Below are 144,179 nucleotides of genomic sequence, written 5' to 3' on the forward strand. Positions count from 1 at the left end.
AAAATGCCCGAGAAGGAGAGAGATATAAAGAACATATTGTAAACCACTTATTCAAGTGGATACGGGCTGCAGTGTAATGCAGCGAGGTATGGACAAATAGTTGACAGTACGGAATATCATTGCGTAGAAGAAGGGCACTTTCATTAAAGGTCCCATCTGAGAAAGGATCCGAAGAATACAATAAATTATAGCCTGAGATAGGTTGGAAAACAGCAGAGTGTAATTTTGGTTCTTGTAAGCAAGCACCAACAGGGGAAAACCTGGAAAGCAACATCTGAAGCTCACCCCGATTACCCCTGAGGCCGCGGATATTCCACTGTAAATAGGCCATGATTGGCAATGAAGAAAATATCAGGAATCTGTAGGTAAAGGCACCTACGGACTAGAGGGGTTAGAAAAGTCAACGTGTGGTGGCATTGGAAGACGTTCAAGTAGCGAAGGAAAGGAGCGTTGCGAAGAATGGGGTTGTGAAGATGGAGGAGAGGGAAGAGAAGGAACAGGAAGTGAATCAGTGTCCATTGAAGGTTTAGTCTCTGCAATATATTCTGAAATGGCTTCAAGTGTTTCTGAATTCAAAGATGTATGGGAGACCATATTGGAGATAGAAGGAGGAGGGTGAGTAAAGATTGGGACAGTAATGGACTGTACCAAAGTAGAGGGGGAGGGAAGAGTGTAAGGGACTGGAGATGAAGTGTGGGGGGGGACAGAAGAGGCAGAAACCTGGGAGGTGGTAGAAGAGGGAGAAACTTGGGAGGGGACGGGGGTGGAAGGCATAGTACGAGGAGGAGGGTGAATCTCCACACTTGTAATAGAGCCAGAGAGAGGGGAAGAACTAGGTACAGAGACTGGAAAGGTAAAGTGTGGAGGTGGAAGAAGGGAAGGAAGGGGCAAAGAAGATTTGAGCAATGTGGATTTTTTGGACTTCTGAGTAGAGGGGCGATTGGTATTAGGTGTCGTAAGAGGTCTTGTCGATACTGGGGCTTGTGAGGAAGGACGCGAAGATGTGAGAACAGACTGAGTTGTAGTCGGGACGTCAGAGCCAAGGACAGCAAAAGGATTAGATGCCGTAGTGGCTATGGGAGGGGTAACAACAGAGGAGGCTGCAGAAGATGGGACCCCAGAAGTGGGGGGATGTTTGGAAACACGAGAATAAGAAACACGGGGTAGTCTCCCTTGGAGGCGGAGATGAGTAACTGCCATAGCATAAGGGAGACCTTCTGCCTCTTTGAGGCAACGGATTTCACGTTCATTTAAGTAGACCTGGCAACGGCGGGAGTACGAAGGGTGAGCTTCATTACAATTAAGGCAAGATGGAGGTTGACTACAAAATGTATTAGAATGGTTGTCGGCACCACAGACTGGGCATTCGGCCATAGATCTGCAATATTTTGCTGGGTGACCAAAACACCAGCAATTTCTACATTGTTGTGGTGTAGGTATCACCTTTTGAACTTGTAACCGATGTCCCGCGACATATACAGAGGACGGGAGTTCTCGGCTGTCAAAAGTTAAACGAGCCACATTGCAAGGGTAACGTCTCCGCCCCCGGGCAGGAAGGACATAAGTGTCTACTTTGAGGATTGGGAGATCCTGGAGTTCCAGCTGTTCAAAAATGTCATTGCCACATGACTGGAAATTCTGTTGGACTATGGTATGGGGCAGAATGACAGTACCACTACAAGAATTGAGAGAAAGATGTTTTTCAATAGTGATAGGAGTAGTATCGATATTCGAAAGGAGAGAAAGATCATGAGCTTGGGTAGCATTCTGGACAGTGACGATGCGCGTACCGCTCTTGAGAGCATGAAATGAAATATCTCTGCCAACATGACGCAGGAGCGCTTTGCCAATACTATGGTCAGAAAGGTAGGCAGAAGAAGAAGTCAGTCTTAAAGTAAAGAATTTAGTCCATTGTGTGGTCCGAAACTGAGCGTGGAGAGGGAGTGCTTGACGTGTCGGTCTTTTCCGAGTAGAATGGGAAGGTAACGAAGGAGCATCATCAGGAGATTGACGTTGGCGTTTAGGAGTAGGACCGGAGTTGGTCCGGCGTGAAATGGGCGGGCGATTCGAAAATTGCCGTACCGTAGAGGGAGAAGCCGGAAGCATAGTCAAAGGAGAGCGGAGTTCAGACAAATCGAAGGAGTCAGTCGAAGCCCCGGTACCTGAAGCGGGTGAGGAAACAGCACCAGCAAGAGGTACAGGGGCATCAGGAGTGTCCGAAGAGTGGTCTAAACACAAGGCAGGGTCAGAATGGGGTGCGGTATCAAGAAGGGGCCTGGGGGTAGTGGGTTCATGGACTAGGGCTGCCATGGTTAGGTTACTCCTTTGCTTTTTGTTTTTAAGAAAAAAAAAGAAAGAAGAAAAGAAAATAAAAATAAAAAAAAAGAATAAAAAAAGGGGGGAGCGGGAGGAATAGTTCCCAGGAGGAATGAAAGGGCCGGAAATCTCCCTCCGCGCCCAAGAGGACCTCAACACCACTAGTAGCGCAGATGCAGCATGGAACCCGTGCCATACCCTACCCTTCATGCCAGTAAACCAGCAATCCGGGATAGCAACCTCACATCTGCCGAGCTACCTCGGTGGACAAAAGAGAGGGCGGCCAGATATCCGCCACAAAGCATACCTCCTTCGGCCACCACCCCCGGAATCCGAAAGGTGGCTTCCAGAGATACACCCGTCGCCCGAAAGACACCCAAAGCTACTCCGGGATACCGGAGAGGGATCGGGACATCCCCAGGCAATCCAGATTCCACGGCAAACTAAGCCACCGCCAAGAACCTCAACGGAATGGGATGGACCCCGGTGTCCTTTCCCCTACCTAGGAACTAGCGTGCCTGTGGGAGAAATCCCAAAGGCCAAAAAGAGGAAGGGCAAAAGGGAGGGGTGAGGAGGAGGAGGAGGAATGGAAAAAGGGGAGGATGGGATAGGGGAGGGGAGAATCGGGGGTAATTAGGTTCGGTCTGAGGAAGAAGACCGACAGGGCTAATTCCTCAGACCAAGAGCCTCTTCACCACGCCAAGGAGCCCCCCTTGAAGAGGACCTCAATTCTTAAAAACAGTCAACACAGATGTAGCAATCCTAGCCACCAACACTATCAAAGGTATCACCAGAAACCCTAGATCAAGAACTACTTGAAGAGCAGGAGTACACAGCATACTGTGTGGTGAACGTAACAAATTCTACGTTGGAGAGACCAGCCAAGACACTCCTTCAGGAAAATAAGTATCCCTGCAGGAGGAATAAAACCATCAATGCACACATAGTCCATTGTAACCTTAATTCTCACTCCATGGACTAGGGAACACCACAACAGTTATTCCATGAGAACGACAGGACTTGGTCCATAATTTTTGCAGCAGCAGTGATCCATCTTATCAGTACCACTGAGTAAGATGGTGGAATGTACATGTTGGCTGGACCTATTGCCCACACTGTCTGATCTATATAAAAAGCACCTATCACCTTATTCAACCCCCATCCCTTACTCTCACCAATGCCTGCCCTCGCCTATAGTTATCTACATATTTGTGACCTAATATAGTACCTGTCCTTCTCTGAGCCTGACTTCAGAGTGATTGTTTGCCTTATAAGGTGGTGTATTTGCTTGCCGTACTGAAAGGTTTCTCTGCTACTAGTGTCTTTATCTATGTAGTCCAATGTTAAATATTATAAATTTCATGCAGCGCTGTATAGCCCTTGTGGCTTAGCGGTTCTTTTTTATTATAATAATAATATAAATTTCACAATTCCTTTGCATTTACTGCTTTTGGAAGGCAAGGATTTTTTTTATACAGATATAAAAAGTATTTTTTTTACATTATAATTTTGTAAATTAGTTTGCATCTGTATTTCATACCTCCTGAATCATGAATTTGTTATTAATGACAAATACTAGTTATAAAAAGTGACAAATCAGGCTTGGTCTGAGAATGGACTGTGGAGTCATGGCATTTAAAATCTACACATAAGTAGGAAATAATTTAGTGAATTATCTATTACACATCTGGCACAATGCTTGTAATGAGTTTGACATTTGGATTGTTTTACCTGTAGCTCTTTCCGAGAGGAGCTTTTAATGTGGATTTTAAGATATTAAGGAAAAGTTGCATTCACCAGGAACTTTATCACATTCCTGGTGAGTGAAATGTCTTAAAGGTCACATAAATGTGTGTTTATATACTTGTCACCATCTTTATCCAAAATGGTGGTTCATGGGATAAAACCTACATGTATAACTTGGACAATTCTTACCATAATGAAGCATGAAACCCATAAGGATACTGTAGTGCCTGGGGAATGGGAGGCAATCAGGCTTGATCCAAGGAAGTGAAGGATAGCTTAAATATTTTTGATCAAGATCCCTTCATCAGCATCAGGGTTCAATATAGATACACTGAAGGCAGAATATTTTACGTACCATATACAATATAAATTTTTTTTATCTCCAACTGAAATTGTATATATTTATATAATAAAAAACCATTGCTAGATATCTTGTAGTGGTGGCTGGATATTTTTTACTTTCTTTTCTTCCTTCAAAATTTTCTTGCAATGTACAATACAGGTGCCAATTTTATACACCAATGTTTTAAACTGACATTTGATTTTTTCCCCAAAATTGGCAACTGACATGGTAGATGTTAAGTTAAGGGACACAAGTGCAACTAATGTGACATTTTATTGTGGCAATGTTTTGCCACAATAAAATGTCACATTAGTTGCACTTGTGTCCTTTTACCTAACATATTGTTGGTAATTCTGCTAACATTATTACAATGACATGGTAGGTCTTGTTTATTTCATGAATTACTTTCTACAAATGTGAAAAACCCATCTTTGTACTGAAAACTTTCACCGAAAGTAAAGTCAGGCACAGAGCAGTCCTTCAATATGCTAAAATATCTGTATATTTGTTAAATTTTCACTTCAAATTTTTACTTAGTGCATTATATCAAGGAATACATGAGGTGTGATTTTAAGCAATACTGAAAGCTTGAAACAATTCTCAAACACTGTAAGCCTTTGTTATTATTGTTATTTCAGTATATACTTTATTTCTCAATGTCTAGCACTAAATACAACGCTTAATAATTGTAATAATTTTTTCTTGTGGTTTTGTTACTGGAAATAAGACTGGAAAGCTCATCACACTATACACTTATCACAATAAATATTTTCAATGAATAATATTTACAAGAAAAAATATTTACAATAAAATAAATATGTACAACAATAAATATTACAATAAAAACAAACACAATACTCACAAATACATATAAGTTTTCTACTGATACTAATTCTTTCACTACTACTAAATTTTATTATTACTTCTACCACTACTAATTCACTACTACTACCACCACTGCTACTACAATTACTACTACTGCTGCTTATTTTACTACCACTGCTATTACCATTACTACAACTACTACTACCACTGCTACTGTACTACTACCACCAATCTCTTCTTTCCCTCCCTCTTCTCATCCTATCTTCTGGCTTCCTCTGCTTTTCTCTCAATTGTGACTTGACAGTAGTTCAGGATAGACAGAAACATCATCATAAGCCTTCTTTCCTAAGTGTGAGTTATTTATGATGTTTTATCATATTTTTAATGGTGTGTTACACATAGGAGCTAGTGTGTGCCAACATTATGTACAGGTAAGCATTCTTATATTAGTTGATTCACAGTGTGATATTCCTCAAAACATGAAATAAGGCACAATGGAATATTGCACAACTTAAAACAATATCATGTATCTTTACACTTCTGTACTTGTTTTTTCTTGTCTGCAACAGGAATAGTTACACTGAAGTACACACCAGGCTTTAGCCAAAAATAATAACTTTTCGGGTTTTGGGTGATGACCTGTTTATAGGGTGGCACCCTGGTACATTTGTGTGTGTCCTATGATAGATGAGCTTCTTTTTGGTTTTTACAGGCACATATATACATTTAGCAATGGAATATCTCTTTTTTTTTTTCAACACCGGCTGTATCCCACCGAGGCAGGGTGATCTAAAAAGCCCTTCAGTTTTTCTTTTTAAATTTAGTAATGTATCCAGGAGAAGGTGTTACTAGCCCCTTGCTCCCAGCATGAACATAAATGTGTAGTGTGACCTAAGTGTAAGTAGAAATAGCAAGATATACCTATCCCATGTGTTTACGAGACAGAAATAAAAAAAAAAAAGACACCAGCAATCCTTCCACCATGCAAAACAATGACAGGGTTGTATTTCACACTCACTTGGCAGGACTGTACTTCCCTGGATGGTTGCTATCTACCAGCCTACTACAATGGGATATCTGTCATATGGAAAAAAAAAATTCATATAGTACTTGCAACTTCAGATGCATTCCACAGACCCAATTTACATGTCTGAGTTCTCAGTCAAATGAATATTGTTGGTGTAATTAATGCTTGCACGTGGTTTCTTAATAGGTTCATTCCTTTGTCCACCTTCCCAGTGTGTTTCATTTCATGCCTGTGTTGGGTTTTCAACAATATTACATTTATCATCATGCCACCAAAATGTCAATGTTATTGGTATGAAATACTTGCACCTTGTTACAGTACTTGCCTCACTGTCACTGGTTTCTGTATCCCACAGAATCTGTTTTATTTTGCTGCGAGTCAGTTTGCCATTGTTACTATGTTTACTGAAGGATGAATTGCTCCACAATGCCCTGCAATGAGGTGCCTGACCCAAACAATTCAGCTGGGGATTAAATGGCACAGCACAAGAAATTTGAGGCCTATAAAAGTGAATGAGTGTGAGTGTGTGTATGTGTATGTGTGTGTGTGTGTGTGTGTGTGTGTGTGTGTGTGTGTGTGTGTGTGTGTGTGTGTGTGTGTGTGTGTGTGTGTGAGAGTGCGAGAGTGAGTGTGTGTGTGTGTGTGTGTGTGTGTGTGTGTGTGTGTGTGTGTGTGTGTGTGTGTGTGTGTGTGTGTGTGTGTGTGTGTGTGTGTGTGTGTGTGTGTGTGTGTGAGTAATGTTGCAACATTGCATAGCTCCTGATGATGCACTGAGAAGTGTGAAAGTACTTGAGATAAAGATTTCCACCTCCCCCCCCCCCATGACTTGTCTTGCATATAATGTGTGTGTGTGTGTGTATATATATATATATATATATATATATATATATATATATATATATATATATATATATATATATATATATATATATATATATATATATATGCATAGTTCCTTTGTATAAAGGCAAAGGGGACAAAAGAGAGTGCAAAAATTATAGGGGGATAAGTCTGTTGAGTATACCTGGTAAAGTGTATGGTAGAGTTATTATTGAAAGAATTAAGAGTAAAACGGAGAATAGGATAGCAGATGAACAAGGAGGCTTTAGGAAAGGTAGGGGGTGTGTGGACCAGGTGTTTACAGTGAAACATATAAGTGAACAGTATTTAGATGAGGCTAAAGAGGTCTTTGTGGCATTTATGGATTTGGAAAAGGCGTATGACAGGGTGGATAGGGGTATAATGTGGCAGATGTTGCAGGTGTATGGTGTAGGAGGTAGGTTACTGAAAGCAGTGAAGAGTTATTACGAGGATAGTGAGGCTCAAGTTAGAGTATGTAGGAAACAGGGAAATTATTTCCCAGTAAAAGTAGGCCTTAGACAAGGATGTGTGATGTCACCGTGGTTGTTTAATATATTTATAGATGGGGTTGTTTACCTGGAGTTTACCTGGAGAGAGTTCCGGGGGTCAACGCCCCTGCAGCCCGGTCTGTGACCAGGCCTCCTAAATGTAAATGCGAGGGAAGTAAATGCGAGGGTCTTGGCAAGAGGCGTGAAGTTAAAAGATAAAGAATCACACAAAGTGGGAGTTGTCACAGCTGCTCTTTGCTGATGACACTGTGCTCTTGGGAGATTCTGAAGAGAAGTTGCAGAGATTGGTGGATGAATTTGGTAGGGTGTGCAAAAGAAGAAAATTAAAAGTGAATACAGGAAAGAGTAAGGTTATGAGGATAACAAAAAGATTAGGTGATGAAAGATTGGATATCAGATTGGAGGGAGAGAGTATGGAGGAGGTGAATGTATTCAGATACAGTGGACCCCCGCATAACGATTACCTCCGAATGTGACCAATTATGTAAGTGTATTTATGTAAGTGCGTTTGTACGTGTATGTTTGGGGGTCTGAAATGGACTAATCTACTTCACAATATTTCTTATGGGAACAAATTCGGTCAGTACTGGCACCTGAACATACTTCTGGAGTGAAAAAATATCGTTAACCGGGGGTCCATTGTATTTGGGAGTGGATGTGTCAGTGGATGGGTCTATGAAAGATGAGGTGAATCATAGAATTGATGAGGAGAAAAGGGCGAGTGGAGACAAAGAACTTTGTCCTTGGAGGCAAAGAGGGGAATGTATGAGAATATAGTTTTACCAACGCTCTTATATGGGTGTGAAGCATGGGTGATGAATGTTGCAGCGAGGAGAAGGCTGGAGGCAGTGGAGATGTCATGTCTGAGGGCAATGTGTGGTGTGAAAATAATGCAGAGAATTCGTAGTTTGGAAGTTAGGAGGAGGTGCGGGATTACCAAAACTGTTGTCCAGAGGGCTGAGGAAGGGTTGTTGAGGTGGTTTGGACATGTAGAGAGAATGGAGCGAAACAGAGTGACTTCAAGAGTGTATCAGTCTGTAGTGGAAGGAAGGCGGGGTAGGGGTTGGCCTAGGAAAGGTTGGAGGGAGGGGGTAAAGGAGGTTTTGTGTGCGAGGGGCTTGGACTTCCAGCAGGCATGCGTGAGCGTGTTTGATAGGAGTGAATGGAGACAAATGGTTTTTAATACTTGATGTGCTGTTGGAGTGTGAGCAAAGTAACACTTATGAAGGGGTTCAGGGAAACTGGCAGGCCGGACTTGAGTCCTGGAGATGGGAAGTACAGTGCCTGCACTCTGAAGGAGGGGTGTTAATGTTACAGTTTAAAAACTGTAGTGTAAAGCACCCTTCTGGCAAGACAGTGATGGAGTGAATGATGGTGAAAGTTTTTCTTTTTCGGGCCACCCTGCCTTGGTGGGAATCGGCCAGTGTGATAATAAAATATATATATACAGTGGACCCCCGCATACCGATTTTAATCCGTGCAAGAGGGGTCATTGTTATGCGAAATAATCGGTATGCGAATGAATTTTCCCCATAAGAAATAATGGAAATCAAATTAATCCGTGCAAGACACCCAAAAGTATGAAAAAAAAAATTTTTTACCACATGAAATGTTAATTTTAATACACACAAACTGAAAAAGGCATGCACACTTACATGACACTTACTTTTATTGAAGATCTGGTGATGATTGATGGGATGGGAGGGGAGAGAGTGTGTTAGTGTTTAGAAGGGGAATCCCCTTCCATTAAGACTTGAGGTGTCGAGTCCTTTTCTGGGGTTACTTCCCTTCTTCTTTTAATGCCACTAGGACCAGCTTCAGAGTCACTGGACTTCTTTCGCACAACATATCTGTCCATAGTGGCCTGTACCTCTCGTTCCTTTATGACTTCCCTAAAGTGTTTCACAACATTGCCAGTGTACAGGTTGCCAACACGGCTTGCAATAGCTGTGTGAGGGTGATTTTCATCAAAAAAGTTTGCACTTCAAGCCACTTTGCACACATTTCCTTAATCTTTGTAGTAGGCAACTTCTTCAATTTCTCTCTCCCCTCCTCTGAACCAGTTTCCTCAGGTCTGGCCTCTTGCTGTTGAAGTTGATCTATCAGCTCATCAGTGGTTAGTTCTTCATTGTCCTCCTCCACCAACTCTTCCACATCCTCCCCACTAACCTCCAACCCCAAGGACTTTCCCAATGCCACAATGGATTCCTCAACTGGCATAATCCTCTCAGGGTTAGCCTCAAACCCTTCAAAATCCCTTTTGTCTACACATTCTGGCCACAGTTTCTTCCAAGCAGAGTTCAAGGTCTTCTTAGTCACTCCCTCCCAAGCCTTACCTATAAGGTTTACACAATTGAGGATATTAAAGTGCTCTCTCCAAAACTCTCTTAGAGTCAGTTGAGTTTCTGAGGTCACTACAAAGCACCTTTCAAACAGAGCTTTTGTGTACAGTTTCTTGAAGTTTGCAATAACCTGCTGGTCCATGGGCTGCAGGAGAGGAGTGGTATTAGGAGGCAAAAACTTGATGTTAATGAATTTCATGTCCCCATAAAGTCGCTCTGCCACGTCTGTAGGATGACCAGGGGCATTGTCTAACACCAGGAGGCACTTAAGTTCTAATTTCTTTTCAGTTAGGTAATCTTTCACATTGGGGGCAAATGCATGGTGTAACCAGTCATAGAAAAAGTCCCTAGTGACCCATGCCTTACTGTTTGCCCTCCACAGCACACACAAATTCTCCTTGAGGACATTCTTTTGCCTGAACGCTCTGGGAGTTTCAGAGTGATACACTAATAAAGGCTTAACTTTGCAATCACCAGTAGCATTGGAACACATCAACAAAGTAAGCCTGTCTTTCATAGGCTTATGTCCTGGGAGTGCCTTTTCCTCCTGAGTAATGTAGGTCCTGCTTGGCATTTTCTTCCAAAACAGGCCTGTTTCATCACAATTAAACACTTGTTCAGGTTTCAGTCCTTCAGTCTCTATGTACTCCTTGAATTCATGCACATATTTTTCAGCCGCTTTGTGGTCCGAACTGGCAGCCTCACCATGCCTTATCACACTATGTATGCCACTACGCTTCTTAAATCTCTCAAACCAACCTTTGCTGGCCTTAAATTCACTCACATCAGCACTAGTTGCAGGCATTTTTTTAATTAAATCCTCATGCAACTTCCTAGCCTTTTCGCTTATGATCGCTTGAGAGACGCTATCTCCTGCTAGCTGCTTTTCATTTATCCACACCAATAAGAGTCTCTCAACATCTTCCATCACTTGCGATCTTTGTTTCGAAAACACAGTTAAACCTTTGGCAAGAACAGCTTCCTTGATTGCCTTTCTGGTGCCCACAATAGTAGCGATGGTTGATTGGGGTTTCTTGTACAACCTGACCAGGTCGGCGATACGCACTCCACTTTCATACTTATCAATGATCTCTGACTTCATCTCTATTGGAATTCTCACCCTTATTGCTGTAGGGTTGGCACTAGAAGCTTTCTTGGGGCCCATGGTCACTTATTTTCCAGAAAAAGCACCAAAAACACTGTAATAATACGAAATATTCCGATTGTATGCTTGGATGTTACTGCGGAGGCTGGCTGGTAAACAATGCCACCGGCGGCACATGTGAGGCTGGCTGAGGGCGCACATTGGACGCGTCTCGGACGAAAATCGGTGAGCGGATTTTTAAGCGGTATGCGAGGCAAAATTTTTGCGATTAAAGCAAGCGGTATGCGGATTAATCGTTATGTGATGCCATCGGTATGCGGGGGTCCACTGTATATATATATATATATATATATATATATATATATATATATATATACACACAGTGGTACCTTGACTTATGAGTTTAATTCTTTCGAGACTGAGCTCGTAACTCAATTTGCTTGTATATCAAATCAATTTTCCTCATTGAAATTAACTGAAATGCCATTAATCCATTCAGTCCCCAAAAAAACCACCCAATTTTTTTTTTACTACGGGTTTTTTAATAAGAAAAATGTATTTGTAAATAAGAAATTTTGTATACTACACCCACCACCTTCACTACTCAACCACCATCATCACTACTCCACCCACCATTATCAGTACTCCACCCACCATTATCAGTACTCCACCCACCACCATGACTACTCCACCCACCTCCATCACTACTCCACCGACCACCATGACTACTCCACCCACCACTATCACTACTCCACTTACCACCATCACTACTCTACTCACTATTATCAGTACTCCACCAACCACCATCACTACTCCACCCACCACCATCACTACTCCACCCACCACCATCACTACTCCACCCACCATTATCAGTACTCCACCCACCACCATGACTACTCCACCCACCTCCATCACTACTCCACCGACCACCATGACTACTCCACCCACCACTATCACTACTCCACTTACCACCATCACTACTCTACTCACTACTATCAGTACTCCACCAACCACCATCACTACTCCACCCACCACCATCACTACTCCACCCACCACTATCAGTACTCCACTAACCTTAATGTTTCTGGAAAAACTCTGAGTGTTGAAATGGAGGTTACCTCATCCCCAGATTTATACAAGAACCAAACAAGGGATTAGTGTGAGAGTATTATCCTTCCAGTTATGTCTTGGAAGAACATATGGGATGGGATGCAGTACCTGACATTCCTCTGGGTACAGAGTTGGATTTGACTTTAGATACGCCACCAACTAGTGGAGGCGTATCTGAGGCTCACTCAACTTGGATTTTGGCTCGCAACTCAAAGCAAAAAATCGACCGAGCGATGGCTCATAACTCGGAAAATTCGTAAGTTGGGGCACTCGTAAGTCAAGGTATCACCGTATATCTATCTTTCTTCTTTCAACTCACTGGCTGTATCCCCCTGGATTTTTTGGGGCGAAAAAACTTTTTCTCTCAAAATAGAAAATGGTCATGATGACACTGTTGGATCAACAGCTCCCCACAAACATGAAAAAGTCCAGTATATACAGCTTTCGTGGAAGGTTACGCGAGTTTTTACAAATGTGCCATAAAAGGTGCCTCAAAGAGGGAAGAATCAGAAAACAGCATTGTATCAACCTAAAATGGTGTCTATGTTTTTAAGTGCACATTCTTAGGTAGTATCAAAAATATTTCAAATAGTGATTTTTTTTTTTTTGGTAATGTTTAGGTATTTTTCCTAACTTTTTTCAAATTTTTTGTTATTTCTTGTAACTTAGTTATTTTTGATAACTTATTTTTAGTAATTTTTCATGATTTTTAGCTATTTTCCATAATGAATAGTCTTAATAAAAATATTAGTTTCCTCTAATAGGCATTACCGGGAAACGAAGGCCTCATATGATGGTCACATCTGAATGACCCTGGGTTCAATCCCAACACAGGTGGAATTGATGGTCATGTTTCTTTACATCTGCTGCCTCTATTTACTTAGCTACTAGTAAGTTGGTATCTGTGTGCTAGCCAACCTGTGATGTAGTCCAGCTGGGCTTGTGAGGTCTCTGGTGAGACCTAATTTAACCAATTATATGGTCACACCTTGCCTTGGCAAACGTCTGTCAGCCACGCCCGCGTCTGAGGTCTTTTGTTCTTGACGGCGTCAGACCTAGGCGTCAGGTCGTACACGTGGTTGTAGGGTGTGCTTGGACCACCATATAAACCCAAGGAACAGCTGAGCAGAGGAGATTCGGGCAGAGCTCTGGCCTGGGAGCAGAGCTGAGCTGGAGTCTCGGGAGGAGAGACTGTTGGAGACATTGGGCAGAGTACTGGCTTGGAGCAGTACTCGTGCTGTGTAGGTCTTGGGACCTGTGGCTTAGTTCCTGTAGTGAACTGTCCTTTGTACTATACTGTAAGTTGTATTCATTTTCGTCAAGTTGATTGTATTCCCGGTCTCACTGCTTATGTGTACCACCCCATTTATCTAAACCCCAATGATGTACTCCTGTTCCCAAATATATTATTGTACAAGGACTTAATAATAAACTGTGTTTGAGTAGAATAGTAATATTCACTGTCCCCGTTATTTTCTCCATTTATTTATGTTTAGTTAAAGTAGTGAGAGGGTGAGTAGTGTGGAGTGGTGGGTAGAGTAATGAGAGGTGAAGGTGTAGTCACCAGTGACCTCACATTACCTACCAACCTCCGCTAATCATCTCTCCTACCACTTCGCCTGCCTATACATATCCTCTTACTCCCATATTCCCCTAATCATTACCCCCCTACATGACATGGTGTCTAAGCAGTGGTGGTTCTTATTATTTTTATAGTAGGAACCAGTCCCATGTGCCTTATTTTTGACTGCTCGGTTATACTTGTTATGCTACCATTTGCTACCACTTTTTTTTTTCCTTGTGTGTGTAAAGTTAAAGTAAATATCAGTGTGATATTATAATCCTAGTGACCTTAACTGACCTTGTTTTTTTTGAAGGTGGGTCTGAGTAATTGTGTGGTTGTATTTGGTGGAGTTGGTTGTTGGTTTGAGATAAATGGTGGAGAATATCAGTATTTGGGTGAGACTTTTGAGGGAAGCAATTACTGGCCGAAATTGAATATTTACAAAGGAATGAGAAGTCACCCAGCCCGCCTTGGAAGACTAGCCCACAACTCTCACCCACTGAAGAGATGCCTATGATTATTATCCACCTGATGTGCCAAGTCACCCAGCTGATGTGCCCCAGTAGATGTATTGCTGCCTTGGTCTGTCATCCATTGTAGTGGGTGTCTGTCTGCATCACCCAGCCTGTGACCATCACCCAAGGACTGCCAGTTACCTGCAGTTGCCAGGGATGGGTGACTGCACCTCTGTTAATCACCTGAAGTGACCTCACCACCTCATCTCACCTCGAGCATCTGACCATAGCCTGCTGCTGCTGCTGCTGCTGCTGTCGGCTGCTTATGATGCTGCGGTTTACAGAGATGCTGTAGCCGTGCTGCTATGCTGTGGCCGTGCTGTGTGCTGTTGTGATACGGCCGTGCTGTGATGTTGAGATGCTGCGACCGTGTGGTGATGAGACGCTGCGGCCGTGCTGTGATGCTGGGACCGTGCTGCGATGCTGTAGCCGTGCTGCGATGCTGTGTCCGTGCTGTGTGCTGCTGTGATATGGCCGTGCTGTGATGCTGCCTAGCCCAAGAGGAGATGGCGGTGATGCTGCAGTGGTGTGTGAGGGATTCTGGCTGGTGTGCCAGGACAGGAGAATCTACTATGAAGGAGTTGCCATCCTCGGAGATGTGGAAGGACGTGAGCCGCAGAGATGGAATCCAGCTGCTGGGACCAGCCTGCTTTCAAGGGCGGTATGGAGGTGTATCCTGCCTTGCTGGTCGACCTGTACGACCGGTATGCGGGGATGCCCTGCCAGCCATGAGAGACAATTAAGAGTGTGAGATGTCCCCAGCCTACTTTGACTTGCCAGAAGTGTTAGTGTTACCTGTGTGAAATAAGGCGACCTTGAATACAGTCCAGTGATTATGGCCACCTTGTTTTATAAGGCCAGTGAAACCTAGTAATGGCATAGGATAATGGAGGGTCTTAGCTGCGATGCCTGCCCTGTCTCGATTTTCAGATGTTGTAGTGTGCCGAAAATGCGACCTTGGTGGTCGTGAAGTGGTCCAGTTGCAGTTAATTGAAAGAATGCAACCCGTTGAAGCAGCTTTCCACGCCATAGAAGCCTAGAGAGGTTTGGCCCAATGGATAACGTGCGAGGGTGACTAGCATTGGCTAGTGCATTTCTAGTAGAAGTAGGGAAGGCACTGGAGCCCGATATTTAGGTTTAAGGAGAAATGACGGTTAAGGAGGCTTTGCACCAGAGAGCAACTATAATGCTGGCCAACTGCGAGGTGTACTGATTACGCTGCCTTGTGGTAAATGAGAAGGTTGAGGGAAATATATGTAGTTGAATAATTTTGTATTATGTATAATTTTGTCTTTGTATTGTAATAGAATTAAGGGGTTAGGATTAAAACAGTCTAATAACTAGGACAAATTGTCCTAGTTCTCAGATATTTTAAATTGGGGAGAAAGGGGGATGTGATTTAGTCCAGCTGGGCTTGTGAGGTCTCTGGGGAGACCTAATTTAACCAATTATATGGTCACACCTTGCCTTGGCAAACGTCTGTCAGCCACTCCCACGTCTGAGGTCTTTTGTTCTTGACGGCATCAGACCTAGGCGTCAGGTCGTACACGTGGTTGTGGGGTGTGCTTGGACCACCATATAAACCCAAGGAACAGCTGAGCAGAGGAGATTCGGGCAGAGCTCTGGCCTGGGAGCAGAGCTGAGCTGGAGAGTCTTGGGAGGAGAGACTGTTGGAGACATTGGGCAGAGTACTGGCTTGGAGCAGTACTCGTGCTGTGTAGGTCTTGGGACCTGTGGCTTAGCTCCTGTAGTGAACTGTCCTCTGTACTATATTGTAAGTTATATTCATTTTCGTCAAGTTGATTGTATTCCCAGTCTCACTGCTTATGTGTACCACCCCATTTATCTAAACCCCAATGATGTACTCCTGTTCCCAAATATATTATTGTACAAGGACTTAATAATAAGCTGTGTTTGAGTAGAATAGTAATATTCACTGTCCCCGTTATTTTCTCCATTTATTTATGTTTAGTTAAAGTAGTGAGAGGGTGAGTAGTGTGGAGTGGTGGGTAAAGTAATGAGAGGTGAAGGTGTAGTCACCAGTGACCTCACATTACCTACCATATTCCCCTAATCATTACCCCCCTACATGACAAACTGTGGTAGATTGCATCCTGGGAAAGTTTCAAAAAAGCTCGATGGTAATAAGCCACAATGGTTATTGGGTTATTGTGGATTATTCTCTATTCAAGGACTTTATATTTATAATTAACTTTTAATAATGAATTATTACACAATAAGAATGCAAAATACTTTAACAAAAAGCATGTTCAAATGATGTAGCAGAAAATGAGGAACTGCAGAGAACAGAGTTCAATACATACTGTACACTGCAAATATGAAGATGCTTTTTCTAAGTTCTTTTACGTGGGGTGATCTGTGTGTCCAGGATGTTGTCGCTGCTTTATGAATATACCTCTAAAGAGCATATACTGAAATGCATTGAACCCTCTAACTAACAGGGGTAGAGGATATCTGATATTGCTGACTAATTTTTCATGATCGTAACATAAACAAAGTTCTGAATCAGCAGACTTGGTCCACTGATGCAGAAAACAACCAGACACTAAGAATACAGGTATTGCAACCTGTAGAGCTGCAGTACAGTACTGTACAGTAATTTTACAGTACTATACATAATTTACAATAATTTTGCCTATCTTTTTGTGGTGGAAAGATAAGGTGTAAACTGCCGTGATTGGTAGTGGCGACTCAAAATAACTTATAGTATTATTTTGAGTCATAGTTGTAAAGCTCTAGCAAAAATAATGTAGATAGCTGAGAAGACACACCACTGAGAAGCCAAGCTCAACCTTCTTTATTAGTTCAAGTCTCTGCCTAACACTGAGAACCACATGTTTCCACTAGACACCATTACTTACTTTAGAATCCATTGTTAACTGTGCTGTACTTAATGTTTATAAAGCCACACAAAACACTGTAAATCCAGGGAAAATTGGAGAATGAATGATGAGTGTGTGTGTGAGCACAAACTGGCATGGCAACCTATGGTCCTGAACATGGCCGCTCTGGCCTCTACTGAACAAATATTGGAGTTGTTGAACCCGACACCACTGCTATGGACAAAATCCAATATTAAGGACTTTTGTCCATTTAGTCCAATGCTTCTGCTTGTCTGGCCAATTTTTTTTTGTTAAAAATTTGCAAAATTCCTTAAACAGAGGTTTTACTGTAAAGAATCTTCAAGTTCAATATTTAAAAAATGTTCAAGTGTTAATTAAAATTAAATGTTAAAAAATATTTTGGAAAGCTTTCTGATTTAACAGGTATTGAATATCAGCTAGGTAAACTTCTTTCCAAATAAACAAAAATGGATATTGAAATGTATTATTATTCATGTCAACTACTTATGCAATAAATAAGTTATAACAATACAGTTCATAACAATTAATTTTTAGCTTTATTCTTTCCTTTCACTTCTTTGCCAAGTGTTTTGAGAGCTGCATGTCCTTCAGCCTTAATGTGGCTGAACAATTTATTCTTAGATGGATACATATTGCCGCAGATGGTGCATTTATTTACCTGAAAAAAAAAAAAATGCATAAATACCTTTAAATTATAAGTGTAATACAGTGGAACTTCGGTTTTCGTATGCCCTAGTCTGTATGTAAAACTATAGTTATTCTCTATAAAATGTATTTTTTGTTAATATTTTTGGGTGTCTGGGATGGATTAATTGGATTTACATTATTTCTTATGGAAAATATTAACAAAAAATACATTTTATAGAGAATAACTATAGCTTAACATACAGACTAGGGCATATGAAATACGAGGTTCCATTGTACAGTACATATATGTATTTGACCCTTAACTGTGGGACAGCCTGGATAAAAAAAATTCATGTGTTTGTAGGGTCAATTCAGTGTCTGAGGTCACTTCAAAGCACTTTTGAAACACTGCTTTGGTGTACAGTTTTTTGAAATTTGAAATGACCTGCTGGTCCATGGGCTGGAGGAGAGGAGTGGTGTTAGGAGGCAAAAACTTGACTTTTATGAAACTAAACTCTGGCACCATTCACTCTTCCAAGTCTGGAGGATGAGCAGGAGCACTGTCTAATACCAGGAGGCACTTGAGTTCCAATTTATTTTCCAGGCGGTATTTTTTCACAGTGGTGCCAAACACGTCATGGAACCAATCATAGCATATGTCCCTCGTGACCCATGCCTTACTGTTTGCTCTCCATTTCACACACAATTTAGTCTTGATGACACTGTTTTTCTTGAACACTCTAGGAGTTTCAGAGTGATACACGAGTAAAGGCTTCACTTTGCAATCCCCACTAGCATTACTAGAAAACATGTTAGCCTATCTTTCATAGGCTTGTGTCCTGGGAGTGCCTTTTCCTATTGAGTAATGTAGGTCCTGTTTGTCATTTTCTTCCAAACCAGGCCTGTTTCATCACAAATGAACACTTGTTGGGGTTTTAACTGTTCAGCCTCTATGCATCCCTTAAATTCCTGCAAATATTTTTCGGTCACTTTATTGTCAGAAATGGCAGCCTCACCATGCCTTATCACAATGTGTATGCCACTACGAGTCTTAAATCTCTCAAACCAGCCTTTGCTGGCCTTAAATTCATCAATATCAGCACTAGTTTCAGGCATTTTCTTTACAAGATCAATATGCAACTGCCTTGCCTTTTCACATATAATTGACTGTGAAACACTATCTCCTGATAATTGTTTCTCGTTGATCCACACCAACAACAATCTCTCCACATCTTCAAGTATTTGCTATCTCTGTTTTGTATGCATACTTGCACCTTTCGCAACAACAGCTTCTTTGATTGCCTTTTTCTTGACCAAGATAGTAGTGATGGTTGTATGGGGTTTGTTATACAACCTGGCCAGCTCGGAGACACACACTCCACTTTCATATTCTGCGATGATCTGTTTCTTGAATTCAATACTAATTCTCACCCTCTTTACCACAGGGCTGGCACTAGATGCTTTCTTTGGGCCCATGGTAGCTTATTTAGCAGTTACAAGCACTTAAAACAATGGGATAATTCAAAATGTATCGCATGCACACGTGGAATTGTCCTCACTGGCTTATAAACAATGGCACACTGGCTGTACATGGAGTGGCCGGGCCACTCAGGCTGCGCAGACACGTTTGGGACGAATGACTTTAACCGAGTTCTTTGTCATTAACTGAGCCAATATTTTGACGCAAAAATTTTACTTAATCCGAATTTTACGTAATCCGATGACGTCATAATCCGGGGGTCCACTGTACGAACAGATGGAAGACCCAAGAGTTGCCCCAAGGTAAAAAAAATATTGGCAGGTGGCAGATTTGCGGGTACGAAAAAGATGCGTACTAGTACATCAGATACAGTATCAGCACCTGCATACTAGTACATCAAACACAATACCAGCACCTGCATACTAGTACAGTGGACCCTCGACTGAAGGCTGCATCGGCTAACGCCAAAATCGGCTAACGGCTCTCTTTGGCGTCAAAATATTGACTCGGCCGATGCCAAAAAACTCGGCTAAGGGCTTTCGTCCCGAATGTCTATGGGGCCTGAGCGGGCCCGGCCACTCCAAGACTGTGTATAGCCAGTGTGCCACTGTTTACAAGCTGTTGCGGTCGATTCCACGGGTACATGCTATATATTATTCCATTGATTTTAGTGCTTGTAAATGTTAAATAAGCCACCATGGGCCCCAAAAAAGCTTCTAGTGCCAGCCCTTTGGTAAAGGATGTGAGAAACACGATAGAATTCAAGAAAAAGTGTGTAGAAAAATACGAAAGTGGTGGTGGTGGTAGAGGGTGGTAGTGATGGTGGTAGAGGGTGGTAGTGATGGTGGTAGAGGGTAGTAGTGATGGTGGTAGAGGGTGGTAGTGGTTGTGATGGTGGTAGAGAGGGTAGTGATGGTGGTAGAGGGTGGTCTGGTGACTCTCAAGCTGGTCATAGTGGCATTAAAAACAAAGAAGGGTGGTAACCCCAGAAAAGGACTTGGTACCTGAAGTATTTATGGAAGGGGATTCCCCTTCCAAACAATAGAACACCTTCATCCTCTCCCCTCCTCCTGTCTCATCACTCGTCAACAAGTCCACAATAAAGGTAAGTGTCATTTCAGTATTGTTTACTGTGCATGTATCATTGTTTTCTGTGTAGGGAAATATATATTTCATGTAAAAAAAATAATTTTGTTTAATACTTTTGGGTGTCTGGAATGGATTAATTGGATTTCCATTATTTCTTATAGGGAAAATTAATTCAGCTAAAGGCTAGCTCTCTGGAACGGATTAAAGGCGTTAGTCAAGGGTCCAGTGTACATCGGACACAGTTAAAGGGTTAGTCTACTTTATAAATATAAATTATCAGGTTATCTTTGAGGCCTAAAATGTAAGAATACTGTAAATATTTTTTATACATGTTTGCCTATCAAACTCTGTTTATTCTACAATGTAAACAAAAGGTGCAACTTCGGTCATACATCTAAAATAAAAAAAAATCATGGGAGAACTGTTGGTCTTTTCTTCGTCTCATGATTATGTTAGCTTTTTCACTCCAACAGCACATCTAATTATAAAACTCACTTTCCTCCAATAACTCCTATCCATCACACTCACACAAGCCTGTTGGATGTCTTACTCCTAGCACTGAAAAACCTCCCTTACCTCCTCCTCCTTATGTTAGTTTGGAGTTTAACTGGTACCCTGCACTAATCATTCCAAGCACTGAACAAATACAGTGGTACCTCAGGATACGAACAGCTTAAAACTCGAACAATTATGTAAGTGTATTTATGTAAGTGCTTTTGTAAGTGTAATTTTGGGGGTCTGAAACGGATTAATCTAATTAACATTATTCCTCATGAGAACAAATTTTTTCGGTATTGGCACTCGAACAGCCTTCTAGAATGAAATAAATTCATATCCCGAGGTACCACTGTACATTCGTTACAAAATATTTATTTATTTATTTTTTTTTTTTTTTTTTCAACAAGTCGGTCGTCTCCCACCGAGGCAAGGGTGACCCAAAAAAAAGAAAGAAAATCCCCAAAAAGAAAATACTTTCATCATCATTCAACACTTTCACCACACTCACACATTATCACTGCTTTTGCAGAGGTGCTCAGAATACAACAGTTTAGAAGCATATACGTATAGAGATACACAACATATCCCTCCAAACTGCCAATATCCCAAACCCCTCCTTTAAAGTGCAGGCATTGTACTTCCCATTTCCAGGACTCAAGTCCGACTATATGAAAATAACCGGTTTCCCTGAATCCCTTCACTAAATATTACCCTGCTCACACTCCAACAGATCGTCAGGTCCTAAGTATCATTCGTCTCCATTCACTCCTATCTAACACGCTCATGCACGCTTGCTGTAAGTCCAAGCCCCTCACCCACAAAACCTCCTTTACCCCCTCTTTCCAACCCTTTCGAGGACGACCCCTACCCCTCTTTCCTTCCCCTATAGATTTATATGCTTTCCATGTCATTCTACTTTGATCCATTCTCTCTAAATGACCAAACCACCTCAACAACCCCTCTTCTGCCCTCTGACTAATGCTTTTATTAACTCCACACCTTCTCCTAATTTCCACACTCCGAATTTTCTGCATAATATTTACACCACACATTGCCCTTAGACTGGACATCTCCACTGCCTCCAACCGTCTCCTCGCTGCTGCATTTACCACCCAAGCTTCACATCCATATAAGAGTGTTGGTACTACTATACTTTCATACATTCCCTTCTTTGCCTCCATAGATAACGTTTTTTGACTCCACATATACCTCAACGCACCACTCACCTTTTTTCCCTCATCAATTCTATGATTAACCTCATCCTTCATAAATCCATCCGCCGACACGTCAACTCCCAAGTATCTGAAAACATTCACTTCTTCCATACTCCTCCTCCCCAATTTGATATCCAATTTTTCTTTATCTAAATCATTTGATACCCTCATCACCTTACTCTTTTCTATGTTCACTTTCAACTTTCTACCTTTACACACATTCTCAAACTCATCCACTAACCTTTGCAATTTTTCTTTAGAATCTCCCATAAGCACAGTATCATCAGCAAAAAGTAACTGTGTCAATTCCCATTTTGAATTTGATTCCCCATAATTTAATCCCACCCCTCTCCCGAACACCCTAGCATTTACTTCTTTTACAACCCCATCTATAAATATATTAAACAACCATGGTGACATTACACATCCCTGTCTAAGACCTACTTTTACCGGGAAGTATTCTCCCTCTCTTCGACACACCCTAACCTGAGCCTCACTATCCTCATAAAAGCACTTTACAGCATTTAGTAACTTACCACCTATTCCATATACTTGCAACATCTGCCACATTGCTCCTCTATCCACTCTATCATATGCCTTTTCTAAATCCATAAATGCAATAAAATCTTCCCTACCTTTATCTAAATACTGTTCACATATATGCTTCAATGTAAACACTTGATCTACACATCCCCTACCCATTCTGAAGCCTCCTTGCTCGTCCGCAATTCTACATTCTGTCTTACCTCTAATTCTTTCAATTATAACCCTACCGTATACTTTTCCTGGTATACTCAGTAAACTTATTCCTCTATAATTTTTACAATCTCTTTTGTCCCCTTTCCCTTTATATGAAGGGACTATACATGCTCTCCGCCAATCCCTAGGTACCTTCCCCTCTTTCATACATTTATTAAACAAAAGTACCAACCACTCCAACACTATATCCCCCCCTGCTTTTAACATTTCTGTCATGATCCCATCAGTTCCAGCTGCTTTACCCCCTTTCATTCTACGTAATGCCTCACGTACCTCCACCACACTTACATTCTGCTCTTCTTCACTCCTAAAAGATGGTATACCTCCCTGGCCAGTGCATGAAATTACCGCCTCCCTTTCTTCCTTAACATTTAAAAGTTCCTCAAAATATTCTCGCCATCTACCTAATACCTCCCTCTCCCCATCTACTAACTCCCCTACTCTGTTTTTAACTGACAAATCCATACTTTCCCTAGGCTTTCTTAACTTGTTTAACTCACTCCAAAATTTTTTCTTATTTTCATTAAAATTTCTTGACAGTGCCTCTCCCACTCTTTCATCTGCTCTCCTTTTGCACTCTCTCACCACTCTCTTCACCTTTCTTTTACTCTCCATATACTCTGCTCTTCTTATAACACTTCTGCTTTGTAAAAACCTCTCGTAAGCTACCTTTTTCTCTTTTATCACACCCTTTACTTCATCATTCCACCAATCACTCCTCTTTCCTCCTGCCCCCACCCTCCTATAACCACAAACTTCTGCCCCACATTCCAATACTGCATTTTTAAAACTATTCCAACCCTCTTCAACCCCCCCACTACTCATCTTTGCACTAGCCCACCTTTCTGCCAATAGTCGCTTATATCTCGCCCGAACTTCCTCCTCCCTTAGTTTATACACTTTCACCTCCCTCTTACTTGTTGTTGCCACCTTCCTCTTTTCCCATCTACCTCTTACTCTAACTGTAGCTACAACTAAATAATGATCCGATATATCAGTTGCCCCTCTATAAACATGTAGATCCTGGAGCCTACCCATCAACCTTTTATCCACCAATACATAATCTAACAAACTACTTTCATTATATTTAAATATTTAAAATATTTATGTAACTACAAAAAAATATGGAAAGCTCAAATATAAAAAAATAATTATGGTTTCAGAGAGACTTAGTTGAAATATGTGTTGTGCTACCACTCACCTGTACATCTTGTTCAACACAATTATTTGCTTCCCGAGCTTGTTTTCTGGCTTCCTTAGCTTTCTTTCCTTTCAACTTTGGTTTGGTTTCAGGTTTCTCATATCTTTCTCTACTATCTGGTTCTAATTTAGTTCTCTCAGTCTTTTTATCTTTATTATCTAAAGGGGTTGAGTCAGCATCTTCATTTTTCTCATTTTTATCAATTTCTTCTTCACTCTCAACCTGTGCAGATATTTCCTTGTTTTGTTCATTTGCTTCATCATGCCCATTAATAACTGGAAGATCACTCTCAGTTTTGCTCTCACTTTCATCAATAAAATTTTTAACATTTATTTCTAATTCATCAACACTTTGTCTGTTTTTTCTCTTAGATTTTTTTCTCTTATCAATGGATTCTGAGACAGGTGAATCAGTAAGCTCTTCTGTTGCAGCCTTTTTTTTCATTTTCTTCTTTTTCTTTGAAGATCTCGGTTGCTCAGCTACATCTTCCTCACCTATAAAAATAAACAAACGACATAACTTTGCTCAAAAAGTTACATTACTCGAGAATATGCACAATGTTTATTAAGTCATCCTTGCAATGGTTTTTGCATCTAAAACAACAAGACACCATTCTTCAAATAACAGAAGATCACTCCCAGATAGCTAAGATTTTCCCACAAATGACACTTTTTAGAGGGTTTCTTAATGTTGAGACTCCACAATTGTGGATTTATGTACCCTATTCTTCCCTCCCATGTCACCAACCCTATCCTTCCCTTCCAGTTAAGGAATTTTGAGCTTCCCTGCCCATTTTCTATTTCCTAAGAATCAAAAGGGTTTAGGATTCTGAGCCTCATAAATTATAGTTCTTGAATTGGGTATACACATATCTAGTACAGGTATTATGCACTCCAAAGGAGGGGGTGTTGGTATTTTTCACAGTTTTTTAACTGTAGTGTAGGCATGCTTCTGGCAAAACACTGATGGAGTGAGTGATGATACAAGCATTTCTTCTTTTCTGGGGCACCCAGCTTTGGTGGGTGCCCCCTCCCCCCGCCAAAAAAATTATAATTATATCTTACATATTTACTTTTGCTACTGTATCACTCAATGAAAGCTAAACTTTAAATCAACTATTCAGAACACATCTGCTTCTGCACTAGACCAAATTCAGACTAACAATTATTCCACCCTTCCAACAAACATCATTAAAAACAAATACAATAAAATTCAGACTCTACAATATATTATGAAGACAAAATTAGCATAACCATAAGTATTAAGAATGCACAGCTCTGAACTGGAGCTATTCAATATCCAAAACATCATTATAGGTATAACAAATTTCATCAATGAAGTACATCTTTAACCCTTTGACTGTTTCAGGTCCCTCTCTGAAACTGTCATTCTATGTCGCCAAATATTCAAAAAAAAAAAAAAATTTCTTATGAAAATGTTAGGAATATTTTTCTGAGTGTTTTAAGCCTAAAAAAAAATTTTGCCATCAGTACTTACCGAGATATAGAGCCACAAAGTTTGCAGAAAGTGACGTGCGTACGGCAACAGTGGCGACTGCCACCCACCCGGTATTCTTTTATTTACTCTAATTCAAAGGTTTCTTGCATTTTTCAATATTTTTCTGTTCCAGGTAACTTATGTGGCCTGTGAGACCAATGTAAGGTGCATTCTTCAAATATACACTCATTGTTTACAACACAATAACTGAACAAACTTTATCACTATTATCACCATTAGTTTGTGTATACACTTTGTTTACACAAACAAACAATACAAAACAATGTTTATTACTATTGTTCCTAGAACTGCTGCAGCTTGTGGAACTCTTTGAAACATGGGTATATGCAGAGTGGCACTTGACACTCCTAACACATAAAACGAGTGTCTCTGCGTGTTTGTGGGCATTTTGTGGTATGCATACATATATAACACCTCTTCTGAGCATTTTTCTTGGCAGTAGTAGGAGGCAGTTGCATGGGGAAGTGATCACCAGGCCTGAAACGAGATGACGTGTGTTGGTAATTTCGTGGGCGCTGGTCTATTGCAGGTGTTGCTCCTTGGTGCTTTGCAATTATTTGTCTGATTACTGACAAGCAAAATTCACCATATTTTGGTGTTTTGTTGGTCTTCAACTTGTATATGTTATAAGCATTCAGCATAGAGATATCAACAAGATGGAAAAAAAGTTTTATATACCACTTATAACTCTTGCGTACACAGTCTGCAAACCCAATCTGCATGTCACATTTGTCCACTAAGCGCATATTGAGGTTGTAGTCCATGACAGCTGCAGGCTTTAGAATGGGTTCATTGGTCTCTCTGTTGTGCCTGCCACTGTGTACCATTTCGTTTCAGTGAACTGATGTCAATAATGTGACATCACGTTTGTCATGCCACCGAAATGCCATGATGTCATTGGCAGCAAAGGCTTGCACCTGACCTCTGCGAGTACCAGCGTCGAACCTTGGCATATGTTTACGATTACGGCGCACTGTGCCACACACGTCTGTCAAGTTCACTCACAAGAAATCACTGAGTAAGGGGCTTGTGTACCAGTTATCAGTAAATAACATATGCCCCTTACCAAGATATGGTTCCATCATTGTTCGAACCACATCACCAGAGATACCCAATAACTTCATGGTATCTCTCAAAGTATTACTGCCAGTGTACACAATGATATCCAAAACTAGACCACTTCTGCAATCACACAGTACAAATAGCTTTATACCAAAGCGTTTCCTCTTGCTTGGTATATATTGCTTGAATGAGAGTCTTCCTTTGAATAAAATCAAGGACTCATCAATAACAAGCTTCCTGAAGGGATAAAAATACATGCAGCACTTTTGTTTCAGGTACATAAACACATTTCTTATCTTATATAACCTGTCGCTTCTGTCAGGCCTGGTTTTGTCTGAAAAGTGTAACATACGTAACAGTATCAGGAAACGACTGACACCTATAATGTCACTAAAACCTGGAGTTGAAATCAGGCGTTCTGTTGCCCAGTATGTGGTGACAGTGTGCTTATACACATGTGGCATAAGCATTATTGTGGCAAAAAACAGGTACATCTCTGCCACAGTTGTTTCCTTCCACTTGTGTAGCCGTGATTTTGGTGAGAGAATTGTATTTGCCATGGTGTAATCACAGCATGTGTTTGTTTCCCTGACAATGATGTCCATCAGGGGTTCATCAAAGAATAACTCAAAGCAGTCCAGTTCACTGGCATTGTTCCCAAGTGGACATGATGGCTTTATTCCACTTTGTGTTTCATCAAAGTCATGGGGACTGGGAACAAACTCGTCACCATCCTGCCAATCCCAGATGCGGTCTGCTGGTGGGGTCTGGATATTGTACCGTGGTTGTGGTTGTGCAGGTTGTGGGAGTGTGGGGTCGGGTGAGGCTGGTTGTTGTGCAGAGTCAGCAGCGTGGGTAGTAGCGTGGCCCGCTGATGGTGCCACATGGGCCGTGCCACCCTCACTATCACCACCACTGCCTGCTCCCTCACTCACATCATTCATACCCATCGTTACAATATAGTCATCTTCACTATCAGGTCGTGGTGTAGGGCCATGGGATGTGCTCCCAGAGTTTCTCCTTCCCCTTGGAACAACATATGAAACACTACCAGATCGCATGCTACGTCGTACATACTGCCGCTTCACTGGGGAATATTCACCCTCACTGTCACTAGAACTGCTTTCAATGACCTTGAAATCACTATCACTATCACATTCACTGCTATCATCTGGGTGTTGTACACGACCAAATAGTTTCCTCTTTCGTAATGGTACAGGCGAACGTGAACGTGAACAAGTCGGCCCAGCACCAGAGGTGGAAGGTTGTGGGTCAACTGGGTTTTCATCACTAATTACGTTATCCTGGGCACTTTTTCCAGTAACACTCACTTCAAAACCCTGGAATTCACTGTCACTGACATTTTCATCGCTGTTAGAGCTATCACTTGGGAACAAAAAACCTCCAATCCGCCGAGGAGTGAGGAACTTCTTACTGAGAATCATGGTGAAAATGGACTAACAAGATGGCGTTCCCACAATGCACCGCTGGGTCCCAGATTTTTTTCACAGGGTGCACACCGACCACTGAGACCCATTCTCTCTCATGTAGGCCTACCAGGCCTTTCCCGCTTGATTTGAAGCCGCTAGAATTTGTGCGTATGAATACATCAGAAACATTGGCTCGTAAGACATATTTATACGTCGTAAACAGTCAAAGGGATAAATAAAGCCCTAATAGCTCAACTAATCATGCTGATTAAATTATTCTAATTTTAACTCATGTACATCTGCCAAGGCAAGGTGACTCAAAGAAGAAAATATTCATTAACTCAATGACAATATTTACATACACTGAATAAAAACATGACTGAAAAATGAATAGGCTAGGACTAATTCCTAAAGTTAACAAAAAGTACTGTATTCCTGAACACTTATTAGCCTAATCATAAAATCCAAATACATAGATATAGTACAGTGGAACCTTGACTTACAAGTGTATCAACATACGAGTTTTTTCGAGATATGAGCTGTCAATCAGTTGAGCCAATGTCCGAGTTAGGAGAGAGCTTTCGCCGCTTCCCCCTTAACCCACAACCAGCACACCTCGCTTGTTTATCCATGATTTCATGCTCTGATTCCATGGACATCATCCTCTTTTTCTTCTCAGCACTGTCCTTTGCACTTACTTTCCTAGGACCCATGGTTAGAGAAAAGAAATTTGGCCAAACAACTCTAAAAAATGCAAGCAAACATGAGAGAAATGCTTCCACAGTGGTGGCGTTCTGAAGCTCCTCATTATTATTTATTCTTTTTTTTTTCAACAAGTCGGCCGTCTCCCACCGAGGCAAGGGTGACCCAAAAAAGAAAGAAAATCCCCAAAAAGAAAATACTTTCATCATCATTCAACACTTTCACCACACTCACACATTATCACTGCTTTTGCAGAGGTGCTCAGAATACAACAGTTCAGAAGCATATACGTATAAAGATACACAACATATCCCTCCAAACTGCCAATATCCCAAACCCCTCCTTTAAAGTGCAGGCATTGTACTTCCCATTTCCAGGACTCAAGTCCGACTATATGAAAATAACCGGTTTCCCTGAATCCCTTCACTAAATATTACCCTGCTCACACTCCAACAGATCGTCAGGTCCCAAGTATCATTCGCCTCCATTCACTCCTATCTAACACGCTCATGCACGCTTGCTGGAAGTCCAAGCCCCTAGCCCACAAAACCTCCTTTACCCCCTCTTTCCAACCCTTTCGAGGACGACCCCTACCCCTCCTTCCTTCCCCTATAGATTTATATGCTTTCCATGTCATTCTACTTTGATCCATTCTCTCTAAATGACCATACCACCTCAACAACCCCTCTTCTGCCCTCTGACTAATGCTTTTATTAACTCCACACCTTCTCCTAATTTCCACACTCCGAATTTTCTGCATAATATTTACACCACACATTGCCCTTAGACAGGACATCTCCACTGCCTCCAACCGTCTCCTCGCTGCTGCATTTACCACCCAAGCTTCACATCCATATAAGAGTGTTGGTACTACTATACTTTCATTCATTCCCTTCTTTGCCTCCATAGATAATGTTTTTTGACTCCACATATACCTCAATGCACCACTCACCTTTTTTCCCTCATCAATTCTATGATTAACCTCATCCTTCATAAATCCATCCGCCGACACGTCAACTCCCAAGTATCTGAAAACATTCACTTCTTCCATACTCCTCCTCCCCAATTTGATATCCAATTTTTCTTTATCTAAATCATTTGATACCCTCATCACCTTACTCTTTTCTATGTTCACTTATTATAATTATTATTATTAATTTAAGGAACTGGAGCACAGATCCAATTCCCTAGATCGAAAGGTCCTCACCAGCGTCAAGGTTTCTTGATCCTAGTGAGGGGCTCTTGATCTAGGGAATTGGATCTGTCTCTGTCTATATCTCTGTCTGTCTGTCTCTCTCTCTCTCTCTCACATGCACACATAAGTATAGTTATTATACATAGTGTAAATTACCTAGGATAACCCAAAAATTCCAGGCAAAGATAGATAGACAGACAGACAAACATGTTTGTATCAGTGAAAACAAATAAAGCCAGGGTTCCCCTGAGCTCCCATTTATCAAATGTCACTGAGCTGTCAACAGTTGTCATAACACGATTCTTCAAGGAGTTTCATATACATATACTCCAGGCAGACAGTAAGACAGATAAGCAGAGACAGACAGGCAGATAGACAGACACACACACACAGGCAGATAGACAGACAGACACACACACAAGACGTTTGTGTAACAGTGATAACAAATACAGCGAGCAGTGGGCATTTATCAAATGTCACTGGGCTGTCAACAGCCTTTCATAACAACATGCTTCAAGGTATATGCCAGGGTATCTGAAACATTGCTGTGACCTATAAATACTTTGTATATATTTATAGACAATAGTAAATAATCCAGGCAGGCGTAAATGTTTACCTGTCAATGTGACTGTGACTATTTGAGCACTATTTCAGTACTTAATATTAGTGTCAGAACAAAGATTGGCTATGAAATCACGAGAAAAAAAAAGGTATATCAGCAACACTTCTGGAAGCGGCAGGAGTCGATGTTGCCGTCAGGTGAGCATCAAAAACCAACTTCATGGTCTTATATCTCAGTAAGTACTGACCCTAATTTTTTTTTTTAATTCTATAACATGTAGAAAAATGTGCTCTTCATTAAAAAAAAAAAAAATTATTTTTCAAAATATTCAGAGCGCCACGCGAGTAAACACAGATCTATGTTTGGACAGTTTAAGGGTTAAGCCACAATCTCTGCAATAAATAATGATTTTATTTTATTTTTTTTGTTTCCCACCAAGTCAGGGTGGCCTGAAAAAGAAAAACTGTCATCATTCACTCCATCACTGTCTTGCCAGAGGCATGCCTACACTACAGTTATAAAACTGGAGCATTAACACCTTTCCTTCAGAGTGCAGACACTGTACTTCCCATCACCAGTAGGTGAAATACTCCACCATCATACACAAGAAAGCTTTCAAATTATTATTGCTAACCATTGCAATACTCTTTTCAACAAATTACATTTGATTCCAAATTTTCCTTCATGCACTGCAAATTTCCTAAAAAACTTTGTAATCTGATGAGTATTAAGCTTATGATATTTGCCTTCCTATCATTATCCATGTAAATATAAATCTAAAAATATAGTATTTTTCCTTATCTCAGACATTGGCAGAATATCTTACTTTGTGAATTATCTTTCACCGTCTTGGAATCATGACAATCAGCTGTAAAATACAATTCTTCATCTGCAAACATTGTAGCTTTAAGTCTCTCCAAGTTTTCTTTGTGTTTTTTAGACCGTTCATGACTTTCCTTCCTGAGGAAAAAACAAACAATATATTTAGTGAAAAAACTGCATAAAAAAAGACTTGTAACACTCAAATCCCAGGATCTAATAAAACAAAATACAATCCCGCCAAAGAAAATAAACCCACCAACTCAAGTCACTAATTGAAAATAAACCCAACAGCTTCTCAACCAAAGGATTAAATCTAGCCAACATCAGAAATTATTTTACAGTTAATCACCATTTTTACTTATACTTGGCTACAACCATGCCTCAAAAAACTGTATTACAATGACTAAAATATAAAGAATCAATAAATCTGAAATGCCATTATATTTAAGAAAGTTGCATAGGTGGTATCACCTGCCATTGCAACACTTTTAAAAAAATATCTTGATTCCAAAATATTCTCAAAAACACACACTGGCGAGCCAGGATCACACCAATCCACAAACGTGGAGATCCACTAACAAACCACAGATCAATATCTAACTACCAAATACTAAAAAAGTATGAGAAATTAATATATGTACAAGTTAATACACTATATTATTACATAACAAATTGCAACATAATAAACCCAGGAGGAAGAAGAGGAGGATGACAATGGTGGCAGCAGCAACTGCCAACTAGTAAAGATAGATAAATGTGTACAAACACTGAGTAAAAGGAAAATAAGTCACTAATACAATTTTGTGAAAACACAATGTAGAGTAACAACTGCAAATTTCTATAAGTGACTGGACAATAAGTATGAAATAGATCCATCAATATATAAAATATTTCAACATAAATGCAGTTATCTAATTACATGTACTATACACAGCTAAACAATAAAATTAAATCAATACTTAACGATTTTTCAGTTTTGAAATATCTGTTACAGGCCACACAATACAAGTTATCTAGAAGTCTCTCTTCACTTTCTTCAAGGTCTCCCTTATCTTCTCTTAATTCATTTATTTCCACTTCATCCTCCTCAAGATCATCATCACTATCACTTTCTGTAAGGCCCCACTCATTGGCAAACTTTTCCTCCATTGCCTGTAAAACAGAAACAAATCTATTTATTGTCAAAGCTGCTCCATTCTTCAATTACGCATGCAAGTTAATTTACTGTCAAATGACATAAATAAACCATCATTCATTCAAATGCTGTCTTACCAGCATGTGTGTCAACAGTGCAATTCAGATTACCTTCCAACTGTAACATCCCTACCCATCCTCCAGTGCAGGTACTGCCTTTTCCACGTACAGGACTTAAGTTTGGCTAACCAGTTTCCTTGAATCCCTTCACAGAAGTTACATTGCTCTCCAGCAGCACATCCATTAAAAATTACTCATCTCCATTCACTCCAATTTAACACAATTACACAAGCCTGCTGGATGCTCAAGCCCCTGAAACTCAATGCCTCTTTTACCTCCTCCCTCCAACAATTCCTGGGATGATCCCTACCCCTCCTACCTTTCACTCACAATTTACACACACTCTTCATCAACCTATCCCTTTCCCTCTTCTCTACATGCACAACCCACCTCAACAAACTCTCCTCAACCCTCTGAATTATACCCTTGGTGACTACAAATCACCTTTTACTTTATACACTATGAATCCTCTGCATATTCAAGCCACACATTGCTCACAAATGACATTTCCACTGCCTCTAGCTGCCTACTCACTGCAATATGCAAAACTCATGCCTCACATCCATGAAAATGTTGACACAATTAGACTCTGGCACATTTTCTCTCTTTTTGCCACCATAGCTAAACTTTTCTTTCAACAGATGCCTCAACAACACACCACTCACCTTTTACTTCCCTCAATTACTCTATGGTTCACCTCATCTTTCACAGAGCTATCTGCTGATATGTCCAATCCAAAATATGTAAATGCACTTCCAACATGCTTCCTTCCTTTTGTCTATTACCGCTAGACTTTTTTCTTTATTACCCTCGTAACCCTTCTTTTTCTATGCTCATTTTTACCTAACTTTCCAAATTTGCTCACCAACCTTTGCAACTTGTCTTCAGAATCTCCAAAAAGAACTGTTATCAGCAAAGAGAACATATTTATTATATGGAGAAATACTGAAACCATTAACATCATACAACATCTGTGGAATGGAAGGAGTTGGGTGGAGGTAATGAGGTTTGATTTAAGGAAGGGGAAAGTACCTCCAACTCCTTGAATTGAGAGTCTTTCACCAGCTTCAAGGGACCATTTAGCAGAGAAGTTCCTACACCTTCAACATACCTTGAGTTCATCTTCATAAGCTGCCAAGTTAGCTTTCTCTTGCTCAATATCTTCCTTCATCTTCATTTGTCTTGCCTCTCGCTGCCGGCGTTGAGCTGCTTCTTGTTTCTGCGCATTTTCAACTATCTTGGCTTCAATAATTTTCTTACGGAAATATAAAAAAAATAAGTTAATGTTTAAATCATCAACTTTAAATTCTCTTAAATTTTACAAATGTTCTCATTATGATATATTATGCTTTAAATTCAAAAACAAAAAATGTAATGACAAGAAAAATATGTGCAACTATATATAGTTAGTTGAATAGTATATTAAGAATTATTAAATGTATAGGCCTAAATGTATGATTTATGAAGAAGCTATAATTCTGATAATCCAGCTACGCACACACGCTGACATTCATACAAAAAATGACACACACACACACACACACACACTCTAGTAGCGATCAGTGAAGAGGCGGGGCCAGGAGCTCGGACTTGACCCCCGCAACCTCAACTAGGTGAGTACAACTAGGTGAGTACACACACACACACATACACATCTTCTTGGACCACAAGAAGGCCTTCGACACAGTTCCTCACAGGAGATTAGTGCAGAAGCTAGAGGATCAGGCACGTATAACAGGAAGGGCACTGCAATGGATCAGAGAATACCTGACAGGGAGGCAACAACGAGTCATGGTACGTGATGAGGTATCACAATGGGCACCTGTGACGAGCGGGGTCCCACAGGGGTCAGTCCTAGGATCAGTGCTATTTTTGATATATGTGAATGACATGATGGAAGGGATAGACTCTGAAATGTCCCTGTTTGCAGATGATGTGAAGTTAATGAGGAGAATTAAATCAGATGAGTATCAGGTAGGACTTCAAAGAGACCTGAGCAGGTTGGGTGCCTGGTCCAGCAACTGGCTTCTCGAATTTAACCCTGCCAAATGCAAAGTCATGAAGATCGGGGAAGGGCAAAGAAGACCGCAGACGAAGTATAGGCTTGGTAGCCAAAGACTGCAAACCTCACTCAAGGAGAAAAATCTTGGGGTGAGTATAACACCGAGCACTTCTCCGGGAGCACACATCAACCAGATGACTGCTGCAGCATATGGGTGCCTGGCAAACCTGAGAATGGCATTCCGATACCTTAGTAAGGAATCGTTCAAGACACTGTACACAGTGTACGTCAGGCCCATACTGAAGTATGCAGCACCTGTTTGGAACCCACACTTGATCAAGCACGTCAAGAAATTAGAGAAAGTGCAAAGGTTTGCGACAAGGTTAGTTTCAGACCTAAGGGGAATGTCCTACGAAGAAAGGTCAAGGGAAATCAGCCTGACAACACTGGAGGACAGGAAGGTTAGGGGAGACATTATAACGGCATACAAAATACTGTGTGGAATAGACAAGGTGGACAGAGACAGGATGTTCCAGACAGGGGACACAGAAACAAGGGGTCACAATTTGAAGTTGAAGACCCAGATGAGTCAAAGGGATGTTAGGAAGTATTTCTTCAGTCAGAGTAGTCAGGAAGTGGAATAGCCTAGCAAATGAAGTAGTGGAGACAGGAACTATACATAGCTTTAAGATGAGGTATGATAAAGCTCATGGAGCAGGGAGAGAGAGGACCTAGTAGCACTCAGTGAAGAGGCAGGGCCAGGAGCCGAGTCTCGACCCCTGCAACCACAATTAGGTGAGTACACTCTACCTCTGCAACCACAATTAGGCGAGTACACTCGACCCCTGCAACCACAATTAGGAGAGTACACACCAACTTTATTACAACTGGCTCCTGGAGTTCAACCCCACCAAATCCAAAGTCATGAAGACTGGGGAAGGGCAGAGAAGACCACAGATGGAGTACACTCTAGGAGGCCACAGACTACAAACCTCACTCAAGGAAAAGGATTTTGGGGCGAGTATAACACTGGGCACATCTCTGGAGGCGCACATCAGCCAAATAACTGCTGCAGCACACGGGCGCTTAGCAAACCTAAGAACAGCATTCCGACATCTTAATAAGGAATCGTTCAGGACCCTGTACACTGTGTACATTAGGCCCACATTGGAGTATGCAGTACCAGTTTGGAACCCACACCTAGCCAAGCATGAAAGGAAGCCAGACAAAGTGCAAAGATTTGCAACAAGACTAGTCCTGGAGCTAAGGGGTATGTCCTAGGAGGAGAGGTGAAGGGAGATGAACCTGATGACATTGGAAGACGGGAGAGATGGGGGGATATGATAACTTATAAAATACTGAGAGGAATAGACAAGGTGGACAAAGACAATGTTCCAGAGATGGGACACAGCAATAAGGGGTCACAGTTGGAAGTTGAAGACTCAGATGAATCACAGGGATGTTAGCAAGTATTTTTTCAGTCACAGAGTTGTCAGGAAGTGGAACAGTCTGGGAAGTGATGTAGTAGAGGCAGGATCCATACACAGCTTTAAGAAGAAGTATGATAAAGCTCACGAAGCAGGAAGAGTGACCTAGTAGCAGCTGGTGAAGAGGCGGGGCCAGGAGCTGTGACTCGACCCTGCAACCACAACTAGTTGAGTATGCACGCGCGCACACACACAAAAATCGGCGTGATGACACGAAGACAGGAGGGTTAGGGGAAACATAATAGCAACATGGGATGTTAGGAAGTATTTCTTCAGTTATAGAGTTGTCAGGAAGTGGAATAGTTGAGCAAGTGATGTAGTGGAGGCAGGAACTATACATAGCTTTAAGACAAGGTATGACAAAGCTCAGGGAGCAGAGAATCTTGTCCTGCCTCCAAACAAACTCCTCCTCCTCTTGGAACGGATTAATTGTATTTACATTAATTCTTATGGGAAATATTGCTTTGAATTTAGGCCGACCTTCTGGAATGGATTACGACTGAAAAACAAGGTTCCACTGTACCAGTGTATCAGGAAAGAAGAAAAATCAGAGAAGACAAAAGACAAGTAGTATAAAAAACAAAGCAAAAGGATGGTGTTTAAATATAAGAAAATAGAAAGTGGTGCTGCAGTGTGTGTGACAGAGAATGGAATCATCAGAGAAGGACATCACTGTACTATAACTGACTAAGACAGCACTGTCTCTGCTAACAAAAGCCAACTATTGAACTACTGTATTTTCTGGCATACAAGGCAGACCTTTTCTCATTGAAAAGAAAAAAAAACTCGGAAAATCACCCTGTGCCATATATGCTCAAGGTCAGGAACAAGGGTAGGCTTTGGGTTATGGGCAAGTGGTGGTTTCAGTGCTGTGGTGTTGGTAAACTAAATTAAGTAACCCCCGCTTACAAAACTGTTCCTCAGGTTACTTTTGAGTGATTAGTAACTATTATAAAATATAATTTATATATTACCAGTATGTAAAAAGCAAAGAAGCTTCAACAGTTGTAAATAACTGTAAAGCAGCCATCAGTCAACAATCGACAGCCAAACTGGGGTGCACCTTATATGCTGGAAAATACAGTAGTACATACTTAAAATGGAGCAATTTGTTTGGAATCAGTTTAATAAATTTTTTTAGTGTATTTAATTTGTCTCCTACTTCAGTTTATTTCAAAGCCCAGCCCTATCATGATGCCAGCAATATGCCAATTAACACCCATCTACCTATTTACTGCTACATGAACAGGGGGCGAGAAGTGTACAGATTTGCCCATATGGAAATGAATCTAGGTGCAAAAGGTGATACCACTGAGCAGCAAGCTATATGTCAATCCCACACTCTTTTTCTTATCATTTATTATCTTTCTCTTCCTATTTTAGTCATGACATTAATTCATTAATTTTTAATACAAAATCTGACTCCAATGCATGACTAAAAAATGTTTCTTTACCATAATTCACTAACATACCTGGCCCTAAGCGAAACAAAGCTGAAGGGGGTAGGGGAGTTTCGGTGGGAGGAAATAAATGGGATTAAATCTGGAGTATCTGAGAGAGTTAGAGCAAAGGAAGGGGTAGCAGTAATGTTGAATGATCAGTTATGGAAGGAGAAAAGAGAATATGAATGTGTAAATTCAAGAATTATGTGGATTAAAGTAAAGGTTGGATGCGAGAAGTGGGTCATAATAAGCGTGTATGCACCTGGAGAAGAGAGGAATGCAGAGGAGAGAGAGAGATTTTGGGAGATGTTAAGTGAATGTATAGGAGCCTTTGAACCAAGTGAGAGAGTAATTGTGGTAGGGGACCTGAATGCTAAAGTAGGAGAAACTTTTAGAGAGGGTGTGGTAGGTAAGTTTGGGGTACCAGGTGTAAATGATAATGGGAGCCCTTTGATTGAACTTTGTATAGAAAGGGGTTTAGTTATAGGTAATACATATTTTAAGAAAAAGAGGATAAATAAGTATACAAGATATGATGTAGGGCGAAATGACAGTAGTTTGTTGGATTATGTATTGGTAGATAAAAGACTGTTGAGTAGACTTCAGGATGTACATGTTTATAGAGGGGCCACAGATATATCAGATCACTTTCTAGTTGTAGCTACACTGAGAGTAAAAGGTAGATGGGATACAAGGAGAATAGAAGCATCAGGGAAGAGAGAGGTGAAGGTTTATAAACTAAAAGAGGAGGCAGTTAGGGTAAGATATAAACAGCTATTGGAGGATAGATGGGCTAATGAGAGCATAGGCAATGGGGTCGAAGAGGTATGGGGTAGGTTTAAAAATGTAGTGTTAGAGTGTTCAGCAGAAGTTTGTGGTTACAGGAAAGTGGGTGCGGGAGGAAAGAGGAGCGATTGGTGTAATGATGATGTGAAGAGAGTAGTAAGGGAGAAAAAGTTAGCATATGAGAAGTTTTTACAAAGGAGAAGTGATGCAAGGAGGGAAGAGTATATGGAGAAAAAGAGAGAGGTTAAGAAAGTGGTGAAGCAATGTAAAAAGAGAGCAAATGAGAGAGTGGGTGAGATGTTATCAACAAATTTTGTTGAAAATAAGAAAGTTTTGGAGTGAGATTAACAAGTTAAGAAAGCCTAGAGAACAAATGGATTTGTCAGTTAAAAATAGGAGAGGAGAGTTATTAAATGGAGAGTTAGAGGTATTGGGAAGATGGAGGGAATATTTTGAGGAATTGTTAAATGTTGATGAAGATAGGGAAGCTGTGATTTTGTGTATAGGGCAAGGAGGAACAACATCTTGTAGGAGTGAGGAAGAGCCAGTTGTGAGTGTGGGGGAAGTTCGTGAGGCAGTAGGTAAAATGAAAGGGGGTAAGGCAGCCGGGATTGATGGGATAAAGATAGAAATGTTAAAAGCAGGTGGGGATATAGTTTTGGAGTGGTTGGTGCAATTATTTAATAAATGTATGGAAGAGGGTAAGGTACCTAGGGATTGGCAGAGAGCATGCATAGTTCCTTTGTATAAAGGCAAAGGGGATAAAAGAGAGTGCAAAAATTATAGGGGGATAAGTCTGTTGAGTATACCTGGCAAAGTGTATGGTAGAGTTATTATTGAAAGAATTAAGAGTAAGATGGAGAATAGGAGAGCAGATGAACAAGGAGGCTTTAGGAAAGGTAGGGGGTGTGTGGACCAGGTGTTTACAGTGAAACATATTAGTGAACAGTATTTAGATAAGGCTAAAGAGGTCTTTGTGGCAGTTATGGATTTGGAAAAGGCGTATGACAGGGTGGATAGGGGGGAAATGTGGCAGATGTTGCAGGTGTATGGTGTAGGAGGTAGGTTACTGAAAGCAGTGAAGAGTTTTTACGAGGATAGTGAGGCTCAAGTTAGAGTATGTAGGAAAGAGGGAAATTATTTCCCAGTAAAAGTAGGCCTTAGACAAGGATGTGTGATGTCACCGTGGTTGTTTAATATATTTATAGATGGGGTTGTAAGAGAAGTAAATGCGAGGGTCTTGGCAAGAGGCATGGAGTTAAAAGATAAAGAATCACACATAATGTGGGAGTTGTCACAGTTGCTCTTTGCTGATGACACTGTGCTCTTGGGAGATTCTGAAGAGAAGTTGCAGAGATTGGTGGATGAATTTGGTAGGGTGTGCAAAAGAAGAAAATTGAAAGTGAATACAGGAAAGAGTAAGGTTATGAGGATAACAAAAAGATTAGGTGATGAAAGATTGGATATCAGATTGGAGGGAGAGAGTATGGAGGAGGCGAATGTATTCAGATATTTGGGAGTGGACGTGTCAGCAGATGGGTCTATGAAAGATGAGGTGAATCATAGAATTGATGAGGGGAAAAGGGTGAGTGGTGCACTTAGGAGTCTGTGGAGACAAAGAACTTTGTCCTTGGAGGCAAAGAGGGGAATGTATGAGAGTATAGTTTTACCAACGCTCTTATATGGGTGTGAAGCATGGGTGATGAATGTTGCAGCGAGGAGAAGGCTGGAGGCAGTGGAGATGTCATGTCTGAGAGCAATGTGTGGTGTGAATATAATGCAGAGAATTCATAGTTTGGAAGTTAGGAGGAGGTGCGGGATTACCAAAACTGTTGTCCAGAGGGCTGAGGAAGGGTTGTTGAGGTGGTTCGGACATGTGGAGAGAATGGAGCGAAACAGAATAACTTCAAGAGTGTATCAGTCTGTAGTGGAAGGAAGGCGGGGTAGGGGTCGGCCTAGGAAAGGTTGGAGGGAGGGGGTAAAGGAGGTTTTGTGTGCGAGGGGCTTGGACTTCCAGCAGGCATGCATGAGCGTGTTTGATAGGAGTGAATGGAGACAAATAGTTTTTAATACTTGACGTGCTGTTGGAGCGTGAGCAAAGTAACATTTATGAAGGGGTTCAGGGAAACCGGCAGGCCGGACTTGAGTCCTGGAGATGGGAAGTACAGTGCCTGCACTCTGAAGGAGGGGTGTTAATGTTGCAGTTTAAAAACTGTAGTGTGAAGCACCCTTCTGGCAAGACAGTGATGGAGTGAATGATGGTGAGAGTTTTTCTTTTTCGGGCCACCCTGCCTTGGTGGGAATCGGCCAGTGTGATAATAAAAAAAAAAAAAAAAAAAAAAACTCTAACATGTATAACTTGGATGCTGAGTGAATCTAAATCATTATCAGTATTTCCCATTACTTTACCATCAAATACTCTGTCAATCTCATGAAGCCATGATGCAACACATTAACACAAACTTATCTTTATTACCTTTCATAATAGCTTTACTTGGAAAAGAAACCACCTTACTACCTTGCGTGCCAACCAGCGCTTATCTCTCTTTCGGACAAATGCAACAAGTGCTCTGACTTCTTCATTAAATTGCCTGCGGGCCTTTTGACGAGCCTTATTGTTATCCTTCTCAATTTTCTAAAAACAAAATACAAAGAGCATTAGGTAAGTAAATAAATATAAAGTTTCATTTTACCATGAATAACCATTAAAAAAAGCTGCAAAAGTTCAAGTATTCATACACATTTACTTATCATAAAGAGAAACTGTCTTTTAAATTTCTGTCATTTAAACCTCATAATAAACAAAATTGTAATTACAGTTGCAGTATCTTCCATTTATAAAAAAAAAAATTACTATAAAAGGAACATTGTGAATCTGAATTAACAAATTCAGTTACTGAAACAGTTGTACCTACTTTCTCTACCCAGCGTCCCATTCGCTGTGCTTCACGGATATCAAACTCATCAGCCCAATGGAAATCCATTGATGTGCAATAACTTGACCAATAACCATAAAATTCAGCTACATCCTATAAAAAAATAAACAATTTAATATATATACATGAGAAGTACTGTACAATGCCTACACCATGAAAAGTAGAGGTGCCATAAACATAGTTATGATACAGCATCAGCATCTGAGGTCCTTAGCTCTTCAACTTTCTATCAACAAATATAAGAAATAATGCCAGCACAAAAACAAGAGATCTTTAAAAGGAAACTAGAAATATTATTTGTGATCTGTAAATAAACTGGCAGATTTTCACGATACTGCATAGTACTGGATTTTGTTTAAAAAATAAAGTGCAATAGTTTATTACACTGCATAAGTAATAAAGTCAACAGTCATTAGATACAGAATATACAATATTAAAGAAAGGCATTGTTATAGGTAAAACAAATAGTGAATGTGAAAAGCACATGAACCTGCAAAGAGCTGCAAACAAATTTTGCAAATACAGAGACGCACAGCACTTACAGTATTGTGACTAAGCATGCTAAATTATTTAAATTAGATATACATGTATTTCAACTGCCTAACTTAATGCCTCAGAATGAACAGGGTATGCAATTTTTCAATCTGTACCAAAATTCAGCAGCTTAACCCAGCCTTGCTAAAATTTTACGTAATACATATAGCATATGTAATGCTTAATAATGTCTAACAAATATGAAGCTGACATGGTATTAGTTATCATTATTTACAATAATTATATATATTTTTTTATAACAATAAAAAGCAAGCTACATCTTAGTACATTAGAAGGAGCACAAATGAGAGATACCTAATGAGGGAATGGCTACTCTGTGTTAGATACGAGTAGTGTTATTGTGACCAGTGACCATGCTGACTTGTCAATTTATTTCTAATTCATCCATTAACAAAGATCTCTGTCATCAAATAAAATTGCCTTTATAATGGCTGTCAGGAACAAAACTGTCTAAAAGACTGCTTAAAAACATAAATGTACTTTAACAAAATATACTGGTTAGTATTTTAAATAAAAAAAAAACATTCAGATGGGCATTTGAAGTTGTAATCTAGACACTGAAAACTACAGAGTAATATCGAAGAAATAAAAAATGCAAAGCAAATGTACGCGTATGATGATGATGATAATAATAATAATAATAATAATAATAATAAAGTGGTACCCAGAGTTTCTAACATGCAAGATTTCAGTTATGTCTTGCTACTTCTTCTTACACTTAGGTCACACTACACATACATGTACAAGCATATACTATATATATATATACACACACCCCTCTGGGTTTTCTTCTATTTTCTTACTACTTCTTGTTCTTGTTTATATACTGTGATCTCCATGGGGAAGTGGAACAGAATTCTTCCTCCGTAAGCCATGCGTGTTGTAAGAGGCGACTAAAATGCAGGGAGCAAGGGGCTAGTAATCCCTTCTCCTGTATAAATTACTAAATTTAAAAAGAGAAACTTTGGTTTTTCTTTTTGGGCCACCCTGCCTCGGTGGGATATGGCCGGTTTGTTGATCAAGTATTTACATTGAAACATATATGTGAACAGTATTTAGATAAAGGAAAGGAAGTTTTCATTGCATTTATGGATTTAGAAAAGGCATATGATAGTGTGTATAGGGGAAGCAATGTGGCAGATGTTGCAAGTACATGTATATGGAATAGGTGGTAAGTTACTAAATGCTGTAAAGAGTTTTTATGAGGATAGTGAGGCTCAGGTTAGGGTGTGTAGAAGAGAGGGAGACTACTTCCCGGTAAAAGTAGGTCTTAGACAGGGATGTGTAATGTCACCATGGTTGTTTAATATATTTACAGATAGGGTTGTAAAAGAAGTAAATGCAAGGGTGTTCAGGAGAGGGGTGGAATTAAATTATGGGGAATCAAATACAAAATGGGAATTGACACAGTTACTTCTTGCTGATGATACTGTGCTTATGGGAGATTCTAAAGAAAAGTTGCAAAGGTTAGTGGACGAGTTGGGAGAGTGTTTAAAGGTAGAAAGTTGAAAGTGAACATAGAAAAGAGTAAGGTGATGTGGGTATCAAATGATTTAGATAAAGAAAAATTGGATATCAAATTGGAGACGAGGGGTAAGGAAGAAGTGAATGTTTTCAGATATTTGGGAGTTGACGTGTCAGCGGATGGATTTATGAAGGATGAGGTTAACCATAGAATTGATGAAGGAAAAAAGGTGAGTGGTGCATTGAGGTATATGTGGGGCAAAAAACATTATCTATGGAGGCAAAGAAGGGAATGTATGAAAGTATAGTGGTACAAACACTCTTACATGGGTGTGAAGCTTGGGTTGTAAATGCTGCAGCGAGGAGGTGACTGGAGGCGGAGGAGATGTCCTGTCTAAGGGCAATGTGTGGTGTAAATATTATGCAAAGAATTCAGAGTATGGAAATTAGGAGGTGTAGAGTTAATAAAAGTACAGTGGACCGCCGGTTTACGATATTATTTCATTCCAGAAGTATGTTCAGGTGCCAGTACTGACCGAATTTGTTCCCATAAGGAATATTGTGAATTAGATTAGTCCATTTCAGACCCCCAATCATACACATACAAATGCACTTACATAAATACACTTACATAATTGGTCGCATTGGGAGCTGATCGTAAACCGGGGGTCCACTGTATCAGCCATAGGGCTGAAGAGGGGTTGCTGAGGTGGTTTGGTCATTTAGAGAGAATGGATCAAAGTAGAATGACATGGAGAGCGTATAAATCTGTAGAGGAAGGAAGGTGGGGCAAGGGTCATCCTCGAAAAGGTTGGAGTGAGGGGGTAAAGGAGGTTTTGTGGGCGAAGGGCTTGGACTTCCAGAAAGCATGCGTGAGCATGTTAGATAGGAGTGGATGGAGACAAATGGTATTTGGGACCTGACGAGCTATTGGATTGTGAGCAGGGTAATATTTAGTGAAGGGATTCAGGGAAACCGGTTGTTTTTATATAGCTGGACTTGAGTACCGGAAATGGGAAGTACAATGCCTGCACTTTAAAGGAGGGGTTTGGGATATTGGCAGTTTGGAGGGATATGTTGTATATCTTATGTGTATATGCTTCTAAACTGTTGTGTTCTGGGCACTTCTGCAAAAACAGTGATTATGTATGAGTGAGGTGAAAGTGTTGAATGATGAAAGTATTTTCTTTTTGGGGATTTTCTTTCTTTTTGGGTCACCCTGCCTCGGTGGGAGACGGCCAACTTGTTGGAAAAAAAAAAAAAAAATGTACAAGGTATACAGGCCTAGCTGACATCAATGACATATTACTACATCGAAAGCCCCTTGTTATGCAGAGCATTTCGGGCAAATTAGATCAATTTTGCCAAAGGATGTGACCCACACTAATCAACTAACACCCACGTACCCACTTTACTGATGGGTGAACACAGGCGACAGGTGTAAGGAAACACGCTCAATGTTTCTACCCTTGCCAGGAATTGAACCCGGACCACTTGCAGTGTGAAGTGAGAGCTCTTGCCACCAGGCCATGGACCTGGCAGATTAATCTTCTAAACTTCAGTTTCCTTTCATTCAGTGGCCTGTATTCCTAAAAAGCAGAGTAAACATTGCTGACTCTATAAAAATTCTTCCCTTTGAAATTAAATTATTTATTTATTATTTATTAGCACACTGGCCGATTCCCACCAAGGCAGGGTGGCCTGAAAAAGAAAAACTTTCACCATCATTCACTCCATCACTGTCTTGGCAGAAGAGTGCTTTGCACTACAGTTTTTAAACTGCAACTTGAGTCCTGGAGATGGGAAGTACAGTGCAGGCACTGTACTTCCCATCTCCAGGACTCAAGTCCGGCCTGCCGGTTTCCCTGAATCCCTTCATAAATGTTACTTTGCTCACGCTCCAACAGCACGTCAAGTATTAAAAACCATTTGTCTCCATTCACTCCTATCAAACACGCTCACGCATGCCCGCTGGAAGTCCAAGCCCCTCGCACACAAAACCTCCTTTACCCCCTCCCTCCAACCTTTCCTAGGCCGACCCCTACCCCGCCTTCCTTCCACTACAGACTGATACACTCTTGAAGTCATTCTGTTTCGCTCCATTCTCTCTACATGTCCGAACCATCTCAACAACCCTTCCTCAGCCCTCTGGACAACAGTTTTGGTAATCCCGCACCTCCTCCTAACTTCCAAACTACGAATTGTCTGCATTATATTCACACCACACATTGCCCTCAGACATGACATCTCAACTGCCTCCAGCCTTCTCCTTGCTGCAACATTCATCACCCATGCTTCACACCCATACAGGAGTGTTGGTAAAACTATACTCTCATACATTCCCCTCTTTGCTTCCAAGGACAAAGTTCTTTGTCTCCACAGACTCCTAAGTGCACCGCTCACCCTTTTCCCCTCATCAATTCTATGATTCACCTCATCTTTCATAGACCCATCCGTTGACACGTCCACTCCCAAATATCTGAATACATTCATCTCCTCCATACACTCTCCCTCCAATCTGATATCCAATCTTTCATCACCTAATCTTTTTGTTATCCTCATAACCTTACTCTTTCCTGTATTCACTCTCAATTTTCTTCTTTTACATACCCTACCAAATTCATCCACCAACCTCTGCAACTTCTCTTCAGAATCACCCAAGAGCACAGTGTCATCAGCAAAGAGCAACTGTGACAACTCCCACTTTATGTGTGATTCTTTTATCTTTTAACTCCACACCTCTTACCAAGACCCTCGCATTTACTTCTCTTACAACCCCATCTATTATTAATATATTATTTAACTGTATGCTGCATTCTGTGCTTTTATTTATCTGTGAATTTAAACCTGGTGCAACTGGAATGCAGATTTTAGAAACTTGCAAGACAGGAGAGTTTTTCACTTGAAAATCTGTCCCTTAAATATGCAACATTCAATTTGCAGCTGTCTCTTCTGCCTTCTTCCAGTGTTTTTAAAATGATAACACTACCAGACATAGAATGCAATCTATTAATTAAACTTATATTTATCCACTTGGAGTATGTGCAGGGTAACATTTATGAAGGGATTCAAGAAAACTGGCTAGCTGGACTCGAGTCCTGAAGGTGGAAAGTACAGTGCCTGAACTCCGAAGAAGGGGTGAGGATATTGCAGCCTGGAGGGCCACCTGAAATGTGATGTCACAAAGCTTCTGGCAAGAAAGTATTTTTCCCAAAATTCATTTTTTTTTTTTTTTTTTTTTTTTCAACAAGTCGGCCGTCTCCCACCGAGGCAGGGTGACCCAAAAAAGAAAGAAAATCCCCAAAAAGAAAATACTTTCATCATCATTCAACACTTTCACCACACTCGCACATTATCACTGTTTTTGCAGAGGTGCTCAGAATACAACAGTCTAGAAGCATAAACATATAAAGATACACAACATATCCCTCCAAACTGCCAATATCCCAAACCCCTCCTTTAAAGTGCAGGCATTGTACTTCCCATTTCCAGGACTCAAGTCCGACTATATGAAAATAACCGGTTTCCCTGAATCCCTTCACTAAATATTACCCTGCTCACACTCCAACAGATCGTCAGGTCCCAAGTACCATTCGTCTCCATTCACTCCTATCTAACACGCTCACGCACGCTTGCTGGAAGTCCAAGCCCCTTACCCACAAAACCTCCTTTACCCCCTCTCTCCAGTATACTACAGTAAATAGAATTTGGATCCATTTGACATACTGTGAAAAGTATTCTGATGATGGAAATTTTCCCTTAATAAATGTTGCCATCACTTAGCAGAATTCCTTTTACTAGAGATTTGGGTCATGAAAGCACTGTGTACTCGCAGTCCTCCTTCCCTCCCCAACAACTATGTCTGTAGAGTGCACTTACTTTGCTTTGAGATGGACTAAAACTTACTCCAAAAAATTCTCAGTCAAGAAAGATATTAAATTATTTTAAGAATGGCAGAGAACTAAACAAAAAGGTTATTTATTGCCTGAGGAATGAGAAGTATTCAGGTTTAATCTAAGGAAGAGGGCAGCTCAAATTTCCTGTATCAAGGGTCCTTCACCAGCCTCAAGACACCTTAAAAGGCACCTTAATGGAAGGAAAAAGATTGCAAAGCTTAGCCTTTCTATCAATTGATAAAGAATTTGTGTAGGATCTTCAGAGCAAGCCAGAATTTTACATCAAAGTTACTAATCATCTTGCTTATAAGCCAAGAAGCATTCCACTGAGCTATGCTTAAAATGGCAGGTTACTGTATTTCTGATTTTGTTATATGAATCGCTTAAAACAAATTTTAATTAATGTTCAAGGTTCAACTTTATCAAAAAGTTTAAGCATCACTGACCTATCCGAGCACTGTTTCAATACAAGCCACTACATACAGTTTATACTCATTTTTATTTCCATGAGAACAAGGTGTTAGTTACCCATTTTATGTATAATTACTAATGAAGATATTTTGTGTTTTCCACTTTGGGTCACCCTGGCTGAGTGGAAAATGAACTGAAAATGAATCTGTAAAGCATTTTGTTCATTTCTGGAACTCAAGTACAGTACTGAACACCAAATATTACTGTAGTCCATTGTATGATACTGTACCTCTAAATCAGTGTCACTGGAGCCAAAGTCTGGTATAATTATTTCTTCCTCGTCATCCATATACTGCATGTCCTTGGCAGCAATCTTCTCAAACACTTGCCTAGTAAATACGAGAAAAACCATTAGTATGTCACTTGTCATCAATGAATGAAGCAAACACATTAACTAACGTACAAGATTTTTATGTTTGAAACTGATTTTCACAATAAAATGTTACTGTGATTCACATGGAGGTACTGGAAAGATGGGGAGGATATTTTGATGAGATGTTCAATGTTAATGAAGGGGAAGCGGTGATTTCATGCATTACAAGCCTTACTCCTATACTATGATATAGTGTTAAAATGGGTGGTGTATTTGTTCAATATATCCATGAAATAAGAGAAGGAGCCTAAGGATTGGCAGATAGCAAGCATAGTTCCCTTGTATAAGGAAAAAAGAAGACAAGAGAGAATGTAAGGAGCAAGGAAGTTTTAGAAAAACTGAGGATGTGTATACCAGATATTAGTAATGATAATAGCAATAGATTATATAGAAAATATTAAGTTCTATGTAGTATTAAAGACACGTGCTTCTTACAATGAGCTGCAATAATGTTTCAACTTAAAAAATCAAACATTTCTTTGTAAATTACAGACCTAGGCAAGGGATACAGTTTGCATAATGTACATACACAGCAGTATTTTAACATAGCCCATATTAAATACAGCATTTTGGCAAGATTTATTCTTATAACACAATCAAAGATACACAAGAACAAAAAGATACAAAATTAGAACTTTAGGTAAGTACAGCAAATCATCACCTCATTAGACAAGGGATTACACATACAAAAAAGTTTTAAATTATACAAAAAATAGAATGTATCTCTATATGGTAGCTGTTAGCTACGATAAAATAATGTTATAAAGTAAAGCATGTTTCAAAGTACATGGAAGACTAAGGAAGTTCTGAGATGAGTCTGAGTAATGGCAGGGAGTCAAATCATTATATTTTGATATTAGTTAGTATAGAGCATTGAAAAATGCACACATGGATTGAGCCATTATATTCAATCCAGTAATTAGAAAATATTCTTTTTAGTAATTATTACAGGAAAAGGGGTTACTAGCCCATTGTTCCCGGCATTTTAGTTGACTTTTACAACACGCATGGCTTACGGAGGAAAGATTCTTATTCCACTTCCCCAGGGATATAAAAGGAAAAATAATAAGAACAAGAACTATTAAGATAAAATCAAAGAAAACTCAGACGAACATGTATAACTAAACTTGTACATGAATGTGTAGTGTGACCTAAGTGTAAGTAGAAGTAGCAAGACGTACCTGTAATCCTGCATATTTATGCGACAGACAAAAGACACCAGCAATCCTACCATCATGTAAAACAATTACAGGCTTTCGTTTTACACTCACTTGGCAGGATGGTAGTACCTCCCTGGGTGGTTGCTGTCTACCAATCTACCTCGGTGGGAGACGGCCAACTTGTTAAAAAAAAAAAGAAAAAACAAAACAAAAAAATTAGAAAATACAAGGGAAGTTTTTACCTGTATATAGTATAGAAGCCTTTTTCAGAATCATTGAAGCCAGAATAACACTGAGATGAAAAGTACTCAAACAGATCTACAGTTTCTGGTTTAGGATCCGAGCCAGAAGCTGGAAAGAAACGATTACAAATGTTAACACTCATGAAATTATAAACTGAAAAGAGCACAGCTAAACAATAAAAAAATTCCCTTCTAAGGGACATAATTCCATTTCATGAGTGCCTAGAAAAGAAATACTGAAGGAGGAAATATGAGTACAGATGCTAACTATGATAACCGAGCTTGAGTACACATAGTGTATGTTTTTTTTGTTTTTTTTAAGCACATTTGCCTTCTCCCACAGAAGTAGGGTGACCCCAAGAAAGAAGAAACACTTTCACAATCGCTCCAACTCCATTTTTCCAGAGGTGTGCTGACATTACATTATTATTATTATTCTTTCTTCTTTCAACAAATCGGCCATTTCCCACTGAGGCAGGGTAGCCTAAAAAGAAAAACAAAAGTTTCTTCTTTTTAACTTTAGTAGTGTATACAGAAGAAGGGGTTACTAGCCCCTTGCTCCCGGCATTTTAATCACCTACGACACACATGGCTTACGGAGGAAGAATTCTGTTCCACTTACCCATAGAGATTATTATTATAATAAAAAAGAAGCACTAAACCCAGATGCCCCTCCAAACTACGATACATATATCCACCTCTCCTTCACAGATAAGATAAGAGCATTCTACCTCCCATAAAATCTGTATACTAAATAAAATAAATTTATTTGTTCACTTATAAAAGAGTTGGCATCTATTTAATTATATTTAGGACTTTCATTACACAAGCAATATTTTCATAAGCATTCATTAAGAAAAGTATTGCACTACATCAAGTACTTGTCAAACTAATAATTTTTAATTTTGACAAAATTCTTAGTTTTTGTTATTCTTATAATAAAATCCAACAATAATTATTATAAAATGAAGTGTGTGTGGAGGCTTTATTTAAAAAAAATTATGTAGTACTTGTACCTTTGCCTCTAAGGATGCTTTCCCTGTTACGGTCATAGAAGGCTCTCTCTTGTGGGTCCGAGAGCGTATCGTACGCAGCCTGAATTAACTGAAATTGAACTTTTGCTTCTTCCATATTGTCTGGGTTCTTGTCTGAAATAAGAATATTATGTTAAAACTAAAAGATGGAAAGTAAATACATGAATGCCACTTGTCTTTACACTAAGAATACATATATACAACAATGAACTACACAAAAGCTAGATGCAACTGTCTCACCTGGATGCCAAACTAGAGCCATCTGGCGGTAGGCTTTCTTCAGGTCACTATCTGTGGCCCTCTGGGAAACCCCTAACACCTCATAGTGACACCTCATTTTGGTATTATACTTGAGAGTTTTGCCTGCAATTAAAGAGGGATTATTATAGATGAAATTTATTGGTTATAAATGAAGGCTGCTCTTTGGCAAAAATTAGACATTTTATATTTTACATTGTGTATCAACTACATCCATAGAATAAACAATTATTTCTTGTGAAGATTTTTAGTATAGGAGTTATCAGCAAAAATAACATATTTTATGGCACAAGCAGCATGTCAGAGCCCAGCAATGTTTATTAATGTGGCTTGGCCAATCAGTGAACATAAACAGTGGCCAGTGAATGTGCCTATATTTGTACTATCATATTATGTATCAAATTACATATATCTACTGTAACTTCTCTATGGCTCATAATTTTTGGTTTAGAAATAACTGAAAGTGCTTCACCAAGTATATCAGAAGAAATATATATTAACCACATAATCTCATAAGCATTTGCAAAACTAACAGAGCTACTCTGAAAAACCTTCTGAAAGAATTATTTAGGACATTATATATGTAAGAACAGTAAAGCACTACAGTAGGTCTACTGGATCATGCTACAAGTCTTAAACTTATGTTTGGTCCTTCTTGCAGAATGAGGCACAACATACATTATTATTACTGTTATAATCATGGGGAAGTGGTAAACCAGTAGGGGTCATACAGTGCCTAAGGAATGGGAGGTAATCAAGTTTGATAAAGGGAAGAAAGTAAATGTCTTGGATAATAAGGGGCTTTCTATAAAGTAATTTATATATGCCCATTACCCTAATTGTAATGTACTGTAATTAACTTTATAGAAAGTTTGTATGATAGCTCATTCCTTGGATTAAGAGCCCTTTACATTCATCGAGGCACCCATCTTGAAGGGTATGCCAATGTCTGATCAAGAAAAGTGGTCTGCAATGAGAATAGCACCAATACCGAGGAAGGTGGACCATACCATAATAGACTAAAAGAGATGATCAGTGGGGAATACAATCATAACACCTGCAGTGCAGTCAACTCAACTGAATGTAAAGGTTACAATGTGCAATTACAATTTTGATTTGCTAAATACAAAGGTAGCCACTATCATGCCGGGGCATTTTGGGGAGGCAATTCTCCTTACACCCAATACCACTATTCACCCTTGGTAAAAATGTACATGGGAGTTAGTCAACAGCTGTGGGTCACATCCTTGGGAATGGTCAAGTAAGTTTATTTAAGCACAGGTACAAATAAGTACAATTATCATACACAGTGTAAATTACCTAGGATAACCCCCAAAAAGTCAAAGTAACTTATTTCACTGAGGAACTGTACTGTCACCCAAATGACATAATGACGCACTATCTATGCCCACGAAAGAAAGTAACTCGGCTGACAGTGCACTAAGCTCTCACACCGAGTATTCGTGGTTCGATCTCCAGTACAGGTGAAAACATTGGCCGTGTTTCCTTAAGACACTTGTCCACATTCACCTAGGTACACGAGTGTTGGCAACTGGTGTGGGTTGCAACCTGGGGGACAAAATTAACCTAATTTCCAGGAAATGCTCTGCATAACAAGAGGCTTTCTATATAGTATGTCAATGATGTTTGCTATGGTCTGTATGTTGTCTAAATAAATTATTATTATTATTATAATAAAAAAGAAGCGCTAAGCCATGTCGAAATAAAGATTATTATTATTATTATATTTACAACCCTAAACTAATAGGATTAATATAGCTAATGCTGATAGGCTGTTTGAGATGTAATGAGGCTGCCAGGGGATATAAATAGCAACTAAAAATGAAGATAGAGCAACTCGATATTAGGAAGTACTTTTTTCTCCATTAGTGAGAGTGGAAGGCACTACAAAGTGGAGGCAACCAATATACACAGCTTCACGATCATGTATGACTGGGCTCTGGGGACCAGGAGTCATCACATTAGGTAATAGATAAGTGATGTAGTTACCTGTGACCTTCTCAAAGCTCAATAACTAAGTTTATTCAGGTACAGGTACACACATACACACCTACATAAATTATCATACATAGCAGCATACATGTAAATACATATAACACCAGAAAAGTCAAACAAAGTGGCTTATTTCCATTGGGATTATTGAAAATGAAAATAGATTATCTTAATGTATATTATATTTTCCTGGTAAGTTCACTTGCAACTGGTGCTGTCAATAATATATATGTAAATCTCACCCGAGGACGGGGAGGGGGCTCTTTTGTGTGTCTTACAGGTGAACTATGACTCTTAATGCACAACAAGATCTCTTACCTGAGTATGTTATACTTGAGAAATCCTTCTAAGGTAAGAGTAATGCCAGGAACGTGTTGCAAGACATCCACTCACCAGCGGCCACGTTCACTCACTAACTTATATTCAGATTTTAGATTTTAGATTCTTCTGCAATATCACTGCATTATAAAATACTATACAATAGTCAATAAGAACACAGAAGCTCAATATAACCGGTGAAACTTATTTTAGTAATAATAATAATAATAATAATTAACAAAAAGGCACAATACCGTGACTGGAACGATACACAAATAACCCGCACATAAAAGAGAGAAGCTTACGACGACGTTTCGGTCCGACTTGGACCATTGACAAAGTCACACTGTATTATTTGTGTATAATAATAATAATAATAATAATAATAATAATAATAATAATAATAATAATAATAATAATAATAATAATAATAATAATAATAATAATAATAATAATAATAATAATAATAATAATAATAATAATAATAATAATAATAATAATAATAATAATAATAATAATAATAATAATAATAATAATAATAATAATAATAATTATTATTATTATTATTATTATTATTATATTATTATTACTATTATTATTATTATTATTCGTCTCACTATTTTTGTTTACCTTATTAATAATAAGTTTGGGATTATTAATGGAATGATACTTGGCAATTTGCAACTTTTTTTAATTATCATTAATACAATCAAAGTTAAGCACTAAACCCACAAGCGCTATTTCTTTTTAATTATTCTTATTACAATCAAACCTAATCGCTAAACCCACAAGGATCAAAGAGCGTTATTTCTTTTTTTTCAGAATTGTGGCACATTTCCCTGTTATATTGACTATGCCTCATTTGAAAGTCTTTAATCGTTAATGGCCTGATAAGAACATAAAGGAGCACTGCAGGAGGCCTACTGGACCATGCTAGGCAAGTCCAAATCACCCATTGGCCCAGTCTAGGTTTAACCTTATTTTTAAAACTACATGACGTTTTATCTTCAATGACGTTACTCGGGAATTTGTTCCACTCATCTACAACTCTATTATCAAACCAATTATAATTATTATTATTATTATTAGTATTGTTATCATTATTGTTATTATTACGTATAATAAAAAAGAAATGCTAAACCAAACCAATGCTTTCCTATATCCATGTAAATGTTCAAACCTGAACAAACTGCTCTGAGTTGTCTTGGTTGGATATTTTTAGTGTTATTTACATCCCCTTTATTTATTCCTATTTTCCATTTATATACCTCAGTCATTTTTTTAATACGTCGGCAGTTTTCCACAGAGGCAGGGTAACCCAGAAAGAAAAACCCCAAAAGAAAGAAAATAACTTTCATCATTCAATACTTTCACCATCACTCATACATAATCAGTCTTTGCAGAGGCGCTCAAATACGACAGTTTAAACGTCAATCCAAACTGCCAATATCCTAACCCCTTCCTTTAAAGTGCAGGCATTGTATTTCCCATTTCCAGGACTCAAGTCCAGCTAACCGGTGTTCCTGAATCCCTTCATAATCATATACCCCCTAATTCTATGCCTTTCTGGAAAGTACAGATATATAAATGGATTATTTATTATTATAATCAAGGGGGAAGCGCTAAACCCGGAGGATTATACAGCGCCTGGGGGGGGGGGATGTGGAAGGCATTCAGGCTTAATTCGGGGAACTGGAGCACAGATCCAATTCCCTAAATCAAGAGCCCCTCACCAACATCAAGGAACCTTCCTTGAGGGGTATATAAATGGAAAATATGAATAAATAAAGGGGATGTAAATAACACTAAATATATCCTTCCGAGACAACTCAGAGCAATCTGTTCAGGTTTGAATAATTTAGGTGGATATAGGAAAGCATTGGTTTGGTTTAGCGCTTCTTAGGGAAGATTTCTGATACATGGCCCCATGGGATCAACTTTGTCATCCTTCTTTGTACGTTTTCCAGTACATTTATATCCATTTAGATAATGGATATCAGAGAAGAATACTCTGTAAGTTAAGGCTGCATGGGCACAAATTTGTACGATTGGGCACCTAAATTACTGGGAACGGTTGAAGGCCCTTGATCTGTATTCTCTGGAGAGCAGGCGAGAGATACATGATAATAGTATACATTTGGAAAATCCTAGAGGGATTAATACCAAACTTGCACACGAAAATCACTCCCTATGAAAGCAAAAGACTCGGCAGGAGATGCAACATTCCCTCAATGAAAAGCAGGTACACCACGAGTACACTGAGAGACAACACAATAAGTGTCCAGGGCCCAAGACTGTTCATCTGCCTCCCAGCATACATAAGGGGGATTACCAATAGACCCCTGGCTGTCTTCAAGAAGGCACTGGACAGGCATGTAAAGTCAGTACCCAACCAACCGGGCTGTGGTTTGTACATCAGTTTGCATGCAGCCAGCAGTAACAGCCTGGTTGATCAGACCCTGATCCACCACAAGGCCTGATCTCAGACTGAGTTGCAGGGGCATTGACCCCTGAAACTCTCTCCAGGTAAACTTAAAATGGTTGGAATCATTGATTACATTATTATAATAAAAACTAGGCACTAAACCCACAAGGGTCATCTGAATCATTGGATTCTGTGCAATTCCTGGAGAATGCCTCTTTGAATGTCTTCAGAACATGGGAACAAATACACCATTTGGCCCAACAACTTGACAAGACAATCATATTAAAGAGGATATCCTATATGGCTAGTTTTAACATTCACTAGTACAAAACATGAGGTTTAGTGGACACGATTCAAATATGAACTTAAAATGATGAATGTCAGAGAGAGGACTGGAACTCCTTGGAGTTTATCTCACACTGATAGGGTTGGCTATCTCCAAGCTAGGAGCATTAAGCACAGGAGCCTGGGTTTAGTGAAAACTTACCTGCAAGCTTTCATTCCCCCTATCTCCCTCAAGTAGCGCTGTATGACCCTAGTGGGTTTAGCGCTTCTTGATTATAATAATTTTCCCCCCTCAAGGGAAGTTTTTCTTGATGCTGGTGAGGGGCTCTTGATACAAGGAATTGAACCCAGTCCATTCTTCCTTGTATTGAGCATGCCTTCCATTATCCCAGAGGCTGTATGACTCTTACAGGTTTAGTGCTTCCCTTAATAATAATAATAATAATTAATGAATCTATTTTTACTCTACTGTAGATGTTGACCTGAGTGAAGAAACACAAACTCATTAGAAAGTTCTTTTTTGCCATTCAGATGATGTAAAGAGCATGTACATGACTTCCAAAATGACAGACTAATCATCTGTGAAAGGCCTCAAGCTGCATACTTAAGGCATTTTGCTTTAGCAGTCACAGGACCATGAAGACAAAATTTATGAAAACGTATTAGCAATTCGGAAGTCAAGTCTTCTCAGCCATGGCCTCTGGTATAGAAAACTGAAGGCATTACAACCTATATTTTTTACTGTAGCTTGCAATCCCTTCTCATCAAAAACAAGTGGCAAATAAATAGAGACCAGTTCTCAAAATCATTTCTCACTAAACCATTTTTATTTGATTGACCCTCAATACAAAAATACAGTACCTGATTATTATACTGCAGTACTGTACTAGGATAACTTTTTATGCAAGTTTGTAATCGTCAAAGAGTGCTTAAGCGAGTAATTTTTTCTGGATAATGATTACAAGAACATATGTTTTATTCTATATTTTAACAATGTTATAAAACATGTAGATGAAAATAAATAAACAATAATAAATAATGTTTATGTACAAAAGGCACTGGGATCACAGAGAACAATTATTGTCCAGTGAAACTTCCACTATATATAATTTAAGACCACTAATATTCAGCTGCTATAAAGTCTCATTACAGACAACTACAAACATTTATTAACTAATGCTCAGCAGTAATTTCCTTTAGATGACCTTTCAAACTGATTATAATCCAACTACGATCAGTTGCAAAAAATTTGAGGCACTCGATACATACCAATATATCCCTGCAAGTCCATTACTTTTCAAAATTGTCACTAACTGATGTAGCCACAGTATTATAAAAGACAATTTGCATGCAGCTTATGTTCATATCAGTTATTAACTTAAATTTCTAGCTAATACTGTACACACATTACAACTTTTATAAATGCACAAAAAAGAACAATAGTTCTACATTCTGTACCTTATCTAAATATTATACGTTTCCTGTAATAATTGTTTATTTTATGTAGTGTTCAAGCATAATTGCTGAATTTAGGAGACAGTATTATTGGTTACTGTATAGTTTAATAAGACAGGAGTGCACAGTACAGCCTAGTATACTGCGTATCTATAAAATTAAGCATTTTATCTAAAGACACCTAAAAAATGTCTTCGGACCAGGGGAAAATGAAATATCTCCTATCTTTATAAAGCTATAAACACAACAGAAATTAAAACTTCTTGAAAATAAAAATACAATGTTTAGTTTTACTCACCTCTAGCAGTATGGTATTTTAATACATACATATATATAATGCAACAATGATTTTTTTAACTTTTTACCATAAAGAAAGGATATTTCTAAATGTGAAGTACTGTATCAAAATATTGCACTGTATGTAATTTTTTTCTGAATAAAGACAACTTAGATTACTGGTTCTCAGACAGCAATATCAAAACTACGAAAAATACTAAAATCCTATTAACTAACTTGTATACACAAGAACTTTTCAAAGGTGACATGGAAACATAAATTCACATAACTTAAAATTCCCCTGCTAAATGTTAGCATGAGGAATAAAACCTAATACATACAGTATTTAAGAAATTGAAAAAAAAAAAAAATAAATAAAAAAAATAAAAAGCATTGTTTCACACTGGAAGGGTTGCACTAAAAATGTGCAGAAATAAGCTTTTTGTAAAAACCTTATAAAACTGTAGCATTTATTATACAGGTACAGTACAGTATATACTTTGGCTACAAAAAAATAGAAAGTTTTCTCATCTTGAGCATGACATATATCAACATATGCATTGTATCAGTAAGTTTCTTTCCAGACCTATGTAATATAGAACTGCATATCCAAATGCTATATGTCGTGTTTTCCAGTTGTCTATTGTCTTTAATATGGCAAAAGTCCCACTATGTATTTGTAGATACAGTACTACATAATATTAAGGGGCACATCTGTGTGTAGAAGAGAGGGAGACTACTTCCCGGTAAAAGTAGGTCTTATACAGGGATGTGTAATGTTACTATGGTTGTTTAATATATTTATAGATGGGGTTGTAAAAGAAGTAAATGCTAGGGTGTTTGGGAGAGGGGTGGGATTAAATTATGGGGAATCAAATTCAAAATGGGAATTGACACAGTTACTTTTTGCTGATGATACTGTGCTTATGGGAGATTCTAAAGAAAAATTGCAAAGGTTAGTGGATGAGTTTGGGAGTGTGTGTAAAGGTAGAAAGTTGAAAGTGAACATAGAAAAGAGTAAGGTGATGAGGGTATCAAATGATTTAGATAAAGAAAAATTAGATATCAAATTGGGGAGGAGTAGTATGGAAGAAGTAAATGTTTTCAGATACTTGGGAGTTGACGTGTCGGCGGATGGATTTATGAAGGATGAGGTTAATCATAGAATTGATGAAGGAAAATAGGCGAGTGGTGCGTTGAGGTATATGTGGAGTCAAAAAACGTTATCTATGGAGGCAAAGAAGGGAATGTATGAAAGTATAGTAGTACCAACACTCTTATATGGGTGTGCAGCTTGGGTTGTGAATGCATCAGCGAGGAGGCGGTTGGAGGCAGTGGAGATGTCCTGTCTAAGGGCAATGTGTAGTGCAAATATTATGCAGAAAATTCGGAGTGTGGAAATTAGGAGAAGGTGTGGAGTTAATAAAAGTATTAGTCAGAGGGCTGAAGAGGGGTTGTTGAGGTGGTTTGGTCATTTAGAGAGAATGAATCAAAGTAGAATGATATGGAGAGCATTTAAATCTATAGGAGAAGGAAGGAGGGGTAGGGGTCGTCCTCGAAAAGGTTGGAAGGAAGGGGTAAGGGAGGTTTTGTGGGCAAGGGGCTTAGACTTCTAGCAAGCGTGCATGAGCGTGTTCGATAGGAGTAAATGGAGATGAATGGTATTTGGGACCTGACGATCTGTTGGAGTGTGAGCAGGGTAATATTTAGTGAAGGGATTCAGGGAAACAGGTTATTTTTATATAGCCGGACTTGAGTCCTGGAAATGGGAAGTACAATGCCTGCACTCTAAAGGAGGGGTTTTGGGATATTAGCAGTTTGGAGGGATATGTTGTGTATCTTTATACGTATATGCTTCTAAACTGTTGTGTTCTGAGCACCTCTGCAAAAACAGTGATTATGTGTGAGTGAGGTGAAAGTGTTGAATGATGATGAAAGTATTTTCTTTTTGGGGATTTTCTTTCTTTTTGGGTCACCCTGTCTCGGTGGGAGACGGCTGACTTCTTGAAAAAAAAAAAAAAATCTGAAATATCAATCATTTTCCAAAGTTAATGAACAATTAAAATTTTTGGCAACAACTGTATAGTTTTATTTGAATACAAAATCTGATTCTAGTCCAAGTGACTTTTTTTTTTTTTTTTAAACAAGTCGGCCGTCTCCCACCGAGGCAGGGTTACCCAAAAAAGAAAGAAAATCCCCAAAAAGAAAATACTTTCATCATCATTCAACACTTTCACCTTTAATATTTAGTTTTTCTTCAAATGTTATCTTCACAATTCCTGTATATTAAGGTATGAAGCTAATACTGCTAATAGGGTTGAATATCTTACAAAGATATTCACTACATCTACAAAAGTAACAGGGAAAAAAATACTTTGTCAAGAGATTCACCACATGGACAAAAGTAACAAGGGAGAAAGATATCGTTAATATACATTATACGCATATCTTCATTTCCTAGGAAAATAATAGAATAAAAACTATCGTTTATGTTTAGTGCAACATGCAGAAACTGGTGGCAAATAAAATGCTTGAAAATCTGAAAATTAATTCCATAAATAATAAATTAAAGATTAAATAAGCTAAAAGGTTGTCATGTCAAGATGAGGTTAAACTTTTTTTCCTTTCATCCACTGTTACCTGTTAGATCATGGCTACACTTGGTGCAACACTATACATAGATAATTAGTCAGCTTTGAAAGGTAAAATCATTAAATAATATACTGCATATACAATACTTATAAAAAAGGCAATAAAAAACCTTGATTTAATCACAAATATAAAAAAAATATTAATAAATTAGGAAAAAATTTTCAAAGAGAATATAAAACAAAATCTACAATTTAAAATTTAATCAATTTAAGCTTTTACTAATTTTTTTGTTACTGATTAGAAGGAATGTAACAAATTTGATAAAGTAAATGTAGGTGTAATACAGCAACACAATGTGTTGTATCCTCTAGTTATCCCTAATGATCACAAACTACTGTAACATGAACAGCAAGGCACTGTATTACAATAAAATTTACTCTAAGTTTCATGTTTACACTACATAATATTTTCTCCAGTATATTTGTATGATGTTGCCAAATGATTACAAAACTGTTCTTCAAACTCTATGGTCTTAAAACTTAAATAAATTATGATGAAAGCTTCAGAAAACAGTGCATTTAAGGACAAATGAATTTCATAAAAGTGTTTCACTTTCATCAGAAAGGAGAGATAATGAAGTACGCCAAATATTTCCTGTAAACACATTGCGTTGAACTTATATACATAGTTTAATCTAAGAAGGTCAACTGCCAACCAGAAACTGAGATGGCATAATTTATGGTTGGCAGTTTTACTTGTGAATGGGGGGTTTATTATGGCATACTCATGAGCCAAAACAAGAAACAGGGTCCAAAGGCCAAATTTCAAAGTGTGCACCAGTGTCCAAGAATTTTCAAATAATAATTTTGCCATTTTTCTTATGAAATGGTAGAGAATCTTTTTCTGAAGGTAATAAAACAAAAAGTACGAAATTTGATGGAAAATTTATGAAATTATGCTCGTGAATTTTGATGAGTCAGCGATATTTATGCATTGGCAATTTTGCTGACTTTGACTCCCATTTAGGCCAATTATATTATTCCAGTCAACCAAATTCTTAGCTATTTCACTAGTATTACTTCTATTCTATCGATTGAGGACAAGAAATCGCCAAGACAACTGTTTCAACTACAAAATAAAGTGATCGGAAATTGGTAATTTGGCCAATTTAATGCAAAGTTCAAAATATTCTAATTTCAAAACAGGGTCCAGAATAAACAATGCAGGCATTCCTGGAACTAAACTAACATTTCCTCAGTCCATTAGTTATATTTTCAGGCTTTACAAATGAATTCCATTTTGATTTTTTGTTCACATAATGAATTTTTATTCAAGCCAAAAAATAGAAGATTTACTGTTATGCAATATTGTAATAATTGTATAAATAATATTACATTTGTGAATGTATATTAGACTCACCAGACTTGTGAGGTCATTTGTTTACTCTTGAACATGGGCAAAAATTTAACATTTCTGCTATTTTGAGCTCAGTTTCAAACCATTTTTATTACTAAAACCAATCAAAATCATCTCTATTTCTGTAATATATCTTCCATTCTATCAAATGAGACCAAGAAATCGCAAATACAACTATAAAAAACATACAAAAAAACATTACGGTCTAGGTTTTTTTCTCTCATTATGCAATCTGTGCTGCAGGATTTGTTTTATGTGGTGCACACATACCACATAGATGTATTCTCTCATATCTAGGCCCAAATTTACCACTCACAGCTTATCAGAGTGAGCTGAGCTCATGGCGTTTGGACCCTCAACATATAGCCGTAGATCTACAGCACGGACCCTCAAAAGGTTAATGTGCTGAAGCAGTGTACAGTACCAGTCATTTCGACTTTAGCTAATAGAAAATAGTTTGACAGAATTTACTTGAGTCAATCTATGAAATCCTCATTATTCAGAGCAAAAATACAGTATTATGATACATGACAACAGCAATAATGTCAAATAAAATACCTGCATAAAAACAAAATGCATTGGGATTGGCTGCAAACAAGAACTCTACATTTTTTAACTACTATACTGCAATATCCTGAACTTCCACGAGCAATTCAGTTCAGACAATTAGAGAAAATGCACTGCATACTTAGAAAAACTGTAACATAAAGACGTTTTTTTTTAGCAAATTTTGTTTCAGAGAAAAAGCAGTATCCAACCACGTGTATAGTACACAGTGATAAATATATCAAGTGCACGGACTCAAAAGTGAAAGCTTCCATGATAAATTGGTTCCCATTAGACATGCTATGACACTAGTAGTTGGTATGATATTGTATGATTACTAATAATAATAAAAAAATAATACTGTGTATTTACCTATTCATAGCTACAAGTGCAGAACTATACTCGTGGTGTCCACGTATTATTTGTTCTAAATTTTCAGCAGTGGTAGCTTCTTGTTGATTCGCCGGTGCTTACTATCTTTTGTATCTTATTCGCCGGTACTTACTATCTTTTGTATCTTATTCCAGTGTTCTATCACTACTTTTTTCTCTGATTTTAGCTATTGTCTCTTTCAACCTAACAAACTGTCTATTCTTTTGTATTGTTTTACGAGAAACTTTGTATTTTATTATGACTCCTCTTCACCTCATGGAAACAAGAGTGTATTCAGCTTTTCTTTATATAGTAGTAATTTTTTTTAAGTCAGTTTTTAGCAATTTTTTCCTTTTTGTTGATGTGTTTTAAGATACTGGGACCACACTATCACTGCAAATTCCAATTTTGACCAAACATACTTGGTGAAAAGCCTTTTTTGCCATTTTCCTTTCCATATATCTTAACTAAGACTATTTTAACCCTTTCAACCTCTCTTACATAAATCTATGTTATTGATGCCAGTGTTGTTTGTATAAATTTACGTTTAAGCACAGTGCCCTTAAATATGATGTAAGTGATAAATATTGGCCTAGACCTGAGAGAATAAGTCTGTGCAGCAGAAACTTTGAGGTGTTTTCTAGGAGTTTCTTAAGGTTTTACTGGTATCATTTGATAGAATGGAAGACATACTAATGAAATAGAGATAATTTTGGTTGGTTTCAGGAGCAAAAGAGCTTGAAATAGGGCTCAAAGTAGCAAAAATATTTGACTACTGACAATTTCCATGAGAAAGGGCAAGGACCCCTACCCTATCTCCTCATAGCCTGTTTTATGGGTTTTTACTACATCTGCTTCAATTATTTGGATACCCTAAACTATGACCAATTATTATAGTTATGTATATTATTTTTTTTTTTTTTTTTTTCAACAAGTCGGCCGTCTCCCACCGAGGCAGGGTGACCCAAAAAAGAAAGAAAATCCCCAAAAAGAAAATACTTTCATCATCATTCAACACTTTCACCACACTCGCACATTATCACTGTTTTTGCAGAGGTGCTCAGAATACAACAGTCTAGAAGCATAAACATATAAAGATACACAACATATCCCTCCAAACTGCCAATATCCCAAACCCCTCCTTTAAAGTGCAGGCATTGTACTTCCCATTTCCAGGACTCAAGTCCGACTATATGTATATTATTATCTGAGAAATAGGGCAAAACTTAGATTTTTTTTGTGCGATGATGAATTAAAAATGGAGAGCAAGTGTAATATAGGAGAGGCCTGGAGATGTAATTAATGAACAGATGATAGGTTGCTTTAGTTGTTGGAATGAATAGTTTATTTTGGAATCTGTTTTTAAAATGGAATTTGTTGAATTTTGGGTAAAACTGGCCAAATTACTGACTTCTGTGCATCTCTAGGGTAGTTCTGGTAACTGAATAGGCAGTTTCTTGTACACCTATTCAACAGAACAAAAAGCATACTAGCAAAATAGTTAAGAATTTGGTCTAACTGGCCAACAGAACTGACTTAAAATAGAACTCAAAGTAGGTGAAATCACTGATGGGTAAAATGTGCCCAGAACTTCATCAAATTTTGTATTTTTGGTGTCTTTACTTTCAGAAAAAATCCTCTACGAGTTTTGAAGAATAATTCATTTTAAAAATCACAACATTGTCAGCAATTTTATTTTTGGGGAACCAACAGAGAAAAGGGTTAAAATTTGCCAGTGTAGTATACAATTTTATTTACATAATCTTCTGGTGACAATGTTTTGTTAATGAAGATGCCTGTGTGTTAACATACGTATAATCGCCTATATAATTATAGATATGACAGCTTATGCTTGGGGTTTATGGTCTTCTGGTCTAAATTTATCAAATATGTAAAAATTTTCAATGGTTTTTATATACAGTAAGTTCTCACTTAACCTCATCGATAAGCTCTTGGAAACTGTGAACCGAAGTGAAACGGTGTAAAATGAAACCAATTTTACTATAGGCTAATTGACACAAACATGAGTGCTAAAAGTGCACAGTGCACTTTTAACACTCATTACAACAGGGTAAAATCAAGGAATAAAAGTTTGCAAACAAAATATTGTAAGGAGCACCTCCTACCGCCACGTAATTAAAAAAAAATGATAACAAATATGGCGAGGTGCACTCACACACACACCCACCCACATTCACTCGTTACTGGGACAACTGAGATATGAAAATTAACCTAATGTGCACATTTTTGGGATAGGGGAGGAAACTGGAGTACCTGGAGAAAATCCATGCAGACATGAGAAGAACGTGCAAACTCCACACAGACTGACCCTGGCTGGGAATTAATTTTTTTCCCATTAACATTATAAAGAAACAATGTTGAACGAAGTGACGTTAAGCGAGGATTTACTGTACTCTTCACAACCTCACCTCTGATTTCAGTCCAGCCATCTACCTCTTGATGAAGAAATGTTTTGCAATACAGCTATTTGCAATAGTGATTCTCATGTAGATTTAAAGTTATAGCCTCTCGATTTCATATTGCTTCCACCTAGAAATTACTCGTTCAGCTTTTCACACCCTTTCATAAATTTATATGTAGTTCTCACATTTTTTTTCCTATCTTTTAAAGCAGAGATATTCGGCTCATTGTCTTGTTTCATATTTCAAATTTCTCAATCTTGAAAAAATTTTGTTGCATGCATTTTCATGTAAAATATTCCCCTTCTCTCCTACATACCTTAACATGAGCTTCACTCTAAAATTTTATTGTTTTTAGTAACCTGCTTATTCCATACATTTGCAACATCTGCCAAACTGTTCTCTTTTCAACCCTATCATAATTCAATAAGTATGGTAAACAGTTCCTTACCTTCACCTAAGTATTGTTCCCTTATATTGGTCTACACATCTATTCTTAAAAACCTCCTTGTTCCTAAGGAATCCTACTTGCTATCTTGCCCCTAACATACTTCAAGCAGTATGCTTAACAGGCTTTTTATCCTACAACTGTTACTCTTTCTTATCCTTTTTTTTCCTCCATAGTTCCTTTTATGCATATATTGAATAATTACACCATCTATTCTAAAATAATTTCCAAACTTGCATTTAACATCTCATCAGTCCCAGCTGCTTTACTACCTTTCATTCTACCCACGGCATCAAGTACTTCTCCCACATTCACCTCTGGCACTAACTTACAACTATCAGATATTATTCCTTCCTGCCCAATGCACACGCATATAATTACGTATTCCTTCTAGATCATTTATATGGATTAACAATGATTCTTGGAGAGCCCCACTAGTCACATAACCCCAAAAGGCATTTTATCAACTTGTCACCATTCACATTTTTCTTCCCAGGCAAATACTAATGTCTTATCCCTTGCAAGCATTGTATGACCCTCATAGATTTAGTACTTGGTTATGGCTATAATAATAATAACACCCCAGAGGTTATTTTCCAGCTTCTAAGTTAATCTTTGATAAACTAACAAAAGCTGTTTAAAATCTCGGTAAATGCAATCTGCCATTATCACATTCTGTATGATCAAATTCTACAGCACCTAGTTTGAGTGTGATGGTTATTTTCCTATTTTTAAATTAAGTGTTCATAAGCTATCAAAAGCTTTCTTAAAATCTAAGCAAATGCAATCTATTTCATTCGTGAAAAAATTCTATAACTAGTGTATTATAGTGCCACAAAAGATTGGGTACAAATGACTTAGCTGATCTGAAACAAAACTACAGTAAATTATCATTTATGAAATATTTCCTTCAGATAGTATATAGTTTGAGGGAGGAAAGCTGTAGCTCTTGGTCCCATCTCTTAACTTTTGACCAAATGGACCAAATGATGAAAAATAACTATTACAACTCATGACGTGACTGCCACAATTTCAATCCCCACCCATACTGTGGTTTGTTAGCCATTATATTTATTTTTTAACTCTTGCATGGAGTCTATTACAACCATGCCATTATTCAGGTCATTCGCCTTATTTACCTCTTTTCTGAGAAACTTTTTTTTATATCCCTGTGACTCATTTAAGTGTGTAATTTCCAACACCGTCCTCTTATTTTGTTTCATTTCTGGCAAAGGATGAATATCTCTGTTTATGGACTGCAATATTTTGTATGTAGTGATCACAGCACCTATATTTCTTCATTCCTCTGGTGATGTAAGGCCTAACTTGCTGCCTTCTTTCTTCACAGCTCATTTTCCAACCCAAATACTTGTCTAGATGCACTTTGTACATTCTTTAATTTCAGGTTATGTTTTATTAGGTGAGGGTCCCGTACAAGTACTATATTTTCAATAACGTGGTGCACATATGAAGTAATGTTTTTAATGTGTCTAGAGTCCCTAATGCCACTCATATGTTTGCAAGCTTAACTTGTACTGCTGAAGTTATTCTGTTTTTGTACACTTAAGGGTATAGGTCTTGGGTGATAGATATTCCTATGTCCTTCTGTTAGCCTATTTTTAAAACCACCAGATGGCATTCTGTCTGTAATTTTCAATAAGTAAAACTAGCACCTCACCTGGTGATGGAGGAAGTATGAAAACTAAAGGAAACTCAAACATGAGTTTGACTTTTTCCTATAAAATTAATAATACACAAATATGTATTTACTGATTCAGTCATTGAGATTACTGAGATTACTTTGGTCAATGATGCCAAACACACAGATCATACTGAAAACATTTAAAAGAAAATTATTAAATCAGGAAAGGTAAAAAAAAAAAAGGCAATATAAAAAGTGACAAATAAAACTGACCATTTAAAACTCTACTTAGGCAGGAGGAAAGGAGGATGAATGAGATGGATTAAAAAAAAAAAAAAAAAAAAAAAAAAAAAACAGATATTTGTACATCTCTGTAGAAGACAATTATAGTTACACCCATTCTTGCTTGCCCACCACCCTTCAGGAAGGAAATGGAGGGAAGGTACACTGAAGTTGGTGAAAGGCTCTTCATCCAAGGAACTGGAGCTATCCTTCCCTTCCTTGGATTAAACCTGACTACTTCCTGTTTCCTATATGCTGTATGACTCCTACAGTTTAGCACTTCCCATGAGTATAACAATAATTTTGCTTGCCAATGATATCACTGAAACTCCACAATAAAAACATGTGATGCTCATATTTAAATAATGTACTGCCATGAACAGTGAAAAATAGACACATGTTTCAGAACAAACATTTCTTCAAACAGTGTTTTGCCATTTACAGAGCTTTATCAAGCCATGGCTTTATAAAGCTACATACACACCCAAAAGTTCTTGGTAAATGTTTGTTCTTCATTGTGTCTTACCTTTATTGTGATACCTAAAGTTTGTGGTTGGTTAAGTGGTGGATAAGAGATTCCACTGCACTAAATACTGTACATTCAAACCACCACTATACAATATCTCAACCAGAGGATGTGTGAAATTTATCACAGCAGGCAGGATTATGTAGTGTTAGTTCCTCCATAGTTCCAACACAGTGTTTAACATATCAGAACAAAGCAGTACACTTCCAATACACCCTGCATCTGGGAATGATTCTGTCCTTAGCTTGTATAATTCTTCTACTTCAGTGTTTAAGAATTATCATTTCATTACCATCTCACGATAAATAGTATAGAAACTTTCAATATATTTTTGAAAGTAACCGATTTCCTTAAATCTGATTCACATCATGAAAAAGTAAACTAAAAACTTAATAGTCAAAAAATAATAATTTTTCAATGAAAATATGGAACAATCTACTCTGTTTAATTATTGTTGTAACCCAATGGCATACTGCCAACTATATTGAAAATAACAGAAGTTGCAGAAAAGTTTTTCTATAATGTGTCTTTACTTTGCATTATTGTTAGATGATTCTTTCACTTATGTCTATTTCAAATTGTTTTTTACTGTATTTGATGGATAATACCTAATTTTCTATGTTTTTTTTATAACACTTCAATATAAAGAAAATTACTTGAAATATTTGTACAGTGGAACCTCAAATTTCGAACTTAATCTGTTCCAGGAGCTAGTTCTAAATTCGAAAAGTCTGAAAATCGAAGCAATATTTCCCATAAGAAATAATGGAAACACAATTAATCTGTTCCAGAAACCCAAAAATATTCACAAAAAAAAAAAAAAAAAAAAATTTATAGAGATTAATTACAGTTTTACATACACACAACAAACACTATAGTGTTTAATTATGTATATAAATATAAAATAACATTTTTACTTACCTTTATTGAAGATTGGTGATGGCATCTGGAAGATAGGGAGAAGGAGAGAGAGAGTTAGTGTTTGGAAGGAGAATCCCTCTCCATGAGGACTTCCAGTATCAAAGCCCTCTCTGGGGTTACTTCCCTTCTATGTATTTTAATGCCACTAGGACCAGCTTGGGAGTCACTGGACCCGTCTCACAAAATAACTGTCCACAGTTGTCTGTTTCTGTCTCACAAAATAACTGTCCACAGTCATCTGTTTCTGTCTCACAAAACTCCACAGTCATCTGTTTCTGTCTCACAAAATAACTGTCCACAGTCGTCTGTTTGTCTCACAAAATAACTGTCCACAGTCGTCTGTTTCTGTCTCACAAAATAACTGTACACAGTCCTCTCTACATCCTGGCAAGCTCAACAAGTCTCACACCACCCTCATACTTCTGTATTATTTCCTTCTTCACATCTATGGTGTTTCTCACTTTCTTTACCACAGGGGTACCACTAGCAAGTTTCTTTGGGCCCATGGTAGCTTACTTCACAGTCCCACAAGTACTAAACACAATGAAATAATCGTAAAATGTTTGAATGAGAGCGCAGGTTAGCATTTACTCAAGCATATACAAAGCTAGACTGGCTCGCTGCGCCTGCGTGGGGACGTGGACAGAGCGGGCTGGGGAACAGGTCCCATACCAGGCATTCCGAAATTAGGGGCGCGTTCGATAATAGGGACAAAGTTTGTTCGAAAAAAAAGGGTTCTATTTTCGAAACGTTCGATATGTGATACGTTCGAATTTTGAGGTTCCACTGTAAATAAAAATTTTGTTTTAGATAACTGTGCTAATGCCAGGAGATAGAGGCTAGTAACCCCCTCTCCTGTATAAATTACTAAATGTAAAAGAAGGAAAAGTTTTGTTTCTTCTTCTTCCCCTCCCTAGGTGGGAGATGACCTATGTGTTAAAAGAAAAAAAAAGTGCTAAAACTTGAACATACAACTATATTTTTATTCTTTAGCTTTAGATACTGAACACCCCATTTCAATGAAACTTGTATGTTGCAACATCAAACCTACCACATTAATCCTTTAAGAAATATGACAGCAATTATGGATGCAAGGGTACCTGTAAGGAAAAATATCTATTTTTAATTGATTTCTCATAGTATAAAAATAAAATATGTAGAGTTTACAGTATAAAAAAACTATTTACAACTTTTAGTTCACAGCTATAATAACCTACCATTTATATTCATGAATTCCTTTTTCCTTCAATCACACTATCACTGGAAAGACAGTGATAGTGTGAATGATGGCGAGTGTTTCTTTTTCAGGTCACCCTGCCTCACTGGAAGACGGCCAGCATATTAAAAAAAATTGTGACTTGTCCACTGAGGTCCATCAGTCATTTTTCCCAGGATACAATCCACAACATGCGACTGGCTCTTAGGAACTTATTTACTGCAAGTTGAACAGAGGCCAGCAGGTATAAGGAAACTCACTTGTGTGTCTCACCATCCCATTGCTATGAATAGTGTCCTTATCTAACCAAACATATCTCTATAAAAATGCTGAACACCGCATGACTTAAAAGAATTGGACTGACAAGATTTTAATAACATTGGAACACAGAGACCATTCAATGGAGGGGCATCTGAACTGTAGTATCAGTACACTTCTGGCAAGACAGTGATAGTGAATGATGGTAAAAGTGTTTCTTCTTTAGAGTCACTACCTTGGTGGGAGATGCCAGGTGTCAAAAATAAATTAAATAGCTGAATGGTTACTGAATACATTTCTAAATATGTTAAATGCTATAAAAATCACAATACTGAAGCAAAATAGGCAAGAAATGTGGAGCACCCCACGAGTTATACATTCAATGTTGTCCACTGGAAACAATGGACAACATTCGTTGCTTACAGAACTGTCCATGTTTGTTGTTATCACTGCAAATCACTCTCATCACTATCCACCACAACTCATTACTGGCCACCCTCTCTCCCTTACAAATTTTTTTTTTCAACAAACCGGCTGTATCCCACCAAGGCAGGGTGGCCCAAAAAGAAAAACGAATGTTTCTCTTTTTAAATTTAGTAATTTATACAGGAGAAGGGGTTACTAGCCCCTTGCTCCCGGCATTTTAGTCGCCTCTTATGACACACATGGCTTATGGAGGAAGAATTCTGTTCCACTTCCCCATGGAAATAAGAGGAAATAAACAATAACAAGAACTAGAAAGAAAATAGAAGAAAACCCAGAGGGGTATGTATATATATGCTTGTACCTGTATGTGTAGTATGACCTAAGTGTAAGTAGAAGTAGCAAGATGTACCTGAAATCTTGCATGTTTATGAAACAGAAAAAAGGCACCAGCAATCCCTTACATATATTCCACTAAATTAGGGTTTACTGTAATTTCGGTACAAACCATCTGCACTGCTACTTTCGATAATTTTTTTTAATTTCATAACTACAGGTTTATGGACATATGAAGATGTGACAATACATCAACAGAAAACAAGCACTATTTAGAGAATTTGGTCTGAATTTCTAATCACATTTTGTCTGAAATTATATTATAAGGAATCACATCAAGGTCAAACATGCTCTTAAAATAAAAAAAATCCTACAATAATACTTCTGTTGAACTTAAATGCAACCTCCTAGAACACTTGTCACATTACTTACTTTATCAGCTGACTTTTCTGTTTTGCTCCGAGAGTTGAAATGTTTTCCACAAATAAAATAAAATAGAAGAACAAACATCATGACACACAGGAGGCATGTTGTGTAGAGAATATGCACTTGGATTAGTGTGACATCACCCTGAAACACAGAAATGTACTCTGAAACATGCATCCTGCTTTACTTTTGATACATCTACTCTATCCTTCCCAAGGAAAGCAATTTTACTGTACTTGCACCCTAACTGGCTTTCAAGAACATGAACGTTATAGTCCAATGATAGCTTAACAAATGTTAAAAATCTCCAACTGATCTTCAAAGTGTAGACACTGCACTTTTCTCCTCCAAAAGTTATTGTAATTTCCAGTATCTAAGATGTACTTTTTTCTTTAGCAAATTGAAAATTTTTATTAATCCTGTAGTATTTAACTATAAGGAATCTAATATTTATGTAAGAAAATAACAACCAGAACATTTGCATATTTTCTACCTCTGATAAGTAAACATTGAGCTCATGTTGAGCTGTCACCATCAGGTTGCCTTCCACACCCACTCTGCACCACTCTTCTGATTCATTTACCAGCCATGGCTGAGCCATCATCACTTCCACCAGTGTGGTGTTCTGGAAATTTTTTTTTTTTAAATATTATGGAAAAATATTTTCTAAGAAGAATAAACTATCCCAAACAGTATTCTGAGCAACTATTATACGATTATCCTTACAAATCCATGTCACTATAAATTTCAACTATCCAATGGTTTTTCCAAAGAGTGTCCAATGAATAATTTCATACTGAAACTTCATGCAGTTTTGTGTGGAAGGAATAGTGAGAAAAAGAGTTCCTAAACAAGTTCAGTAAAATCATGGAGTGAAGAGAAAGTTCTAGTATGTAAGGCTGAGGAAAGGATGATGGTAGGTGTGAGGCAGGGCTTTGATCTTTGAAGCCTACAGAATACAATACCTTAGTTATAGTGCAGTTAGAAGGTGTCACTGGAGAGTCAGGCAATAGGTGTGTGGGCCCTGAGAACATCATGCAAGCTGTCCAGTTTTTTGCAGATTTAGCTGCTAACTCAATTGTTACCTCTAGTACACTTAGGTCTCCTGCAATAAAAGGTTTGATATAAAAAGTAAATGCACACAGTTTTGAGATCATTATTAAAGAGGTTTCGAACCTTGAAGTGATCAAGGTCCAAAAATTGAACCTCTTCCATAAATGCATCCATCAAGCTGTTGGCAGTTATGTATCTTGTAACTATAAACGCATTATAACTGAGCAAATCTGATGTGAAAAAGATATATGCATGCCGCTACTAATTTAGTACTTACGGCGATATGACATGAAGCATGTTACATAATTTCAACTATCCTTTCTTGTATTACTTGTAAAATCTGTAAATTTTCTTTCCTTCCATAAAAAAAGAGGCTGTTATAGAAAGCAACTGCACTGTAAGAAGGGAGGTACTCCTTACTATTTTCCTCCACATAATAACTAAACAAATTTTAGGCTGTGTTGTTTGAAGGTGTTAGGTTGTTAAGGGTTCATTAAATTTATTATTATTAAATGTGACTAACAGAATGTGAACCACTTTCTGCAAAACTTACTCTCTCAACAACAGGAAAGTACAGTATATGCTTTTTTTTTTTTGTTTTGTTTTTTAACAAACTGGCCGTATCCCACCAAAGCAGGGTGGCCAAAAAGAAAAACGAAAGTTTCTCTTTTTAAATTTAGTAATTTATACAGGAGAAGGGGTTACTAGCCCCTTGCTCCCGGCATTTTAGTCGCCTCTTACAACACGCATAGCTTACGGAGGAAGAATTCTGTTCCACTTCACCATGGAGATAAGAGGAAATAAACAAGAACAAGAACTAGAAAGAAAATAGAAAAAAACCCAGAGGGGTGTGTATATATATGCCTGTAAATGTATGTATAGTGTGACCTAAGTGTAAGAAGTAGTAGCAAGACGTACCTGAAATCTTGCATGTTTATGAAACAGACAAGACACCAGCAATCCTACCATCATGTAAAACAATTACAGGCTTTCGTTTTACACTCACTTGGCAGGACGGTAGTACCTCCCTGGGTGGTTGCTGTCTACCAACCTACTACCTACACAGTATATGCTTATCTCCATTAAACCCCACATATCCTTTTCAGGAGAAAACTTACCCTTAAAACCAAGATATCTAGGTGACAGAAAGGAATGCAGAGTCAATCCCATAACAGTGCTTCCATCTTTCTCCACTTGTACATCTGCTAATATACTCAGTGTAATATTTCCTGTAGTTTCATTAACACTTGCCTCTGGGTCCAGTGTTACTGAGGGTGGCAACTCACGGCTTGGTCTGATCTTTTTCACTGTAGATGCCCCACTTTCAGGAAAGCATATCTTCATATCAGACAGAGTTGAGTAAAAGCTATTCCAGTCCTGTTGAATATGCTCAGTTTGTGTAAATATATTCTAAATAATTAATTATAAGAAAATTTGCAATTAACCTATTCAATATAATTTCCTGCAAATCTATAATGTTAACATTCCTGATCAAAAAAAAAAAAGTAATCAGTGTAAAGTAAAAGAAGGCACTACACTGATAAATTATTTCTAAAATATTTTTTTTTCAATAAGCAGAAGATAAATTCTAATTAAAGAAAATCAATGAGAAACTGTGTTTACCTATATATGATAACATATTTGTAGTTACAGGATAGAGCTATGTTTGAGGTGCTTCATTTTTTAGTACTTACTTTGTCATCCCATTCCAGTATTTAACAAGTTGTGGCAGGCAAAGAGTACATAACTTTTATTCGGCGCATGTACACACCCTCATTTACAGGCTATCTCCCCAACCAGCGAACCAGGTTGCTAAGAGTTGATGATGGGGCCCCGTCGTTCAACTAGTGACCAGGTTCTAGCCAATAAGAAGATGGTTTTGGCAATCGCAGAGGTTATGTGGGTACCACTCTCCTGTCTGCCCTTGTCATTCCCATTCTAGAGCTGGTTGAAGCATGGTCTGCTATCTTGTGGCTTCTATTTCTGCCTTGCTTACCGTGGAGTGCACTATACTTATCACTGTACATAGTGTACATATTGCTGTTCTAAATTGGTGAAGGATAATGTAAGTCTAAACTTTTTCTGCTGTGTTTATTTTGCTCCCATTACACCCAGGATAACAGGTCATTTGGATTCCTGGGTTGTAATACAAGTCCTTTCCACACTGCTTTTATTTCACATTACTATTATGACCTCACATGGGTATATAGTACTTCTTTAATCAAGACTCCTGGTCCTGTCCCTCATTTCCCAATTAACAGCCTTTCACTATTTCTGGCCTTATGGTTCCCACCCATACTTACTTTTAAAACAGTTTATGGAATCTGCTCCGACCACTCTCATCTAGACCATTCAACATCCTAACTACCCTTATACAGAAGTATCTTCCAGAATCCCTATGACTCATTTGCATCTTTACCTTCCAGCTATAACCATTAATTGTAGGTCTTCTCCATTCAAACAGTCTGTCTCTGTCTGCCTTATAGTCATCTGAGTATCTAGTACCATATATCATAATAGCTTTTCTGGTTCTCCTCTCTTCCTGTGTTGTAAGGTTCAGTCCCTTTAGTCTATCTTTGTAAGTCATTCCTACAAGTTCTGGGACTAGTTTTATTGCAAATCTCTTGATTCTATCTAGTTCCTAAGCATATTTGTTGAGATTAGGGCTCCATGTTAGTGCTGAGTAAGTTAAGTTTGATTTACACAATAAATATCCTTCTGAGGGACTCACTGAGGTACCTGAATGCTGATACTACATTAAGCTCTGGTTATTCAGATGATATATCTCTCCAGTGTAACGCTCACTCTTAGAACCTTTTCACCGTCAGATTTAAAGAATCTAATCCTCCAGTCTATATGTCTAACTATTTTGTATTCTTAGCTAATTGTTATGGAAAGTTTTGAGATAAACTAACTATTCATGACAATTTAATAACATGGTACATACATAGAACTAATCAAAGAAGCAGTATGTAGTTCATAAGGCATAACATGACATATAATGAATACAGTAATAATAATAATAATAATAATAATAATAATAATAATAATAGTAATAATAATAATAACAATAATGACAATAATTTCAAGTTCAACAAAAAATTAAAAAATAGCTGTGTAATATGAAAATTTTATTTAATGTTTATGGTACATTTCAAAACAGTGGCAAGTAATAGCAATATAAAATCTTACCTTTATATCTGGATTTAGAATTTCTGACTTATGGCCCTGTAAGTATAGGGAAACTCCAACAAGGGCAACTGCAAATGCTGCAATGCTTGCAGCAAATACTGCTAATGGTGGTTTGCTACCGACACATTCTCTCACACTGCTGCACACTCCCATTGGTGCAGCTTTTGGGTACCTATAACAACATATTACATAAATTTAATAAGTATGTAACAGTTAATGAAGTGGAAATAGCTGCTGTACACTACTGTAGTAACACCTCATGTATTTATGTAACAAACAGAAAAGTGTAGTAAACATTGGTCAATAAAACAAACTCACACTGAAAGCAAGTCAGTGAACTGTTTGCACTGAAGGTGTCAGTGTGAACAGTTCATTTGTTTCATGCATACAAATATACAGTTAACCTGAAGGCAAGTGCTACTGCTGTATTGCATTTCATTAATAAAACAATGATTTTCCAGGATTCAGCATGTAAGTTTATGCAACATTAGCAGTCATCTTGCAGTTAAGTTCTTACAGTGTATAATAAGACACCAGTTTCCTCAAAATCTGATTCCCTGTAGACCAGTTTAGCATCATTCCAACACAAGATGTTTTTCAGTGTTTCTCTGTATAATACACATTAATGATGTCCTCCCTAATGTAGGCAAGGATGACAAGTCTCTCCTGATCAACCCCACATAGACTGTTATAGAACCTATGTGGGATGGAGCAGATTCCACCTTCTTTAGTGGGAGCACTGAATGGGGACTTTTCCTTAGTGAGGTCCCCAACCGAAGCAGTGGAAATAGTGATTTGAATACTGCTCCTGGCAAAGAGCCTCTTATGGTTTGTGTGTAGGTATGTCACTACAGAATAATAGCAAAACTCTCTGATTACATCTGGTGGCCAGTGGTTTCTGTAGAATGGTCTGAGCTCTGCAATAGCAATCCTGGATAAAATATGAAGGAAAGTGCAGACGAGTGGATGTCTGTAAAATGTATGCAAACTCTTCCTCCAAAAATTCAGGGATGGAAATATTTTGAGCCTTCAGGATGAAACCTATAACTACCCTAAGTTTGGTTAGGGAGTCATGGTGCATTAAAGTGTTTGAGGCTGTCTTTGTTGGTGGGCTTCCCATAAAATCTGAAGGACAAGGTATCTTTCTCAGGTGTTCTGCTGAGTGTGTTGGGGAAAAGAAGCTTACCATAAGCTTCAAATTTGTGAAAACTTGATGGATGGTTTCACAATAATTTTTTGCTTAATTATATAGTTAGGTATTCATACATGTCTTATATGCTATCATAAATATTATTAATTAAGAGACATTCATACATGTCATTGATATGCTATTTGAAATATTAATAATTACATTAATTAATGCAGGATAGCAATACCCTTTATTTATTAAATAGATTGTAAAACCTAGTTTTGGTAGCCCAATGAATGTTTAGTCATTGATGTTTCCTGGTGAATAAACTGCCATGAACACCAGAAATATCAGTTACATAAATATATAGCAAGTTTATTTTGGTATAGGTACAGTATACAGCAAGTTTATTTTGGTATAGGTACACATAAGTATAATTATCGTACATAGTTTAACATGTGTAAATTACCTAGAATAACCCAAAAAAGTCAGATGAAGTGACAATGCAATATAAAATTTAATAAATATAAAATTAATATACATAAGTTACTTTTAATTATATGAATATATTAGTTACATAGCTACAGTTCTTCTACTTTTATTATTAAAAAATGAATATAGTACATCAGTTATATACATGAATATATCAGTTATAAAATAATATACTTTCTACTTTCATCAATATAAACAATAACAAATTAATATGGGTAGAAAATAAGGACAAACATTCCGGGAAGGCAATGAAGAAAAAATTACTATAATTTCTGAGGGATGAGAGACTTCCTCACCATCAAGGCCAACCCACAAATCCCCTTCCTCAGATCCATTTATATATACATATATATATATATATTGATCAATGGCTATAGACACGCCTTTTCTGATAAAAAGGTGTAATTGTTTCTTACTGTTCCTTAGCTTTCAATTCAGGGGTAATGAGCACCTGCAACTCATTTCTTACCGCTAGTCTTGGAAGTGTTACCGAGGTGATGACACCAGACCAGGGGCGACGGGGGAGATAAAACAGATTGAACACAGATTAAGCTGTATGAGCGCTTTTCTCGGGTGACGACAAGCTCATAAAGTGTCCCAGCTAGTCTTCGCGAGGAGGGACGAGGAAGGAAGAGGAGGGACGAGGAAACAACGTTGTGATAAAGAGTAGAGACGGTGCGACGTGTACAATGTTTACGTCCTCTCCCGCGTCCCACTCCCTCATCCTGACTCCAGCCTCGGCTCCATGCTCACTCCCACAATAAAATATATATCGATTTACCATAGCATGTCATAAAATCAATACATAGTTAATAGTTCGTATTAATAAAACTTTACTGAAATTATTAATATCAACTAACATGAATAGTAAATGAAATCAATCCAGTGGTCACATTTCCAATAGAAATATGTAACTGACCCTTTTTTGGGTCATTCTAGGTCATTTATATACAATGTATGTTATGTGTATCAGATTCATCAAGACAATGATAGTGAACATCTGCATTGAGTATGAGGGACCGATTACCCTGTCTTCTGTCTCCATCCTCAACAGCCTCAGACAACCTGTTTCAACCTTACCTATTTAAGCTAAAATAAAATAAAATATATAAAGATGACCTGGATCCAAGAGAACATGATGAAGACAGTAAAATAGTTGAAGTTAAATCATGTTTATAAAATCGCTCACAAGCAGTGTCCAGAATATCTTGCTGAGAAGTTGGTCCAAGTTAGCAACCAAAACCAGTATAGTACCTGGGGAAGTGAACACAATGGTAGTACTTATAATAGGTGGAAAAGCCTCAAACACCAATGGAAATAGGTCACTTTGACTTTTTTTTTTTGGGGGGGGGTTATCCTAGGTAATTAACACTATGATAATTGTACTTATGTGTACCTGTGTCTAAATAAACTAACTTACTTTTCAATTGCACAGTAATAAAGAAGTGTAAGGGATTGCCTGAACATGCCAATTATTATTATAATCAAGGGGGAAGTGCTAAACCCGTAGGAATATATAGCGTCTGTTGGGGGGGGGGATGGAAGGTATTCAGACTTAATTCAGGGAACTGCATCACAGATCCAATTCCCTAGATCAAGAGCCCCTCACCAGCGTCAAGAAACCTTCTTTGAGAGGACTGAACATGTCAAGACCAGACTTAGCATGAAACAGTGCAGGAAGACATACAAGATGTTCCTAATGAATGAAGTTACAGAAAGGAAGAAAAATAATTTCCTATATAGTTAACATTTTTGTACTTATGTCATTGAGCTGATCTTAATATTTAATGTGCATGTAAATTATTCAGTTTACTTTATTCCTGTTGTACTTATTATGTATTGTAATTGATTTTCACTCAGGTTGAGTCACTCAGTTATATTTTTTACGGTTATAATCCTGACTGATTTTTACTGAATATAATATTAACTAGGCTGCTAATAATAAGACATTACAAGAACCCTAATGAAAACAAATTGTTTTGACTTTCTTGGGTTATACTAGGTAATTTATGTTACTACGCAAGACAAATGCCATCACCTAAAACTTATGTAAACGTACTTATGTGCAATTATACCTTAACAAATTTACTTATTTACTTATACTTACGTTGCTTGCTAACTTGCTTCTTTGCTTGCTTGCTTACTTGCTTGTTTAACATTAATTTAAAGTCAGCACTACAAGTTTCGGACACTGTCTTAGATGACGTAGAGATGACGAATATTGTTTTCGTTTTTTTTTTTTTTAGGAAATCTGGGAAGCTCTATTTTGTTGATAATAGTGGTAATTTATCTTCATTATTCTACGAAAAGAATAACTTAATTAACTTTTTCAATATATGTATATCTTAAACTGAATAAGATATACGTTTACAGTATAAACCAGGGTGGTGAGGTGTGGCTCGGTGGTGGTGAGGTATGGCTCAGGGTGGTGAGGTGTGGCTCAGGGTGGTGAGGTGTGGCTCAGGGTGGTGGTGAGGTGTGCCTCAGTGGTGGTGAGGTATGGCTCAGGGTGGTGAGGTGTGGCTCAGAGTGGTGGTGAGGTGTGGCTCAGGGTGGTGAGGTGTGGCTCAGGGTGGTGGTGAGGTGTGCCTCAGTGGTGGTGAGGTATGGCTCAGGGTGGTGAGGTGTGGCTCAGAGTGGTGGTGAGGTGTGGCTCAGTGGTGGTGAGGTATGGCTCAGGGTGGTGAGGTATGGCTCAGAGTGGTGGTGAGGTGTGGCTCAGGGTGGTGAGGTGTGGCTCAGAGTGGTGGTGAGGTGTGGCTCAGGGTGGTGAGGTGTGTTTCTGGGTTGCTGTGCAGAGTGGCTCTGGGTAGTGAAGTGTTGGTCTGGGTAGTGGTGAGGTGTGGCTCTGGGTAGTGGTGAGGTATGGCTCAGGGTGGTGGTGAGGTATGGCTCAGGGTGGTGGTGAGGTGTGGCTCAGGGTGGTGAGGTATGGCCCAGGGTGGTGAGGTGTGGCTCAGGGTGGTGAGGCGTGGCTAAGGATGGTGAGGTGTGGCTCAGGGTGGTGGCAAGGTGTGGCTCTGGGTGGTGAGGTGTGGCTCAGCATAGTGGTGAGGTGTTGCTCTAGGTAGTGGTGAGGTGTGGCTCTGGGTAGCAGTGAGGTGTGGCTCTAGGTAGTGGTAAGGTGTTGGTCTGGGTAGTGGTGAGGTGTGGCTCTGGGTAGCGCTGAAGTGTTGGTCTGGGCAGTGGTGAGGTGGCTCTGGATAGTGGTGAGGTGTTGGTCTGGGCAGTGGTGAGGTGTGTTTCTGGGTAGCAGTGAGGAGTGGCTCTGGGTAGTGGTGTGGAGTGGCTCTGGGTAGTGGTGAGGAGTGGCTCTGGGTAGTGGTGAGGTGTGGCTCTGGGTAGTGGTAAAATGCTGGTCTGGGCAGTGGTGAGGTGTGGATCTGGGTAGTGGTGAGGAGTGGCTCTGGGTAGTGGTGAGGTGTGGGTTTGGGTAGTGGTGCAGGTGTGGCTCTGGGAAGCGGTGAGGCATATCTCTGGGTTGTGGTGAGGTGTGACTCAGGATGGTGGTTAGGTGTGGCTCAGGATGGTGAGGCATGGTTCAGGATGGTGGTGAGGTGTGGCTCAGGATGGTGGTGAGATATGGCTCAGGATGATGGTGAGGTGTGGCTCAGGATGGTGGTGAGATGTGGCTCAGGGTGGTGAGGTGTGGCTCAGGGTGGTGAGGTGTGGCTCAGGGTGGTGAGGTGTGGCTCAGGGTGGTGAGGTGTGGCTCAGGGTGGTGGTGAGATGTGGCTCAGGGTGGTGGTGAGATGTGGCTCAGGGTGGTTAGATGTGGCTCAGGGTGGTGGTGAGATGTGGCTCAGGGTGGAGAGGTGTGGCTCAGGGTGGTTAGATGTGGCTCAGGGTGGTGGTGAGATGTGGCTCAGGGTGGTTAGATGTGGCTCAGGGTGGTGAGGTGTATCTCAGGGTGGTGAGATGTGACTCAGAGTGGTGTATCTTTGCATGTAATGCATTATCCAATATAGAATGTTTTTTGGAAAGGCAAGTTACAGTAAATTTTCGACAAGATGGGGCCAGTCAGCCCAGAGAAGAAAATATTATTGGCAAAGGTATATGATAATTTTTTTCCCCAAGAAGACACATTAGATTTGCAATAGTAGGTTAACATCATATATTTCCTAGAAGGAAAAACCCACATTCGCTAAAAACCCGCACTTATGAGAGGGACCTCATAATGCTGTTTCTGTCTGGCCTGGACCATGGTTAAGTCACTTGTGACTTGACCAGTCCAGAATGGATGATGCTGTTTCTGCCTGGCCTGGACCATTGTTAAGTCATTTGTAACTTGACTTGGACGGTCCAGGAGGGAATGAAACGTCATCATAAGGTTTCTCTCCTCAGTGCAAGTTTTTGGATAAATGTTCCAGCCGTAGTATAGTGAACTCGTATTCTCTTTGAAAAACCCAGTTATACATAGCATGTAGAGGCAGACTTAAACTAAGCTTAATACTATTAACATAAATAAAAAAAGTCACAATACTGTGGCTGGAACACATCCCCCCAAAATACACAATTAGGAGAGGAACCTCATGATGAAGTTTCGGGCAACAACATTTTGACAGTAGTCTGTCACAGACTGAAGTGTTGTTACATTGTACATGCTTATGGTGCCTTAATAATAGTAAAATAAAAAATATATATATATTTTTTTGTTTTTAACAAGTTGGCCATCTCCCACCAAGGCAGGGTGACCCAAAAAGAAAGAAAATCCCTAAAAAGAAAATACTTTCATCATCATTCAACACTTTCACCTCACTCAAACATAATCACTGTTTTTGCAGAGGTGCCCAGAACACAACAGTTTAGAAGCATATACGTACAGTGGACCCCCGGTTAACGATATTTTTTCACTCCAGAAGTATGTTCAGGTGCCAGTACTGACCGAATTTGTTCCCATAAGGAATATTGTGAAGTAGATTAGTCCATTTCAGACCCCCAAACATACACGTACAAACGCACTTACATAAATACACTTACATAATTGGTCGCATTCGGAGGTGATCGTTATGCGGGGGTCCACTGTACGTATAAAGATACACAACATACCCTTCCAAACTGCCAGTATCCCAAACCCCTCCTTTAAAGTGCAGGCACTGTACTTCCCATTTCCAGTACAGTGTACTCAAGTCCAGCTATATAAAAATAACTGGTTTCCCTGAATCCCTTCACTAAATATTACCCTGATACACTCCAACAGCTCGTCAGGTCCCAAATACCATTCCTCTCCATTCACTCCTATCTAACATGCTCACGCATGCTTGTTGGAAGTCCAAGCCCCTCGCCCACAAAACCTCCTTACCCCCCTCCCTCCAACCTTTTCGAGGACGACCCCTACCCCGCCTTCCTTCTCCTACAGATTTATACGCTTTCCATGTCATTCTACTTTGATCCATTCTCTCTAAATGACTAAACCACCTCAACAACCCCTCTTCAGCTCTCTGACTAATACTTTTATTAACTCCACACCTTCTCCTAATTTCCACACTCCGAATTCTCTGCATAATATCTACACCACACATTGCCCTTAGACAGGACATCTCCACCGCCTCCTCGCTGCAGCATTTACAACCCAAACTTCACACCCATATAAGAGTGTTGTTACCACTATACTTTCATACATACCCTTCTTTGCCTTTTTTCCTTCATCAATTCTGTGGTTAACCTCATCTTTCATACATCCATCCACTGACATGGCAACTCCCAAATACATATGTGAAAACATTCACTTCTTCCATACTCCTCCTCTCCAATTTGATATCCAATTTTTCTCTATATTAGGTAAATGTATCTACAGGTACTATTATATAATATATGTAACATTACTATCTAAAATTACATAATATTGTAACATAAATCCTAATGAAAAAATTGATATTTAGTGAAAGATGTTAAATTAAAATTTAATATTCAACTGAAATTTAATTTCAAGAAGGTTAAAATGCACATAAGGAAGTAATAGTAATGTAATAAGATTAATTAAAAAAAAATAAAGAGCATGGTGTAATTTATAACTTGGAAGTAAAAGATAAATAACAATTTAATGAATTACAATAAAATTTATTTTAGGCAAATACGTAACACATGTAAAAAAAATTCAATTTATTGAATTTATTAAATAATTAATTTTTTAATTCATCTGGCATGTTAGAGGACTGTATTTCACATTGTTGTGCCTGTTATTTGCATGATCAGTATCAGCATTATAGTGTAGGACCTTGAAGTTGTGAGGTGAAGAGTAATATGTATGTAGAGTTTTAATATTTAGTAGGTTTTTTAATGGCATTTTAATATCATAATAAGTTATTTCAATACATGTAAGTAATTTTTATTCATATTTATCATATTACATAATGCCTATTTCATTATGTTGCTTGGTGTATGAAACTCAGATTTCATATTAACATGACTTAATATTAGTTAGTATCATTTCAGATGGTGGGAGGTACTGATTTACCAACCAGTGATATTGTACAACTACTGGCCTCACATGACACCCTGACCAAAAAGCTGACTTGCTATCACATTGCTGATAAGTAAGTATCTTAGTGGTGGGCACATAACTCTAGTGCCTTTCTGTTCTGCACAGAGGCCACCAGATGTGTTCGGGTGATCACTCCTGTGGCTCTTGCCAGGAAGGGCGGTAGTTTAACCTCCAGAAAGAGGGTTGATTTCCTATTGTTTCACATAATTATACGATACAAACATTAAACTCTTTTCTACATGGGATTGAGCAGCAAGCCTTAAATTGAAAATGTAATTACAGTGCTTAATTTGCTTTTATTATAACATATTATCTGTAGTATTGTGGAACAGAATTCTTCCTCCGTAAGCCATGCGTGTTGTAAGAGGCGACTAAAATGCCGGGAGCAAGGGGCTAGTAACCCCTTCTCCTGTATATATTACTAAATGTAAAAGGAGAAACTTTCGTTTTTCCTTTTGGGCCACCCCGCCTCGGTGGGATACAGCCGGTGTGTTGAAAGAAAGAAGATCTGTAGCATTGTCCTGTGTCAATTAATTGATAATTGATTATAACTGTACATTACTGTGAATAACAATAAGTGCATTAACTATTTGTACCTCTGTTTTGCTCACCTGAGCTGTACAAAGGTAAATGATTCTTGCAGAATCTTTTCAGTCATTGGTAGAGTCAGTCAGTAAAACAGTACTGCAGTCATTTCTCCATTTTCACTTCTTGACAAGATAAATCCCTACTTGCAGATGTAGTACTAATGCTGACCTAGCTCTTCTGACTGCCAACCTGCTGTTGAGAGATGCCAGCGATGCCAACCCAAGTGTGCGCAGTGTCAGTATTACTACCCTGGCAGCTTTGCCAGGAATAGAGGAGAGTTCTGTCCGTGCTATTGCCTCAGCTCTCTCTGACCAAGCAGCAATGGTAATTGTACAATGCTATATGATCCATGCCATTTTAGTGTTCAGGTACAACACAAGAAATAAACACCTCAGATGGTAAATATGTGCAACTAACCTTCAGTACAAGCTCCATGTAAATAAACAGTCCAAAAATATGTACCAAATTATCTGAAGAAATAAACTTTCCACTGGTAATTAACTTCAACACACAGTGAAATCTCAACTTAACAGACTAATGGGGAAGGGGGTGTCCATTAATGCAGATTGTCTGCTAAATCCGTATGGTGAGATTGTTTTTCCATGGTCGTAACAACAGCAGTTCCGGATTTAATGGATAACTTCGGATATAATGGGTTTTGTTGAATCCAAAATAAATTTACCCAGCAGATTATAATAATAATGGACAGTTCTAGAAATAATGGACTGTGCCCATTAAATCTGATATCACTTAAGCTAGCAGACTGTAATAATAATTAATAATTGTGGATATAGCAGACTTTGTACATTGTTTATGGATGTTGTCCTGCCACATATTGCCTGTTAAAAATATAATCCATTAAATCATGGTCTGTTAAATTGAGGTTTTAATGTCAAAGTGTCAATATATATTGGTCTTAGTATTTCAAAAGATTGTTGACGAACAAGAAAGAATAGTACAGTAGAACCCCTGTATCTGCAGATTCGGTTTCCACAGTTTCAGTTATCCATGGTTTACCTTGGCCTGAAAATAACACTTAAATTTACTTAGTAATGGCCCCAAAGTGCAAAAAAGTGATGGTGGGAGTTCTTCAATCCTAAAAGAAGCCATAAAGTTCTTCCCATTAGTGAAAAAGTGCCAATTCTCAAGTTACTGTGTGCAATTTATCAATTAAACTTTATCATAGGTATGCATGTCACCAAAAAATGATGTAGGGTTTGCTACTATCTGTGGTTTTGGTTATCCATGGTAGGTCTTGGAACGTATTCCCCACAGATACAGGGAGACTACTGTATGTATTTAGCATTCTTCTAAAATTGGGACAGGCTTTGTAGTAATGCTGTACATATTTATAGGTAGTCATTGTTAATTGAGGTTTCCATTATTTTACAGGTGCGTCGAGCAGGTGCAGTGGCATGTGCACGGCTGTATTCCCATGCTCCTCGGTCTGTTCTTGAATGTGGTTTGGTGGATGCCCTTTATGAAGGGTTGCGAGACTCGGATCCCATTGTTATTACTAATTGCATTCTTGCCCTTGACTACATCCTGAAAGAAGAGGGTGGAGTGGTAGTCAATAAGAACATTGCACATTACCTAATGGGGAGAATAATGCAGTTCTCCGTGTGTAATGGTGTATATGTATTATCGCTCCTTCTCAGGTTGGTCTCGTTGTAATGACATACCCTAGTTTTAAATTTTTAATTTTTAATTTAGGTTAAATTGAACTAGGAAAATATTTTTTGCATGTAATAAACAAGAATTACAGATTATAGTACAGCCTCTCCTCACTTTACGATGGAGTTCCATTCCTAAGATCATGTTGTTATACAAATTCGTTGCTAAGTGAGGAACATACAATAATGGTAATGGGTTTGTGTCGACCATCTTTGATATTGTTTTAATGTCACCTTTGTAGCATTTATAACATTTATGGTATATTTTTAAATGTTTATACAATAGTGTACTGTATATTGAAATAAACAAAATAGAGGAAATCAGCTGTAATAAACATTATTTAGGTATAAATACTGGTCAGACAGCCCGTCGTAAGTCCAAGGCATCAGTAAACGAGTATGTCGCTGAGTGAGGAGAGGCTTTTTATGGCTTTTGTTATTTAGATATATCATGTAGAGTAGAATATTAATGCTGTATCAGTTGGTATAAAGGCAGATACGTTTTCTTTTTAGATCTCCCCTGCCTTGGTGAGAGATGGCTGTTGTTTTTAAAAAAATACAGCTTGGTACTACACATAATTAACCCTTTCAAGGTCCGTGCCGTAGATCTACGGCTTTACATTCAGGGTCCAAACCGTAGATCTACGCCATGAGCTCAGCTCACTCTGATAAGCTGTGAGCAGTAAATTTGGGCCTAGATATGAGAGAATACATCTATGTGGTATGTGTGCACCACTTAAAACAAATCCTGCAGCACACAGTGCATAACGAGAGAAAAAACAGATCGTAATTTTCGTTAAAACGGTGACTTTGCAGTGTTTTTTCGTATGTTTTTTATAGCTGTATTTGAAATTTCTTGGTCTCATTTGATAGAATGGAAGATATACTACAGGAGTAGAGATGATTTTGATTGGTTTTAGTACTGGAAATGGCTTGAAACTGAGCTCAAAGTAGCAGAAATGTTAAATTTTTGCCGATGTTCAAGAGTAAACAAATGACCTCACAAGTCTAATACATGATAGCTGGTGGGTCTTATATACATTCACAAATGTGGTGATATTATTTATTCAATTATTACAGTATTGCATCACAGTAAATCTTCTATTTTTTGGTTTGAATAAAAATTTATTATGTGAATAAAAAATCAAAATGGAATTCATTTGTAAAGCCTGAAACAGTAACTAATGAACAGAGAAAATGTTAGTTTAGTGCCAGGAATGCCTGCATTGTTTATTCTAGGCCCTATTTTGAAACTGGAATATTTTGAACTTTGCGTTAAATTGGCCAAATTACCAATTTCCGGTCACTTTATTTTGTTATTGGAACAGTTGACTTGGCGATTTCTTGTGCTCAATCAATAGAATAGAAGTAATACTAGTGAAATAGCTAAGAATTTGGTTGACTGGAATACTGTAATTGGCCTAAAATGGGAGCCAAAGTCGGCAAAATTGCCGATGTGTAAATATCACCGACACATCAAAATTCGCGAGAGCATAATTTCATCAATTTTCCATCAAATTTCGTAGTTTTTGTTTTATTACCTTCAGAAAAAGATTCTCTACCATTTCATAAGAAAAAATAGCAAAATTATTTTTTGAAAATTCTTGGACCCTGGTGCACACTTTGAAGTTTGGCTGCTGGACCCTGAAAGGGTTAAGTAACTTTTTAAAGACAATTCTTATAGCTGAATATATACAGTACATCTAATCATGTGCTAATCCTCACTGTATAAAATATTTTTAATAATGTTCTGTACTATACTGAAATAAAGTGTTATTAAAAAAAAACCTTGGTTAAAATAATAGTGAATAGCACAATGATTAATTATTTGTATAAAAGAATTGTTTTGAAGTATTAATTGTTTTCATTAATAAATCTATAGAAGAGTGTAGTGTATGTAATGATGTTATAAGATATTTTGTGGAAGTTTGTCAACAGTGTGCAAGTAATACAGAAAAGGGAATTTAAGATGATCTTAGAGTAAAAACAAGAAATTATCTGTACAGTACTGTAGTTACTATTGAGAGTTGGTTCCCAAGTATGTTTTAGTGTATTGACAAATTAATACATAGGCCTCAGGCAAAATGTTCTTACCAGTATATAAAATTTACTCATAATTCTTTATTTTTTCAGATACACACCTAAAACTGAAGAAGAGCTAATTCTTCTTTTAAATACCTTGGATGAACTCTTCTTATCTAAGTCTGCAGCAGTTCTTGTAGCTACTGTAAAACTGTTCCTTCACTGGACTAAAGATCATCCTCACCTAAAGAAGGACATGCTTGAAGTGATTCAGCCATCTGTGTGCAAGATACTTAGTAGAAATGTTCCTGAGAATTCATATTTGATATTGGATTTCATGAGCACTCTAGGAGATACACAAAAAATCTTTGGCCCACACTATAAATTCTTCTTAGTCCGAGCAAAAGATCCAGGGTACTTGAAGACTAAGAAGTTAATGGTGCTTCCTTTTGTAAGCACAGAAAACAATGTTTGCTGTCTTATAGAAGAGGTAAAGCCATATTGCAGTGATTATCAAAGTTTTCAGAGTGCAGTGACATGTTTGGGAGCACTGTCCCAGATTAGCTCTGAGGCTAATGAAATGTGTTTGTCAATACTGGTAACATTATTAGATGCACCAACAGAGAAAGTGGTTATAGCTGCATTAGAATGTCTTTTGAAGGTTGTTTATTTATTGCCAGTGACAAATAATTCTGTCTGTCATTCCAAAGAGCAAGCATTATCCTCAGGGTCATCTGTTGATTCTGAAAGACAAGTGCATGGTGAATTAGTTTCTGTTCCATCCACATCTCAGGACATACCTAAATCTGAGACAAAACCTCTGCCAGAATTACCAGAAGACCTCATAAGAGCAGTAACAAGAGCATTGTCAAGAGGCACTGTTCAAGAAACAGCTCCTTCTTTAGTGCTTCATGTTCTCAGTAAATTAGCTTCATATTTGGACTCTGCTGCAGACATACTTCAGCGAATGTCATCATTGTCTTCTTCATCTACTGTGGTCCATGCTGATCTAGTTACTGCAGCTGCTCGAATATTTTTGTCTCGACCAGCACAGTCTCAACTCTTATTAGCTGCTATACTTTCCAAAGCTCTGAAAACTCCCGGTGAACCAGCATCTCGTGCTGCTTTAGTTTACTCAGCACTTCTTGAGGGCCCTGCTAATGCAGCCCATCTTCTAGGGGCTGATGTTCAGCATGTAGCACAAAGGAAACAGGATTGTGAAGAGCAGCTGGTGAATGACTAATTAATAAGCAATTATTTTACAAAAGGCATTTGTTAAGTTTCTTAGTGTTATCATAAATGCAACCTAAATTCTTTATCAGTCAGTTACAATACAATAGTACTGTAATGGGGTCACCCTTCAAGGGATGTAGGTGCCATGATGCTGGTGAAGGGCATTTGAGCGAGGAAATTGGAACTACCGTACATTTTCTAAGATCAATCCTGATTGCCTTCTGTTTCTCATTCACAGGCACTATATGACCCCTATGGGTCATATAGTGCCTGTGAATGAGAAACAGTAATAATATACCAGGTTTAATATTTGCAATTTTAATAATAATAATAATAATACTGTAATAATAATAATGAAAATTACTTGTGAAAAATTAAATTTATATTTTAATTTATTAAATTCTTACATAATTTAAAACATAAAAAGAGACAGTTTTATTATAATACAAGGCTGTTTTTTTCTTTGGATTTCTTCAGTTTCTGAAATCCCCTTTTACAGCTCACTGTTATCGAAACTCTTATAACCTTACATGAAAGCTATATACAGTGGACCCCCGCTTAACGATCACCTCCAAATGCGACCAATTATGTAAGTATATTTATGTAAGTGCGTTTGTACGTGTATGTTTGGGGGTCTGAAATGGACTAATCTACTTCACAATATTCCTTATGGGAAAAAATTCGGTCAGTACTGGCACCTGAACATACTACTGGAATGAAAAAAGTTCGTTAACCGGGGGTCCACTGTATACAGGATTTTTTAATGTTTGTGGGAATTAATTGATCCAACAAATGGTTTCATCATGCTTAATTTTCATCTTTAAAGAAGACTTTTCATTTAAAGAAAATAAATGGACTACAGTTCAGCATTTTTAGTAATTTTTGGGTGAATATTCAAAATTGATTAAAAAAACACCAGGGGTACTATTTTGTATTCTGATTAAAAATACACACGTAAAAAAAGTTAAAATCATATAATTTTAACGTGATATGAGGCATTGTTTTGTTGTGAAGCCCTTTATTTATTTATTTATTTATTTATTTTATGTCTTTGCAAACAGTACATTGAGATTTTGTATTTACAATATTGGGTTGCAATGCAAAGAGAGCCTTTATTATGCCTAGGGATTATGAGCCAACTTAACATTATTGGCTTACAGTCTACTTAACACTAAGGAGTATATCATAGTTGTACAGTAGGATAGTAATTATTTCATTGTAGTAGACGTTTCGCCATCCAGTGGCTTTATCAATACAGATTCTAGGACATAATAGGAAGACAGTAGAACTATATACAAAAGATGAGGTAATCAGTCCCTCGGCCTTGGAGTTAGTGTTCACAGCATCGATGCTGTGAACACTAACTCCAAGGCCGAGGGACTGATTACCTCATCTTTTGTATATAGTTCTACTGTCTTCCTATTATGTCCTAGAATCTGTATTGATAAAGCCACTGGATGGCGAAACGTCTACTACAATAAAGATATCCAGATGTTGCACATGTGTCTTAACTTTCATATTGTCGGTATTTTATACCTTTCTTGCACAATTATTTCATAGTTGTACAGTAGAATATTAATTATAAATGAATCAAAATTTGTATAATACAAAGATATATTTATACAGTATTTGAAAATGCTTTTTGTGAAAACAATGATTCAATTATATTCACTTATATTATTAATCATTATACAAAATAGTATCCTTGGTGTGAATTTAAGCAATTTTGAAAATCTGCCCCAAAATGGCTAAAAATGCTGAACTATAGTCCAGTGATTTTTTTTAGATGGAAATCTTTTTCTCTAAAAAAAAGAAAATTAGGCATGATGAAACTGTTTGTTGGATCAATGACTTCCCACAAACGTGAAAATATCTTGTATATAATAGTTTTCATGGAAAATTATAAAAGTTTTTGATAATATGAATGAACTGGAAAAAGGGCTTCAGACACTGAAGAAATCAGAGGGAAAAAAGTCTTGTATTATATTCAAGTATCTCTTTTTATGTATTAAAGTCAATATTGTTTTTTTGTTTTTTTTTTTCAACAAGTCGGCCGTCTCCCACCGAGGCAGGGTGACCCAAAAAAGAAAGAAAATCCCCAAAAAGAAAATACTTTCATCATCATTCAACACTTTCACCACACTCACACATTATCACTGTTTTTGCAGAGGTGCTCAGAATACAACAGTTTAGAAGCATATACGTATAAAGATACACAACATATTCCTCGAAACTGCCAATATCCCAAACCCCTCCTTTAAAGTGCAGGCATTGTACTTCCCATTTCCAGGACTCAAGTCTGACTATATGTTAATTAGCATAAAGAAATGGTTCAAACAGTGATTTTAAGCAATTTTGACAAATCTGGTGATAGTGTATAATTGATGAACTGTATGTTGTCTAGTGACTGAAGAAGGACCAGGGGAGAAAACAATTTTTTTTTCTAAAAATTGTATTTATCATGGAACTGTTTGTTAGATTAGTTATTTCCCACAAAAAATATACATTTATGAAGATTAGAATAGTTTTAATGAAAATACTGGCATCCTACATTCAGGTTTTACAAGAAAACAGGGTCTTGTATCAAGTTAAAATGATCTGATTTTACCGTTTTAAGTGTCTGTTCTTAATCAGGTGAGATTTTAAGAAATTTTGAAAATCTGACCGAAATTGGCTAAAAATGCTGAACTATAGTCCAGTGATTTTTTTACGTAAAAAAACTTTTTCTCTAAAAAAAGAAAATTAGGCATGATGAAGCCATTTTTTGGATTAATTACATCTCACAAACGTGAACAAGCCCTGGGTGTATTGCTTTCATGGAAAGCTATAAGAGAAATTATTTTTATACAAGGGGCTTTTGGCATGTACACTCTATTATATTCTTTTGTACAACCATATACATGTATCATGTTAAAATATTGTATTATTATTATTATTATTATTATTATTATTATTATTATTATTATTATTATTATTATTATTATTATTATTATTATTATTATTATTATTTTATAACATGAGTGAGCTGGAAAAGGGACTTAAGACACTGGAGAAAACAGAGGAAATACAGACTCTTAGATTTTAATATTATTAAAGTACGTATCTCTTTTTATGTTTTAAAATCAATATTCTTAATTAGCATAAAAAATGGTTCAAATGGAGTGATTTTCAGCAATTTTGGCAAAGTAAGTGATGTGTGAAATTGAAGAGCTACATGTATATGTAGTCCAGCGATGATTTAATGGACTAATAGAGAAGGGAGGAGATGAGTTTCTAGTATTGGTAATTGTGGTGGATAGTAATGGGATTGTTTTGCCATAGTCAATGATAATGAACAATTCTGTAAACAACATTATTAATATAATCAAAACCAAGGACTAAACTCAGTAGGGTCATACAGAGCTGCTCTGTAAACAACATACTTTGCTCATTGTTGCCAAATTAACCCAGCAGATTTTGTCGAGCATTTTCAATGTCCATTAACCCTTAAACGGTCCAAACGTATATACGTATACGTTCCCGCGCGTAGCGCCCCAAACGTATATATACGTTTTCTTTGTCATTCATTCAACATTGCCACAATAAGCCTGAGTCACCTAGACATGAGAAAATGGGTGTGTGCACTCACTGTGTGCTATATTAAAATAATTGGGGATGCCTGGGTACCATATGTTTGGACCGTTTAAGGGTTAAACTAAGGATTTACTACTGAAATTAATTGACATTAAATTAATTGAAATTAATTGGTATTTTTGTTTAAGAAATGTATGTGGTAATAAATGTATGGAAGAGGGTAAGGTACCTAGTGATTGGCAGAGAGCATGCATAGTTCCTTTGTATAAAGGCAAAGGGGATAAAAGAGAGTGCAAAAATTATAGGGGGATAAGTCTGTTGAGTGTACCTGGTAAAGTGTATGGTAGAGTTATAATTGAAAGAATTAAGAGTAAGACAGAGAATAGGATAGCAGATGAACAAGGAGGCTTTAGGAAAGGTAGGGGGTGTGTGGACCAGGTGTTTACAGTGAAACATATAAGTGAACAGTATTTGGATAAGGCTAAAGAGGTCTTTGTGGCATTTATGGATTTGGAAAAGGCGTATGACAGGGTGGATAGGGGGGCAATGTGGCAGATGTTGCAAGTGTATGGTGTAGGAGGTAGGTTACTGAAAGCAGTGAAGAGTTTTTACGAGGATAGTGAGGCTCAAGTTAGAGTATGTAGGAAAGAGGGAAATTTTTTCCCAGTAAAAGTAGGCCTTAGACAAGGATGTGTGATGTCACCGTGGTTGTTTAATATATTTATAGATGGGGTTGTAAGAGAAGTAAATGCGAGGGTCTTGGCAAGAGGTGTGGAGTTAAAAGATAAAGAATCACACATAAAGTGGGAGTTGTCACAGCTGCTCTTTGCTGATGACACTGTGCTTTTGGGAGATTCTGAAGAGAAGCTGCAGAGATTGGTGGATGAATTTGGTAGGGTGTGCAAAAGAAGAAAATTAAAGGTGAATACAGGAAAGAGTAAGGTTATGAGGATAACAAAAAGATTAGGTGATGAAAGATTGAATATCAGATTGGAGGGAGAGAGTATGGAGGAGGTGAACGTATTCAGATATTTGGGAGTGGACGTGTCAGCGGATGGGTCTATGAAAGATGAGGTGAATCATAGAATTGATGAGGGAAAAAGAGTGAGTGGTGCACTTAGGAGTCTGTGGAGACAAAGAACTTTGTCCTTGGAGGCAAAGAGGGGAATGTATGAGAGTATAGTTTTACCAACGCTCTTATATGGGTGTGAAGCGTGGGTGATGAATGTTGCAGCGAGGAGAAGGCTGGAGGCAGTGGAGATGTCATGTCTGAGGGGAATGTGTGGTGTGAATATAATGCAGAGAATTCGTAGTTTGGAAGTTAGGAGGAGGTGCGGGATTACCAAAACTGTTGTCCAGAGGGCTGAGGAAGGGTTGTTGAGGTGGTTCGGACATGTAGAGAGAATGGAGCGAAACAGAATGACTTCAAGAGTGTATCAGTCTGTAGTGGAAGGAAGGCGGGGTAGGGGTCGGCCTAGGAAGGGTTGGAGGGAGGGGGTAAAGGAGGTTTTGTGTGCGAGGGGCTTGGACTTCCAGCAGGCATGCGTGAGCGTGTTTGATAGGAGTGAATGGAGACAAATGGTTTTTAATACTTGACGTGCTGTTGGAGTATGAGCAAAGTAACATTTATGAAGGGATTCAGGGAAACCGGCAGGCCGGACTTGAGTCCTGGAGATGGGAAGTACAGTGCCTGCACTCTGAAGGAGGGGTGTTAATGTTGCAGTTTAAAAACTGTAGTGTAAAGCACCCTTCTGGCAAGACAGTGATGGAGTGAATGATGGTGAAAGTTTTTCTTTTTCGGGCCACCCTGCCTTGGTGGGAATCGGCCAGTGTGATAATAAAATAATAAAAAAAAATGTATGAAAGAGGGGAAGGTACCTAGGGATTGGCGGAGAGCACGTATAGTCCCTTTATATAAAGGGAAGGGGGACAAAAGAGATTGTAAAAATTATAGAGGAATAAGTTTACTGAGTATACCAGGAAAAGTATACGGTAGGGTTATAATTGAAAGAATTAGAGGTAAGATAGAATGTAGGATTGCAGATGAGCAAGGTGGTTTCAGAGTGGGTAGGGGATGTGTAGATCAAGTGTTTACATTGAAGTATATATGTGAACTGTATTTAGATAAAGGTAGGTAAGTTTTTATTGCATTTATGGATTTAGAAAAGGCATATGATGGAGTGGATAGGGGAGCAATGTGGCAGATGTTGCAAGTACATGTATATGGAATAGGTGGTAAGTTACTAAATGGTGTAAAGAGTTTTTATGAGGATAGTGAGGCTCAGGTTAGGGTGTGTAGAAGAGAGGGAGACTACTTCCCGGTAAAAGTAGGTCTTAGACAGGGATGTGTAATGTCACCATGGTTGTTGAATATATTTATAGATGGGGTTGTAAAAGAAGTAAATGCTAGGGTGTTCAGGAGAGGGGTGGGATTAAATTATGGGGAATCAAATACAAAATTGACACAGTTGCCTTTTGCTGATGATACTGTGCTTATGGGAGATTCTAAAGAAAAATTGCAAAGGTTAGTGAACAAGTTTGGGAGTGTGTGTAAAGGTAGAAAGTTGAAAGTGAACATAGAAAAGAGTAATGTGATGAGGGTATCAAATAATTTAGATAAAGAGAAACTGGATATCAAATTGGGGAGGAGGAGTATGGAAGAAGTGAATGTTTTCAGATAGACAAGTAGGAATTTGGGACACCTAGGTCGCAAAAAATGTCCCCCTTTGATACCTACCACTGTCATAACCACAAGTTGCTCTGGACCTATTAATTACCAATGAAATATGTATAACCAGGAATACTGGTAAATATATAAATTTTGTGGACTGTATATTAAAAATACTTGGGAGTTGACGTGTTGGCGGATGGATTTATGAAGGATGAGGTTAATCACAGAATTGATGAGGGAAAAAAGGTGAGTGGTGCATTGAGGTATATGTGGAGACAAAAAACGTTATCTATGGAGGCAAAGAAAGGAATGTATGAATGTAGTACCAACACTCTTATATGGGTGTGAAGCTTGGGTTGTGAATGCAGCAGCGAGGAGGCGGTTGGAGGCAGTGGAGATGTCCTGTCTAAGGGCAATGTGTGGTGTAAATATTATACAGAAAATTCAGAGTGTGAAAATTAGGAGAAGGTGTGGAGTTAATAAAAGTATTAGTCAGAGGGCTGAAAAGGGGTGGTTTGGTCATTTAGAGAGAATGGATCAAAGTAGAATGACATGGAGAGCATTTAAATCTGTAGGGGAAGGAAGCTGGGGTAGGGGTCGTCCTCGAAAAGGTTGGAAGGAAGGGGTAAGGGAGGTTTTGTGGGCGAGGGGCTTGGACTTCCAGCAGGCGTGCATGAGCATGTTCGATAGGAGTGAATGGAGACGAATGGTATTTGGGACCTGACGATCTGTTGGAGTGTGAGCAGGGTAATATTTAGTGAAGGGATTCAGGGAAACCGGTTATTTTTATATAGCCAGACTTGAGTCCTGGAAATGGGAAGTACAATGCCTGCACTCTAAAGGAGGGGTTTCGGGATATTAGCAGTTTGGAGAGATATGTTGTGTAGCTTTATACGTATATGCTTCTAAACTGTTGTGTTCTGAGCACCTCTGCAAAAACAGTGATTATGTGTGAGTGAGGTGAAAGTGTTGAATGATGATGAAAGTAGTATTTTCTTTTTGGGGATTTTCTTTCTTTTTGGGTCACCTTGCCTCGGTGGGAGAAGGCCGACTTGTTAAAAAAAAAAAAAAAAAATAAAAGAGCTTTACAGCTTTTCCTTCAAGGATGGTGAGAGGGTTTCACTGATGCTAGTGTAGAGCTTGTGTTCCAAGAAACTGACACTTAACTTTCCCTCCCTTGCAATGAAGTTAATTTCCTCTGATTCTCTATAATACCTGTTGCTTCAATGCTTTATCATGTGTATACTAACTACTAAATGGAAAGCACAAAAATTATCTGTACTTGTTACTGGTTGATTAGATGTTAAGGCACCAACTTGCCCTTGGAGCTGCAGCCCATCGATAGACCACATAAGGGGTGGAGCCAAGGGAAAGCTGAAGACTTCCCTCCCAAAATTCCATCAACACTACCATAAGTCCCTAATAAAAATGATGCTACATCAAGACAAGTCCCCTAGCCACTCCTTCCAATTAGACTGTCAACCATAGACTCTTAAATAAAACTCCTGCTAGTGAAATGTACTTAATCTAAAGAAATGGAGCTACCCTCCCCTTCCTCTGATCAAACCCGAGTACCTCCTATTGCACAGCATTTTATTATCCTTTCAGGCATAGCACTTTAACTGTGTGCCCTTATTCTTGTTCTCTTAATTCCAACAGCCTGTCCCTCTCTGCTCTAGCAATTCCTCTTAGGGTTTTGTATGCATTAATCATGTTCCTCCCATTGTCCTCTATGCCAAGGACATCAGTTCATTTCTTCAGCCTTTCCTCAAAGTATATTCCTTGCAATTCTTGTACTTGCCTGGTTGCAAACTTTGAACATTTCCAAGTTTCTTTCAAGTGCATGACCAGAAGTGAGTTTCATGTTGGGGTTGTATATATACTCAGTGATCAGCCAAACATATGTCATATATAAGGTTCTGAATGATTATTCAAGCTCTTGAATACTATTCTGGGATTTGCTAATCTTTGCATATGCCACTGACATATGGTTTGTGTATTTCTGGTGATAGGCTTGGTGTTATATTCACTCCAAAGTTATTTTTGCTCTGAGGTTTGCAGCTTCTCTTCACCCATGCTATATTGTGTCCAATCTGCCCCTCATCTTCAATTCAAATGACCTTGCTTTTGGACTGAATTTGAGAAGTCATCTGTTGAACCATATATGAGGTCTCCCTGAAGTTTTTTAGTGTCCTATCCTGTTCTTATTTTTCTCATTAACTGTACATCAGCAAACATTGACACATGACTCAATGTCATCTGGTAAGTCATTTACAGTATAATAGGCATAATAGAAACAGCAAACATCCTAGCATTGATCCTTGTGGATTCTACTCGTTACTCCTATTTTGATGTCTCATCCCTTACTGTTACTCTCTGCCTTCTAGATTTCTAGTATCCTGACACAATGGGGTACTCGACCTTTTAATCCTCTAGTTTTAATCCTCAAGTGTGGTACTGCATAAAATGTTTTCCTGCAGTCTAAGAAGATACAATCTGCCCAACTTATCTTGTTTCATGATATTCAATGTCTTTGATGTGTCCCCCCTTTGTGTATATGGTGACCACATTTGCCTTTTTCAGTTTTTTCGGCACTTGTCCTAATAGGAGATTAGATGTATGCCTTTGATATTGGGTCATACAGGGGTTCTGCTCCTCTCAGCACTCGTGGAGATATATTATCTCGTCTCACTGCCTTTGCTATATCAAGCTTATTTAGTAGTTTCATAACATCTTTTATTATTTATTATAATAAAAGAGAAGAAAGGTCCTTTTGTTGTGCTAATGCTTTCTAGCAGCTGCTGATCTGATCTGGCAAGAGTTCTTTTTGGTAGTTCTCCACTTAATCCTGTAAAAACCTCATTTAATCTTATGTTAAGCTCTTTACACACTTCTCTGCTATTCTTCGCCAGCCTCCCATCATCCTTCTTCAGCTTTTATCACTCAGTTTTTCACAGCTGTTGTTTTCCTTATGGGGCTGTGGATTTTTCATCCTGTACTCAGTGCACTCATCCTCTTTGGCTCCCAGATAATACAATGGTACCTTGAGTTACGAACTTAATTTGTTCCAGAAGGCTGAGTGCCGACACCAAATGAATTTGTTCCCATAAGGAATAATGTAAATTAGATTAGTCCATTTCAGACCCCCAAAAATACACTTACAAAAACACTTACAAAAATACACTTACACACTTACATAACTCTTCGAGTTGGGAGCTGTTCGAAACTCGATGTACCACTGTATCCACATTTCCTCCGAGAATATCTCAAGTCTTTTGTTCAGCTCCTGACAGATTTCCTGGTCACTTGTGGCTTCTCTTCCTTCCTTAGACTGAGTACCTGGTCCTTTACTGTTGTCTTCCTTCTAGCACAATCTGTTTTATGTATCCTATTTCAGTATGTATAATATATCTTATGTTTCAGTGTGTATAGTGTATCTGTTTCAGTATGTATGGTGTATCTGTTTCAGTATGTATGGCACATCTGTTGTTTCAGTATGCATATCTGTCATTTCAGTATGTGTAATGTATCTGTTACGTTTCAGTATGTATGATGTATGTATTTGTTGTTTCAGTATGATGTATCTGTTATGTTTCAGTATGTATGATATATACTGTTTCAGTATGTATGATGTATACTGTTTCACTATGTAAGGATTAAGGATTTTATTTCTTTGCATAGTTGAGAATATGTAATTACAGTTTTTATTTGCCAAGTACAAAGAAAGCCACTGTCATGCCAGGGCATTTCGGGCAGAATAAACTTAATGATTAACAGACTACTTAATATTTTTTTTTTTTATTATCACACTGGCCGATTCCCACCAAGGCAGGGTGGCCCGAAAAAGAAAAACTTTCACCATCATTCACTCCATCACTGTCTTGCCAGAAGGGTGCTTTACACTACAGTTTTTAAACTGCAACATTAACACCCCTCCTTCAGAGTGCAGGCACTGTACTTCCCATCTCCAGGACTCAAGTCCGGCCTGCCGGTTTCCCTGAATCCCTTCATAAATGTTACTTTGCTCACACTCCAACAGCACGTCAAGTATTAAAAACCATTTGTCTCCATTCACTCCTATCAAACACGCTCATGCATGCCTGCTGGAAGTCCAAGCCCCTCGCACACAAAACCTCCTTTACCCCCTCCCTCCAACCTTTCCTAGGCCGACCCCTACCCCGCCTTCCTTCCACTACAGACTGATACACTCTTGAAGTCATTCTGTTTCGCTCCATTCTCTCTACATGTCCGAACCACCTCAACAACCCTTCCTCAGCCCTCTGGACAACAGTTTTGGTAATCCCGCACCTCCTCCTAACTTCCAAACTACGAATTCTCTGCATTATATTCACACCACACATTGCCTTCAGACATGACATCTCCACTGCCTCCAGCCTTCTCCTCGCTGCAACATTCATCACCCACGCTTCACACCCATATAAGAGCGTTGGTAAAACTATACTCTCATACATTCCCCTCTTTGCCTCCAAGGACAAAGTTCTTTGTCTCCACAGACTCCTAAGTGCACCACTCACTCTTTTTCCCTCATCAATTCTATGATTCACCTCATCTTTCATAGACCCATCCGCTGACACGTCCACTCCCAAATATCTGAATACGTTCACCTCCTCCATACTCTCTCCCTCCAATCTGATATTCAATCTTTCATCACCTAATCTTTTTGTTATCCTCATAACCTTACTCTTTCCTGTATTCACCTTTAATTTTCTTCTTTTGCACACCCTACCAAATTCATCCACCAATCTCTGCAACTTCTCTTCAGAATCTCCCAAGAGCACAGTGTCATCAGCAAAGAGCAGCTGTGACAACTCCCACTTTGTGTGTGATTCTTTATCTTTTAACTCCACGCCTCTTGCCAAGACCCTCGCATTTACTTCTCTTACAACCCCATCTATAAATATATTAAACAACCATGGTGACATCACACATCCTTGTCTAAGGCCTACTTTTACTGGGAAAAAATTTCCCTCTTTCCTACATACTCTAACTTGAGCCTCACTATCCTCGTAAAAACTCTTCAGTGCTTTCAGTAACCTACCTCCTACACCATACATTTGCAACATCTGCCACATTGCCCCCCTATCCACCCTGTCATACGCCTTTTCCAAATCCATAAATGCCACAAAGACCTCTTTAGCCTTATCTAAATACTGTTCACTTATATGTTTCACTGTAAACACCTGGTCCACACACCCCCTACCTTTCCTAAAGCCTCCTTGTTCATCTGCTATCCTATTCTCTGTCTTACTCTTAATTCTTTCAATTATAACTCTACCATACACTTTACCAGGTACACTCAACAGACTTATCCCCCTATAATTTTTGCACTCTCTTTTATCCCCTTTGCCTTTATACAAAGGAACTATGCATGCTCTCTGCCAATCCCTAGGTACCTTACCCTCTTCCATACATTTATTAAATAATTGCACCAACCACTCCAAAACTATATCCCCACCTGCTTTTAACATTTCTATCTTTATCCCATCAATCCCGGCTGCCTTACCCCCTTTCATTTTACCTACTGCCTCACGAACTTCCCCCACACTCACAACTGGCTCTTCCTCACTCCTACAAGATGTTATTCCTCCTTGCCCTATACACGAAATCACAGCTTCCCTATCTTCATCAACATTTAACAATTCCTCAAAATATTCCCTCCATCTTCCCAATACCTCTAACTCTTCTCTTTTTTAGTAAATGTATACAGGAGAAGGGGTTACTAGCCCATTGCTCCCGGCATTTTAGTCGCCTCATACGACACGCATGGCTTACGGAGGAAAGATTCTTTTCCACTTCCCCATGGACAGACTTTTTAACTGACAAATCCATTTGTTCTCTAGGCTTTCTTAACTTGTTAATCTCACTCCAAAACTTTTTCTTATTTTCAACAAAATTTGTTGATAACATCTCACCCACTCTCTCATTTGCTCTCTTTTTACATTGCTTCACCACTCTCTTAACCTCTCTCTTTTTCTCCATATGCTCTTAATACTAGGCATATATATCATAGTTGGTTCAAACTGAACAATCTTTTTTTATATTTCAACAGAGGTAATAGTGGTTTAGCAGTAATTGAATTAACAAGTAATTGATTAACCAGTTACAGTACGGTGTATGTTTCAGTATGTATGGTGGATCTGTTTCAGTATGTATGGTGTGTTTCGGTATGTATGGTGTATCTGTTTTAGTACGTATAGTGTATCTGTTTTAGTATGTATCTGGAGTTTATCTGGAGAGAGTTCCGGGGGTCAACGCCCCCGCGGCCCGGTCTGTGACCAGGCCTCCTGGTGGATCAGAGCCTGATCAACCAGGCTGTTACTGCTGGCTGCACGCAAACCAACGTACGAGCCACAGCCCGGCTGGTCAGGAACCGACTTTAGGTGCTTGTCCAGTGCCAGCTTGAAGACTGCCAGGGGTCTGTTGGTAATCCCCCTTATGTATGCTGGGAGGCAGCTGAACAGTCTCGGGCCCCTGACACTTATTGTATGGTCTCTTAACGTGCTAGTGACACCCCTGCTTTTCATTGGGGGGACGTTGCATCGTCTGCCAAGTCTTTTGCTTTCGTAGTGAGTGATTTGCGTGTGCAAGTTCGGTACTAGTCCCTCTAGGATTTTCCAGATGTATATAATCATGTACCTCTCCTGCCTGCGTTCCAGGGAATACAGGTTCAGGAACCTCAAGCGCTCCCAGTAATTTAGGTGTTTTATCTCCGTTATGCGCGCCGTGAATGTTCTCTGTACATTTTCTAGGTCAGCAATTTCACCTTCCTTGAAAGGTGCTGTTAGTGTGCAGCAATATTCCAGCCTAGATAAAACAAGTGTCATCATGGGCTTGGCATCCCTAGTTTTGAAGGTTCTCATTATCCAGCCTGTCATTTTTCTAGCAGATACGATTGATACAATGTTATGGTCCTTGAATGGTGTATGTTTCAGTATGTATGGTGTATCAGTTTCAGTATGTATGGCGTATGTTTCAGTATGTATGATGTTTCAGTATGTATGATGTTTCAGTATGTATGATGTTTCAGTATGTATGGTGTTTCAGTATGTATGGTGTTTCAGTATGTATGGTGTATCTGTTTTAGTATGTATGGTGCATCTTTTAGTATGTATGGTGTATCTTTCAGTATGTATAGTGTATTAGTTTCAGTATGTATGGCGTATGTTTCAGTGCGTATTGTGCATGTTTCAGTGCGTATTGTGCATGTTTCAGTATGTATGGTGTATCTGTTTCGGTATGTATGGTGTATTTGTTTCGGTATGTATGGTGTATCTGTTTCGGTATGTATGGTGTATTTGTTTCGGTATGTATGGTGTATCTGTTTCGGTATGTATGGTGTATTTGTTGTCTGAGTATGTATGAGAAGTCATTATGTGGGGTCACAGCCCATAGTGTGAGTACCGTTTTGTGTGTATAATGTGTCGTATGTGCATATTACGTGTGTGCATTGAATTCATATTTATTATGTTCACTTCAGACTCATTATGTATCAGTTTCAGTTAGCTGCGTCACAAGCTGATAATTCAGTTCATGAGCAGCTTCACTCAAGCTTTAGAAAGCTCGTGTTGTGGACAGTGAAACTCAGAAATACTTTATACAAATGTGTAAACAGCAAAAACTTACATTTAAAAAATAATATTAAAACTACGGTGGATGGCGTCATTCAAGAAGTGGAGATTCATCACGAGACAATGTTTCAATTGAAAACTGTGATGTCTGTGATAATAAAACATATTACTTCCTGTGACCACTAACATTTGAGTTTACTACGTCAGTAACATCCATCAGGTAGGTGTACCTAGTCCCTAGACCCGTAGGTCGGTCGCTAGTACACTCACTGAGGTCCGGGGTTCGGTTCCCCAGTACGGCTGGAAAACACTTGGACTAGTTTCCATAAGACACCTGCTGTCCATGTTCACCCATCAGTAAAATGGGTACCTGGGTGTTAGTCGACTGGTGTGGGTCGCAGCCTGGGGACAAAATTGACCTAATTAGCCCGAAATGCTCGGCGCGCATAACGGAGATAAAACACCTCAATTATTGGGAGCGCTTGAGGTTCCTAAACCTGTATTCCCTGGAACGCAGGAGGGAGAGATACATGATTATATACACCTGGAAAATCCTAGAGGGACTAGTACCGAACTTGCACACGAAAATCACTCACTACGAAAGCAAAAGACTTGGCAGACGATGCACCATCCCCCCAATGAAAAGCAGGGGTGTCACTAGCACGTTAAGAGACCATACAATAAGTGTCAGGGGCCCAAGACTGTTCAATTGCCTCCCAGCACACATAAGGGGGATTACCAACAGACCCCTGGCAGTCTTCAAGCTGGCACTGGACAAGCACCTAAAGTCAGTTCCGGATCAGCCGGGCTGTGGCTCGTACGTTGGTTTGCGTGCAGCCAGCAGCAACAGCCTGGTTGATCAGGCTCTGATCCACCAGGAGGCCTGGTCACAGACCGGGCCGCGGGGGCGTTGACCCCCGGAACTCTCTCCAGGTAAACTCCAGGTAATAAGTTAGTGAGTTAGTTTAAAATATCTTTATGCACCCCATACCCATCCTGTGGACGGTAGTCAAAAGATTACAGAGGTACATAATGGGTCCAGGGACTGGGCCCCAAATTATTATAATCATGGGGGAGCGCTAAACCCGTAGGATTATACAGCGCATGTGGGGGGGGGATGGAAGGTATTCAGACTCAATTCAGGGAACCAGAGCACAGATCCAATTCCCTAGATCAAGAGCCCCTCACCGGCATCAACGAACTTCCCTTGAGGGGACTGGGCCCCAAAGTTCTGAGAGCTGAACAAGTTACGAAGGTTAAGCTTAATAGACGCTACACTAGCCTCTGCATAACAATCGGCTTTCTATGTGGTAGTATATCACTGATGTCAACTAGGCCTGTATACCTTGTACATGTACTTGTAGAAATAAAGTTATTATTATTATGAAAGGGCTTTTAATTAATGCAGAGAATAAGACCTACGAGGCCACTTCCTGAGCTCAAACCTGATTTTCTTCCATTTTTCCCAGGTGCTATATGACCGCTACAGATTAAACCCTTCTTCATAATAATTACAATATATCATGAACAGTCTGAGCTCAGTCACATATTGCTCTCATTCCCATATTTAGCAGTGAATGTTTTTCTCTAGTTCTGGGAAAATAAGAATGTGAACTTGAATCTGAGACCGTGTATGTGAGACCTCAAACAACTTTAAGAAAATGCTTCAAGTTCCAAGAGATATTGTGTATTTACCTGTGGCTGCTGCAGCAGCAAGAAGGAAGTGTGTGTTACCAAGCTGCGGAAATTAGGGATTTTGAGGTATGGCATTCTTCCTTGCATGTTGCATGCATTGCAGGAGCAACAAGCACATTTATAGTAGCAATACATGCCAGCTTCAAGGATGCTTTCACTATGTTTTTTGCAGTATAATATCATAAGAGATCTCGGCCAGGCACTGAGCTGTGAGAAATTTGTCCTTTACAAACTGACTAGAAATGCTACATAGACATGGTACGGGAGGCAAGGCTACTACAAATATGATGAAAAGATACCATGTGAAAATTAAACTTTCATTTACCTGGAGAGAGTTCCGGGGGTCAACGCCCCCGCGGCCCGGTCTGTGACCAGGCCTCCTGGTGGATCAGCCTGATCAACCAGGCTGTTGCTGCTGGCTGCACGCAAACCAACGTACGAGCCACAGCCCGACTGGTCAGGAACCGACTTTAGGTGCTTGTCCAGTGCCAGCTTGAAGACTGCCAGGGGTCTGTTGGTAATCCCCCTTATGTATGCTGGGAGGCAGTTGAACAGTCTCGGGCCCTGACACTTATTGTATGGTCTCTTAACGTGCTAGTGACACCCCTGCTTTTCATTGGGGGGATGTTGCATCTTCTGCTCTAAACAGATCAGAAAAGCTCTTGTTTAGAGCAAACGTAAAAGTTTTATTCTGCACAGCCAGTTTATACTTCTACGTATACCTACGTACTCTTAATTTTTATAAATAATGAATATTTTATTTTCGAGATATTTATCTGTGCCGGTCTTAAGACAGGGCTGGTGCTTTACTTTAGTTTAATATGTTTATTATTCACCCCATACCCATCCTGTGGGCGGTAGTCAACAAGATTACAGAGGTACATAATGGGTCCAGGGACTGGAGCCCCAAAGTTTTGCTAGCTGAACAAGTTACAAAGGTAATGAACCAGTCACACGTCTTAACAAGCAGATATGTTAAGTCTTGTTTCAAACATTTTTTCCTTCCTCTCATCTGACTTAGGCAATTTAACTGTTGATTGATTACGTTAATAACAAATGGAAGCAACATTTCTTGCTATGAAATAATCCTTGACATCATAAATACATTGTTTAGAATAGATTTATATGACGATAGCTCCTGCTAGTGGCAATCGAGTGGGGAGGTGCCTTGATGAGAGGCTATTGATCCAAGGAATTGGACTCTTACCTTCCTCGGATCAACTCGGAATACTTCACATTCCTCCAAACGTTGTATGACCCCTGAGTGCTTACAAACTCACAATATGATGGGCCTCAGTCTTTAAGTCCCACCTTTCCTATATTTATAACCTATTTTGATTTTTGAATTTCTAGGGCCTCTTAAACGTAACATAAGTTGCGTCCTATGCAGCCTTTTAGATTACTTTTATAGTGTAAGTGCAGCGATGTATGCCCCTGGTAAATCTAGCACTCAGTTTTGATTTTAATAATATACTGTAAGTACCCATTGTTTATTAATCAGTTCAAAAAAACAAAGGGTATCGAGTTATATGCCCGGTTAAGTGTTAGATTCCTTACACACGCTGCTGCGTGTGTAAGGAATCTTAAAGGGAGGGAGATGCATTAATGCCGGTGAATTGATCTTGATTAAGAAAACTGGAGGTACCAGCTCCCTCGAATCGAGCCTTAGTCTCTCCCATTCCCCCAAGCGCTTTATGACCTCTGTGGGCTTAGTGCTTTTTCCCTGAATTATAATCTTGGTCAGGTATCCCGGTTCAGTTTACCCAGACACCTCAGAGTGCCATGTTGGCCCTGGCCCTGACCTCTTGGTCCAAACACATTGTAAATTTTAAACTTTTTTTTCCCGTTTCCCAAGATGAACATGGAGGCTTCAGCAGATAGTTCCATGTGGTGGTGGTGGTTCTCAATGGCTCGGGACAGAGGAGGACCTACGTACTATCCCGTCCAGAAGATGCCCTATCCTTCCTTCACCTGGCACGTCCACACCACCCTCAGCATCATAGTCTTCCTCGTCCCCGTCATTCCCTTCTTCCTGCTGCTGCTTTCCTCCAGGAAGAAGCACTGGAGTTCCTTCTCAGTGGTGAGTGTTTTCGCCAGTGCTATGTTTAGTCTCGCCATTGCAATTCTCTAAATCTGTTGTAGCTACTGGTTGTATTAACTCTTTCGTCAAAAGCTCTTTTAGACCTTTCATGTCTAAGTGTATTGTAAAGTCAAAAACTTCCAACCTTTAATAAACTGCACGAGTATTTACCCTTGTAGACATAAGCCTTTCACCCTTAACATGTATGATTTATAATTTATAAATTAATACTAGTGTAGTCCCGGTAAGCCCCTGTGGGGCTTGGTTTCAAGACCTTTTGAGTATCTATCCATATGCTCTTGCTTCTTTAAGATGGATACGATTTACACAATAAAGTACCTGCTGCGTGGGTAAAAAAAAAAAAAAGTATGTCCACCCCTTCTCTACTAACTTTAACCTCTGCCGTGTATCAGTAAATAACCCTTACGGGTTTAGCGCTTCCCGTGAATATAAAAAATGCAATACGTATTTATATTAGTACTGCATACATGTGTATATTGTGAGAATTGACCATTATAAACAACTTCGTGGATACATTTTCTTGTTAACCCTGTGGCGGTTATTCACTGACTGTAGTAGTATAGGCTTGATCCTTCTACTTATTATACTACTACAAACTTAGCAAATATTTTCGCAGATATACTAATGCACTTTATCATTTTGCAGGTATTGCTTTGCTTCCTCAGTGGCTTCATCCTGACGGTGGTGTTTGGGTCGTCATGGTGGTTGGTTGGGAGAACTGAGACTACGATGATTGTGGGTCCCCTGCGGCCACCCATCACTGGCACCCTGGGCATGTTAGCGGGCCTCTCGCACGTCAATCTCACATACATCACGGATAATTTTACTCTGAACGAGAGGGTTACTTGGACCACTCGGCCGGACCTAGTGCAAGCTCACAGGACAGCACTGAGGGAGGGCTGGCCTTGGGGACTGCTGAGCTTGACGGCTGAGTTGGGTGGCGAGGGCATGGCCTGGCGTGGTACTCTAGGTGATGGTCTTAAAGAAGCAGGGTTAATATCTTCCTGTTTACTGCTGGCCGCCATGTATGTGTGGGCGGTGTGGGTGATACTGTTCATCATAGCTCCAGAGATGACTGCCTGTCCACTCATGCTCACAGGGATGCTTATGGCTTTCTCCTCTCTCACGTACGTCATCTGCGTCAGGTCACACATCCCATCCAAGTTGATGGTGGGTGGAAAAGAAATGGAGCTGCATTTTGGATTATCTTGGTGGCTGACGGCGATCATGGGTCTTGTGCTCACGGTTGTTGGCTGTGGTCTCTTTCTTTACGACGCTAAGTACCCTGGCTACCTCTCCATGCACTTCGAGATAGATTTCGGTAGAGAGAGTTCCCGGTCGTTTCCCCAGAATTGGCGCAGAAGTCAACCTTTGCTTGCTTACAGTTGTGAAGAAGAGATCTTCAACCAGACATATCCTCGCTGTCGTGCATATGGCAACCATCAGAACAGCGTTCCCACACATGACAAGTACAAGAACGAAAACATCGAAGGCAAATCTTTCTACCAACACACACAAAATGAGATAACATTACCTCACGAGAGTACCAGTTGCACTGACAGCAGCCAAACTGAGTCCACACCAAAAATCAAATATATTTTGGAAAATGAGACTAGGGTCCTTCCTGAACCTTTGCCAGTCTTGATAAGATCAAGTACCCTTGCCCAGCACCAGGAACACACAACTCTTACATCCAACCCAGACACACTTCGTCGACGGTCTCCTGAGTCTACTGAACAGCATATGCTACCATCACAACCGGCTACGCCTCTCGGAGTGTCTTGCAACCCTGGGACACTTCCACAACCCTCCACTGCCCCGCCCTCCACTTGTCTCGGGTCTTACAACCCCAGCACGTCACATCGCACCCATGGCACGTCCGCATCCCCAAGACCCACTTTCTTGATTCGGTCTTTCAGGAAATCTGCCAAGAAATTAGTATCCAGAGATAACTCCAAACTTTTCCAGAAAGCTTCCACTAGGGTTACTGTAGTTCCTAGTAAGAAACCCAAACGTTCTCTTTCCAAGATGTTTTATGAACATGATGTGGAAGGTAACTTGCAGATTAACTCTACCAGTGATAACTTACAGCTGAGTACCTTATTCTGAACTTTAAGATTTTTTCATGGTCTTGGTGGTTAATTCTACTCTTTAACTTCATTTTTTTCTAAAGGACAACACAGTCAGAGAAACAAACACGCGCACTCCCTATTAAATTATTTTTGTTATTAAAAAGAAGTTTCTACACTAAGTCCCAAGTGAAAGATGCTTTCCTGTCAACCTGCTCTTTCTTCCTCATCTCAGTGAGCTTTGCAACATTCTTACCTGTGTTCTCGACGCTGCTCCCCTTAATTCGCATCTGAATTCTACATTGTAGAACAAAGTACAGTCTTTTCTCTAACAATCCTTGATCCAAATTCTCCTTTACTGAGAGTTACTGATCCTCAGTCTCCCAACATCAACTTGAATTTCTATGTTTTGGTCTGTCTTTGTTGTACTTCTTCTGGTCCTCATGTGACCTGATTAATTCTCGTGACTCCTTTCACTAGCTTCGCTCTTATAATGTCCCTGGCATCTGGTGACTGAAATGGGTTTCAAAAATGAGGGACACCGTCATGTCCCTGCATAGATTTTTTCCTCACTTTCCATCGCTGATTATATATCTCTTACCATACAGGAAAAACATCATAGCTGGTACAAACTGACACTGATAAACATCGCAATTAATACAAAAATAGAACATAAAATATGGGAAATGGGAAGTATACGCCATGTACCCACTAACCCCTACCTTCGTTCCCACGAACCACTACCTTCATTCTCACGAACCCCCCACACCTTCATTCCCGTCTCTACTAACATGGCTTTCCACTCGTGGTGCTTGTCACCTGGTGAGTCACACACTTCCCACTAAGTCTCATGATCCCATCAAAGGAAGATTAAACTCCGCACTCTTTAATCTCTGGATCTGATATTGTAAAGTTTCTGTATTTCTCTATTTCTCTGGTCTTCCTAAAACTCAAACCTGGCGTTCCTCTAATTTTCATCATTTTCTCACGTCCCTCCCTCTCTCCTCATTCTCTTCCCTTCTGGCTGGCTTAGTGTCTCTTCTTGTCTCTCTCATGCTCTCCTCCGCTCTCAAAGCTTCAACTGACCGTATATGGCCACATCAAACTTGCAAGATGCTAAGACGTCGAGTCTTTATTCGCATTTCTCTTCATCTCGGCTGTCTCAGGGTGAAGGAAAACGAAAGGTTATTTCATTTTTATCTCTTTAGTACTGTTTTTCTTATTCTTCGTTTTTGTGTAGATTCATTTTTTTCCCTTCTAAGGTAGCCGCTGTTCTCAAATCCTTGGTATTATGGGCTCTCACTGCCTTTTTCTTGCCGCGTTCTTCGAATTATTGTTCTTACTATCGAGTCGCTGTATAGCCCTTGTGGTTTAGCGTTTTTTTTTAGTTATATCCTCTCTAGCTTCTCTGTGTAGATGTCTTTGCTCTCTTATGCCCTCAGTCTTGTTCCATCTGTCAAGTTCTGAAATGAGCATGACTCGTTGCTTCATTTCCTTGATGTTTGTCTACTGCTCTGTGACGTTTGTCTAGGGGAAACCCCTGTACAGTTACCTTCACATTCTGTACTTTTCTTATCATGCTGCTACTGTCAAGTAAAGTGTTCTTATTTCTATCTCATCTATGACTTGCAGATTCTGGACTTTGATGAGAATTCTATTCTTCATTAATTCTTTCGCCTTGGCTATCTTCCCATTTTTTTAAACTCTGCCTACTCGTAGGCTAAATGAGGTTTGGTCTTTACTAACACACTTCTCATGGAAAAGCTTCTGTAATTTGCCTTTACTATCTGTTCAGTCTACCAAACATTAACAACTCCGTCCTCTAGATATCAAACTTGTATTTCTCTTAATTAATAAACTTTGTAGTAATACAGTTCAGACTTGATACTTCCGAGGTGCACTGCATCTCTTCCTCTTCCTTCTCTCTTCATTGTTTTGGCAACAATGAACGTCTTTTGATATTTCACGAAAAAGTATCTGCAAAAAAGAGAAAAATCAGATTTTTCACTTTGGTGACACTAACAATGCTATTTTCTGCAGTGTGAGAAGTCATAGCCATCATATAAATTGGTCCTATGCTAACACACTATTCTTCGTCTTGCCTTCACAGATGTAGTCTTTTAAATCAGCCCTTGTATAGCATGTTAGTCCTCTTCAAGGGGGGCTCCTTGGCGTGGTGAAGAGGCTCTTGGTCTGAGGAATTAGACCTGTTGGTCTCCTTCCTCAGACCGAACCTAATTACCCCCCAATCCCCCGTTCCCTATCCCATCCTCCCCATCCTTCCCTTTTTCCTTTCCTCCTCCTCCTCCCCACCCCTCCCTTTTGCCCTTCCTTTTTGGCCTTTGGTTTTTTTTTTTTTTTTTTTTTTTTCCACAGGCACGCTAGTTCCTAGGTAGGGGAAAGGGTACCGGGGTCCATCCCATTCCGTTGAGGTTCTTGGCGGTGGCGTAGTTTGCCGTGGAATCTGGATTGCCTGGGGATGTCCCGATCCCTCTCCGGTATCCCGGAGGGTGGCTTTGGGTGTCTCTCGGGCGACGGGTGTATCTCTGGAAGCCACCTTTCGGATTCCGGGGGTGGTGGCCGAAGGAGGTATGCTTTGTGGCGGATTTCCGGCCGCCCTCTCTTTTGTCCACCGAGGTAGCTCGGCAGATGTGAGGTTGCTATCCTGGATTACCGGTTTACTGGCATGATGGGTAGGGTATGGCACGGGTTCCATGCTGCATCTGCGCTACTTGCGGTGCTGAGGTCCTCTTGGGCACGGAGGGAGATTTCTGGCCCTTTCATTCCTCCTAGGAACTATCCCTCCCCGGTCCCCCCTTTTTTTATTCTTTTTTTTATTTTCTTTTTTCTTTTTTTTTTCTTAAAAACAAAAAGAAAGAAGTAACCTAACCATGGCAGCCCTAGTCCATGAACCTGCTACCCCCGGGCCCCTTCTTGATACCGCACCCTGTTCTGACCCCGCCTCGTCTTTGGACCACTCTTCGGACACTCCTCATGCCTCTGTACCTCTTGCCGGTGCTGTTTCCTCACCCGCTTCAGGTACTGAGGCCTCGACTGACTCCTTCGATTTATCTGACCTTCGCTCTCCTCTGACTATGCTTCCGGCCTCTCCCTCTACGGTGTGGCAATTTTCGAATCGCCGACCCGTTCCACGTTGGACCAACTCTGGTCCCACGCCTAAATGCCAATGACAATTACCTGCTGATGATACTTCTCCACCTTCTCGTTCTTCTCAGAAAAGATCGACACGTCCTTCACTACCTTTCCACACTGTTTCAGACTGCACAATGGACTAAATTCTTCACTTTACGACTGACTTCCTCTACTGCCTATCTTTCTGACCACAGTATTGGCAAGGCATTCCTACGCCATGTTGGTAAAGATATTTCTTTTCATGCTCTTAAGAGCGGTATGTGCATCATCACCATACAGAATGCTACCCAGGCTCATGAGCTTTCTCGTCTTTCCCATATCGATACTGTTCCTGTCACTATTGAAAAACATCATTCCCTCAATTCTTGTAGTGGTACCGTCATTCTGCCCCATACCATAGTTCAACAAAATTTCCAGACATGTGGCACTGACATTCTTGAACAGCTGGAACTCCAATATCTCCCAATCCTCAAGGTAGACACTTACGTTCTTCCTGCCCGCGGGCGGAGATGATACCCTAGCAATGTGGCTCGCTTAACTTTTGACAGCCGTGAACTCCCATCCTCAGTTTATGTAGCAGGACATCGGTTACAAGTTCGAAAGGTGATCCCTACACCGCAACAGTGTAGAAATTGCTGGCGATTTGGCCATCCAGCGAAATATTTCAGATCTATCGCCGAATGCCCAGTCTGTGGTGACGATGACCATTCTAATGCGTCTTGCAATCGACCTCCCTCTTGCCTTAATTGTCATGAGGCTCACCCTTCGTACTCTCGCCGTTGTCAAGTCTACTTAAACGAGCGGGAAATCCGTTACCTCAAAGAGGCAGAAGGTCTCCCTTATGCCATGGCAGTTTCTCATCTCCGCCTTCAAGGGAGACTACCTCGTGTTTCTTATTCCCATGTTTCAAAACGTCCCCCCACTTCTGGTATCCCATCTGCACCCACCTCTGTGGTTACCTCTCCCATAGTCACTCCTGTATCTAGTTCTTTTGTTGTCCTTAGCTCAGACGTCCCTACTTCAACGCCTCGGTCTGATCTCGCTTCTTCGTGTTCTCTCTCGCAAGCCTCAGTAGCGACGAGATCTCGTATGACACCTCCTCCCAATCGTCCCTCTACTTCTCAAAAGTCAAAAAAAGGTCCGTTAACACCTCCTACCCATCTTCCACCTCCTCATTTTACCTTCCCTGTCTCTGTACCTGGTTCTCCCCCTCTCACTGGCTCTGTTACAAGTGTAGAGGTTCACCCTCCTCCTTGTACTGTACCTTCCTCCCCTGTTCCCTCCCAAGCTTCTTCCTCTTCTGCCACCTCCCAGGTTTCTGCCTCTTCAAATTCAAATTCAAAGTTTATTCTCTATAAGGATTACAATGCTGAGTTTACAGAAATTTGGTTATTGTGTGGTTTACATGTAGTAAAATAGTGATTACAGAGTGTACCACTAGAACGCTTAGCATGGCTAGGCATTTCGGGCAGACTTAGTTTTATTCTTAATTAATTCTTAGTTTTATTCTTAACCGCAGCTTCTCATTCTATACCCCAAACTTCGGGCAGGCATTCTCAGAAATGCGTGCCTTGGTGGTCTCCTGCTTGTGCTCGTGCAGTACGTTTGAAACGCGCTACATGGGGCAGGTACCAGTACAATAGAACCACAGAGAGACTTCTTGATTTTAAGCAGAAGCGTGCGATCGCTCGCCGTGTCATCCGTGACGCTAAACGCACTTGTTGGCGAGATTATGTCTCCATCACCTCTGCTTCCTCTATGAGTGCAGTCTGGAAAAAAGTACGAAAACTGAGTGGTAAATATTCTCCTGACCCGGCTCCTGTTCTGCGGGTTGCTGGTGTTGAAATAGCAAACCCACTAGATGTTGCCAATGAAATTGGCAATCATCTGGTCCGTATTTCTCAGGGACTCCATCTATGCCCCTCATTTCTTTCCTCAAAGTCTGCCAGAGAGTTAGCACCCTTGGACTTTTCTTCTCTCAGAGAAGAACAGTATAATGTGCCTTTTACACTTCAAGAACTGGAGGCAACACTCTCAGCTTGCCGATCATCGGCAGCTGGGCCCGACGACATTCATATTCGTATGCTACAACATTTACATCACTCAGCCCTTGCAGTCCTATTACGCCTTTACAATCTTATTTGGTCACAAGGAGTTCTTCCACAGCTGTGGAAATTCGCCATTGTTCTCCCTTTCCGCAAACCAGGCACTACGGGACATGAAACCTCCCACTATCGTCCCATTACTCTTACCAGTGCAGTTTGCAAAGTGATGGAACGCCTAGTAAATAGACGTTTAGTGTGGTATTTAGAGACACACAACAGTCTCTCCACTCGTCAATATGGCTTTCGTAAGGGCCGTTCTACCATAGACCCCTTACTACGCTTGGATACGTATGTTCGTAATGCCTTCGCGAATCACCACTCAGTTATTGCCATATTTTTTGACCTTGAGAAGGCATATGAGACAACTTGGAGGTATAATATTTTAGCCCAAGCCCACTCCTTAGGCCTTCGAGGCAATCTACCATCCTTCCTTAAGAACCTTTTAACTGACAGGCATTTCCATGTTCGGGTTAATAATGTGCTCTCCCCGGATTTATCCAGGCTGAAGGTGTCCCCCAGGGATGTGTTCCGAGCACAACACTTTTTCTCCTTGCTGTTAATGATTTGGCCTCTAGTCTTCCATCAAATATTTGGTCATATCACTATGTTGATGACTTCGCTATTGCCTGTGCAGGCGCTGACTGTCACCTCATTACAGTTTCTCTCCAGCATGCAGTCGACCGTGTTTCCAATTGGGCCACCGCACGTGGGTTTAAATTTTCCAGCACTAAAACCCACCAAATTACTTTCACTAGACGCTCTGTCATCTCCGATCATCCTTTGTACCTCTATGGCTCCCGTATCCCTGAACGTGATACAGTCAAGCTTCTGGGCCTCCTCTTTGATCGTAGGTTATCCTGGAAACCTCACATTACCTCTCTGAAGGCAACTTGTCACAGCCGGCTGAACCTTCTTAAAACCCTTGCTCATCTTTCATGGGGAGCTGATCGTCGAACCCTCCTTCATCTACATTCCACCCTTATTTTATCGAAACTTGATTATGGTGACCAGATCTATTCAGTGGCATCTCCTGCTACTCTCTCTAGCCTCGACCCCATTCATCACCAAGGATTACGTTTATGCCTTGGTGCTTTTCGCTCTTCCCCTGTCGAGAGCCTCTATGCAGAAGCGAACGTTCCATCCTTATCCGATCGCCGTGATGCCCATTGCCTTCGCTACTATGTACGCTCTCATGATCTCCGCAATCCTTCCATTTATAGAATGGTCATTGATATTAGTAGACATTCTTTATTTGTTCGCCGCCCCTGTTTACTCCGTCCCTTCTCTCTTTGCCTTCATTCGCTCTTGTCTTCTCTTCAGTTACCACCTTTCTGTGTTCATGTAGCATCTCGCTTTTCCCTACCCCCCTGGGAAGTTCCAGCTGTTCGAGTCTGTTCTTTCTCTCTCCCTTGCTCGAAAGCCCAACTGTCTACGGTCGCTTCCCGCTCTCTTTTTCTTGACCACTTTCACTTTCATTCTCATGCCATTGCTGTGTACACAGATGGCTCTAAGTCTTCTGACGGCGTAGGATTCGCAGCAGTGTTTCCGGACAGCGTCGTACGAGGGCATTTACTATCTTCGGCTAGTATTTTTACTGCTGAATTGTATGCCATCCTTGCAGCACTTATCCGTATTGCATCTATGCCTGTGTCATCATTTGTGGTTGTCTCAGACTCCCTTAGTGCTTTACAGGCTATACAGAAATTTGATACACCTCACCCCTTAGTCCTCCGTATCCAACTTTGGCTACGCCACATCTTTACCAAGCATAAAGATATTGTTTTTTGTTGGGTCCCTGGTCATGTTGACGTACAGGGCAATGAACAGGCAGACACTGCTGCGCAGTCAGCAGTACATGACCTACCAGTTTCATATAGAGGTATTCCATTTACGGACTATTTTGCTGCAATATCTTCCCACCTTCACACCCGTTGGCAACACCGTTGGTCTACTATGCTCGGCAACAAACTTCAATCTATTAAACCAAGTATAGGTTACTGGCCGTCTTGTTATCACCAGTGTCGAGGTTGGGAGACTACTCTCTCCCGTCTTCGCATTGGCCATACTCGTCTTACTCATGGATATCTCATGGAGAGGTGCCCTGCTCCTCTCTGTGAGAATTGCCAAGCTCCATTATCAGTCAGCCACATTCTGTTGGACTGCCCACTTTATCAACGAGCACGCAGAATTTACCTCCGTCGTCGTCTTCGCTCCTCTGCTTTCTCTTTACCTTCCCTTCTCGCTGATGGACCCACCTTTCATCCGGACTCTCTCATTGACTTTTTGACAACAACTGACTTACTTCACAAATTCTGATACCTTCAGCCCTTTCTACTTCAATCTCTTGCTACCCTCTACTCCCGTACTATCTCCTGCCCCGCTGTTTTCTGTAACCTACTGATCATCCCTCCTCCCTTCTGCCACCCAGTACCCTCGCTTCCTTCCCTACCCTGCAGCGCTGTATAGCCCTTGTGGCTTAGCGCTTCTTTTTGATTATAATAATAATAATATAGCATGTTAGTTCAGGTTTTCTCCCAGTAGATGTAGCCTTGTGTCAATACAATGTCAAATGTTCTGATGTTCACAACGCTCATGCCATGACCTGACCTTTGCCTTTGTGCCCCTGACCTTTCTTCTGTATTTCCTTCGCCTTTCCTGTCGTCTGAATTTTTCTTTATTTCTCTGTCCTAGCATGGGCTGTCAGGGCGACCGCAATACTGCTCTTCTTTGTTCCTTAGTGAGGCTTTTGTTGACATGTTAAGAGGCCGCAGTTGCCAGCTTTTCCATCCTTCTACATGTGGCTTGTTAACATTTCTACTATTTCTACTACTATTTCTAATGTTACCACTAGTAATTCTACTACCTTTCTCCCGTCCCTCCTCCTGACCTGTCTTCTGGTATCTTCTCCCTCATTTATGACCTAAAACGCCTAAAATTTCTTCCGTTCGGTGTATAAAATAAATTTATTCACACAAATATGAAATCAATAAAAACATGTAAATGAAGTGTTTTTTTTTTTTCACCCGCACCGCCGTGTATTATAGTGTGTGTTAAGGTCTTGTTGCGGTATATTTCTTTAAAGGTACACCTCAAGGGGGGTTCCTTGACGCTGGTGAGGGGCTCTTGATCTAGGGAATTGGATCTGCTCTCCAGTTCCCAGAATTGAGCCTAAATGCCCTTCCATCTCCCTCCACACAGAGGGGCTGCATAATCCCTACGGGTTTAGCGCTCTCCTGTGATAATCTTTGGAAGACTTGCTGTTGACTTGCAGTATAATATAGCAGTAAATAGACCTGGGATGGTCGCCAGACCTTCTGGGATGGTCGCCAGACCTTCTGGGATGGTCGTCAGACCTTCTGGGATGGTCGCCAGACCTTCTGGGATGGTCGCCAGACCACCTGGGATGGTCGCCAGACCTTCTGGGATGGTCGTCAGACCTTCTGGGATGGTCGCCAGACCTTCTGGGATGGTCGCCAGACCTTCTGGGATGGTCGTCAGACCTTCTGGGATGGTCGCCAGACCTTCTGGGATGGTCGTCAGACCTTCTGGGATGGTCGCCAGACCTTCTGGGATGGTCGCCAGACCTTCTGGGATGGTCGCCAGACCTTCTGGGATGGTCGCCAGACCTTCTGGGATGGTCGTCAGACCTTCTGGGATGGTCGCCAGACCTTCTGGGATGGTCGTCAGACCTTCTGGGATGGTCGCCAGACCTTCTGGGATGGTCGTCAGACCTGGGATGGTCGCCAGACCTTCTGGGATGGTCGTCAGACCTTCTGGGATGGTCGCCAGACCTTCTGGGATGGTCGTCAGACCTTCTGGGATGGTCGCCAGACCTTCTGGGATGGTCGCCAGACCTTCTGGGATGGTCGTCAGACCTTCTGGGATGGTCGCCAGACCTTCTGGGATGGTCGTCAGACCTGGGATGGTCGTCAGACCTTCTGGGATGGTCGCCAGACCTTCTGGGATGGTCGTCAGACCTTCTGGGATGGTCGCCAGACCTTCTGGGATGGTCGTCAGACCTTCTGGGATGGTCGCCAGACCTTCTGGGATGGTCGTCAGACCTTCTGGGATGGTCGCCAGACCTTCTGGGATGGTCGCCAGACCTTCTGGGATGGTCGCCAGACCTTCTGGGATGGTCGTCAGACCTTCTCTGATGGTCGCCAGACCACCTGGGATGGTCGCCAGACCTGGGATGGTCGCCAGACCTGGGATGGTCGCCAGACCTTCTGGGATGGTCGCCAAACCTTCTGGGATGGTCGCCAGACCTTCTGGGATGGTCGCCAGACCTTCTGGGATGATCGCCAGACCTGGGATGGTCACCAGAGCTTCTGGAATGGTCACCACACCTGGGATGGTCACCAGACCTTCTGGGATAATCGCCAGACCTTCTTGGATGATCGCCAGACCTTCTTGGATGATCACCAGATCTTCTTGGATGATCATCAGACCTTCTGGGATGGTCACCAAACCTTCTGGGATGGTCGCCAAACCTTCTGGGATGGTCGCCAAACCTTCTGGGATGGTCGCCAAACCTTCTGGGATGGTCGCCAGACCTTCTGGGATGGTCGCCAGACCTTCTGGGATGGTCGCCAGACCTTCTGGGATGGTCGCCAGACCTTCTGGGATGGTCGCCAGACCTTCTGGGATGGTCGCCAGACCTTCTGGGATGATCGCCAGACCTGGGATGGTCACCAGAGCTTCTGGAATGGTCACCACACCTGGGATGGTCACCAGACCTTCTGGGATAATCGCCAGACCTTCTTGGATGATCGCCAGACCTTCTTGGATGATCGCCAGACCTTCTTGGATGATCATCAGACCTTCTGGGATGGTCACCAAACCTTCTGGGATGGTCACCAAACCTTCTGGGATGGTCGCCAAACCTTCTGGGATGGTCGCCAAACCTTCTGGGATGGTCGCCAAACCTTCTGGGATGGTCGCCAGACCTTCTGGGATGGTCGCCAGACCTTCTGGGATGGTCGCCAGACCTTCTGGGATGGTCGCCAGACCTTCTGGGATGGTCGCCAGACCTGGGATGGTCAGCAGACCACTTGGAATTGTCACCAGACCATCTGGGATGTCACCAGATCTTCTGGGATGGTCACCAGCTCTTCTGGGATGGTAGCCAGATCATCTGGGATGGTTGCCAATCCTTCTGGGATGGTCACTAGACCTGGGACGATCGCCAGACCTTTTGGGATGGTCACCAGATCTTCTGGGATGGTCGCCAGACCTGGGATACTCTAGACAATTTTTAAGACGGTCACATCTCCCCCTAGAAATTACTCCTGCAGATTAGTGGTTCTCAAAGGACGTCGCTGTAATAAACATTAAATGGCGCTGGAAAGGACCGAGGACACTTCTAATTAAATATAATACCTGTTCTGTGATATTAAATGCGGTGACAACACCTTGACTCAGGCGATTACCCTCGTGATGACTGCTGCACACTGTTGACTCAGGCGATTACCCTCGTGATGACTGCTGCACACTGTTGACTCAGGCGATTACCCTCGTGATGACTGCTGCACACTGTTGACTCAGGCGATTACCCTCGTGATGACTGCTGAACACTGTTCACTCAGGCGATTACCCTCGTGATAACTGATGCACACTGACTGTTGACTGATGCAAAGTCATTACTGCAACGTGAATATATGACTGAACTTGTAAAATGACTGATACTTAATAATAAACTGTGCTGAGGGGAACAGAGAAGGGGTTGGTTGATTGGTTTCCCTGAAGGAGGTTCCTTGATGCTGGTGAGGAGGGACTCTTGATACAAGAGATTGGACCAATCCTCCAATTCCTTCAACCAGGACTGGATACCTTCCATTACCCTCCAGGCGCTATGTAATCCCTCTACGGGTTTAATGGAGCATAAATGTCGACTACCCGATGGTCATTAAGGCTGCAGGTCTCTTGTTCACCACCAGAGACTTACCTAACGTAAGGATTAAGGCAAACTAGTGAGTATACACTGAGAAACGAATAGGACCCCCGTGCCTGAAGCACGGACCCCCGAGCCATGAAGCACGGACCCATGTGCCTTGAAGCACGGACCCCGTGCCTTGAAGCACGGACTCCTGTGCCTTGAAGCACGGACTCCCGTGCCATGAAGCACGGACCCCCGTGCCATGAAGCACGGACCCCCGTGCCATGAAGCACGGACCCCCGTGCCATGAAGCACGGACCCCCGTGCCATGAAGCACGGACCCCCGTGCCATGAAGCACGGACCCCCGTGCCATGAAGCACGGACCCCCGTGCCATGAAGCACGGACCCCTGTGCCTTGAAGCGCGGACCCCCGTGCCTTGAAGCACGGACCCCAGTGCTTTGAAGCACGGTCACCCGTGTCACGAAGCGCGGACCCCCGTGCCTTGAAGCACGGACCCCAGTGCTTTGAAGCACGGTCACCCGTGTCACGAAGCGCGGACCCCCGTGCCTTGAAGCACGGTCCCTCGTGCCTTGAAACACGGACCCCCATGCCATGAAGCACGGACCCCCGCGTCATGAAGCATAGACCCCTGTGCCTTGAAGCACGGACCCCTGTGTCATGAAGCACGGACCCCCGTACCATGAAGCACGGACCCCCGTGCCGTGAACGGACCCTCGTGCCATGAAGAACGGACCCCCGTGCCATGAAGCACGGACCCCCGTGTCATGAAGCACGGACCCCCGTGTCATGAAGCACGGACCCCCGTGCCATGAAGCACGGACCCCCGTGCCTTGAAGCACGGACCACCGTACCATGAAGAACGGACCCCCGTGCCATGAAGCACGGACCCCCGTGCCATGAAGCACGGACCCCCGTGCCCTGAAGCACGGACCACCGTGTCATGAAGCACGGACCACCGTACCATGAAGAACGGACCCCCGTGTCATGAAGCACGGACCCCCGTGTCATGAAGCACGGACCCCCGTGTCATGAAGCACGGACCACCGTACCATGAAGAACGGACCCCCGTGTCATGAAGCACGGACCCCCGTGCCATGAAGCACGGACCCCCGTGCCATGAAGCACGGACCCCCGTGCCATGAAGAACGGACCCCGTGCCATGAAGCACGGACCCCCGTGCCATGAAGCACGGACCCCCGTGCCATGAAGAACGGACCCCCGTGCCATGAAGCACGGACCACCGTGCCATGAAGCACGGACCCCCGTGTCATGAAGCACGGACCCCCGTGCCATGAAGAACGGACCCCCGTGCCATGAAGCACGGACCCCCGTGCCATGAAGCACGGACCCCCGTGCCATGAAGCACAGACCCCCGTGTCATGAAGCACGGACCACCGTGCCATGAAGAACGGACCCCCGTGCCATGAAGCACGGACCCCCGTGTCATGAAGCACGGACCCCCGTGTCATGAAGCACGGACCCCCGTGTCATGAAGCACGGACCCCCGTGCCATGAAGCACGGACCCCCGTGCCATGAAGAACGGACCCCCGTGCCATGAAGCACGGACCCCCGTGTCATGAAGCACGGACAGCCGTGTCATGAAGCACGGACCCCCGTGCCATGAAGCACGGACCACCGTGTCATGAAGCACGGACCACCGTGCCATGAAGAACGGACCCCCGTGTCATGAAGCACGGACCCCCGTGTCATGAAGCACGGACCCCCGTGTCATGAAGCACGGACCCCCGTGCCATGAAGAACGGACCCCCGTGTCATGAAACACGGACCACCGTGCCATGAAGAACGGACCCCCATGTCATGAAGCACAGACCCCCGTGTCATGAAGCACAGACCCCCGTGTCATGAAGCACAGACCCCCGTGTCATGAAGCACAGACCCCCGTGTCATGAAGCACAGACCCCCATCTCATGAAGCACAGACCCCCGTGTCATGAAGCACAGACCCCCGTGTCATGAAGCACAGACCCCCATGTCATGAAGCACAGACCCTCGTGTCATGAAGCACAGACCCCCGTGTCATGAAGCACAGACCCCCATGTCATGAAGCACAGACCCCCGTGTCATGAAGCACAGACCCCCGTGTCATGAATCACAGACCCTCGTGTCATGAAGCACAGACCCCCGTGTCATGAAGCACAGACCTCCGTGTCATGAAGCACAGACCCCCGTGTCATGAAGCACAGACCCCCATGTCATGAAGCACAGACCCCCGTGTCATGAAGCACAGACCCCCGTTTCATGAAGCACAGACCCCCGTGTCATGAAGCACGGACCCCCGTGTCATGAAGCACAGACCCCCGTGACATGAAGAACGGACCCCCGTGTCATGAAGCACAGACCCCCATGTCATGAAGCACAGACCCCCGTGTCATGAAGCACAGACCCCCGTGTAATGAAGAACGGACCCCCGTGTCATGAAGCACAGACCCCCATGTCATGAAGCACAGACCCCCGTGTCATGAAGCACGGACCCCCGTGTCATGAAGCACGGACCCACGTGTCATGAAGCACAGACCCCCGTGTCATGAAGCACAGACCCCCGTGTCATGAAGCACAGACCCCCGTGTCATGAAGCACAGACCCCCGTGTCATGAAGAACGGACCCCCGTGTCATGAAGCACAGACCCCCGTGTCATGAAGCACAGACCCCCGTGTCATGAAGAACGGACCCCCGTGTCATGAAGCACAGACCCCCGTGTTATGAAGCACAGACCCCCATGTCATGAAGAACGGACCCCCATGTCATGAAGCACAGACCCCCATGTCATGAAGCACAGACCCCCGTGTCATGAAGCACAGACCCCCGTGTTATGAAGCACAGACCCCCGTGTCATGAAGCACAGACCCCCATGTCATGAAGCACAGACCCCAGTGTCATGAAGCACAGACCCCCGTGTCATGAAGCACAGACCCCCGTGTTATGAAGCACAGACCCCCGTGTCATGAAGCACAGACCCCCGTGTCATGAAGCACAGACCCCCGTGTCATGAAGCACAGACCCCCATGTCATGAAGCACAGACCCCCGTGTCATGAAGCACAGACCCCCGTGTCATGAAGCACAGACCCCCGTGTTATGAAGCACAGACCCCCATGTCATGAAGCACAGACCCCCGTGTCATGAAGCACAGACCCCCGTGTCATGAAGAACGGACCCCCGTGTCATGAAGCACAGACCCCCGTGTCATGAAGCACAGACCCCCGTGTCATGAAGCACGGACCCCCGTGTCATGAAGTACGGACCCCCGTGTCATGAAGCACAGACCCCCGTGTCATGAAGCACAGACCCCCGTGTCATGAAGCACAGACCCCCGTGTCATGAAGCACAGACCCCCGTGTCATGAAGCACAGACCCCCGTGTCATGAAGCACAGACCCCCGTGTCATGAAGCACAGACCCCCGTGCCATGAAGCACAGACCCCAGTGTCATGAAGCACGGACCCCAGTGCCATGAAGCACGGACCCCCGTGCCATGAAGCACGGACCCCAGTGCCTCATGGCTACACTGAGATATGCACAAACGGCCTGGACAAACGTGCAGGGCTCTTGATCCAAGAAATCGTATGTTGATTTTTCTCTTTTTTCCAAGGCGCAGCACGACCCTTATGGGTTTGCCGCTCCCCAATGAATGTAATAACCATCAGTCCAGAACTTTTTAATATTTAACGTAGTATATATATATATATATATATATATATATATATATATATATATATATATATATATATATATATATATATATATATATATATTATTTTTATGAGTTGTTGGTTCGGCAATAATAATAATATATACTGATAATAATAATAATAATAATAATAATAATAATGTGTAGTAATATGATCATTATCTATGTAAATAAGAATTATGTGTCAGCATTGTTTTGTAAATTTAACTAAAATATCTGCTTCCGCTTGTTGTTTTTCCAGAGTTCATGACCCCTGTCAGCGGGACCAAGAGCTGTTGCTTGACCTTACACACACACATTATTAACCATGGGCTACCAACACACACACACACACACACACACACACACACACACACACACACACACACACACACACACACACACACACACACACACACACACACACACACACACACAGACACACACACACACAAACACACACACACACACACACACACACACACACACACACACACACACACACACACATACACACAGACACACACACACACACACAGACACACAGACACACACACACACACACACACACACACACACACACAGACACACACACACACACACACACACACACACACACACACACACACAGACACACACACACACACACACACACACACACACACACACACACACACACACACACACACACACACACACACACACAGACACACACACACACACACACACACACACACACACACACACACACACATACACACACACACACACACACACACACACACACACACACACACACACACACACACACACACACACACATACACACACACACACACACACACACACACACACACACACACACACACACACACACACACACACACACACACACACACACACACACACACACGCCTCACTTTCCTCACAAGAGTAATCTCCTTAAAGATAATTTTCCCATTACCTGAGAGCACCTAAGATGCGATGTAAAGAAGTACTGTTGTGTTCTAACGACCACTGCTGGTCGTTAGAAGGGTGTTAGTGGGCGTTCTTAGTGACGTGTGGTAAAGGGCTTTTGATTCAAGTAATTAGAGTTATCCTTCCCTTTCCTCGGATCGAACGTGACTGCATTTCATTCACCCAGGCATATATGACCCCTCACGAGTTTATCGCTTCCCTGTAGATAATAGCCAGACATACTGGATTGAGGTAGGCCTGCTGGAGTGAGGTAGGCCTGCTGGAGTGGGGTAGGCCTGCTGGAGTGAGGTAGGCCTGCTGGAGTGGGGTAGGCCTGCTGGAGTGAGGTAGGCCTGCTGGAGTGGGGTAGGCCTGCTGGAGTGGGGTAGGCCTGCTGGAGTGAGGTAGGCCTGCTGGAGTGAGGTAGGCCTGCTGGAGTGGGGTAGGCCTGCTGAAGTGGGGTAGGCCTGCTGGAGTGGGGTAGGCCTGCTGGAGTGAGGTAGGCCTGCTGGAGTGGGGTAGGGCTGCTGAAGTGGGGTAGGCCTGCTGGAGTGGGGTAGGCCTGCTGGAGTGGGGTAGGCCTGCTGGAGTGGGGTAGGCCTGCTGGAGTGGGGTAGGCCTGCTGGAGTGAGGTAGGCCTGCTGGAGTGGGGTAGGCCTGCTGGAGTGGGGTAGGTCTGCTGGAGTGGGGTAGGCCTGCTGGAGTGGGGTAGGCCTGCTGGGAATAAGGAAGAATAACAGGTTTTACAGATCAAATGTGCTGTCTGTGACACAGTTCTGTCTGTGACACAGTTCTGTGTGTGAGTGACGCAGTGCTATGTGTCTGTGACACAGCACTGTGTCTATGACACAGTGCTGTGTCTATGACACAGTGCTGTGTCTATGACACAGTATTGTGTGTCTGTGACACAGTGATGTGTGTCTGTGACACAGTACTGTGTGTGACACAGTGCTGTGTGTCTGTGACACAGTACTGTGTGTGAATGGCACAGCGTTGTGTCTGTGGCACAGTAAAACCTGCCTAGTATGGGCCAGAAGGCCTTCAGTAGTGTTCCTCCATTCTTATGTTCTTGTGTACATAAGACTCCATTCTCCTGCTTGAGCTTCACATCGTTCCAGACCATGGAGCTGTAGTCTTCTCCAGGCTGAGGGACTGATCACCTTGTTCCAGACCATGGAGCTGTAGTCTTCTCCAGGCTGAGGGACTGATCACCTTGTTCCAGACCATGGAGCTGTAGTCTTCTCCAGGCTGAGGGACTGATCACCTTGTTCCAGACCATGGAGCTGTAGTCTTCTCCAGGCTGAGGGACTGATCACCTTGTTCCAGACCATGGAGCTGTAGTCTTCTCCAGGCTGAGGGACTGATCACCTTGTTCCAGACCATGTAGCTGTACTCTTCCCCAGGCTGAGGGACTGACCACCTTGTTCCAGACCATGGAACTGAACTCTTCTCCAGGTTTTGGGACTGACCACCTTGTTCCAGACCATGGAACTAAACTCTTTTCCAAGCTGTGGAACTGACCACCTTGTTCTAGACCATGGAGCTGTACTCTTCTCCAGGCTGAGGGACTGACCACCTTGTTCCAGACCATGGAACTGAACTCTTTTCCAGGTTGTGGGACTGACCACCTTGTTCCAGACCATGGAGCTGTGCTCTTCTCCAGGCTGAGGGACTGACCACCTCAAATACTGTTTCCTTACCTCTCCACTATTCCTGCTGCCTACAGTATATTCACCTCTGTGTATGACTAAATAAACTGTAGAAATGGCTTAGAAAACTGAGAAGTTGAAGACTGAGATACTTATGCAACATACGGGTATCTTTATTGTGCAAACATAACCCAATGGTGCACACGTCTTACTGAATGGAGAAGCCTAACGTTATAGATAATTTTCATCATACAAAACACCCCTGTGTAGACAAGACTCTGGTACAAACAAGATACCCCTTCCCCCGTGTAGGCAAGATCTTGGTACAGTCAAGATACTCCCTCCCCCGTGTAGGCAATATCTTGGTACAGTCAAGGCCAGTCGTGTAGACAAGTTCCTGGTAAAAACAAGGCTCCCAGTGTAGGCAAGTTCTTGTTACAATCAAGATCCCAGTGTAGTCAAGACCCTGATGTAAACAAGACCACCCTGTGTAGACAAGACCCTGTTACCAACAGGACCCCCATGTAGACAAAACCTTGGTATAGTCAAGATACCCCCCGTGTAAACAAGACCCTCTTACAAACAAGAGCACCCCGTGTAGACAAGTGTCTCGTGAGAAGGAAAATCCACATTACTTATTCAACTTCAGTCCCAGCCATATATTTACATTTTTTCCTCTCAATTAATACCCAAGAATTTCATCTAGCAGTACACGTAAAAAACATTTCTCAGACTCGGCCTACATCCCAACATTTACATGATTGGATTAGTCGTATGCATTTTTCAGAGGTCTTTCAGTTATTCCAGTTTCAAAGAAAGTAGAACCATAGGTGGATAAGAATAATAGGAGAGCACTGAAGTAGGCCTACTGGCCCATGCTAGGTATGCTCTTCTCAAAGGAACCATTTTTATATTATAGCCGTAAGAGATGTCTTTGACTCAGAAACACACCTTCCTGTACATTGTTGCTGCTTCCTCGTGTGACACAGAGGTCACAACATCACACTTCTTGGCTTAGAAACACTTGTGGTCACTACTGCTGAACGGCTCTCGCAGGGTAAGTGTAAACTGTACTCACCTATTTGTACTCACCTATTTGTGGTTGCAGTGGTCGAGTCATAGCCCCTGGCCCCGCCTCTTCACCGATTGCTACTAGGTCCTCTCTCTCCCTGCTCCATGAGCTTTATCATACCTCGTCTTAAAACTATGTATGGTTCCCGCCTCCAATACGTCACTTTCTAGGCTATTCCACTGCCTGACAACTCTATGACTGAAGAAATACTATGTTGCTCAAGTATTGCACACACTTCGTTGAGTGTTGCATGATCTTCCTGAAGTGTTGCACACTTTTCCCTCAGTACTACGAACACTTCAGTCGCACTAAAACAAACTGATAATCTTCACTAAACAAATTTATTAATTAAAATAATAAATAACTAAATACATTTTTGGAACCGTTGTCCTGAATCCTAGTCATAATACATCGTTTCTGTAGCCACATACACTCATACAATAGCAAATGTATTTTCCCAAAATTATTCCTTCATATAAAATTAATACCTCATGGAATGTGTTCAATTTTTCTCCTGGAGTTACAGAGTGTTTCATAATGAATGACCCGATCTCAAAGCAGTTTGCTTTAAAATTGAGGCAACAATTTTAAAACACGCTGTATATAATAATGCGGCAGCGCTGTTTAATTTTTGAGAAAAAAGTCTAATTGTTCCGAGTGTTTACACGGAGCTGAACTCCATAATGAGGAAATTTTGAGCAGTTTACGACAGTAAAATATTATAAATTGCAAGCCATATTTTCTGAGTTAAAATCAGTTTGGTTAATATTAACAATACACAAATAACCCGCACATAAAAGAGAGAAGCTTACGACGACGCTTCGGTCCGACTTGGACCATTGACAAAGTCACACTGTCTCTTTTATGTGCGGGTTATTTGTGTATCGTTCCAGTCACGGTATTGTGCCTTTTTGTTATTTAATATTAACACATTTGTAAGTATAATCTACTAAGGATCTCATGTTAATGTATACCTGCCTGTCTTACTTGTGGTATAGTGGACGTCCCGGAGGTCATACTTACACACAACTATCTATAAGATTTTGACCAGATGATAGCAGAAAAAAAGCATATGGTTATAATCATAACTATATTTTTTTAAAGGTGGTGGAGGGGTAAGCCAGTGGAAGGTCTCGTCAGATGACTAAAAGCTGCAGGTGTGAGTCATCATGTGACTAAGACAAGCGTCAGGAAACACTTGTTTTGTTTCCTGACAAACGTTACTAACCTAACCTAATATGCTGCACTTTCACCGAGATTATTGGACTGAAGACATCGACTTCAGGCTGAGGGACTGATTACCTCAAACTTCTCTTCATCTTCCACCATTTCTAAGTACTGGACTGAAGAAGCCATTGACTGGCGAAACGTTTCTAGAATATACTAGATTTCCCAAACACAACTAAGCGAGTGCAAATATTTTGTCTTTAATGGGTGAACAATATTGTTACAACCAGGGATAATATATATGATAATAATACAATAATAATAATATTTATTGCTACAAGTACATGATACAACTTATACAGACCATAGCTGACGTCAGTCACATACTGTTAAGTTAATTTTGTCCCCAGGATGCGACCCACACCAGTCGACTAACACCCAGGTAGCTATTTTACTGCTAGGTGAACAGGGACAGTAGGTTGTCTTAAGGAAACACGCTCGGTGCTTCCACCCGTACCGGGGATCGAACCGGGGACACTCAGTGTGTGAGCTGAGTGCGCCACCAACATCATAACATGCAGTATGAGACGCGTAGCCGGACACATCAATATGTGTCTGCTCATCATCGATGTGTCTTCACAAAATGCTGGAGCCGAGGATCGAAAAAAAGGCAATTTTCTCCCAGAAATGAAGGTAATTACCATGAAATTATAGCACTTACTTAATCACCTTCTTCCTAAAGATGATATTTTCTCAACTTGACCAGGAATGACCTGACGGGTACATAACCACAGCAACACAACTGTTGTGTTGACCTCAGCTGACCCTCACAGACGTTGCAGCACCGGCTGGTTGGAACACTCTGCTGGTAGGGAACTGCAAGTGGTCACAGGTTCACACTCCCTCTCAACATCCTCCCCACTCTCTCATCTTCACACTCCCTCTCAACATCCTCCCCACTCTCTCATCTTCACACTCCCTCTCAACATCCTCCCCACTCTCTCATCTTCACACTCCCTCTCAACATCCTCCCCACTCTCTCATCTTCACACTCCCTCTCAACATCCTCCCCACTCTCTCATCTTCACACTCCCTCTCAACATCCTCCCCACTCTCTCATCTTCACACTCCCTCTCAACATCCTCCCCACTCTCTCATCTTCACACTCCCTCTCAACATCCTCCCCACTCTCTCATCTTCACACTCCCTCTCAACATCCTCCCCACTCTCTCATCTTCACACTCCCTCTCAACATCCTCCCCACTCTCTCATCTTCACACTCCCTCTCAACATCCTCCCCACTCTCTCATCTTCACACTCCCTCTCAACATCCTCCTCACTCTCATCTTCACACTCCCTCTCAACATTCTCCCCACTCTCTCATATTCACACTCCCTCTCAACATCCTTCCCACTCTCTCATCTTCACACTCCCTCTCAACATCCTCCCCACTCTCTCATATTCACACTCCCTCTCAACATCCTCCCCACTCTCTCATCTTCACACTCCCTCTCAACATCCTCCCCACTCTCATCTTCACACTCCCTCTCAACATTCTCCCCACTCTCTCATCTTCACACTCCCTCTCAACATCCTCCCCACTCTCTCATCTTCACACTCCCTCTCAACATCCTCCCCACTCTCTCATCTTCACACTCCCTCTCAACATCCTCCCCACTCTCTCATCTTCACACTCCCTCTCAACATCCTCCCCACTCTCTCATCTTCACACTCCCTCTCAACATCCTCCCCACTCTCTCATCTTCACACTCCCTCTCAACATCCTCCCCACTCTCTCATCTTCACACTCCCTCTCAACATCCTCCCCACTCTCTCATCTTCACACTCCCTCTCAACATCCTCCCCACTCTCTCATCTTCACACTCCCTCTCAACATCCTCCCCACTCTCTCATCTTCACACTCCCTCTCAACATCCTCCCCACTCTCTCATCTTCACACTCCCTCTCAACATCCTCCCCACTCTCTCATCTTCACACTCCCTCTCAACATCCTCCCCACTCTCTCATCTTCACACTCCCTCTCAACATCCTCCCCACTCTCTCATCTTCACACTCCCTCTCAACATCCTCCCCACTCTCTCATCTTCACACTCCCTCTCAACATCCTCCCCACTCTCTCATCTTCACACTCCCTCTCAACATCCTCCCCACTCTCTCATCTTCACACTCCCTCTCAACATCCTCCCCACTCTCTCATCTTCACACTCCCTCTCAACATCCTCCCCACTCTCTCATCTTCACACTCCCTCTCAACATCCTCCCCACTCTCTCATCTTCACACTCCCTCTCAACATCCTCCCCACTCTCCTATCTTCACACTCCCTCTCAACATCCTCCCCACTCTCCTATCTTCACACTCCCTCTCAACATCCTCCCCACTCTCTCATCTTCACACTCCCTCTCAACATCCTCCCCACTCTCTCATCTTCACACTCCCTCTCAACATCCTCCCCACTCTCTCATCTTCATACTCCCTCTCAACATCCTCCCCACTCTCTCATCTTCACACTCCCTCTCAACATCCTCCCCACTCTCTCATCTTCACACTCCCTCTCAACATCCTCCCCACTCTCTCATCTTCACACTCCCTCTCAACATCCTCCCCACTCTCTCATCTTCACACTCCCTCTCAACATCCTGCCCACTCTCTCATCTTCACACTCTCTCTCAACATCCTCCCCACTCTCCTATCTTCACACTCCCTCTCAACATCCTCCCCACTCTCCTATCTTCACACTCCCTCTCAACATCCTCCCCACTCTCTCATCTTCACACTCCCTCTCAACATCCTCCCCACTCTCTCATCTTCACACTCCCTCTCATCATCCTCCCCACTCTCTCATCTTCACACTCCCTCTCAACATCCTCCCCACTCTCTCATCTTCACACTCCCTCTCAACATCCTCCCCACTCTCTCATCTTCACACTCCCTCTCAACATCCTGCCCACTCTCTCATCTTCACACTCCCTCTCAACATCCTGCCCACTCTCTCATCTTCACACTCCCTCTCAACATCCTCCCCACTCTCTCATCTTCACACTCCCTCTCAACATCCTACCCACTCTCTCATCTTCACACTCCCTCTCAACATCCTCCCCACTCTCTCATCTTCACACTCCCTCTCAACATCCTGCCCACTCTCTCATCTTCACACTCCCTCTCAACATCCTCCCCACTCTCTCATCTTCACACTCCCTCTCAACATCCTCCCCACTCTCTCATCTTCACACTCCCTCTCAACATCCTCCCCACTCTCTCATCTTCACACTCCCTCTCAACATCCTCCCCACTCTCTCATCTTCACACTCCCTCTCAACATCCTGCCCACTCTCTCATCTTCACACTCCCTCTCAACATCCTCCCCACTCTCTCATCTTCACACTCCCTCTCAACATCCTCCCCACTCTCTCATCTTCACACTCCCTCTCATCATCCTCCCCACTCTCTCATCTTCACACTCCCTCTCAACATCCTCCCCACTCTCTCATCTTCACACTCCCTCTCAACATCCTGCCCACTCTCTCATCTTCACACTCCCTCTCAACATCCTGCCCACTCTCTCATCTTCACACTCCCTCTCAACATCCTCCCCACTCTCTCATCTTCACACTCCCTCTCAACATCCTGCCCACTCTCTCATCTTCACACTCCCTCTCAACATCCTGCCCACTCTCTCATCTTCACACTCCCTCTCAACATCCTGCCCACTCTCTCATCTTCACACTCCCTCTCAACATCCTCCCCACTCTCTCATCTTCACACTCCCTCTCAACATCCTGCCCACTCTCTCATCTTCACACTCCCTCTCAACATCCTGCCCACTCTCTCATCTTCACACTCCCTCTCAACATCCTCCCCACTCTCTCATCTTCACACTCCCTCTCAACATCCTCCCCACTCTCTCATCTTCACACTCCCTCTCAACATCCTCCCCACTCTCTCATCTTCACACTCCCTCTCAACATCTTCCCCACTCTCCTATCTTCACACTCCCTCTCAACATCTTCCCCACTCTCTCATCTTCACACTCCCTCCTTCACACACTCATCTCCTCCCCTCCATCACCCACTCTTTCACCTCCACACTTCCTGGCGTCACGTCATCACTCACCGTCAGGTGGTGGTTCAATTTAGAGCGTGTCACAGTGGAAATGACCAGCATCTCCACCTTCCAAATGTGTCAGCATCAGTGACGTACCAAAGACACTTAACACGACCTTATTATCCTGTTACACACACACACACACACACCTATCTATATATCTATCTGTCTATCTGTCTATATATATATATATATATATATATATATATATATATATATATATATATATATATATAAATATATATATATATATATATATATATATATATATATATATATATATATATATATATATATATATATATATATATATATATATATATATATATATATATTTATATATATATGTCGTGCCGAATAGGCAGAACTTGCGATCTTGGCTTAAATAGCAACGCTCATCTTGCCATATAGGACAAGTGAAAATTTGTGTATGCAATAATTTCGCCAAAATCATTCTGAACCTAACGAAAAAAATATATTTCACTGTGTTTGTTTAGTATTAAATTACTGTAAACAAATCTAAAATATATTTAGTTGGGTTAGGCTAAAATAAATTGTTCTTGTTATAATAAGGTTAGGTAAATTTTCTAAGTTCCTTTTGGTGCAAAATTATAAATTTTTACATCAACATTAATGAAAAAAATATATCTTTAAACGTATAAGAGAAAATTTTAGAAAGGGCTTGATTTTAAATGAGTTCTTGCTAATTGACCAGTTTTACATATTCGGCACGACATATATATATATATATATATATATATATATATATATATATATATATATATATATATATATATATATATATATAAATATATATATATATATATATATATATATATATATATATATATATATATATATATATATATATATATATATATATATATATCTTTATTTTGGAGAAAATGAAAGACTTGACAAGTGCTCCCATATATTTTATATATCATCTTGGTATATTAAGTGCTGCAGGTACAGTATCGACAGAGACAGAAAAGTTACATTTATATATTAGTAGTTAATTCTAATTTTTAGAAGATTACAGATGTACTTACAAGTAATATTAAGTCGGCTCTCCGGAGATGTACTTACTAACAGAAAATGATCTACACAGACGTACATGGATGTACACTGATGTACACAGATATAAATGGACGTACATAGATGTACAGTGTTGTACATCAGTAAGTTTGTTTAAAAAGATGGAGCCAAATCTTGAGTCCGAAGTCAAGAAGATGAAGAAGAACAAGGAAATAAGAAGCATAAGAAGAAGAACAAAGAAGTATATGAAAATAACAAAGAAGAACAAAGAAGAACAAAGAACAACAAAGAAGAACAAAGAAGAACGGGATACAACTTGAAAGTGAAGAAAGGAGAACAGACTGAAAAAAAGAATAGGGGAAAGAAGAAGAAAAGAACACAGAAAGAATAAGAAAAAGAGGCAGAAAAACTAAAAACAAGAACAATAAAAGAACAAGAAAATGAAGAATTACAACCAAAGAATAAATATAATTATATGAACAAGGTGAAGAACAGGTGTTGAGAAGCACGAGAACATGTGAGTGATGAAGAACAGGTGTTCATAAGTATGAGAACATGTGAGCGATGAAGAACAGGTGTTCAGAATTACGAAAACATGTGAGTGATGAAGAACAGGTGTTCAGAAGTATGAGAACATGTGAGTGATGAAGAACAGGTGTTCAGAAGTATGAGAACATGTGAGTGATGAAGAACAGGTGTTCAGAATTACGAGAACATGTGAGTGATGAAGAACAGGTGTTCAGAAGTATGAGAACATGTGAGTGATGAAGAACAGGTGTTCAGAATTACGAGAACATGTGAGTGATGAAGAACAGGTGTTCAGAAGCACGAGAACATGTGAGTGATGAAGAACAGGTGTTCATAAGTATGAGAACATGTGAGTGATGAAGAACAGGTGTTCAGAATTACGAAAACATGTGAGTGATAAAGAACAGGTGTTCAGAATTACGAGAACATGTGAGTGATGAAGAACAGGTGTTCAAGAAGTACGGGAACACACATGTTCTTGAGCACCAGAATACAGAACATACACACGTTATTTCATGGTATAACATACATAACAAGTATAAATGTTCAAGTGAACTATACACACACACACACACACACACACACATATATATATATATATATATATATATATATATATATATATATATATATATATATATATATATATATATATATATATATATATATATGATAATGTGAGTAGTCACGAAAGCGCTTGGAATTTCTCTATTCTTTCAGAGTGGTTGTTTTGCATATATATATATATATATATATATATATATATATATATATATATATATATATATATATATATATATATATATACATATATATATATATATATATATATATATATATATTTTATGTATATATTATATATATATGCATGTATATTTATATATATTTATATTATATTTATATGTATATACGTCGTGCCGAATAGGCGAAACTTGCGATTTTGACTTGAATAGAAACCATCTTTTTGCCGAATAAGACAAGCGAAACATTGTGTATGCAATAATTTCGCAAAAGTCATTCTGAACCTAACGAAAAAAATATATTTCATTGTGTTTGTTTAGTACTAAATTACTGTAAACAAATCTAAAATATATTTAGTTGGGTTAGGCTAAAATAAATTGCTCTTGTTATAGCAAGGTTAGGTAAGTTTTCTAAGTCTTTTTTAGTGCAAAATTAAAAATTTTTGCATCAACATTAATGAAAAAAATATATCTTTAAATGTATAAAAGAAAATTTCAGAAAGGACTTAAATTTAAATGAGTTCTTGCTAATTGACCAGTTTTACATATTCGGCACGACATATATATATATATATATATATATATATATATATATATATATATATATATATATATATATATATATATATATATATATATATATATATATATATATATATATATATTTGTGGCATTTATGGATTTGGAAAAGGCGTATGACAGGGTGGATAGGGGGGGAATGTGGCAGATGTTGCAGGTGTATGGTGTAGGAGGTAGGTTACTGAAAGCAGTGAAGAGTTTTTACGAGGATAGTGAGGCTCAAGTTAGAGTATATAGGAAAGAGGGAAATTATTTCCCAGTAAAAGTAGGCCTTAGACAAGGATGTGTGATGTCACCATGGTTGTTTAATATATTTATAGATGGGGTTGTAATAGAAGTAAATGCGAGGGTCTTGGCAAGAGGCGTGGAGTTAAAAGATAAAGAATCACACATAAAGTTGGAGTTGTCACAGTTGCTCTTTGCTGATGACACTGTGCTCTTGGGAGATTCTGAAGAGAAGTTGCAGAGATTGGTGGGTGAATTTTGTAGGGTATGCAAAAGAAGAAAATTAAAAGTGAATACAGGAAAGAGTAAGGTTATGAGGATAACAAAAAGATTAGGTGATGAAAGATTGGATATCAGATTGGAGGGAGAGAGTATGGAGGAGGTGAACGTATTCAGATATTTGGGAGTGGACGTGTCAGTGGATGGGTCTATGAAAGATGAGGTGAATCATAGAATTGATGAGGGGAAAAGGGTGAGTGGTGCACTTAGGAGTCTGTGGAGACAAAGAACTTTGTACTTGGAGGCAAAGAGGGGAATGTATGAGAGTATAGTTTTACCAACGCTCTTATATGGGTGTGAAGCATGGGTGATGAATGTTGCAGCGAGGAGAAGGCTGGAGGCAGTGGAGATGTCATGTCTGAGGGCAATGTGTGGTGTGAATATAATGCAGAGAATTCGTAGTTTGGAAGTTAGGAGGAGGTGCGGGATTACCAAAACTGTTGTCCAGAGGGCTGAGGAAGGGTTGTTGAGGTGGTTCGGACATGTAGAGAGAATGGAGCGAAACAGAATGACTTCAAGAGTGTATCAGTCTGTAGTGGAAGGAAGGCGGGGTAGGGGTCGGCCTAGGAAAGGTTGGAGAGAGGGGGTAAAGGAGGTTTTGTGTGCGAGGGGCTTGGACTTCCAGCAGGCATGCGTGAGCGTGTTTGATAGGAGTGAATGGAGACAAATGGTTTTTAATACTTGACGTGCTGTTGGAGTGTGAGCAAAGTAACATTTATGAAGGGGTTCAGAGAAACCGGCAGGTCGGACTTGAGTCCTGGAGATGGGAAGTACAGTGCCTGCACTCTGAAGGAGGGGTGTTAATGTTGCAGTTTAAAAACTGTAGTGTAAAGCACCCTTCTGGCAAGACAGTGATGGAGTGAATGATGGTGAAAGTTTTTCTTTTTCGGGCCACCCTGCCTTGGTGGGAATCGGCCAGTGTGATAATAATAATAATAAAATAATGTATATATATATATATATATATATATATATATATATATATATGAGGTCTCTGGCTACAGTTGTAAACACAGAGTGAACATTAATTACTGAATTATTCCCAGTATTATCTCTTGATTAAAAATTTGTAGGGGTGAAAAATTCAGTCTCTGTCAATTTCCATGTTTATCGAAATTCAATACAGTTAGCGAGGCACACAGCGCATGTTCTGATTGGTGGGTTTTATTGCAATAAACCAATTCTTTTTTTGCACTTTACAGTATAATGGTCTGATTCTCTGTTAAGTACAGTGAATAACCTGACTCAGGTTGCAGTTTACAAAGTGTCACGTCATTTGTTATTGTTAGATAAGTGTTGTGAGGGATTGTTAGGCGTTAGTTTGTGTGAAGTTCTTTAGATTCTTCAAGACTAAGGTGCTCTTCACCAACTTCAAGACCGAGGGACTGATTACCTCATCTCTTGTATATAGGTTTACATTTTTCACATTATGTCTTTTTATTGCATAGATAAAGCCACTGGATGGTGAAACGTCTACAAATATAGATACCCAGATGTTGCACATGTGTCTAATTCTTCATCAAGACATTCTGAGTTGATTATTTTCGTGAAGTCAGCAGCAGTCAGGGTTGATTTCAGTGCTGGTCTCAAGGATCCAGTCCCAAGAAATGAGTTTGTATGTGGCATTAAGACGACCGTCTTCTAAGATTAAGACGAGGATTGGATTAAAGCTCTTTCCACCCTTCACCCTGCCTGGATGTCTTACCCATCTCTCCCATCTCCACTAGCCTCCATCCACCTCTCTCACCTCCTCTTCCTCCACCACCTCTGCTTCCGAAGGTAACATCTCCAAGTATTCATTCAGGGGAGAAGAAATTTAATGAAGATTTGAGTTTACCATGAAACAGCAGGTGAACTCAGAGTATTGCTTAATAATTAATTAGGGCAGTAGGGAGCCACGCAGATTGAAAATTAACTCGTCGACCTTGAACTGGCCTGTATTGATATTACACTGAGGCTGTTAGAGTCTGGATGTACTGTACCGAAGATGTTAGTGACTGTATGTATTGTACCGAGGATGTTAGTGACTGTATGTATTGTACTGAGGATGTTAGTGACTGTATGTATTGTACTGAGGATGTTAGTGACTGTATGTATTGTACCGAGGATGTTAGTGACTGTATGTATTGTACCGAGGATGTTAGTGACTGTATGTATTGTACCGAGGATGTTAGTGACTGTATGTATTGTACCGAGGATGTTAGTGACTGTATGTATTGTACTGAGGATGTTAGTGACTGTATGTATTGTACTGAGGATGTTAGTGACTGTATGTATTGTACCGAGGATGTTAGTGACTGGCTGTCTGACGCTGTCAGTGTCTAGATGTCTGTCAGATAAGCAACTTTCTAATATATGGTCTAAATTGCAACAATGAAGGAGGACGAGGACCAGAGGCGAAAATTTTATACAACATTTCAAGAAAAGAAATAAAGAAGAATGTTGATATTGTTACAACAACAACTGTAACTATAACATATTTACCATGATTAAGTACACACACACACACACACACACACACACACACACACACACACACACACACACACACACACACACACACACACACACACACACACACACACACACATATATATATATATATATATACAAATAGTGTCTTGCTAGGAGCACCTCTGGGAAGCAATGCCATTGACACAATTCTCAGGAAGAAATTGGAAGAGTTAAGGAGAATGGAACAACGAATAGGCAATCTGGACACCCACGATGCCTTGTACCTTCTCACAAAGTGCTTGAGTCTGCCCAGGTTGACATATTTCCTAAGATGTGCACCTTCATATAATAACCCTATACTGCACGAATATGACAGTATTCTGAGGCAGATTTTTACGAAAGTACTTAACCTTACTCTAGAAGACGGGCAGTGGAACCAAGCTACACTTCCAGTCAGACTAGGAGGCATTGGTGTCCGCAAGTCATCATAGATTGCGTTACCTGCTTTTCTGTCCTCGTGTATTGCATCCAGAGAGCTTGTAGCAGCGATTCTCCCTGAACATCTTAGGGACAAGATTGGAGTCCAGGACCAAAAGTTCATTGACGGAGCCATGATCTGGGATAATCTAACGGGCTCTGAAACCAGAACTGTTCCCCTCCAACAACTACAAACAATCGCACTGGGATGGCCCATAGTGGAAAATATAGCCTCAACAATGCTTCAGAGTGTGTCAGGGAAAGATAGAGCCCGCCTCCTGGCAGTGAGAGCCCCTCATGCTGGGGACTTTCTGTTGGCTGTTCCCAACTTCAGCCTTGGCATACGCCTCGACCCACAGACCATCCGAATCGGTGTTACCCTTCGACTTGCCTCCCCTATTCTCGCCGAACACAGGTGTATTTGTGGCAGTGAAGCAGCAGACCGATTCGGGTACCACGGTCTTGTGTGCCGTAAATCCGAGGGAAAGATTGCAAGACATGAGGAGGTTAATAACATTATCAAGAGGAGCCTCACAACAGCTGGATGCCCAGCAGTAAGGGAGCCACCCCAACTATGCAGATCTGATGTCAGCCAGAAGCGTCCAGATGGTATCACCCTTCAAGCCTGGATAGATGGGAAGCAGGTGGTGTGGGACTATACATGTGCATCTACCTTGGCTGATACCTATCTCCAATACACCAGGGAGGAAGGAGGGGCAGCTGCCAGCTTCAGGGAGTCCCAAAAGTCTAGAAAATATGGAGAACTTGCCCATCATTATATGTTTGTTCCAATAGGCTCAGAGACCCTTGGCTCATGGGGAAAGAATGCATCTAAATTCCTTAAGGAGCTGGGAAAAAGACTCATCAGGGTAACTAGGGATCCCAGGGCAGCTAGTTTTCTGTTCCAGCGGCTCAGTGCGGCTGTTCAAAGGGTAATGCCTTCTGTATTTTGGGCACACGCCCCAGCTCTGAGGAGCTGGATGAGATTTTCGCCTTATAATCGGTGATACACACGTAACAACATGTACCGTATATGCCACCTTTATATCAACAATGTATCTCTTAAATCTTCTGTACCATATTATGTAATAAAATATTCCTATTGGTAAAAAAAAAAATATGAAAAGATGGGGTGGTAGGGGAAGTGGAATATTCAGACGGCTTCAGGAAGAAATCCAAATATTCTTCCTTGAAGCCTTTTTATCCACTTCTCCGAGGTTGTGGGTCCCACAATTTACACCAGAGGTGGACCCCATCCTATATATATATATATATATATATATATATATATATATATATATATATATATATATATATATATATATATATATATATATATAACAAACTGTGGCTAGCCGGGAGTCGAACCCTCGTTATTTTAGTATAATTAGCAACAGCTATAATAAAATTGTCATTATTTTTATTATTAGAAATATTGTAAATAATTCAAATAACACTCTTGGGCTAAATAGCCATAAGGATGTCTTGTTGTTGTTTGATCTTCTCCCGGGCAAGTGTGTGAGCCTCCCTGACGTCCCACCTAACAGTAAACACAAGATAACATAGAACCCAGGTTAAGGAATGTCTCTGTGGCGGGTCAGTGTCTTCAAGTACGCTCCTTGCTTCCACTAATGAGAAGATCACTTTCTCATTATACCCGTTTGTCAGGACAAGGAGGGAGGGAGACGAGGAGTAGGGGAGTGGAAGATGATGGAAGAGAGGTGAGAGAATGAAATGAGGAGAAGGGAAAGAATGAAAAGAATGGTGGAGGGTGATGCAATGTTGGTACCCCGTCCCCCGGAGAGCATTGTTCAGAACAGGTTGTGAAGACCACACAGACCTGGTCTGTGTATCACAGCATCACTGGGATACAGAGATCTGGTCTTCAAGACCACACACTGCTGGACCAGCATCACTGATATGAACCAGGACAGTGTCCTGGACCCGGACAGTGTCTTGGACCCGGACAGTGTCCTGGACTCGGACATTGTCCTAAACCCGGAGAGTGTCCTGGACCCGGACAGTGTCCTGGACCCGGACAGTGTTCTGAACCCGGACAGTGTCTTGCACCCGGACAGTGTCTTGCACCCGGACAGTGTCGTGCACCCGTGCAGTGTCGTGCAGCTAAGACAGTTTAAGTGCCAGACTAGACATTAATACCGCAGGTTGTACTGAGAGCCAGACGAGTGCATGAATAAAGAAAAAATTCCACTAATTATTCCGAGTAAATTAATATTAAATGGGACGGCATTTATCGCATTAGTTGGAATAATTTTTAAAAGAGCGTTCATGGTAAGCCTCAACTCGTAAAACATCACCTCACAGCATAGTTGATCAATTTGGAAAGAGAGAGAGAGAGAGAAAGAAAGAGAGGTATAACAGAAGATTGCATTGACTATTATTATCGTACTCTATCCACTGAACCATAAATTTGTGGTCCAGTGGATAGTGATGCGCACTTTGTCCTGTTCTCACTAGGCTGGGCATGGCGAAGCAGGATCAAATCCTGGCTAATCGCAGTTCGGTTAATGATTCGAAATCACTTGTTTCGTGATTTCATTAATATATATATATATATATATATATATATATATATATATATATATATATATATATATATATATATATATATATATATATATATATATATATATATATATATATATATATATATATACACACTTGAAAAACACGTAATGAATTACTGTAACTAAATTAGATTAGTTTTAAATTGGACGGGAATAGAACCCGTTACTATGTATGTATATATATATATATATATATATATATATATATATATATATATATATATATATATATATATATATATATATGTATATATATATATATATATATATATATATATATATATATATATATATATATATATATATATATATATATATATATATATATATATATATATATATATATATATATATATATATGTCGTGCCGAATAGGCAGAACTTGCGATCTTGGCTTAAATAGCAACGTTCATCTTGCCATATAGGACAAGTGAAAATTTGTGTATGCAATAATTTCGCCAAAATCATTCTGAACCTAACGAAAAAATATATTTCACTGTGTTTGCTTAGTAATAAATTACTGTAAACAAAACTAAAATATATTTAGTTGGGTTAGGCTAAAATAAATTGCTTTTGTTATAATAAGGTTAGGTAAGTTTTCTAAGGTTCTTTTGGTGCAAAATTAAATTTTTTTTTTTACATTAACATTAATGAAAAAATATATCTTTAAACGTATAAGAGAAAATTTTAGAAAGGACTTAATTTTAAATGAGTTCTTGCTAATTGACCAGCTTTACATATTAGGCACGACATTATATATATATATATATATATATATATATATATATATATATATATATATATATATATATATATATATATATATATATATATATATATTTTTTTTTTTCAACAAGTCGGCCGTCTCCCACTGAGGCAGGGTATATATATATATATATATATATATATATATATATATATATATATATATATATATATATATATATATATATATATATATATATTTTTCAATAAGTCGGCCGTCTCCCACCGAGGCAGGGTATATATATATATATATATATATATATATATATATATATATATATATATATATATATATATATATATATATATATATATATGAGTATGTGTGAAAATGTTTTAAATCTGAACAACCTCATAAATGGTTAGGCCATTATTAATGTCTTGGTTATTATCTGGTAGTCTGAGAGAAGATCCAAGCTGAGAGCATGGAAGGATGTCTTCCAGATCGTGCTGACGAGGGCTGACGTTTGTATGTCACGAGATGGCCGTACAGGGCCGCTCCTGAAGCAGGGTGCTCAGGGTGATGGTTTCCGACGGCCGAAGAGTGGAGCACCTGTACCTGGAGCCACTGGAGCGCGCAGAACGAAGGTAATCCATATTCCTGTGGTTGACCTTCTCCCAGCAGCAACAAAACAGGTAGCGGTTATACTGCTTCCTGAAGGTTCCAGAGATGCAGTAGAGAGCAATGGGGTTGATGCAGGAGTTGAGAAAACCAAGACAGAAGCCGATGATTCTTAGGGCGTGCCAGAAGTCGTTATATTTGATGGACGCTTGTGGGTCGAAGTAGAACCATAGAAGGAAAACGTGCGTGGGCAGGAAACAGGTAGCGAATATCAACACGAAGCACAGTACGACTTTGGCAACCTTCCTACGTGTGCGAATTTGTTTGTGGAAGACGTGAGACTCTCCCGGGACGTCTGAAGCAAACAGGTGTCGGGCCATCAAAAGGTAGAAGGTAGCAATGACCACGAGTGGCAGGAAATAATAGAGGAGGGCTTTGATCGAGATGTTGGCCTTGGCGTACCAGCTGGGCAAGTGTTCCGGGAAAGGGAAACACACACTAATCGATTTATTCTCCGACACCTCGAAGACCCTCACGTGGGAGAGAACAGCAGCTGGAGTAGCTAAGAGCACAGCTACCAGCCAGATACTGACAGCAGCTCTCAACGTCACTCCACCAGCGGCTCCCACTGCCTGAAAACAAACAATGCGCATTTTGTCATTCCATGAAGGAGAATTTAAGATAATGCTAAATCTGATAATTGTCCAATAACCAATAACCTTCAGCTGACCCAGTGTCACTGGGTCAGCTGAAGAACAAGTGGGATATTACTCAAGGATACTGGATCCAGATCATTGTGATAAGGATTTTACAATAATTACTGCTAAATTTTAACTGATAAGAAGATATTTAAGACTTAATTTTGGCATGTATAAATTCTTAATTCGTTCAATTTAATTTTGTAAGTGAAGAACCTAAGTTAAGAGAGAGAGGTCACTGGCACTTGTAATTCATGCCAGAATTTTTAACTTACTCAATTTTCTAATAAACGATAATATGTTCTTCCTTCATTTCATGTCTCTGTCTCTTATAATTTTGACTTTGTTTCTATATATGTAAAACGAAGAGGCTACCTCTCTCTTAATGCAAAAACTGTTGTTGGAGAGAACCTCCTGACACCATCACACCCAGACCAATCATAACACCCAAACCCAGTACTTACATACACTCCCACGTCCACGCTCACATGCAACACCTACACACACCCACACCCCCCACACCCACACAAGCACACACCCACACATACACACACACACATATACCCACACTCCCCTACACCCACATACCTTCCTGACAGGGGAGACAATA

The 144,179-nt window shown here is 40.3% G+C and overlaps 5 protein-coding genes across 10 annotated transcripts in view; 2 read left to right on the top strand and 3 right to left on the bottom strand.

The window, feature by feature from the left end:
• Nucleotides 1-17,595: 17,595 nt before the first annotated feature.
• LOC128690061 (dnaJ homolog subfamily C member 21) lies at nt 17,596-53,135 on the bottom strand. The gene is made up of 12 exons (XM_053778618.2): nt 52,999-53,135; nt 50,650-50,772; nt 50,392-50,523; nt 49,376-49,484; nt 47,830-47,929; nt 41,194-41,307; nt 40,797-40,913; nt 33,673-33,816; nt 32,272-32,459; nt 31,312-31,445; nt 24,017-24,510; nt 17,596-17,806 (listed from the first exon to the last, which is right to left on the bottom strand). The coding sequence occupies exons 2-12, from the start codon at nt 50,744-50,746 to the stop codon at nt 17,672-17,674; spliced, it is 1,764 nt and encodes a 587-aa protein (XP_053634593.2). The 5' UTR covers nt 50,747-50,772; nt 52,999-53,135; the 3' UTR covers nt 17,596-17,671.
• Nucleotides 53,136-56,677: 3,542 nt separating this feature from the next.
• On the bottom strand, nt 56,678-77,736 carry LOC128690060 (transmembrane protein 248). The gene is made up of 7 exons (XM_053778617.2): nt 77,599-77,736; nt 75,509-75,680; nt 73,435-73,693; nt 72,229-72,368; nt 71,757-71,888; nt 71,270-71,407; nt 56,678-69,704 (listed from the first exon to the last, which is right to left on the bottom strand). The coding sequence occupies exons 2-7, from the start codon at nt 75,659-75,661 to the stop codon at nt 69,687-69,689; spliced, it is 840 nt and encodes a 279-aa protein (XP_053634592.1). The 5' UTR covers nt 75,662-75,680; nt 77,599-77,736; the 3' UTR covers nt 56,678-69,686.
• Nucleotides 77,671-90,407, top strand: LOC128690059 (AP-4 complex subunit beta-1-like). Of its 6 annotated transcripts, none has more exons than XM_053778616.2 (6): nt 79,316-79,410; nt 81,114-81,181; nt 83,565-83,665; nt 84,351-84,525; nt 85,594-85,859; nt 88,008-90,407. In XM_053778616.2, exons 2-6 carry the CDS (start codon nt 81,140-81,142, stop codon nt 89,137-89,139), a joined length of 1,716 nt encoding a protein of 571 aa, XP_053634591.2. In that variant the 5' UTR covers nt 79,316-79,410; nt 81,114-81,139; the 3' UTR covers nt 89,140-90,407. The 6 variants fall into 6 exon arrangements, with proteins under 6 accessions (XP_069944661.1, XP_053634591.2, XP_069944659.1 ...); XM_070088558.1 differs by lacking the exon at nt 79,316-79,410 and adding an exon at nt 79,471-79,542; XM_070088557.1 differs by lacking the exon at nt 79,316-79,410 and adding an exon at nt 79,654-80,299 and having other exon boundaries at nt 80,344-81,181.
• Nucleotides 90,408-104,570: 14,163 nt separating this feature from the next.
• Nucleotides 104,571-111,934, top strand: LOC128690058 (uncharacterized). Its single transcript, XM_070088561.1, has 3 exons — nt 104,571-104,723; nt 106,513-106,737; nt 107,404-111,934. Exons 2-3 carry the CDS (start codon nt 106,513-106,515, stop codon nt 108,865-108,867), a joined length of 1,689 nt encoding a protein of 562 aa, XP_069944662.1. The 5' UTR covers nt 104,571-104,723; the 3' UTR covers nt 108,868-111,934.
• Nucleotides 111,935-142,587: 30,653 nt separating this feature from the next.
• Nucleotides 142,588-144,179, bottom strand: part of LOC128689922 (neuropeptide CCHamide-1 receptor-like) — a 23,844-nt gene continuing 22,252 nt past the window's right edge. The window contains exons 2-3 of the mRNA XM_053778387.2: nt 144,158-144,179; nt 142,588-143,503 (exon numbers count right to left, since the gene is read on the bottom strand). The exon at nt 144,158-144,179 is cut by the window's right edge and continues 253 nt beyond it. Coding sequence (XP_053634362.2) covers nt 142,784-143,503; nt 144,158-144,179 — 742 coding nt within the window. The 3' untranslated portion in view covers nt 142,588-142,783. The remainder of the gene's footprint in view (nt 143,504-144,157) is intronic.

Source organism: Cherax quadricarinatus, chromosome 25 (genome assembly GCF_038502225.1).
Source record: "Cherax quadricarinatus isolate ZL_2023a chromosome 25, ASM3850222v1, whole genome shotgun sequence".
Lineage (NCBI taxonomy): Eukaryota > Metazoa > Arthropoda > Malacostraca > Decapoda > Parastacidae > Cherax > Cherax quadricarinatus.

What these genes read in the sequence shown, in the direction of transcription:
- LOC128690058 (XM_070088561.1), top strand. Translation starts at nt 106,513, where the DNA reads ATGAACATGGAGGCTTCAGCAGATAGTTCCATGTGGTGGTGGTGGTTC. An exon ending in ACTGGAGTTCCTTCTCAGTG is followed by an intron (nt 106,738 to 107,403) that starts GTGAGTGTTTTC and finishes ATCATTTTGCAG; the next exon opens with GTATTGCTTTGCTTCCTCAG.
- LOC128690060 (XM_053778617.2), bottom strand. Translation starts at nt 75,661, where the DNA reads ATGGGAGTGTGCAGCAGTGTGAGAGAATGTGTCGGTAGCAAACCACCA. An exon ending in TAGATATCTTGGTTTTAAGG is followed by an intron (nt 72,369 to 73,434) that starts GTAAGTTTTCTC and finishes CTTTTATTGCAG; the next exon opens with GAGACCTAAGTGTACTAGAG. An exon ending in CTAACTGCACTATAACTAAG is followed by an intron (nt 71,889 to 72,228) that starts GTATTGTATTCT and finishes AAAAATTTCCAG; the next exon opens with AACACCACACTGGTGGAAGT.
- LOC128690059 (XM_053778616.2), top strand. Translation starts at nt 81,140, where the DNA reads ATGGGGCCAGTCAGCCCAGAGAAGAAAATATTATTGGCAAAG. An exon ending in AGAAAATATTATTGGCAAAG is followed by an intron (nt 81,182 to 83,564) that starts GTATATGATAAT and finishes GTATCATTTCAG; the next exon opens with ATGGTGGGAGGTACTGATTT. An exon ending in TCTCTGACCAAGCAGCAATG is followed by an intron (nt 84,526 to 85,593) that starts GTAATTGTACAA and finishes ATTATTTTACAG; the next exon opens with GTGCGTCGAGCAGGTGCAGT.
- LOC128690061 (XM_053778618.2), bottom strand. Translation starts at nt 50,746, where the DNA reads ATGAGGTGTCACTATGAGGTGTTAGGGGTTTCCCAGAGGGCCACAGAT. An exon ending in CTTATGAAGATGAACTCAAG is followed by an intron (nt 32,460 to 33,672) that starts GTATGTTGAAGG and finishes TCTGTTTTACAG; the next exon opens with GCAATGGAGGAAAAGTTTGC. An exon ending in GGTGAAAGATAATTCACAAA is followed by an intron (nt 24,511 to 31,311) that starts GTAAGATATTCT and finishes TTATTTTTATAG; the next exon opens with GTGAGGAAGATGTAGCTGAG.